The 134,532-nt window shown below is 41.4% G+C and overlaps 4 protein-coding genes and 1 long non-coding RNA gene across 5 annotated transcripts; 4 read left to right on the top strand and 1 right to left on the bottom strand.

Annotated features, from left to right (window-relative positions):
* The first annotated feature begins 14,553 nt into the window (after nucleotides 1–14,553).
* Nucleotides 14,554–27,073, top strand: LOC122156107. Its single transcript, XR_006167382.1, has 3 exons — nucleotides 14,554–14,789; nucleotides 15,369–15,500; nucleotides 26,856–27,073. It is a non-coding gene; the product is annotated as an uncharacterized LOC122156107 (long non-coding RNA).
* Nucleotides 27,074–28,717: 1,644 nt separating this feature from the next.
* On the top strand, nucleotides 28,718–62,866 carry LANCL3 (LanC like 3). The gene is made up of 5 exons (XM_042810869.1): nucleotides 28,718–29,278; nucleotides 52,973–53,096; nucleotides 53,680–53,877; nucleotides 55,672–55,879; nucleotides 56,173–62,866. The coding sequence occupies exons 1-5, from the start codon at nucleotides 28,718–28,720 to the stop codon at nucleotides 56,330–56,332; spliced, it is 1,251 nt and encodes a 416-aa protein (XP_042666803.1). The 3' UTR covers nucleotides 56,333–62,866.
* Nucleotides 62,867–64,414: 1,548 nt separating this feature from the next.
* XK (X-linked Kx blood group) lies at nucleotides 64,415–78,726 on the top strand. Its single transcript, XM_042810788.1, has 3 exons — nucleotides 64,415–64,659; nucleotides 74,147–74,409; nucleotides 77,768–78,726. The coding sequence occupies exons 1-3, from the start codon at nucleotides 64,415–64,417 to the stop codon at nucleotides 78,589–78,591; spliced, it is 1,332 nt and encodes a 443-aa protein (XP_042666722.1). The 3' UTR covers nucleotides 78,592–78,726.
* Nucleotides 78,727–93,323: 14,597 nt separating this feature from the next.
* Nucleotides 93,324–112,717, top strand: LOC122156275 (cytochrome b-245 heavy chain). Its single transcript, XM_042810915.1, has 13 exons — nucleotides 93,324–93,423; nucleotides 95,399–95,494; nucleotides 96,503–96,613; nucleotides 100,056–100,140; nucleotides 100,632–100,777; nucleotides 101,619–101,809; nucleotides 106,871–107,000; nucleotides 107,590–107,682; nucleotides 108,527–108,780; nucleotides 109,048–109,210; nucleotides 109,998–110,144; nucleotides 110,660–110,784; nucleotides 111,545–112,717. Exons 1-13 carry the CDS (start codon nucleotides 93,379–93,381, stop codon nucleotides 111,669–111,671), a joined length of 1,713 nt encoding a protein of 570 aa, XP_042666849.1. The 5' UTR covers nucleotides 93,324–93,378; the 3' UTR covers nucleotides 111,672–112,717.
* A 9,643-nt stretch (nucleotides 112,718–122,360) lies between these two features.
* DYNLT3 (dynein light chain Tctex-type 3) lies at nucleotides 122,361–129,266 on the bottom strand. Its single transcript, XM_042810974.1, has 5 exons — nucleotides 129,183–129,266; nucleotides 128,628–128,669; nucleotides 126,700–126,823; nucleotides 125,304–125,381; nucleotides 122,361–124,542 (listed from the first exon to the last, which is right to left on the bottom strand). The coding sequence occupies exons 1-5, from the start codon at nucleotides 129,210–129,212 to the stop codon at nucleotides 124,466–124,468; spliced, it is 351 nt and encodes a 116-aa protein (XP_042666908.1). The 5' UTR covers nucleotides 129,213–129,266; the 3' UTR covers nucleotides 122,361–124,465.
* Between the last annotated feature and the right edge of the window lie 5,266 nt (nucleotides 129,267–134,532).

Raw genomic sequence — 134,532 nt, 5'->3', positions numbered from 1 at the left:
CAGGCAGTCAGCTTGAAGAGGTAGGTCTGTTTGACAAACTCCTGGTCTGCCCTTCACTTATGTACTTCTCTTTTTGTGTCATACACCTGCATCCATGTGTAGCAAGATCGTGGCTGGATTTTTCCTGCAGATGAGGCTGGGTGTACATCAGAAACTTTCTAGCTCCGTGCCGTTGTCTCTCTCTCAGATTTTAATTTCTTGGGGATGTGTTGTAAAAGCTGCATGTAATACAAATCTTTGAGGATGCAGAAGCTATGTGGGAGCTTTCCTACCATCACTGCCTAGTATCTGAAAAATTTTCTTCACTTTGCTATTTAAATTACTGGCAGGTGATTTATTTTAATAGAGTGCTGTAGAGTGGGTTCTGCATGTGTGATTATTGGAAGGGCGCTCAAAAATGTTGAAAGGTCTCTTTTAATGCCAAATATAAAGAAATTGATACCATCAAATAATGGTCTAGGCCTTTTATTAAAGAAAAAAAAAAAAAAAAAAAAAAAAATGAGAGGGAGAAAGAAAAGGAAGAGGCCTGAAGGTCAATCGAAGTAATTACACTAATAACATTACACAAGTGTTAAAGTCCTCTAAATCACTTGTGTGGTTTTCAGTTTTTTTCTTCCTGTGTACATATATCTGATTCCTTTATAATGCTGTTGTCTGTATTTGGGTGGAGTTAATACAAGCTTCTCTGCTTTGATGTGGCCTGCCTTCATGTGAAGGCTCAAACCAAGAGACCCAGCAAACTCCCATTCAGGAGATAGCAAAATAGGAGTATCGGAGCAGCCTCAAGGGTAACCTGAGGTTCTGCCCCAATGAACTGGGCCAGCCAGTTCAGGCTCCCATGTGTCTGTGGAGTTGGCCTCAAGAGGAGGAGTGGGAGGCTGACTGAAGGCGGTGAGGCAGTGGGATGTGGGCTTACAGAGTCCCTTGGGTTGTCCCAGATAACCTGCAGGGAGAGCCTAACCTGATGGAGATTTTCATTCCTTCATGTTTTTGCAGTCACTTCTGGCGGTGCATAGAATGTCTAACTCTACTGGGCAAGTGTCCCCTGAAGCTGAGATTTATGATGTTTTTGGGTTTCTTTGTAGAAGAGAATTTGTCATCAGTATCTCTCCTTTTTCTTTTTTCAGGCTGTAATTGAAACAGCAGTAGAGTTTGGCCTGCTGTATGTCACCTCAAGAAATCAAAGGAGCAGTTGAATTCTATATGTTTATATATTCAGGTATCAACTCCACTCTGCTTTGGGTGTGAGAATACTTCTCAGGTTGGACTGGCAAGTTCCTGTACCTGCCTCTGGCCTTAAATGATTAAAGGTGCTGAAGAGATGACTCTTGTGTGGTTAAAAGGCACTGATGAAGAGCTGAGGGGACTTGAATCTTGCTTTTTTTCTGATCTTTTCCTTTTAGCAATGTTCCTCTTGAACTAAACTTTCTTCAAAACATCTCTTTGCAGATGAGGCTTTCTGTTTTATTGTAGCCTGTGTCAAGGTAAATTCATAATGGGAGTTTTCTATCACTTGTGTATAACCTTGAGAAAGAGCCTTTCTGTTGTTGATTGGGGCAACCTCACAGAGAATAGAGCTGAGCAGCTTTGCCTCATCTAATCATGTTGGAAAAAAAGGTATTGAGCTTCTATTAAGAAACGAACGGAAAGATTAAAAATGCAACCATTGCACAAATCCATTCTCATTACGTCTTTCCAAGTAACCATTTCAAGCTTTTATCAGTTGTTGAGCTTCATTTCTACCACTAATAAAAACAATATGTGACAAATAATGGAATATCGATTTAGTGACTTGAAACTTGTGAAATTGCCATTTTATTCAATGCATCTACAGGCAGCACAACAGAATGGAAGTTTTATTGTAGAGTGAATGAACCTATTGGTTTGAGCGTGGCACAGTGAAATCATAACGCAGCAATAAAATTGCAGGGCACATGTATGCCATCTGTTTCGTGGTGGGAAAACAAACAACATTTTGGTGGCGGTCCTAAACAATAAATCTGGATTTCAAAAAGAAAAGCAATTGGAGCTTGTAATGTTAGGAGCAGCCTAGGGTGTTGCACATCCTCCTTCCTTTCCCTGCTGTTGCTCGGCTGCAGTGTTCTCCCAAAATGTTCCTTGGTTTTGGCACCTTTACTTGTTACAGTATGTTGTGTTAAGGGCTCTAAAAAGCTCTTCAAGTCACAGAACGCTGATTCAACAAAGTGTGGCTCTTCATGCCTTGCCTGTTGTTTATATCACATTTTTATTGTTGTAGTATTCAGGGAGGAAGATGGTCAAGTCATGGTGCTCCACTATCGGATAAGAAAAAGAGCGAAAACGTTACGATCTAAGAGCAAGAGGCTGACATGAAACCAAGATTTGTTCAATGATCCCTCAGAACAACATAAAATCTAGTAGCTGGGCCCTCTGTTACCAGAAAATGAAGCAACCAGATTATTGTAATGCAGGAAAAGTGTTTTTCTTGTGAAATCAGAGGTGTAAAATAAAAGGAATCTCTTGTTCTGACTGATCTTTAAACGTTCTGAATTGCAGCCCTTGTATATTCAAGTGTCCTGTGACCTTAAAGAAATATCTGAGAGGACTAATCTGGTAGCTGTCGGCATCTGTAAATGCAAAATGTGACTAAGTTAGGTCCTGCATCCTTTTAAAATTATTTTTGTTACATTAGAAATGTTATAGAATGTCTGCCTAACAAGAAATAAAAAATATCTTTCTTCTTTGGTGAGTGGGATTTTCTGCAGACTGTTTCTGTGCAGTCCTGAACTGTTTCATGTCCCCTCTTCCCACAGCAGTCTTCTGTACCACACCTGGAAGACTTTCTATAATGCCATCTGGACAAATTCCATGTATTGACCTTTTAGGGGAGGAGGAGAAGCAGACAGAAGACGTTGTTGAAGATATTAGCTTCTGGTCCAGGTGCAGGGCTCTGATTGCCTTGGAACATTTATATACAGTTTTAGTGGCAAAACTTCTCTGGCATTCCCTTCTCCGTTCACCTACCTGTCTCTACTTCTTAGCCTTGATTCCTCCATCTTCCAAGACCTAGTGAGTACACATTTTCCTCCAGTCTCCCCAAAGCCTTCTGCTTTGCAGAGACAGACTTTCATAGATAATTGCTGTAAATATATTTTCACTTCTGTGAAAGGAGGTTTTCATCCTTACTGAGCTGTCTCCATTAGGCATCTAGTCACCTGCGTGGCACAGATTGGCACCTGTTGGATGGTAAATGAGAAAGGTGGAAGGAACTTGTTGTATTTCTGTTTAAGCCACAGAAGACGCAGTGGTTTTTTGCTTGCTTGTTTTGTTTTTCTTTTTTTATAATGTTCACTAGCTTTAAGATGAAAGCTTGAAAAACACCATTAAAATGAAGAATGGTTGCAAGATAATAAAAAAACAATTTTCTCACTTTAGGAACTTGAACTAAAAGCTAAATGACTGTAGTGGTTCAGATTGTAAAAGCAGTGGGAAATTTAATGAACACTGACCCTACAGGAAAGTCAATCTGTCTGTTAATGTTCAGTTATGTTATTTCTTCCAAAAAGCAATAAACTTCTATTGTCTAATCTGTTGGTTATGGAACCTCGGGTCAGACACCCATTGGGCTTAATTCTGCCAGTTTGTCCCACGTGAAAGGACTGACCTTTGTGGTATATCAGGTAAGTATCCCAAGCAAGAAATGTCTCAGGTAAGTAATATGCAGGTACACAGGAAATAGTTATTGTTGTGGACAAATTGTCATGAACTTGACTGTGGAAGTTCTGAATGGTCTGCAAATTCCCCTAATATTAAGCATATTCAGCCAATTGTATTACTTAGATAGAGCAAAATATAAAGAGTGTAACTAGGATGGGTTAATAGTGACTGGTGCCCCAGTCCTGTAACAAGTCATTCAGCAAGATGCTGTACAATATTTATTGCAAATCTCATAGTAAAAGTGGCAATCAAATAAGACATAAACATATGAAGCTCTTTGCTTATGTTAAACTGTTGAGAAAATTTATTTACCTAACCAGGTGGTAGGAAGAATGTGTGCAAAAGGGCACCTTGACAGCTAGCTGATTTAAAGCTGAAATAATTCAGCTGAGAGCAGTATATTCCTTTTCCAGGCTGCAATGTAAGAAACCTATGTAAAGAAGGAAAGCTGCCTGCTTCTGCTGAGCACCCTCTGTATGCGATGCTGGGTGGGGTGCGACCTTGGAAGGGGCTGGAGAAGTCTGCTGCTATTCTTGCCACATGGCAGAGCCAGCCCCTGGCAAATGGCTGTCAGAAATCACAGAAGGATCTCCAGCTGCAGGCAGCAGTCCTGCTGCCATTCTGCATGATGCACTATCTGAGACTCTTCTGCTGCACTGTAAACCTGTTCTTGTCCAATCTCCAGTGGGTGTTAAGATCTGTTTGCTGCCGCCTTCTAAATTTCTGAAGATCACTGTCGTGTAATCAGTCATCTTTCCTCCAAATTGTAATAGTCTGTTTTCATAGAATCATAGAATGGGTTGGAAGGGACTTCAAGGATCATGAAGCTCCAACCCCCCTGCCACATGCAGGGCCACCAACCTCCTTATCTACTACTACACCAGGCTGCCCAGGACCCCATCCAACCTGGCCTTCAAGGCATCCACAACCTCTCTGGGCACCTCACCATTCTCTCCGTGAAGAACTTCCACCTGATATCCAACCTAAATCTTTCCTCCTTCAACTTAAAGATTTTTTTTTTTCATTTGTATGTGTGTCTTTCAGCTTTTGACAAATGAGTAATTACTGCTCCTAAGCTTTAGCCCAGCAAGCAGATGCAGTGACACACAAGAAGGAGCACAGGGAGCCAACTGGAAAAGCATTGGGTTTGAGCGCCGAGCCAAAGGTGCACTGTGCATCTTGACAAATTCACAAATGTGGGTAATCTCTAGTCTTTAAATGAGTTTTAATCTATGGACTGGGTGGAACAAGTCTCACCAGATTGTGGCCAAATTAAGTAACATCCAGAACACACATATGACGGGACTGTTCATATCGAGAACCTACCCTATGAAGTTATTTATTTAGGCCAAAGTTTTTGTTCGGCTTGATTTTAATCTCGTGTACTTCTTAAATTAGAATCTGTGGTGCTTTGGGTGGCTTTGCATAGCATCTTGTCCTGTGAGAATAGGACGGTGTGGGTGTGGGATAAGGCTTCAGAGGTGGCTGAGCTGGCAACCACTCACCAGGCCCCAACATTTGAGGTTTTTTCCGGTTAACTCATGGGGATTATCTGGAGACCAGCCTCCATACATGCACATACCTCACAGTGCACAGAAGTCACTAGAGGTGTATGAATTGGCTGCATAGTGGATGTCATACTAAATCTGTATTTTCTTCTTGATGATGCTTTAACAAAAATGGTGTAGTTCTATTTACATGTACATCTCAGGTGTCAAGCCTATCCAAGTTTATTTTCCCTTAAAAGCTTATTGCAATTTAGGGCCAAATATACCTAACGCAACTAGAACTTCACATTTAACAAGTTAAAGAGCTTTCTATGGTTTCCTTCATTTTCCCTTTTTTATCTTGCTGTCTGGTTCTGCAGGCTGGAAAACAGCTTTCCCAGGCAGCAGAGTCTTCTTCCATTAAGCAAATCTTGTTGACATAAAGGAAATTTTTGGGCTGGCAGTTAGCTACAGCTAACATTCAGCAAAATGTTGGTAAAGTATAGTCTGGAGAAAGTTGTTGTCTCCATGAAAATGAAAGAACCTTCAGAGGCCGTCCTGGCCCAGCAAGGGCCTGCAGCATGGCAGGTGCCTCCCCTAGGGGCCCTGTCCCATCTGCTGAGCAGGGCTGGGATGTGATGGTGATTGGGGCCACACAGACCTGAGAACTACAGAGCACATCCAGAGGGAACAGCAAACCTTTTGCTTTCTGTCATCTCCACTTCTGAACACAGACATCAGTGGCACACCCCAGAGATCAGTGATCATGCAGTGCACATATGCAGTGTGGTGCATGCAGGGCACCACGTGTCTGAGTAGTGACTGTGAGAATGACTAATTCAATTACCTACTTCCTCCATTCCACACAGCTGCCCTATCCTTTACAGCAATTAAATATCATGATACACTCACATCTATGCCACATTAAAAACGTTGACCTATCTGTGGCTGTGAGAGGCAAGCTGCACCCAGTCCCTGTCACTGCCTGCTGGGCTGTGCTGGGAGTCTGTAGCATCCTCCCAGCAAACCTGCCCTTATCACATGCTGGGTGCTCCTTATCTCACCTCACTGGCTTATTCTTTTTAAGCTACTGCATGTAAGAATGTGTTTCCTTCCAACAGCATTAGTCAAAGCAATTTGATGCATTTTGTCTCTCGTTTACCTGTCAAGATCTGGTTAACGATGCTGTGTTTTCCCTCCTAATAGCAGGTGACACTGCAACCAGCAGCGAGGCCCAGAGCTGGCGAGGAACTTCTGTGTAAGGCAAAGCTGTGACCAATCACTCACACAGAACTGAATTGCTCAGAAGAAAAATATTTCAGCTGCATCTGATGAGGCATATGCATGGCCTTTCGGAGTGTAAGACAGAATATGAAATGCATACAGAAAACATTTCTGGGTGGCATTATCAAAGATGTTCAGCATACGGTTAGCAGCTTCCAGTCAAGCAGAAGATAAATCTTCTGTAGGCTGTAGTAGGAGCCATGATTTCCTTTCAGGAGCACATTTGGAAAGTACATTCAGGACAGCCAGGTTACGAGGTGGTACAGACGTTTGTCAGCTGAACAAAGGGGATCACAGACCTGAGGGCAAGATGCAAACAAAGATATTCCATTGCAGAAGGGTCAGTGCAAGTGAGGATGTGAGGCTCGAAAATTCTACTCATATGATTACCCTTCTTTAAACTGCTGATAAGTGGGTTGCTTGCCTGGGGTGAGTTGTGACACTGAGCCTCCAGTTTCCTTATCTTTTAGAGTCTCTGAAACAGAGGAAAAAAGAATACATGAAGTTTTCTTCTGACGTCTAGTTGTTCTAGGCTGGATAGCAGCAGAGGGTCACATTAGATTCCATGAGATGAAATAAATGTAGTGCATACTGATTATGTGTTACTGCTGTAAGCAAAACAGCAACACTTTAAACAGTAAATGCTCTTTCTATAAATACTATGCATATATTGCAGAACGAAATTCCCAGTTCAAGATCCTGATTTTTTATTTAATATTTTCTCGAAGGAATGGAAGTGCAATGGGTGTTGCCATATTGCCCTCTCGTGGGGCAAGCCTGTAAACAGCAGCCAAGCACACGTGGCTGCAGGCTCTCCTCTGTGCCGCTGGGGTTTTCCTTGTCCTGGGGTGCTCAGGGATGCCCCACCTGCGGACACGGTGTTCAGTGACCTCCCTGTGGGAAACAGCCAAAGAAGTCCACAGGGCAAACGTTTTCTCCTAATTCTGTTTCTACACTCCAGGAGAACACAGCTTTGCAGTTGGTTCCTTATCAGAATTACAAACACCAACCCGGAGCATCAAAACAATAAGCGGCCCAAATACGATAAAACTCCCCCACTGAACTCTCCTTCTGTGGGACTTTGCACAGCAAACACCATTTAAGAAGCAGGAGGATGAACCTCAGCGTTACTTTGCGTTATAGTGCATGCCTTGAAGCAGATGTCAGAAGTGAAGATAGCACACTATGAATGGGAGTCGATAGGTAGATCCATTTTGCTGCGCTGTGAATGATGCCATCTATCACACGGATTGCTCTGATCACCTCCCACGTTGTTATACCTCATCGCTGTTCTGTGCTGTTCTCAAGGAATTTTCAAGCAGCATTCTCCTGTCTGGCCGCCAAGCTTTTGTCAACTGCACTGAGAGAGTTGTCTGGGTGCTTCTGGGCTCTAAAATATTTATCGTCTCCCTTCTCCTGTAAGGCAGGGAGACTCCTCATTTGCAGATGACAGAGTGAGGCACGCAGACTAATTCTTGGATCCAAAAAGAGGCTTACGCATATGAAGTAGTGCTTGGGCAGAATTTGAGAGTCTCTGTCCAAAATGTGCATTGTCAAAAGCCCCGTTCAAAGGCTAGAGATGTCTGTGTGGGAAGCTGCACAGCCTGAGGGAGAGGAAAAGCAACAGTGGTTCAGCTTCTTGTTACAAGCCCTTTATTGCTGCTTATGACATAGAAGTTTCTGAATAAAACTGCTTTCAGAGCAAACTTCTCATGCAGCCTGGGGAGTTCCCAAAGGGGAAGAAATCAAGATATGATCTTGTCCCACCCTGCTGTGCCTAGCTAAGGGAAACATTGCCCTGCTGGTTTGATGTACAAAACATCTACAAGCCCAGAGAAAAAACTTCCCTGGGAGCCTGCTGCAGGGTCAACAGGCATGCCATGCCATACATGGCTGCGGCTTTGCAGAGCTGACCAGGCAGGGGTACATTTAGTGTGGAGCTGTCTGGGGATTTGCCTGCTGCGCGCATTCAGAATTCATTTCACTATCTTGAACTACTGCAACTCAATTAACAGTGATTCTATCCTATCACATGGTAGGCCACATCTCCAGAGAACACATAGAACACAATGAGTCCTAGGCACTTCTAACCTTAGGAAAAATTGAGTCCCCAGCTCTCTGAGCTTAGAAGTATGTCCTAATCCTGAGTTAGAGCATGTTTGGAGTGGGAATTCTCCCCATGACTCTAGAAGCTGGGCCACTGGGCATCTGAGAATGAAAGGTTCATGGCACCAGCAGATGCAGCCATGGCCTGGACCTCTGAGGGCAGTGCATATCCTGAGATGAGGAGTCTGGCTCCTATTCTAGGGCATTTTCTCTGCTTTATGAGCGCTACGTTTCAATTTTCATAGCAGTCCATGGAACCACAGAACACCCCTCTCCAAACTAATGCCTAAAAAAATGCCTGATCCCAAGCCTATCAATCCACTCAAATATTCTCTTTGAGAAAGATCATTCTTGTTGGTTACTGACAGCTCTTAGAGGTAGGCAAATAACTGGGAGACATAAAAATTAGAGGACTAGTCTGCCTCATTTCTCTTGTACAGTGTGTGGAAAGCAGAGCTCACACAGAAACCTTCCAAAACTGAAAGTAAAGGTCAGGGGTGATTGCAAAAGGTCAGTGGTGGGATTCATCAAAATGCAGTGCAACATCCGGATTTTCTGGTTTGTCCTCTCAAGGGCTCTCTCCACACCAACTATAAGTGAAGGCACATGTGAGACTAGGCACCTCCTTTCTTAAGTAGCATGAGTATCTACACGTGACTGTATGATGATGAATGGTGTTAGCACTTCTTGATAGTGCAGTACAGCAGTAAAGAAAAAGAACATTACATTAGAAAACAAATCCTATTTTTCTGTAGAATGCAGCTCTCTCCTTCGGAACTGTCATCCAGAGCTGACTTGAAAGTTGATTCAAAGCCCATCCAGAGAGGACTGTGTCTTAATAGCTACACATCTTTAAGCAGATGTTTAAGGATATCTCTATTCAGCAAAGCACAAAAATCCATCCCACTGAAGGCCAGTTTCCTCCGTAAATGCACTGTTGAACTGAGATTTTGAAATACATCATCACCTTCGTTAGAAATCTTGTCGCACTTTGGAGCTCTATCAGAAAGAAAAGCCATATGGAACTAATCATGCACATTTTGTCTGGCAGATAGGCATTATAGCAGATTGTGTTTTCCCTTCAAGTGATGGCCCATATGAGCATGCAAATTGTGGTGTGCATATATTCCAATATGCAAGACAGGATTTTTTGTTCTGACAAAATCCACAGTGATGCAGATCCTCCTCAGTTTGGTAATAATCATAAGAAATGAGCACACTCATCACTGCCTATCTGCCAGTCAAATGTGACTTTATTTTTTTCTTTTTGCAAGCTGCCCTCACACAAACATTAATCTTTTTGAGGCTGTTTTCATTCTTATTATATTTCATATATCACTTGAATTTATTTCCTTGTCTGTTGGCTGCTCATGACCATAGTAGAGTTCAGATTACAGATCCCACACGTGGCTCTGAAGCACTGTCTGGCGACAACCTTGACAAACTTGCTTGCCTCAAGGCAAACTCTTTCCCAGAGACTGTCCAGCCCCTGTGAGACAATACAGACTGTACTTCTAATTGCTTTTCTGCCTTGGATGGAATGGGCTTCCTTATAGGTTCATCTAAAGGTACATAACTACACAAATTCCTTGGCTTTCATGAGATGAGGTTGTAGGTCCCCTTGGATTGTCCCATGCTAGGACTCAAGCTTAATGTAATATTCATTTATATATGTTTATGCTGTTTTCAGTGAATCCATCAGTAAATGCAATAGAAAAAAAAGGCTTCTTAAGCTGGAAGACCTTGTGCCAAAATATAAGCCAGGGATATCACCAGCAGCACCTGAAATTGGCTTTCTTTTAAATTCACCTTATTATGAAATTCACCTGGACTTGTAAGTGGCAGCAGGAGCCTTGGAGATGTTTCAGCTGTCCAATAATATTTATAAGAGAAGACTCGATACTAGGCAAAAGATTGCATATAGAAAACATTTCTTAGTCAGAATCCCCAAGTATTCAGTTCTTTTCACCCCTTACTGCATGCATCCCTTCTTTCTCTAAATGACAGCAGTCGCTGATGATCTCTCTCAGAGAGACCTTAATCCTTTCCTGATTCAGGATTTTGCCTTCATGTTTTAAACGTGGCATTTGATACCATAGTCACAGCCATTCAATTCTCTGGTTCTTCAGTCTTGGTTAAAGGTATGCCAAGGGAAAAGCACCAGACAGTGGAGGACCTGGAGCTCCTGAATCTAGGGTTCATGGAGATCTTTGGCCCCAGAGCAGATGGGACTCTGAGGAGTTCAACAAGTTAAAGGCTCCCCTTTGATCTCAAGGAGTACCTAGAAGCACTAAATGTAAACAACAGCACACACAATGTGTGATCAGCTGGTGTTGTCAGTCCAGAAGTCATTTATGTCCTGCAGGACAGCCTATCAACAGTTCTGAGATACCAAGGTTTAACTAGACATCACTGCTGCCAGAGACCATTTGTCTGTACCTACCAGCTTCTTGCACAGCTATGGAGGTGTCTTGGAGGATGCAGTCCTCTTTCTCCCCACACTATCAATCATCATTATCAACCCCTTTCAACACCTAGCTAGCCGGGTATCTTTCTACACTGGAATCAACCATTTCTGAGGCTAAGCTGTTGGGCAAAGCAAATCATGAAGACAGACTGCAATCTAATTTCTTTGACATTGCATATGCACATTCCTATCACTTTTCCAGATTCTCCTCGTGATTCAATTTCTGCAGCACTTGGGACCCTCTTCTGGCACAGGGGCTGGACAAACAGCCTTCCTCATCTCAGGAAGAAGGAATTTCACATCAGTGACTATCCCCTCATAAACTGTATTCCTTTTGGATACCTTACAGCAAACTCCCACTGTAAACCATTCTGACAGCCCCCTGCCCTCTTGTTGTAGCATGAACTTTTAAGTAGCTGTAGGAAGTACACTTTCAAAACAAAGCTCTGACAGAGGCAGTCTGTAACAAATGCTTCAAGGCATGAATATAGGTTAGATATTTGGTCACACTCATACGTTTGGATATTCTGTCAAAAAAAATAATGTACATATGCATCAGTACTCCAGAAATGTGCAAAGTGTGCCAGTCCTTCCTTTCATACTCAGGCAGAGATGGCCAATACAAACTCTACACAGCAAGCAGGGAAGTGCCAGAACATTCCCTCTGTTGAGATGCAGAAGGCCTCTGCACTTGGAGTGTGATGTTGCAGCACTATTTTCCCTCTACCGCTCAAATTATGGTTATCATCCTTACAGGTGGTCTGACTCAAAAAACAGTTCAAGACAATGTCTCCACAATTTTTTTTCTGTGATCAGAGACATCCTATGATCAATCTTCTTAGGCTTGAGAAGATAGCAAACCACAGATCTCTGCTCTTCAGTCAGTCTGTCTCTAGGTAGTGATAATATCTGCTGTATGTCTTCCTTCCTGTTCTTCCCAAAGCTCTGAGGAAGGCAAGATGTGTCATCTCAATTGCAGTTGTGTGGCTGAGATTATTTCAGTTTCACATCCTATTCTTTCTCATTTCCCTATCAGCCATCCCAAATACCCACTAAAAGGATTTGGGAAAGTGTGTCTTTTCTAAATCACAAGTCCCTGCAACTCACATCACTGTGTATGGAAAACTCTTGGGATGAGAGTACAACTTACCTTGCTTGGGATTAAACCTCTGTGTGAAGAGCACAAAGGAGTCTACCCGATCTGAATGAAGAGTGGTCTGGGTTTTTTGAGACTGCATGAAAATGTGCCCGTGGAACACAAGGTATTTTTATGCCTTTTTTTAAGAATAATCATAAAGTACCTATTCAAACTCAGGAACACAGAACTTATCATTAGTTTGTTAAAAATGCATCTGATAGCTGTAGCCCCTTGCCTTTTCCCACAGGTATGTTTTTTCCTCCCAGCAGTTGCACAGTTCTGAATTGCACTGCACTGATACTACTACAAATACATGTTCTATATGGAGAGGTAAAGCTGAGGAACTTAAATTTCCTGCATGGGAGATGGATGTGAAGAGTGAAGTTAGGAACTTATGGCAGGATGAAAATTTGAAATACTTTCCTCAAGGTTATCTTTTGGGTTAGACAGATGATTGCAGTGTCAAATGGGCTTCCAGCAGTGAAATGGATAAGTTAATTTTTTTAATTAGAGATTTAGTTCAGCATGTAGCTGTACTTGTGAGGGGGTATATGACTATTTCCTTAATACATATGTATTGTATTAATACATATATATTGTAATACATATGTAAGAGAATGGAAAGGATATATTATCAACATCATAAACCATCACATTTTACAGACCTAGCTGGAACTGAGAGACTATGTCATGGATTAAAAAGGCAGTTTGGGTTCACTTGGCACTATTCACAGGGTAGGGAATTTGGAGCTAGCCTCAGTTTGAGCTGTAGGGTTTATGGTAAGTGAGAAAGGAACTGAAGGCGGCAGATGAGTGTGCTTCCTTGTGTTATGCAATACTTGCCCTTGGAAACTCTCTCACTGAAGCTATCATTTTTAAATAAAACATTCAAAAATTAATGGACAAAATGACTTAAAGTCATTTGTTCTGTCAGCAGGTCAGTGCACTAGCAACCATGCTATCAGTATGTTTAGTCTGTTTTTCTGGCCAGTGATAAAGTTGTGTGGTTTTACTTCATCAGGAGTATGCCATAGTGATGCTTGTGCTTGATTCAGAAGTTGTACAATCTAGGTGGGGAGAAAAACATCCTTAGAGAGAGAACAACTGTTGATCTAGGGCTACCTCTGTTCTATTAATATATATAAATATAAAAGTTATATATATGTGTAAAAGTTATGAATAATATCTGAGAGCAAATCACATCTAATTCATCAATGGCTTAAGATACTGGGGAGACTGGGTTTGCCATATTTCCGTTGTTGTACCACTTCATTGAGAAAGCAATCATTGGAAAAACAGGAGTGGTTAGAACCTCAGCTAGAGTTTGATCAAAAGAGAATAGGAATATAGAAAAGGTTTTCTGACCTTTTTCTGTTCTGTATGTTAAATGCTGTTTGATTTGATTGTTCTTGACAACTTCCCTCATATGATGCAGAATTCTCCATCTGGAAGAAATACGAACTCTTCGTCCTTTTATAGAATACAAAGAACAATGACGGCCTCTGAGCAGAAAAAACCATGTTGTGTTCTCTGAAGATATGAAGAGCACAATGTCTGAAGGAATTATTCTGGAATCATTAAACAATTACAGGAGGTGGGACAATTATTTTTCATCTCGGTCCTTATGGTGGTGGTTATTCAGGACAGCAGTAATTTTCATAGGTCAGCATGCGTGTGCATGCATGCGTGTTTGACAAACACAGCAAATAACATTTTATTTATAGTACTGATTCTAAATCTTTGCATCTCTCGCAATAAACACGTAGAACGTGATTTAAATATCGATACGACACATTCTTTGTTTGCTTCACTCATTACTCAGTGAGGTTACGGAGATCAAAGAAAATAAATGTGCAACTGAAAGTGGCAGATTTATTAATCATACTTTAGAAAGCTCAATACCAAAAGCCACATGCTGTCTTGCCAGTCCTAGTTTGAACTGTAAAAAAACAATATATATGCCTCAATAATGTTCCATTTCTCATTTACAGATATCATTGTTCGTGAGTGTGGGAAATTAAAACATAATAAAATCACAGCGACATTGAAACACATATTTTTTGTCTGAGCAGCTCTTCTCTTTATGATGGAAAGCACGTACCACTCTCCCTACTTTATATCTGAGAAATTGCCACAGATACTGAAGGCACACAGTAGATCATTAGCTAAGGCAAGAACTGAGATGAGTTTCTTTGATTTGTGAATGTGTCCTCACCACCTGATTAGGTAATTTTTATTGCAGAAGCAAATATTCAATCTTTATTATGTGCACTGCAGTGCAATCTAGCAAGCTACAAGCATGGGTCTGAAACCCATAGTTTTAGTCTGCAAACTCAAACCAAAAATACAGCGCAGCAGGGAAAAAGATGGATGACAGAGCAGTGCATCTCAGTGCATCTTTATTGAGGGTCTATTTTTCCGTGTTTCTGCATGTCCTGACCATTACCACAGCCATAACATGAATCTGACAGCACTGACTCTTCTTTTCTCTCTTTGGAAAACTGGTGATGAAACAAGATTTCTGAAGTAAGTGGCTGTCAATCAATACCCAATATGCACACAGGTGCTGATTTCACACTCTTCTAGACAAAAATCAGCAATAAGTGGAAAGGTAAGCAATACTCAATTATAGCATGAAGTCTAAAATCTTTTTGTGATGTGACATTTAAAGAGAACAGTCTCAAATATTACTTAAAAGAGCCAAGAAATGTTTGTTAGCTAGCAGCTTTCTGCAGGCTGTATTCAACGGGGTCTGTGAGATACTTATAATGAATAGATTACAAACATTTCTGATAATTTTTGCAAGTTTTTCTTGTGTCTATGATGGATAACAGGGTATTATCACCCCAAACAAGTCTTATCTGTCAGTATTCATTGTGAATACTAAATTGGAGTTATTTGTAGTGATTAGCACTGCAGTGACCTTTGGTAGTGCACATCATTACACCTTAGAAATGATCACAGCTCTCAGAAGAGGAGAGCGAGAAGAAGCAGCACTGCAAACAGTGCAGCTGCAATGGAAGGAAAGGGAAAGAGCATTGCAGGAGCCTAGGAGAACTGAAGTCTTGTGGGAAGAAGGGCAGTGTGTGACCCTACCCTGAGGCTGAGACACAGCACTACAAACAGACAGCAGAAAGGGTCATTTATAGCCTACCTTTTTTCTTTTTTTTTTCTTTTTCCCCAACTTCAGATATATACACATGAAATCTGGAAAGCCACTGGATGTGTCAAAATGAGCCTCAAATGAAGATTCACCTTGATCTCATTATGACATTAGACTGCTGCCAAGTGGACAGCTGATCTCAGAGCAGATCTGACTACAGTAAGTAGAGCTGATGGATTTTTCATTGAGTTGCTCAATTTGTAATTGTGAGTGCAAAAAAATACAGTGCCTGAGGTATTGCTTACACAAAATGTTTCCAACAATTAAAAAGGAGTAAATGAGAGGAAAGAAAAGGGGGGGATTGGGGGGAGTAAGGGAGAGTAACAGTTATCTAGCTCTATGAGGTAAATATCAGTGCAAATTTATGGCTTTAATTTTTCAGTCCACCTATGCTTTGTGCTTGCATTGAGGCGTACAACTAAGGATGTGCTTTCAAATATATGTGCTATAATGGTTTTACATAGTAAAAGAGCACCTTCTGTATAAATAAAATACTAAAAAAGAATAAAATACTGTAGTAATCAAGCTTTTTGTAACTTTGCTTTACATTCTCACTTATCAAAGTATCACTTAGACATATATCCACATGGGTATCAGCTCTGAAGAACAGCACATCATTTACCTGTGCTCTGTCAAACAGCCAGGCTGCTCCCCTGCTCACCTCACTGCCCACCCTGCAAGTGCTTGGAGCAGGACAAAGATGGACTGGATTTCACTTTCCCAAAGTAGGGTAATGAAGGGCAGGCCTGAGAGGCAGCCTATGCTCTTGGCCCTCCTCAGTCCTGGAAGTAGCCTGGCCTGAACACTCTTGAATAAACAGAAATGTAACTTATAAAATCATAGAATGGCTTGGGTTGGAAGAGAAATCAAAGATCATTAATCTCCAACCCCCTGCCACACACAGGGCCAACAACCTCCATATCTAATACTAGACCAGGCTGCCCAGGGCCCCATCCAACCTGACCTTTAATACCTCCAGGGACGGGGCATCCACAGCCTCTCTAGGCAGCCTGTTCCAGCACCCCACCACTCTCTTGGTAAAGAACTTCCCCCTGACATCCAACCTAAATCTCCCCTCCCTCAACTTAAAACCATTTCCCTTTGTCCTGCTGTTATCTACCCTTGTAAAGAGTTGAATCCCCTCCTGTTTGTAGGCTCCCTTTAGGTACTGGAAGGCTGCAATGAGGTCACCCCGCAGCCTTCTCTTCTCCAGGCTGAACAAGCCCAGCTCCCTCAGCCTGTCTTCACAGGGGAGGTGCTCCAGCCCCCTGATCATCTTTGTGGCTCTGCTCTGGACCCTCTCCAACAGCTCCCTGTCCTTCTTGTACTGGGGGCTCCACACCTGGACACAGTACATACAGGGCCTCCCAAGAGCAGAGTGGAGGGGGACAATCACCTCCCTGTCCCTGCTGACCACCCCTCTTCTGATGGAGCCCAGGATGCCATTTGCTTTCTGAGCTGCAAGAGCATCTGCAAGCATGAAAGATATTCTGCTAAAGATGCATTAAGGGGAGTGGATGGGGAAATATGATACAAACTGCTTTCTTTTCATGTGAGACAGCTGACATTTCCACACGGTGCCTGGTGCCAGGCAGCACACAGCTACTGCTACTGGATGTGGCCATGGATGCTTTGCATTATTCCTTCAGCACTCTCTCAGGGTGAAAACTCAGTAGCCTGGAATAAATTAAATGCATTTTCATTTCTGTCTCCATTAAACATAGCAAATTTCAAGACAAGCTGAATCTGGATTTAGAATCTAGAGCACTTAACATGTCAGCCACTAAACAAAATACAACGTGTTTCTTAAATACTATATGACAGTCACTGCCCTACAATATCACTGTAGTTTTAATTAAACTACCTGAAATGGAATAAAATGGAACCCACAGAAATTGTAAGAAATTACTTGTTTATGCAGATGTCACAGAGAAGCATAAAATACAACAGAGGCAGACAATCTTTTTCTCCCCTCTCCTTTTCTCACCTGGCCTCGCCTCACCTCTCCTATCTGGATTCCTTACCTTAGCAAGGTCAGCAGCACTCCTGTAGTATCACTTCCCACTCTGTAATAGTCATAATACCAGCTCTGCAAGCCTGTGAAGCCGTTATAAATAGTCCAACTGATAATTTACAGCTAAGAAGTCAGGTTTTTATAGGACCGGGGAATTTTCAGTCTATCTCTTACGCAACTATGATTGAAGTCTGCTGAGGAATGAACTGTCAGCAGAAGGCAGCTGAGCTCTGCTCTGGGAGCGTGTGACTGTGCTCGGTACGGCAGTTCGGGGATGTCTCACCAGATGTCTCCCTTGTACCAAATTCTTAGGTGCAAAGTTTTTTATTGCAAAGTCCAATTAGAAAACCTTCATGATTTCCGTTTAAAAGATACTGTATGTGACTACTACATAAATATTGCTGCACAGTGACTTGCTGGATACAGAAGACTGATTTAAAGTAGTTTCCTCATTCCAAACTATAATATGTTACTTAAGAGTGCATCATTTGCTGATTAGGTGCATCAGTTTGGTAAGCTGCAGTGCCTAAAGCTTCAAATTTGATTGCAGTCATTTTAATCACGTAACTAATTTTCAGTAACAAAGAGTTGTTTATTCCAAATGCATTCATGCATGTGAAATAAACTCAGTTATGCCGCATTCTGGAAGTGATAGTACTCTTACCAATTCCTAACATCATTAAAGCTCAGCCTACATGAAGGAAAAAGTGGTGGGAGAAGGAAGCATCCTCTGAAATTATTTTAAATTACGATTTAATCCAAAGGGACAGGCTCCAAAAACATGTGACCTTTGTGCCTCTGATATGAAAGAGCTGTCAAGTCCCTGCCCTGAGAGTGACACTAATACGATGGCTCATCTCACACCTCCCCTGGATCTGCATCCCACTCAATGGCAGTGCTTGGCCATGCCCTCCCAGAAGCAGCCAGCTGCTCAGCCTACCCGCACTGCTTCCTCTGGCCCAGAGGATGAGTGAGGAAAAGACGACTCAGTGAGGGAGCTTTATTTTGCAGCATGCTTTCCTAGATGTTGTGATCAGGGTGTGAAACCCTGCATGGGGAATCTTACTGTCTTGGAGAAGAAAAACTTGAGATTCCTGGGCCTGCAATACAAGCACCAGAGAGGGTAAACATTTAACAAAGCCTCAGAGTACTTTTGCTGATGGAAAAGTACTCACATCTAGCCAGACACCTTTCACGGAATGTACCTTCTCTCTGCTAAAAGCCATTTAGGAATGGCTTTTCAGAAATCTTTGGTTTTAGTCAGATGTTGGAGTGGGACCTAGAATGAATAATCTTACTGCCAACACACGTAAATCTCTGTTCCTAACCTATCACCTGTAGGCCAAAAGATGAGGAACAGGAATCCAAGGACATAATGTGTTGGCAGCAAAATGTCGCCTGAAGGCCATGAAACTGCTTTCACACTCCACTTGCTGCCTGCCAGTGAATGGGGGCTGCCCAGGTGTGTGCAGAATGTGTGCGCAGGGATATGTGGGTGGGAGAGGAGGAGGTTCATTGTCTTGTTCCAGAAGTGAATGGTTTTCAGTCTATTTTAGGAAGATGCCATCAGTGGGACATAAAATGCTTGGAACATGTCCTCTCTCACTCAGAAACTCCCTCTATAGCGATGGTGGGGAGGAAGCCACTGGAAAATTCCTGCACTTAACAAATTCGGATATATTGTTTTTCCATCTTTTTTAACTGCACAAGCAGTGAAAAGCAACTGGAGTGACAGCCCAGACTGGTCCAGACTGAGATCCAAAAGACATTCTGCAAGAATAGGACTTTGATGCAAGAGTGGGAGTGCAGGACCTTAACACAAATAGGAAACAAGCTCATTGACAACATCAGTCTGATCTACTGATGTAGGGTTCTAATCAGAAGAGCTATCTGAAACTTAAATCCAACCCTAGGATTTAACAAAATAACACATAAATCTAAATGTACAAGGACTTCTCCGAAAGTAATGCCTCCTGTTTTATCATGTTGGCTCACAGTGTCAGAGGTGCATGTTGGTGATATGGCAGTAGAGGTTGCACTTTCACACCAGTACCCTATTATGTGTTGTTCCTGTGTTACAGATGGCAGCAGAGGGGCACTCTGACACAGCGGCATCTGATATGGAATTGCAGATAAAGCAAAGGGGTGCAACTGAATTTCTCTATGCAGAAAAAATGGCACCCATTGACATTTACTGATGCTTTCTGAATGTTGATGGAGACCAAGCAGTGGATGTGAGCACAGTGAGGTGGTGGGTGGTGCATTTCAGCAGTGCTGACAGCGGCAGTGGGTCACCTCCGCTGGTACAGATTGTTAAGATCACAGCATGCAGGCTCCTGTTCATCACTGGTGAAAATGAAAAGCTAGGCAGTGGTGACTGTGTTGAAAAATTGTATTTTGTAGCTGAGTATTTGCTCTATCAAGTAGTGTTAATGTGCTCTCTGTATCTGTTGTAGTTCTCATGGAAATAAATAGGAGCATTACTTTCAGAGCAACCTATGCACATACGAAAAAAATGCAACTAAATACTGCAGTGGGTACTTCTGAGCTTTTCTAAGCTGGAAGGTGAAGTGGTGCTAAAAAGAAGGAACAGTTTGTACATTGGCTTACACTCAGAGATTTAATTTCTCCACAGTAGGTAACCAGCACTGACATCTGTAAAAGTCACTGTGCATTAAAGAACAAGAATCCAAATATGGGTCATCCAGAAAGCCTGCCAGCCCATCTCTGCCAGCAACGGCAGCTGCAATACAAGCACAAAGGCAGAAGTTTTTATTGCAGTGACTTCTGATGATTGAGCCCAGCACTCTTTTCAAAGGAGGGGCTGGCTGCTCACCAGACCTATTTTAATGCTTGATTCCAGAAAGCTGATGGCTTTGAACTTGACACAGGGGAACAGAGGGCAGGCAGCAAGAGAAGAAGACAAATGCAGGCAAACTCATTTAAGCCAGTTGTGACTTGAGGTTCTTCATTTTTGCACAAGTGCTGAAGGCAGTGAGGTGAAACAAAACAGGCTGACTTTACCAACAGCAGAGTGGAAACTGAGGTGCAAAAATAAATGTAACAGACAAAGGAACGCCTCCATTGTGAAATAACTCGGAGACTTGCCAGAGCAAAATTTATTTTCAGATTTGCAGTGAGCTCATGTATACATATAAAATTTATGTTTGTGTATATTCTTTTTCTTGACGCTGCCCTTTTCATTAACAAACTTCAATCATCTGGCTTACAGACAACTGATAGTAACTGAGCCTGTGTGAAAAGGCAGCAGGTTATTTCCTGTCAGTCACCAATGTCACTTAGTGAAGTGGCTTGAAATGCCCTTTAGACAGCCTTAACTCTGTCCCATTGTGGTGGTCTCACCCTGATGGCAGCTGAGATCCACTCTGCAACAGAACAGGTGAAGAAAACATGATGAAAAGAAGGCTGATGAGTCAAGAGAAGGACAAGGAAAACACTCAGCAATTTCTGTCATGGGCAAACAGGCTCAGCATAAAGGAGATTAATGTAATTTATTTCCTACTGATAACGGATAAAAGCAGTGAAAACAAAGGCAACTAAAACCACCTTCCCCCTCTATCCACCCTCTTCTATCTCCTGATCCCAAGCAATGCAGGGGAACAGGGAGTGGGGGCTGCAGTCAGTCTGTAAAGCTTCATCTCTGCCAGCCTTCCACAGTCACTCTGCCCCTTCTCAATGTGGGTCCCTCCCACAGTAGCATCCACCCTGAGCTGTGGGCTTCCCACAGGCTGCAGCTCACCCTGCTCACAGAGGCCACCCCTACAGCCCTGTGCAGCTACCAATACCTTGGGCCATGTAAGTCCAACACACTACTTCAGAAAAATTTCAGTTTACAAAAAATTGCAAGGGGCAAATGTGCTACATCCTGCATCAGCCTAGTACAGGTCTGATCCCCTTGAGCACGTTTTTCTTTTAAAGAAAGTGAGCAGTACTTCTGACCCAAATGGTTTTCTGAAACAGTTTTGTAATACCCCAGCCAAATCTGTATCTCAGTACCTGAACATTTTGTTTATCTACAAGGAGCTGGAATGTCTCCCTGCATAATTCATGATGCTGTGAATTATTTTTATGTATCTTCCAGCTTTTTTTTTTTCCAAAAGGCATTTGCTTACTGAAGACCAGAAAAAACAAAAACGCTTAATGGCATTCTGGAACAATCTTAGGCCACGATCTTGCAAACACTATTTACTGAGAACGGTGAGGAACTGTTGATGTATGTAAGGTAAATCCCAGGTGCTAAACATTTGCTGGATCAGAGTTTGCACGTTTCAAGGTGCAAAAACAAAACAAGAATATTCTTGTTCCAAGTCCAGTATCAACGCTTCATATTATTTTAATCTATAATTTGAAACTGCTAAAATAGCAAAATTTTTATTAAAAAAAAACAAACACAGATTGCAATGTATTTCATATTTCTCTTACCTCCCCCTGGGATGCTGAACAAGCAAAACGGCTCGAACTCCTATAGATGGATCTTCGTCTAGCACAGGCTAGCACAGCTTCTATGATTCCCATCAGACTAATGTAGCAATGAAATGAAGACAGACATCATACTCATCACACGAGCTGTAAATACATGTGAACAGAAATTGATTTTGAAATGTTCTTGGCAGTTTCCCACGAAAACATCATTACTGTTTCAAGAAAAAGCACATCATGTATTGCTTCAGGATTCCTAAGAATTAAAAAACTGTCTGACCTCTGTTTGCAAAATGTTTTTAAAAGGAAAGAAAAATAGAGAATTTTATGGCCTCTCAAAATTTAGTAGAACAAGAATATCACTGGAGCACTGGGTCCAATTCTGGGCTGCCCATTACAAGACAGACATGGAGCTACTCGACAGTCTAGTGAAGGAGCACAAAGGTGAAGTCACTGGAGCACTGGGGCACGGTGAGGAGAGGCTGAGTGAGCTGGGACTATTCAGCCCAAAGAAGAGGAGGCTTGGGTATCTCATCAATGTCTATAAATATTTGAAGGGAGGCTGCAAAGATGATGGAGCCAAGCTCCTGTCGTTGGTGCCCGCTGCCAGGACAAGAGGCAGTGGGCACAAACTGGAAGGCTCCATCTGAGCACCAGGCAGCACTTCTGTAACGTGTGAGTGACACAGCACTGGTACAGGCTGCCCAGAGAGGCTGTGGGGTCTCCTTGGAGATCTTCAAAAGTCACCTGGACATGGCCCTGAGCACTGTGCTCTTGGTATCCCTGCTGGGGCAGGGGTTGGGCCAAAAGGACCCAGGGCATCCTTCCCACCCCAACAACTCTGTGAATATACTTAGAATTGTATTTTGAAATGTGTCCATCTGGAAAATTTCAGGAGTGACTGTAGTTTTCTTGACTATCAGCCTATTTCCAACATCTTAAATAAAGCCATCTGTTCTATTCTTTGAGTGGACAATGACCATACGTGCTAAGTCAGGTTATTTTATGTTCTTCTAAGTCTGCAATTGTAAAGGATAATTCATCAGGATCCTATGGAGGTAAGTCAGTATTTTGCTAACTCATGAAAGCATCTAGAACAGACTGCTCTCACACAAAGTTAGATGTATGCAATTATGCTTGTGTCCCTGTTCCCTAACCTAGGCTTCCTCACTCCTTTAGGTCTGATGAAAATAGCTGGATAGAAAAGACTTCAAACAAGTATCTGATTACAGTTTTTATTGTTGCAAATCCAGCTTTGTCATAATGCTTTGATAGTTTGACAAAACAAACAAACAAAAAGCTGAAATTTCAACAGTGTTTAATTATTTATTGCCTGTGGCTGTGCCTGGTCCTGGGGATGCAAAGAGTGGTTACTGTCCTCAGCTTTCTTCATCATCTGCAGCTGCTGTGTGTGAGCTCCTTGCCTTCACAAGCTCATTTCCATCATGACAATTACTGAGATAAGGTAGCACAAAGGCAATAGCACAATGTACAGAGAAGAAAATTCAAGTGAAATATCACAGACAAAAATGTTAGCTGTTTTTAAGTAAAAACATTACTTAACTTCAGATAATGATTTTATTCCTGTGCCTTGAAATGGTTCCAAATTCCAGACCTGCCAAAAATGTTACAAGTAAAATCCTGGATCTTGCATGAACACCAGTTGTAGCATAGAGGCACTTAAGAAAATTTCAAATTGATATTGTGTGTTGCACTGACAGACTAATTATTAATACAGAACTAGCTATTTTATTTTAATATCAATAATGGAGAACACAGCAGGATTTTGTGCTTCATTATTGTGCTTCAAGCTACGGCAGGGGAGATTCAGGCTGGACATGAGGAAGTATTCCTGTTCAGAAAGGGTGGTCAGGCACTGGAACGGACTGCCCAGGGAGGTGGTGGAGTCACCGACCCGGGGGGTGTTCAAGGAAAGACTGGATGTTGTGTTGAGGGACATGGTTTAGTAGGAGCTATTGGGAATAGGTGAACGGTTGGACTGGGTGATCTTTTAGGTCTTTTCCAACCTTGGTGATTCTATGATTCTGTGATTCTATGATTCTATTGTGTTAGCCAATGCTGGAACCACGCAGAGAGCTGCAAATTAACTACTGTTCTCTAAGCATTTAAAAGTATTCTTGGTTCATTAGAAATCACCTTGAACATACAGAACTGGACATAATCTGCTTGGCAAAGAAACTGAAGATTGTGACAGACATATCTGCAGGAAAATGTCCACCATCCTGCCAGTTTCAGAAGGTTCAAGCTAAAGGAACTCTAGGAATAACCATACCAGTGGGTGGCTCGGGTTAGGGCCCAAGTGTGCTCTTTTGGAAGACAGATTTTTGCCAGAAAAGCCAAAACTTAGAATATCAAAGTTCCTGCTCTGCAGAGAGCTTTGGCATTTGTCAGCAATGGTGTGGTAGTGATTCATCTGTCAACAAGCATGCAAATAAGAATGCGTAGAGGTATTGAAAGTGATATAATGCTTTTCCTTAACGAAAAATGAGAGACTTCACAACAGCTGCTGTGCTTTATCTATACTGATACTCTTGCTAAAATAATCCAGTCTTTTCAACCAACTCTCTAGCATTGTTTCCTTGCCTCCTAAGGAAGCAAGGCACACATGGTCATGTATGACTGCCCATCTACCTACTTATCATTCCACACGTAATCCCATGATTTTGCATCTGTTTGCCAATTTCAAACAAATTCAGTAATAAAGACAGAGCCTCAAAGAAATAAATTTTCTGTTCAATTCCTAAGCTTCATCAAGCTGAGCTGTGAACAAAAATGCAGTTCTCTTGGGGCAAAAGGCAGTTCAGTGCAGCCCTTAACCACGGGCCAACTACAACTACACTCACCTGCCAGATAGGAACAGTGCAACTGGGTGAGAACTATTGGCATGGCACAGGCCTGGGAGAAAGATGGCCACTATGGAAAATAGAAAACAAATCAGCAAGACATCCAACTTTACTAGTTTCACTGTTCATGGACCAGCTTGTTTAACAACAAACATGTCTCAGAAGGTAGGTCTGCTTCATGAAAGCACAAGAACAGTAAAAGTAAACCTACTGGACTCCAAATGATGTATGATAATTTAAATATTTAACACAATATTTAACATAATCTCTGTGAAATAATGTTCTATCTTGTGATAGGTAATTTTCCTTGTGATGAAATGGCAATACAAGCAGTAAAAGTTACATCACTTCTGTCATGCAGAAATTGTGTTTGTATTACCAACCACGCACAAGTAACGGAATAAAAGGCTGACTTTGGAAAAAAGCTTCCGCTGTGCAGGGCCAAGAAAGTATTTCATTTTCCAAATAGGTCTGCACATCACTGTCAAATGATTGTCAGGGAACAAAAATTTAAAAGCTTTTGTGCAGTTTGTGAGCAGAGCCCATACAGCACAGGTTAAGACAATCTGAGAAATGAAAAAATACTTACAGTAACCACGAGCACAAATCTCTGAGCAGCCAGGAGAAGGATGTGAATGACAGTGCTATGAAACCCCTGGGACTGCCCCTGCTGGGTGTCTTCTGGTCAGACTTGTCTGTATTTTGGCTGCTAGCACAGTATCTGCAGCACACAGTGCTATGTTATTCTTCAAAAACCCATGTCAGCAAAGATAGAAGAAGGGCATAAGGGGAAAATGGGCACTTGATGGTTGGACTTGATGATCTTAGAGGTCTTTTCCAACCTTAATGATTCTATAATTCTAGTGCAGACATGAAACAACTCTGCCTAACTCAATCCCTTCTGCCAATTGCCCAAGAGCCAGCTGCCTATCAGCCAAGAACTGATTACAAAGCAGAGAGGTTGTCCTATGAACTCCAGAGACACTCTTTTAGGAGTGAGGGTTCCCAGGACAAAGCCTGAGCCGGCAGGGAGAGCTCTCCTGAGAGGGAATGGCAGCACTGGGCAGTAACAGGTACTGATGGCTGATTTCAGTACATTGAGTAGGAGCTACTCTTGAATTCAACAGCCAGTGCACTCTAATAGGTCTGGACAGCCTCTAGGACAACTCTAAATACACATCTGTTACTGAAGCTTAGGCTGGGAGTGCAAGCCCAGTGTTTCACCTTCAGCATTGGAGAGATTTGGAATACAGTGTAGGAACAAAACTGGCCACCATACGGGTACCCCAAAGCCCATGTGTTTGACAAACTGATGTGCTCTGTATGGACAGATTTTCTAGAACGGAAGCAGCAACTTTGAGGATTCAGCTCCCCCCTCTATTACCTATATGCACCACACCTGTCTCAAAACCTTTTACTTCTACCATCTGCAATTTGCCTCCAACTCTTTGGCTTCTTGGATCAAGAAGTATGGCATACCTAGGAAGCATAAACCAGTGTAGAAGGGAAAAATGGGGGAGAAACACATTTTTCTCATCTTGAAACCACACGCATAGGTCCTCTGGGACACTAGAGGAGGGCAAACTAAGATCTGATGAGAAACATATGATATGCATTGGAGACATGATATACCCTTCCTTCTCTTCCTTTCATATCTGAAGTGCATCTAGGCATTATCTGAGTGAAAAGCATACAGAATGCATCATATCTAAAACCATGAAAGCTTTATACAAGGCAACACAAGCAGTTTAAGGTAGTCAATTTAATACATACATAAATATAAATGTACAGTTGTAAGAAGTATCCATGTAATTTTTTTTTCAGCTGTCCTATTGACTTCAGTGCTCCTCCACAAAAAAGGTACAGCTGAAACCATCATCCTCATTTCTCACTGACTGCTGCACAACATCTGCTTGCCCTGCAGTAGCTAAGCACTCTTTACTTTATCAAAAGACTCTTGAGAACATTTCTATTCCTTTTCTGAATGTGATTACAGGCTTCTTTATAAAAAATACTGTAGCCGTCTTGTTTGACCCTCTTAAAGAACAATGTTGCTAACCCAATTGATTTTCCTGTAAAGTTCATATTTTTCTTAAAGCATTTGCTGCTGAAATTGGCAAAGATCCATTTCCTCATGCTGAGATTCTCAGAAAGATGTACAAGCCAAGGTGACTCTTGTGGTTTCTTTCATTGCAGGAAGACAAGCACCAAAAGAGAGGATTCCTTAGCCATCAACAGGAGAACCCTGTCCAACTCATCTCCCAATCCAAAAGACTGCAGGAAAGTATCTGCCTTTTAAATCTGAACAAGAGACTGAAAACATAAAGTAAGTATCCTCAAAATGAGAGAGCAAAAAATATGTTGGAATGAAAAATTCAAAGCCTGACGATATTGAAGCAAATATTTACACTTGTGGTGTGGGCAAATACAAACCTAGAAGCACCACAAACATTATCAGAGAAGTACAAGGAGCTTTGGTTTCAGAAACTCAAGACCAAGCATCTTCATTAATTTACTGTTTATTAACTTATGCCATTGATGTCAGGTTTTGTTACAGCACAGCATGTCATAGTTTCCAGAAATAGATGCAAAAAACATGGTTTTGTATTAAATGATTTGATTTGTATAAACTATTATTTGATTTCCTAAGCTTACATGTGTAACATTTGCTGACAACCCAGAGGAGCATCAGTCTTTTGGAAAAATGTAGGGAACATGAGTAAAAACACTCAAGAGAAAAAATTGTTGACCATAATGTGCTGAAGGCAAAGGCATCCGACAGCAAAAATATGGTGCTTGAAATGCCTGGTAATGCCCCACCCAGGCTACTGTGTCCAGGTTTTGGATCCCCAGCTCAGGAAACACACGGAGCTGTTGGAGCAGGTCCAGAGGAAGGCCACAAAGAAGATTGTAGGGCTGGAGCACCTCTTCTATGAAAGCAGGCTGAAAAAAACATGAAAACATGTTCAGTCTGGAGAAGTGTTCAGGGAAGACTTCATTGCAGCTTTCCAGTACTTAAAAGGAGCTCATAAGCATAAGTCTTCAGGGAAGACTTTTTATACAAGTAGACAGTGATAGGACAAGGAGGAACGGTTTTAAATTAAAAGAAGAGAAATTCAGGTTAGATGTCAGGGGGAGATTTTTCATGGAGAGGGCAATGAGGTGCTGGCACAGCTGCCCAGAGAAGCTGTGGTAGCCCAGCCCTGGGGGAGCTCAAGGCCAGGTTGGATGGGGTCCTGAGCAGCCTGAGCTGGTGGGGGGCAGCCCTACACACAGCAGGGGTTGGGTGGATGGGCTGCGAGTTCCCTGTAACCTAAGCCATTCTATGATTCTGTGTTCTATGAAATGATTGCTGTAAGTGACTTAATCCAAAACCCCGTGGAGGTGATGAGATTCTTTGACTTAAATCATAATATTTGTCCCATTGTGTACCAGGAACTGAAAGATGAAAGGCACTACGTGCAAAGGAACTACGGAGGCATAGCCCTTGGATGGTCTTTCACCGTCCACCAGTTCACACGGACGAGAGCTGCGCTTAGTGTTGGCCTCAAGCTTTATCAAGCTGTTGTTGTTGATGTCGACCTGGTTTCTTTTAACTAGAAGCCCACTCAGTGGCCCACATCTTCTCTTCCTCACAAGCTCTGCTTGGCTCGCGCCTGAAGGAGCCACACACGGTCCGGTGTGATCGCGAGGCTGTCAGGGAGTCGCTCAGCTTTCCCCTCGTGTACATGTGTCCGCAGCTCCTGGGGGGCCGCTTCCCAGCCAAGAAAACCCAGCTGCTACCTGCCCTCCCAGAGCCTCATCCTCCAGCGGCGTGGGGAGGACGCAAGCCTCTGTACACGCTTCATCCCGGCGGATCCGCTGACGGCTGCAAGCAGACGAGCAGCAGCCAAGAGGGCGACGCGAGAAGACCCGCGCCCGGCAGGGAGGACCGAAGGGGCGGCAACCCGGCCCCGAGGGGCGCCCCTTCCCGCCTCCTCGCTCCTCCCTGCCGCGCTCCCGCCTCCCGGCCGCCCCTCGCTGTTTCCCGCTGCGCAGAGCGCCGCGCCGGCGGGGGCATGGCGAGCCAGCGCTGCTTCGCCAACCGCTTCGATGACTACGCGGGCAGCCTGGCGGCCGCGCCGGACAAAGAAGCGGCGGTGCCGCTGGTGACGGCCACCATCGAGCGGATCTTGAAGGAGCTGCCGCCGCTCGGTGGCGGGGCGGCGGGCAGTCCCCGCGTCTGCCAAGGCGGGCTGTACGGCGGGGTGGCCGGCGTGGCCTACATGCTGTACCACGTCGCGCAGTGCCCGCTGTTCGCGCCGTCGCGGGAGGCCTACCTGCGGGCCGCCCGGCGCGTGGTGGACGCCTGCCTGCGCTACCAGGAGGCGGGCGGCGAGGCCGACGCCGACACCCGCGCCGCCTTCCTGCTGGGCGGCGCCGGGGTGTACGCGGTGGCAGCCTTGGTGTACCGGGCGCTGGGGCTGCCCGACTTCGCCCGGCCTCTGGGCAAGTTCCGCGAGCTGAGCGAGGTCTGCGCGCCGCTCTCCTTTCTCGAGTGCGGCTCCGACGAGCTGTTCGTGGGACGCGCCGGGTACCTGTGTGCCGCCCTGGTGCTGAAGCAGCGGCTCGGCATGGAGGTAAGGAATCCCCGGCTCCCCCCGTGCCGCCGCCGCGGGAGCTGCCCTCCTCCTAGAGCAGGCGCTTGTCGGTCACCCGTGCCCCAAAGGAGAGGCGGGCAGGTGCCGAGAGATCTGCCGGGGGGCTCTTCGAGAGCGCGTCCCTAAAGTAACGTGGGTCGGAAAGCAGGTAAAGCAGGACAAGGGACTTATTACTACTGCAAGTGGTGCAAGGGACGGTGTTCAAAGGCACGTGTGCTTACTGACCCCAGCGCTCAGCACAGGCTTTCGGAAATCCGACCCTGCCTTGTGGTGCTTTTGGTGAATGGGAGCTGCTTGGGTAAGGCTTGCTTACGGCTCAGCTCTCTGCTAATTTCGGGAGTCGGGACTTTACCCTCGGATATTGCCGTTGGCAGCGCTTGGCGTTCTGAGCTTCCACTCAGTACGGTCCAGTAGCTAACCCTGCTGTTAGCTGTGTTTGTTACCGTGCGGTCAGTGCGGTGTCAGAGAGGGCACTCAGTAGATCTTCCTTCCTGTCCTCCTGTCGGGTCCAATCTGTGTCTTCTCTGTTCGTCACTGATTTGCAAGTTCGCGTGCTTATGGCATTTTTTTTTTCCTCCTGGGAGAGTAAGCAACTGTTACAAGTAAATAAATGCTGCGGGAAGGAGCCGTTCTGCCCCCTCCCAGGCGTTGAGATAGGAGTCCGAGGAAATTCACTTAATGGAGGACTGCAGGGACTCCAGCGGATCAGAGGGAATTGTTAAGTCAGCATCGTGGATTTTTTTATTGCCTTGAACAGAAATTCTTATAGCGCTAAGCATTTAAAGGAGCCGGGCATTCATGATAAAAGGATTCTGTCTGAAGACCCTTAAAGATAGGATGAGTTACATTATTCCTAAGCATAGCATATCTGTACTTTTCATTCAGACAGCATTTTCTGTGGAAGTTCTGCAGAGGCAGCAGTACCAGTTCTAGGGCATGGTTCTTCGCAGAGGTATCAGCTATCTTGGCAGTTGGGGTCACACTGAGGGAGTCTGTGCTTCCAGTTGTACACTGACGTACCAGCTGTACAAAACAGCACCCTGAGCTCTACTCCTTCAGTTATTTCCCCCCTCCTGCTGGTCTTGCATCCTTGACAGCAATCTGAGCAATCTCTGCAGTTCAGAAAGTGGGTGCAATCTCCTGATGTCCTTTGACAAGCAATACAAAGAAGGGGAAAGCTTTCCCTGTTTCCTTGCTTACCGAAAAGCATACTTTACATGGCTGTCAAGAGTTAAAACTCCCAACAGGTGAGCACAGGTGTGCACATATTGTGGAATTCCTCCAGCAGGTGAGTTGAGGACAATCATAGGGGATCTGTTATGCCACAGTCACAGTAAGACATATTGTGTCCTCTTGCTGATGTTTCAATCAGTCCTTCCATAGCACTGTTAATTCTGTCACCGCTGAATGTCACTGCAATTTTAATGGTGCAGGGAAAGAAAGAAATCAAAATATTTAAAATTGTTAAGTATTAATACTTTTAAAACAATTTTCATAGAAATTAAAACTTTTAATTAAAATGCTTTTTTCCTTATGAGAGCACAGCGATCACAGTCTGTAGTCTGTGTACTCACGCATTAGCAAAATTCAGCTTGCTGATCAAAGTTTCCATCCTCGTACAGAATTATTTTAATTAGTTCATTGCCAGAGCGGATCCTGCATCTTTTTACAAATGAGGAGAGGGATGCCCAGAGAGAGTGCATGTAAAGTTATTACCCAAGGTCAAACGGAAAGCCAGGTACATCCCAGAATAGAAACAACTCCTTGTGATTCTAACCGCTGGAAAATGCTACCTCCTGTAATTTGATTGTGCACAGCCTCACATGGCTCATTGCAGCATGTTTTCTTGTTGCACGCATTCTTTGGATGCTGCTGTGCAAACATTTCCAGCACAAAGAGAAGTCCATTCCTTACACTAAAATATGGCCACTGCTGCTCGTGTGGTTGTTTACTCCTCTGAATAAGTTAAATTGTAACCCACGTACAAGAAATCAATTATACTTGAAGGAATCTGCCATTGATGATGTGGGCTTGATTTTTCCAAGCAGCAGAGGAAGGGGACCACTCTATTTCAGTAAATACCAGTTTAGTTCAGCTGCTGTGCCCCAGTGCTTCAGTCCTAGCCTCAGTTTTTTAAAGCTTCACATATTCTTCAGGAAGTTAATTGACTGTCCTGAAAGATCCATTCAGTTGAATAACTTTGACCTCATGTGAAGAAGGCATTTGCATTCTGCTGGTTTTCAGAGTTTTAGGCTAATACAGCATTTTTTCCTGATGAATTAATTGGGAATTTTTGCATGAGTAAGGATTACTTAAACAGGCAAGAATTAACAGTCTGACCTTCTTGATGCACAGTGACTCTATGCTTCAGGAAAGATGGTCATTTCCAACCTTTCTTTTATCTCTATTACATTGTAATCGTGTCTCCTAGAGGGAGATAGGTGAAGTGTTTTTGCAGAAACAATATTATCATTTGTACAGGGTACACACAGATAAGGTGCATGTACCTGAGCAGTCTTTAATCCACGTGTTTTCACTGTTTTCTGCTCTTGCTTCTTCAGGTCATTCTTTCTGATGCTGCTAGCCTTGCCTTATTGTGTATTTTGGAGGGAATCCATCAGTCCTGCTTTTATGCAAATGGCAGTAACAAACCACTAAAGTGGTGGTCTTGCCCCTCTGTTCAGATGGTGTTTCATCATCTGCTGATGTTATCTCAGTGATGTTTCTCTCCCATTTCATGGTTGATGGAGCATGGTGTGCCTCAGTATTTGCACTTCCTTCTGGCAATGTCACACTGTCAGATGATGGGGGAAAAGGTACAGAAGTTCAAGTGGCTTCTTGCATCACCATCTGCTGAGATGCTATGACTTTTCAGCACCAATCAGGTTTTCTTTTAACGACTGGCTGAACTGGTGGGCTTGACTGATTTCCACCAGCTCTAGACTGCAGCAAAAAAGACAACAGCCAATAGCAGTATACCTTCTAGGAGGCAAAACAACGTTCTACATGACTGCCTGGTGCTTCATTCAAGGGACGGGAGTTTCTAAAGACACTGGGGACATTGTAAGAGATGGTTGCCTGCAGTTTCGGTGGTGAGCTGCTTGAACCACCGGGCTCTGTCAGCAGTGTGGCCAAGCCCATCCCCTCAGGGGCTGAGCCACTAGGGTCATTCCTAGAAATCCACGTGTTTGGTCCATTTTTTTCCAGCTCTTAGAAAAAAACAGAGAAAAAAACAAAAGGAAGGAGCTTGCTGATGAACATGCTTAGAGGGATTGAACAGTGCCCATTTGAGGACAGGCTGAGAGAGCTGGGGCTGTTCAGCCTGGATATGAGAAGGCTCTGGAGAGACCTCATTGTGGCCTTTCAGAATCTAAAGGAGGGCTGTAAGAATGAAGGGAAGGGACTCTTCAGCAGAGTTTGTTGTGATAGGACAAGGGGAAATGGTTTCAAACAAGAAGGGAGATTTAGACTGGATGTAAGTTTTTTACACTAAGAATGATGAGGCACTGGCACAGATTGTCCAGAGAGGCAGTGAATGCCCCATCCCTGGAGACACTCAGGGTCAGGTGGAATGGGGCTCTGTGGAACCTGATGTAGCTGTAGGTGTCCCTGTTCACTGTGAAGGAGTTGAACCAGGCAACCTTTAAGAGTCCCTTCCAACTCAAACAATTCTATGATTCAGTGTTCCTTTGGGACTTTCTAAAGTGGAAGTTTCTTCATGCTGAAGACAGTGTTTATGAAAGGCAGTTGATGGATTGGTCTTAGGAAGGGAGCTCTGCAGAATATGTGCTGAAGGGATGCTCTTCCAAGTGCTGTTGTGCAAGGTCCCATGCTGGGCTTTTATTCCAATCTACACCTCAGTTGGAAGACTTGTTCTTTGAGGTGAGATTTCATTCTTTCTCTATATTAAAGTCCTTTCTCTCATGTGGAAGAATTTGCCAGTTCATCTGAAGTGCGGTGGCATTTGTAATGTCAAATGCACAAACTGTGGTGCTAGCTGGAGCTCTACTGATTTCATTATTTCATTTTACACAGGCCACTACACAGACAGGATGTCAGTTTTGCCACAGAGGATTTAAGTGAGATACCAGAGAAGATTAAAAAAACAAAAGGTTTTCTTTCTAGCCTGCTTCTTCTAAATGTCCTTCTGTTTATGGTTTCTCAAGCCACACAGGACAGAATTTGCATTAATTTGCTTAAATTGATGAATTTAAGCTGGGAGTTGACATGGGAGTTTCTAAATAAAGAACGAATCAAAGGAAATTATTTAAATTTGGATTTGTTTAGTAAGCATTCTAAAATAGTTTGGGTCTCCATTTCAGAATTTCTCTATCTTTCTTCATTAGGGCAACATGAGTCTTTATTTTAAACAGCCTTCAAATTCTGAATCTGGGCCATTGTGATAATGGCCACCTGGATCCAGCTTGGCATGGTGGAAGCTGAAAGTCCAATTGTAGAGATAAAGCAGAGAAATTAATTTTGAAAGTATTGAATTTCAAAAGTTTTGTTTAACTGGCAGTAAAAAGCACAGTAGTACAGAGCTTACAGGAAGGATCCTGCCAGGCCTGCAGATTTGATTGACACAATTTTAACGGTACATATACATTTTCTGTTGGGCTGCAGAAATATGGATTTTGACAGCTTATAGCTTAAGAGTGGTAGTAATCTGCCATCATCTTCTAAAAAGAGCTTTATACAAAGGCAGTCAGATATGCCTTTACTTTTTCACGCTGTTGGAAAAAATGTTTGCCAGTTCAGCATCATCTTCTTTGCAGAAATACCAACCTAACACAGACATTCCAATGTTTGTTTAATATAAAAATGGTTCTTATTCAGAGTAGTCTCTTATAGCCATATTAGATCCCTGCTTTCCTATATTCCTCCTAACGACTTTACATTTCACATACAGCGAGTTCACTTCTAAACCTTATCTGTTCCATCATCATCCTCCTCATCACAAGGAGCAATTTTTAGGTCGCCCTTTGAAGTCTGTCGGTGCCTCTCTTTGGCCTGCTGGAAGTGAAGGTTTTGAATGCTGAGTGTCTTTGTTTTCTGTAGTGCAGAGCGTACTGCCTCTGCTGCGCTCCTGGCATGGAGAATGGGATCTGAGGAGCAATATACAGGCAGTGGAATGAGGGCATTTTGGTGGAAAAGATGCTTAGTCTGTTCTGTGGCCCTACTGAACATCTGGAAGCATCTCCAGCCACCTGAGCATTTGAAGCAGAAAAAAGAAGCAGCTCTCCAGCAGAGTGCAGGAGTGCAAGTTGGTGGTCTCGAAGGACAACTTACTGATGACCAGTCTGGTGGCACAGTGCAACCTGTCTCAGCCTGGTCTGATGGTTGGTGACCTGCACATAGCAGGGGGGTTGAAACTAGATGATCATTGTGGTCCTTTTCAACCCAAGCCATTCAATGATTCTAAGAAAAAACAACTTTCTCAAGCTTGCTGCCTTATGTTTTCCAAATTTTTGTTTGTATTTCATACTTATGTCAAATGTACTGCTTAACATTCTGTGTTTCCACAAATTAATTATGTTTTTTTAATTTATGTTTGCCTCCATGAAAAAGGCTGATACTGATTTTTTTTTTTTTGCATTGTTCTTGCAAAGAATTAAGAGCCTCAGTTTACTCCATAGTGAGGTATCAAGCAACACTGAATGACACAATAGAAAGAAAGGATGCGTACATAGAAGAGCACTAAAGCTGGTGAAGGAACTGGAGAACAAGAGCTATGGGGATCACCTGATGTAATTGAAATTGTTTAGCCTTGAGGAGGATAAGGAGAGAGCTTATCACTCCCTATGATTACCTAAAAGGAGGCTGCAGCAACGGGATGTTGATCTATTTTCTCCAGTGACAAGTGATTAGATGTGAGAAAATGCCCTCTGGTTGCACCAATAGAGGTTTAGATTGGACACTGGGAAGAATTTCTTCATGGAAAGTGTGAGGTTGGGTGTTGGAGGAGGTTGCCTAGGGAGATGGTAGTCGTCATCGTTGGATGTTATTTAAGAGACATGGGTACATGGCATTTAGGTACCCAGTTTAATGAGAGACTTAGCAGTGTTAGGTTGATGGTTGGACTTGATGGTCTTGACTTCTTTTCCAACCTAAATGGTTCTCTGACTCTGTATGGTGCCATATAGGGATGCAGGGAAACAGCTGAGGCATGGGAAAAATAATGTTTGACAAAGGCTGGGCAGAGAGCAGAAGAAAGAGGCAATTTAAAAGTAAATTAAAAAACAAAACAAAACAAAAGGAATAAAATAATGGCAAAAAAAAAAGTGAAAACTGAAGTCTACGTAGGCATAGCAGAATTTGAAAATGAATGAAAATAGCAAGAAATTACTTAGTCCTTGGAGCAAGGAAGATTTAAATCTGAAATGAAAAAAATTAGGTTCTCTGGCAAACTCGTGTTGTTTTGACAGCTAATGCACTCAATTTAGAGGAAGGTAAACATACAGCAGAAGAGTAGGGACAAAGAGAAAACAGGTGAGGGAAGAGCTTGAGGACTAAACACTACAGTTGGTTAAAGAAAATTACTGTTTTTATCTGCATGGATTTTGCTTGTCACTCATCTGTTCCTGTATTCTCTTTGCATATGCTCGTACTCTTACAGATGTAGCTGTCATCACATTCAGTGCTTGCAAATTCAGAACACAACATTATGTCTTATTCTATAATTTCTTTCTCTAAGGATTGATGGAGATAACTACTCGATGTCTGGAAGCTGATAAGGGCATTTTCATGGACATTCCTGTATTTTGCTTCTAGCACTGAAATTTTCTTATTACATGCATATAATACTATAGATTACTGCATAACCTAGATGGCAATTCTGTCAGGAATCCTTATTTACAAGACTAAGGAAGTAAAAGCGTGGAAGATTGAGTGGCTAGTGAGAGAAAAAAAGAGCACAGGGCTAACTAGAAGCAGTTCCCAATGAAAAAGTGAGATCGTACCTACAGAACTGAAATGGACATATAAAATTAAGCCTTATGCTTCTCAATAGTCATTTAATACACATGGTTAGAATATTAGAGTTGTATGTAAACCCGAGCACAGCTCTCCATCCCATATAGCAGGGCTCATATCTGGAAACCATCCCTTTCTTTACATTTAATCTATAGTCCTTACTTTTCATTGTTAATTCATCCAGGCAGTCTTAACATCGACCTGTGGCCCTCTTCAAAGGTTGCAGAGTAGGTATTGTATGGGTGCTGCTACTTCAGCCTTGCCTCCAAGTGGTAAAAGAGCTCTGTAGAAAGGAGCTGGGAGGCAATTAAAATGCTTATGTCCTGTGGGCTTGCTCTCTGCTGCACAGCATTGTGATAGACATTTGTTAAAACTGGGATCTTGTTTGTCAGCTAACTTCACTATTCCCCCCTGCCTTTATTTCCTAATCAGAATTCAATATATGCAGTCCGGTCACCATTTTTTGATAAGGCAATATGTCAAAATGCCTCTTTGTCTGTGTCTGTCACGCAGTTCTTTGACTACTGACAAGAATGAGATTAAGCACCGTGTGATATTGCATAACCTTCTGTCCACTCCAACAGTTCTCAATGAAAATAACATCAAAAACAATTATTTCTTATCTATGTTGTTGTAGGATTATTTTCAAGTGACAGTGAGCTGCTTTATTTTTCCAGAAGTAACAAGGAAAATAATTGAAATGGCTATTTCATTTCAGGCAAACATGATCAAGAAGTGTCTTTATAGCAATTCAGGCTGTTGCTGAGTCATTTGGTGTTTCTCAGCTCGGTGTATTTTGATGTCTGAGAGCAGAACCATAAATCTATTTTTGCAACAGTTCAGCTTTCCTGAATTCCTCAGTTTAATGGCTTAATATCTGTTGTGCATCATGAATGAAATGGAATGGATGTCAGCACTGAATGACCAAGGAAAAAAGAATTGTGCCAGATACATACACCTTCTAGCTGTCCATAGCATTTAGTTATTCTGTGTGGCTTATTTTTTTCCTCTACAGAATATTTCTGTAATTGGTATGGTGGTTTTTTTCATGGAGAATGATTAATTGTTAGTTAACACAATTGAGTATGGAAAGTTGGGAGCGTACTGGTCAAATTTAGATTTCAATGTCAAGGAAGTGGAAGCTGATCTTTCCAACGTGTGTGGGCTGGCAGCTAGAAGAAGCATAGGACAGTCTTTTAAGTAGCAATGTGCCGATGAGTCAGTGCATAATGTGTTGGAAAACAGTTGGTATTGCATATTCTGTACTGGCAATTTTCTCTAGTCTGTCTACTCAGTCTTGGCAATTGAATGATAACACAGAACCAAACAACTGTTAGGGTCCTTGAGGGGTCATGTAGCCAATCACCTGGCCCCCAGGCAGCTTTACCTGTGCCTGTATCATTTCTGACTGCCTCTCTCCGACCTATTCCTCATACCCTCTGGTAGTGGAGGTTCTGCATCTGCCCCGTCTTAGACATTATTTTGTTACCTTGCCTATTAGAAAGTCTAGGCTAAGGACTAATCTGAATCTCTCTGTAATTCAATCCCAACATGCCTTGTCCTGCTCATTGAGAAGTACTAAAACAGATTATTTTGCTCCTTTTTACAGCAACTCTTCATATGTTTCAAGACTCTTACAGTTCCTATCTTTAATCTTTTCTGAACAAACAATCCTATTCCTTCTAATCTTCCCACATGCATCACATTTTCTACAGCTCTAGTCATTCCCATTGCAGCCTGCCAGACTCCCTCTAGCCTTTCCTGAAGAGTGCCAGAAGTTGTATGCATAGTTCTGGCACAGATCTTTCTAATTGAGTGAGGAGATAACTTTGTGTTTCTTCCAGATCTTCTATTTATATGGCTCAGTAAGATGTTTGCACCTCACACCAGCATGACACTGACTCACACCCGCCTTGTGACTTGCTATAGTCCAGCAGACTTTTAATAGGTCACTGCTACATGGACAGGTATTCATTAGGACAGGCCTATGAATAAGTGACGTAGTTAGGGATCACATAAAGTCAGGAGTCGCAACCGCAGAAGCTGTGCTGTGGTATACAAAATTAGATTTTTCATTAATGCCAAAGAGAGCATCCTTTGTTCTTATGGTAAAAATGAGAATTACTAGTTATAAATAGTTATTCAGTGTTGTAACGCTAGATATTATGTATTCAGGGGACAGCTAGACAGTGATAGGCTTTCTTCGGGGAAGTGTAGTTTGAATAATGTATTTCAGAGGCCTATATTGAGACAGTAGTCAGGCAACATTGGAAATCAAGGAATAAATGAAGACTGAAGAAGCATGCGGAGATTAAACTTCTCTGTTCTTGAATTCATCAGCGCCATTAGTCAATTGAAAGCTGTCCTTTTATTTTGTAAAAGTTTCTTAGAGCTTCATCCAGCATCACCAGATTTGATGTTTTGGCTTGCTAGAACTGGGTCATAAAAAAACAGAGATTGTCTTGTATTAAAGTAGTTGGTTTGTAAGCACCACCCTTGGTTCAGCTGTACATGGGACTTCGACCTTGCTATTTCCTCTAAGCTCTTTATCCCTTTGAAAACCTGGCTCTTGATATGTAGGTATTTCTACTTGCCATCTGTGAAGTGGCTAACGTTACGCTTCATTGTTTTAGTTTTCCAAGGCTGAGCCAATGATAAATTAGTCAAAATTATAGTTGTAATAGCAATGGCCACCAAGATACACATTCTGCATGTACCTGTTTAGTTCTGATCATACTTAAGGTAGTCAAATATGATCCTGGGGAAAAATGTTTGTAGTAGAACAACAAAATAAACTTCTTCATATGCTTTAAATAAATATTGATTTGTTTGTTCTTGGTCTTGCAGAGCTGAATCAATCATGAGCTTGCTTATGCCTGGCTGCTCTTTTCGTACACATTGTTAATAATGCCAGCAGAAATAGCTGGGAATAATGCTTATGTAACTTCTACGTACCCAGAAGACAAAACGTAGATAGAGTTATCGCAAGAACGCTTTCATCCTATTTTGAAATTGTTCTTTAAATGCTGTAGAACTGTTAGCTTACTTTGGTGAACGATTATTGTAATTAAAAAACAAACAAACAAACAAACAAAAAAACACCAATAAGCTGAGTCAAAGTTAGAACTGGATCAAAACATCTCAGGAAAAGTAAAATCCCCACAGCTGGCTGAACAATGTACTGACATATATTCACTTTTGAATTTGGCTCAAAGTCATAGAGTCACAACGTGACTCTGGAGATCTTGTGCCCTGAGCAGATTGCTTAGGGCCATGTCCTAGGGCTAGGGTTAGGGTTTTGAAGATCCCCGCAGGCAGAAACCTCATAGCCTCTCTGGGCAACGTCTTTGTGTGTTTGACCGCACTCATAGTAAATAAAGAGCTTTTTCTTAAGTAGATTTTCCTGCCACTAAGAAGAGCCTGGCTCCATCTTCTCTGCTCTCTCCCATCAGGCATTTGTACAAATTGATAAGATCTCCCTTGAGTCTTCTCTAGACTGAGTCCCAGAGATAACACATGGAAAGAACCCACGGACAACCAGAAAAATTCACTGTTACTCCCATAAATTGCAGTCATTCATGCTTCCTTGGCTTCTTTCACCGCTACCAGCTTCTTGTGCTTTTCCTCCTCCTCTGACTTCCTTTAACACATTGGGTGGCCAAAGCATTGCAGTTTCTTTGGTCACCCCCTGTCACTTGCAGCTACAAGCAGGAAGATCTTGCATGGAGTCTAGAAAGGTCAAAAAGATCCAAGGCTGCCATAGAGCCTTAAACACCAGCTGCATCTCTCCTTTTCAATCTTGGATGTGTACCTACATGATGTACTTCTATAACCATGCTCTCTACCTGGGCAGCCATATCTTTCCATAATTCAGTGGCTCAGATGGGTTTGCCTCTGTGCTACTAGCTGTTCTACTTCCACTGCTGTAACCTCCCCTATAGGACCTTTGTCACCGTCTAGGAGTCAGTACAGAGGTAGAGCACTGGCCACTTTTCTCATACAGCAATACCTAAATGCTGCACAGTTCCTCCTGTAAAATGGTAGGTATATCCAGTGAAAGAGAAATATGCCACTAAGTGCTCCCAGGGCAGCAATAACATAATGTAGCCTGTACTATGAGGTAATAGTGATTCTCACTAGTTAATTATACAACACTTTGAAATCCTCAAATGCAAGGTAACAGCTAAGTGCAGTGAATGACTTTTTATTATTATTATTGTTTCCTTATGTCTGTTATTCCTTGCTCTCCTTTCCTTGTGGAGTTTGTACTATAGTCCTAAGAGTAATCTGAACCACAGCTTCTGGCAGCGGTGTCTTTTTCCCAGTGTGCATTGTTTATGGAGTCACAACTGAGAATAAGTTGCATGAAGGGAAAATTGATAACACTTTCTCAATTTTATTCTAGTATCAAATGGCAATCTTTTAACAAAGAGAAAAGTACAGACTGTTAACATAACTATTAAGTTATGTTTTAAAGGACATGGCAGCCCACACTTCCTCAGTGTAATCTCATGACTGCCCTTGAAAGGCTAGAATTTCCAGGCAATGCTCTTTTGCTATGATCTTCTGTTTCAGAATTGTCTTTGTCAATGTGCATGGGAAGACCTAGGAGCCAGTACAGAGATCATCAGGCCTTGTACTACCTCCGACAGCTACTGCAGTCAAAGAGTAGGGCAAAATTCAGATGACTCAGAGGACTTGATCACCTTCATCTGTTTTTTCTCCATTACATTGTCAGCATTCTTCTTGTAGTTTGAGCTTATATTTCTATTTGGCTTATTGGCATGGCACAAACTGCAGATCATCACACAAAGTAGAAGTGGCGTAAGGCCAGCATGGAGTTCTCTAGAATTACCTTTGCTTGAAAGCAGTGCTGATGCTACTTTAAAGTGTATGCTTCAATTAGCCTGTGAATTATGCTCTTCTGTAATTTGCCTCATTTAACTCATTTTGCAGGTAGCCACATTTTTCTTCAGTAGCAAATACTGAGACATACATTCAGATGCCAAAGTCTCATCAATATCTACATAATAAAACTCTGCGTGTAAGGCAGTGTGGCTAGATGAATAAACTTTTGTGAGACAAACAAGATCACTTATTGTAAACAACAGAATTATAAAATTAGTGGCTGATGAAAGAGCAGTAGCCAATATCCTGCTTGCATTTGAATAAAGCTTTTGTGGCTGTGTCAAATATAATCTTCCTTGAAAACTTAATGCATGCTGACTTGGATGGGGACATTGTGGATTTGGAATTGGCTGAAAGATCACAGTCAAAGCTAATCAAAAATGCTAATAAAAGACTGATGTAGGAGCCAGCCTTGTGTATTATCTTTACTAATGATCCAGAAGATGCAGCTTACTGGATAAGAATTGTTTTGGCATCTAAACTGAGAGAAGTGCCAAATACTTTATGCAGAAAGAGAGGAGGTATGAAAACAGTTTAAGAGATTTAAAAAAAAAAAAGAGCTAAAAGAAGGTTTATTTTTAGCAGTGCATGTATCTGGGGAGAATTATCTGTAATACTTATCCTCTATGCTAGGAAGAAACTGGCATTCAATTAAGCTGAACATGACAGGGCTTGAGTTACTCATGGACTGAGTTCACGTGAGCACTGGCATACTGTCTGCATGTGTGATCCATGGCTGCTTATATGTCTGGATGCAACATGGCAGCATATCAGAGTTCTGCATTTACATTAATGTAAATTAACATCATATTTCTTTGCATTTATTCTGCATGGAAATTAGCACCTAATATAGATGAAAAGTCATAACCTATCCAGCTAGAGGTTAACACAGTATGGCATCAAGAAGTTAAATTTTGGACTGCCTACACAGATGTACCATCCAGCAGAGACATTTTTTATTCTCTGTGTATGATTCTTCAGACCTTTCCATTGCCTAAAGCCTACTCTGGAAACCAAGCCCCTGAAGTTTTGCCTAAGTAGGATGTGTCTGAATGTGCGAGGTGCCTAGTTTACACTCTTGAAGTCTCCTGTGTATCTTTTCATAGGCATGCAAAGCCCAAGTGTGCTGCATTGCAGTGCACATTAAGGCACACCAGGCTGCATAAGCCCACCACTGCATCACTGACAATCCGTGGAGCCCTAGAACAGATGTGTGGTGGTGTTTATGCTGTCATTGTCTGCTGCAGTACTCCTCTGCTTCCACTGAAGGAGGTTGTTGAGCTGCAACCCTGACCAGCAGCTGGGGTGCATAATCCACCTGGTTCCTCTCTCCCTGTCTCCATGTCTCCCAGAGTGTGGAATAAAAGTAAGCTCAACATCTAATCATTTTCTTCCAGCAAGGGCAGGTTGCATTCACCTCTGGTCACCCTTACAGGTTTTAGCACCAAACTGGGCTCTGTGCAAATCAGTAGAGGCTGCAGTATCTTCCCTACATGCAGTAGCCTTGAGATTTCATCACTACCCTGGCAATTCTAATTCATATACCTTCTTTTTCTGACACACTGCAACCATTTAAGCTGACGCCTCTAATCTGAGTGTGCTGATTGCTGCAGCAAGTCTTCTGTATTGTAGCTTTGATTGAAATTACTTATCTAAAGTACTGAGATGTTCTTTACTGCAGCACCTGGAGGGAAGTTGCCCAAATCTGCAGGTTCCAGAGTCATTCAGCTTTTCAGTCACTCTATCTGTAAGTGCAGAAAGAAGCAGTTCCTGCCTGGCAGAGATACACTAATAGAAGAGCTTTGAGTAACAGTTTGCAAACTGCATTACATACAGCACAACATGGCCATTGTCCAAACACTCTAATGCTTCCACTTGCTGGCAGTGAGGAGCTGGCAATGTTTTCATGGCAGTATACAAACAAATTCTTCCTCCTCATGATTTGTTTCCACTGATCCATCTGTTTGATATCTTGTACCAGTGCTAGGTGGCTCAGGGTAGCTGAACTAATTTCTCTGGAAGGCAATTTTGGAATGTGTTGCCTGTGACATTACTAACCTGTATTTTTTAAGAAGTGGCATTATGCTCTGAAGCATAAGTGTTTACCTTTCTTCTAAAATTGTTGGGTTGAGTTCTGCCAATCGGTTGCATGGCCAACCTTGTAACATCTGTCAGACCTGGCTGTTCATATATTGCAAAATTTGATTAGTCAAAAAATGATACAATATTTATTTGAGCAGCACAGACTCCAAAGAATTGTAATTTAGCTCAATTGGACTGGTGGGGCACTCCTTGCAGTTAACCCAAAATTATATTTAAAAAATTCTCACCTTACAGTGCAAGTCAGCTGGTCTGTTAAAATTCTACAGTGCAAGTAAATTGAGCAGAAATTTGAAGGAATAAATTCCCTAGTTTATCTGAGTCTTAGAGGAGTTGAGAAATACTTTGTCTTTAAATTTACTGCTTTTCATAAGCTATTATTTTGTTCTTACATTGCTGTATAAAATATCTTTTCATGTTCTTTATCATGTTAATTACCTCCTGCCCAGAAAATAAACTGCTGCCTTTTTTAGCTTTACTTCTTAGGAGAATCTCTTGTTTGTCTCTAAAATGTGCTTCTTCTTGATAAATAAATATTTTTTTATAATGGGAGAACAGATGTAGAGAAGTAGCAGGGGAAAGAGCAATGTCTGATAAAGTAGCTTTTTAATAACCATTTCATTATTACTCTCATGCATGCCAACAGTTTTTGTTTGCTTTTTACAGTGATGCAGTACACTAAGGAGAGATTTTCACCAGGCCATTCACAGCACTGTGCAAACAGTCGTATATAGTTTAGGTCCTGCTCTTCCATGAGTGTAAGATGTTGAGAAGGTCAGGGGCTGCTCTAAGGTATTGAACCGTCACCTCTGTGCAGGTATTATGCAGCCACTATCAAGGCAATTAATGCATCCATACATAGCACCTTAATATGTAAAACCAAGATTTCATTGGTTGTAAATAAAAACCAAACATTGAGAGCGTTGCAATTGGGAGCCAGTAACTGAGGCTGCAAGTGTGTTCTCAAACCTTCATTTGAAACACATGAATAAAAGAATATTATTGTGCTCTTCTGTGCTTCTTTAGATCACCTCTGTAAATTTAGCACAGTAACAAGCCTTAAAGTCTTCTATGGGTAATTTGCCAAATGCTAGTTTGTAACAGAAGTCATTAGCAATAAGTGCTACTGGTTGTGAGTCAGGAGCAAGATAGTGCTGTGGTTGGAGTAGAACAATACGAAATGCAGTGCTCTGTCCAGAGCTACTGGTGTCTCCCATTATTTCATTTTATTTTTCTTTGGATACTTCTGCCACGAGAATCTGAAGAGGCGGATCCGTTTTCTCCTTTCATTCTAAGCCTGTGCGTATGCTCACCGTATGCTCACTTGCGTAGGAGGAGGAAATCTGGACGTTTGGATATGAAGCCTAAAGGCACTGGAGGTAGACTGGGAATTCTTGTATGGGGAAGAGAAGAGAACTGTATGATGATGAAAGATGAAGAATTCACTGTCTTAAATATAAGGAGGGAAAAAAAAATTATAAGGCTGTTTAATAATTTAGAAGTCTCTGTCTTCCCGTGTTTGAGATGTACCCAGCATGTTTTGTGAGTTGCAACTGTGTAAACAATGTGACATCCAGCAGCGTGCTTCATATTCCTAAATAACAGGATGTGCACTTTCTTGCTTGTAAAATTTGATTAGTTCAGAAGCGATAAACTATTTTTGACAGGTGCATTCCAGGCCCCAAATACTATAATCCTACAGAAAAAATTCCCCCCGGATAACAGTGGAAATTTGACCTGTGCACTATAATCATAGCTGCATCTGAGAACCATGACCTAACGTGACAGCTTATATAGCAATTGAACTCCTGTTTTTCAACTGACTGTTGAGTAAGAGCAAATAGTTACACTGACCAGTTTATGTGTCCATTTTGATGCTGGGTATGTAAGCTGCAATCCTTCATTTTATTGCTAGGTTTTAGTTCCTTAAACAAAGCATTTGCCCTAGCTTTATAGCATGAGTTTAAAGCTCTGCCTTAAAAAAATGCAAAACATTTTTTTTTTAATTCTAGCATCAATGGAGTGGTGACTCATGCCTCAGCTGAAATTTTTAGCTATCTTCCATTTAGGTATAATAGAAGATGTATTATCCTGCTTGCCACAGGAAGCAATCTCCTTTTGAATATTTGTTGACACAAAGCAAAACTTCAAGAATTCCAGGGAGAAATGCTACTTATACATGTAGCTTTATTTCATGGAGACATAGATTGAACATAGCTTTGAATGTAAAGAAAAAAAATGTGGGTTTTTTTTTTTTCATTGCATATAGGTCACACACTCCACACTGATGTGGAACAATGAACAAGGGCATACCGTCTGGTTACTTCCTTCTAAACTGATGAAAACAAGAGTATGATCAAATCTCTTAAGAGTTAAGGGGTTGCTCAGCTTTATCTATTAGGTTTTACTAATCACCTTTTACAAAAAGGTCAGCATTTTACTCTGTCGAGTAAGCCATATTCTTGTAGTCACAATCTTTAAAGGCTACCTCAGGCAGAATTATTATCAGTCTCAACAGACTACGAGCCTGCCCATTGATTTTATTGGTAAGACATGGAACCACAACAATTTAGAAGAATAATTGCATTGCATAGAAAACCTGGTTTATTGACCTGTTTGCCACGTGAGTTATTGGATTCTATTCTTGGGTCATGAAATTACTCCATTTTTCTTTCTGTGTTAGATAAGAGGTGAAACTTGTGAAACCTCCAGCATTCCTTACCAAGAGTAACACCCCTCAAGCCAAGACCCATTAAGGTTCATGAGGACTTCGATATTAAAAGCACTATGAGTAACCTAATAGGTGAAATGACTTTGACAAAATGAAAAACTAAATATTGCATGAAACTGTAAAGCCTCTTTTCCTTTTCTGTCATCCTGAGTGGTTAAGATGACTGTATTGCTTATGATGAACTGAACAAATCTAGAGAGGTTGTCAAGGAACTAGCTATCGGTCTTTGTCTGTTCCCATCCAATAATTTTTATTTATTTCTTACATAGTTTCTTCCAGTGTAAACTTTTGTTTTAATTCCCCTTCTCAGCAATGTCACATGAGCAGTGCAATTACTGTTAGTGAAAATAGTGAAGCTTTAATGATTTATAGAATTGCAGCATGAAAAGGAATTTATGATAACCATAGAACCGTGAAAGTGATTGGGTCGGAAAGGACCTTAAAGATCATCTAGTTCCAACACCCTCTGCCATGGGCAGTGTTGCCAACCAGTTGAGATCAAGTTCTGTTGACATGCAGAGTTGTACAAACACCAACAACTTCTTTTCCAAAGAGAGGTTGCCTAAGCTGGCACAGCAAATAAGCATGCCCAACGACCTGCATCATTTCTGAGTGCAGACAAGAACTGCCAAGGTTACTGCAGTGTTTGGGGAGGCTCTCTCGTCCAAGCTTTAATCTTTTGGAAAGGCTGTTTCATGAATCCTGTCTCCTATCGCTCTGGAGCTGTAAGCACAGGCATTATTCTGATGCTTCTGTGTAGTTTACACCATCAACCAATTCAAGCACCAGGTCAGCTCTGCTACAATGTAAAATATCAGTGGAACAACTGAAGGCATGAATTGGCTTCCAATGAACCAGCAGACCTGCTGCTAAGGGGAGGTAAGCTAATCCAAAATACGTGGGTAGAGCAGATGTTCCTTTCATATCAGTGTAAAAAAATGGGTTAGCATCCTGGCACAGCACAGCTACAACACAGTGGGCAGCTTGTTCCTCAAGGCCAAGTGAGGTGCCCGGCTTGGAAGATGTTTATACTCATAATGCAGAATTGTCAGGAACGCTTACCTCAAGTACAGACAGAGCTCCCATCAGGATATAACAGGTCACTGCTGCATTTTTGGCATATGTTAACTGAAGGATTCATGTATGGGTGTACATTATGACTGAGACAAAACGCAGCCAAAGGATTCCCTACTGATGAAGAAGATTTTACATAAATAATCTTCCTCCTTCCTGTGTGGGGGAGCACAGATGGAAGGAAAGCAGTATCTGTGGAGTACTGATTTCTGTCTCATCTGCAGTTGTGAAGCTGCTCTGATGGAGCTGAGGGAGGAGGATTGACACAGAGGAGCACCAACAAAGGATTTGGATGACAGAAAGATGACAATTGATACATCTATTATGGCCACGTCCTGAGGTCTCTATTGCCAGAGTGTCTCAGAATCACCAAATGGTTGAGATTCAAAGGGACCTCTTTGCCTATTTGGCTCAACCCGTGCTCAAGCAGGCACACCTAGATCAAGGTGCCTGGAACTGTGTCCAAGCAGCTTTTGAACATGAGCTTTTGAACATCTGTGCCTCCCCACTCTCTTGAAGTGAAGAGGGTGATGGGGACTTCCTGTTTCTTTCCCAAGATCTAGGAAAACTGCTGTATTAGAAGTAGCCAGCAGCATCCAGCCAGCAATTGGTGCATTCATCAACGGAGAGGGAGATCAGAAAGAAGAATAGAGTGTAAACAGAGAGGCTGATGCTTTTCCCCTCTTTTTATTGACCTGGGACAGAGTTTGAGAAAAGGCTGGTTGCTGATTCTCCCCAGTGTTTACCTTGACACAGTGAATAACGATGCTCATTCCATTTGACCAACTGTACAGCAGCACCAGCTGCTCCCAGGCAGCCTGCTAGGTACAGCAGTAGTGATACTCTGTCCTTTTTTGCAACACTTCGTTTGCGGCAATATCTGAAATTTTGCCTTTCTAAAGGAGAGGTTTAATTGCAGAATATAATTGTTCTGACAAGTGAGACCCATGGAATTTTTTTTACTCTGTTAGTGATAGTAAAAGTGATGTATTGTCTTTACCAATAATCTGATTCATGCACCCACATAATAGGATAGGACTGACATTGTTGCCATGCTGATGATAAAAACAAGACTCAAAGAAATGAAAATTGACACATTAACCAAAAGCAGCAATGGGGTTCTGGAACATTGTGGACAGGCAGCAAATGTGTCCCTGTACCTTTTACTGTTCCTTGGTTTCATAGCATCATCTGAAAGAAAAATCTGGCCACGACACTGCATGGAAAGGTTCCTGAACAATTCTAAGCCCTGTCTTTGGTAGAAAAGGATCAACCTCAGCAAATTGAACTGAAACGCCACGTAGTGCAGTAAGTTGTCATTAAAATATCAGGCTGGCTCCAGCACCATTCTGCTCCAGTCAGCTGTCCTGCCAAATAGCAATTTGCATCCTTGAAATGTTTTTGAGTATTATAACTAATTCACAAGCTCCCTCTGCTGGTCTTCCAGAAGATGAGACTAGTGGCAAAGCTGCTGTCCGCTTGTTTTCAGACTGACTCAATTTCTTCAGCTTATTTTGGCGATGCTTGGTGTTCAGTAATGCCTTCTGTTTTGCACATACAGGAAAAAGCACTGAGAAAATAAATATGCATTGGTGAATTAAAAGTTTACTGTCCTCAAACATGCTCAATACAGTGTGCAGTTTTATGTAGGTTTTCAAAATGCCGATCGGTTTGTACTGAGCATTCAGAGGGATGATAAAGTGCAGAAAATGTTATTATAATCAGAAGCAATGAAAAACTGCTTCTGCTGCTGCTTTCTGCTGTGTTCTCAAGGTCAAGATTTCTGTCCACAGTTTTTGAAACACGTATCTAGGGCACAGCACTGTCTTAGTCAGTATATTAGTAAATCTCTCTTAGCAGATTAAATGGAGCTGTGGAGTTATTTACTTCCAGCTAAACAATCTCAAGTTGAGAAAGACCTCTAACAACAAAAAGAGCTCTGAGACTGTTTTAGACATAGCCTTTCCTTGCTGCGTCTTAGCGTGGATTTGCTGAGTAATGTACCTGGCTTAAGTCATTCACATATCTGTGGAATGCCTTAATGGAAGGATGCACATTGTCTGTAGTGACATAAGAGAAAAGCAGAGACACTATGGAAGCAATCACAGCAGTATTGGTGACTCTAAGTAGGGCTCCAGAGCACAGACAATACAGTTCAAATACTGAGTATCAGTACTGCTCACTTATTGTGCTTAAAGTAGAAGGTGAATGGAAATTCACTGTCACCACTGTGAATGGAGCTTTTTTTATTAACAGCAGCCAGCATCGCTGTGCAATGATGTAAATGCAGGTGAAATGTAGAATACTTTTGCAAATGTACTTCAAACTGTGATCTAGGGGGGAAGCTGAAATGAACTTCTGAGATGACAGAATGGATTTAGATGTTGTTAAAAATACGAAAAGAGTTAGCTGAAATATTAAGCCATCAGCAGTGTATGTCTCAGTGTCAGTAGTCTTCTGGCTGTATACTGACATAATAAAGAATAATTCTACCTGCTCTGCAGTATGCACATAGTAAATGCAATTCAAATTTATAAAAAGTATAGCTTGAGAAGCTTGATGTGTGCATGATTTTTTTTCTGGGCAGCATATTCTCATGCTGATGTAATTCTTCATTAAAGCATCATCCAGGTTTTGCCAGAGGATGTGACAGCAGTATGCAGTTTATCCTTTAAAGACTTTGGGAAGATCGGTCTGTTTCTTTGCTGTCTCTAATATTAGTTCAGTAATTCCCAGAGGCGAGTTGGCACTGCGACTCCATTGAAATGAAAATGAACTTTGTAGCATGGCGGTTAAACCATCTGCGGTTATGATCTGTGTATTCTCCGATAGCTGTTGTGGTGACATGTTTTCAGCTGTTTTTGGAGATGCTGTGAGGGAGCATACAGAGAACACCCATAGTTTTTGATTTGTGGCAAGATGAAAGAAATCTTGAGGAGCTTTTAACACAGATTTTGTTGAAAGAGAATGTAGCAAGGCAGTGGAGATCTTAAATATGATAACAGATCATAAAAATCTTTGGAAGACCACTAGTAATTATTATGAGAGTCTCTGCTCTCAGTTAATAGCTTCCTAGAAGAAGGAACAAATACAAATCTGTGTAGTAAGGGTTTTGGAAAATAGCAGCTCTGCGTATGGTGCCTGTGAATCGAGGTGCTTGGGAAGAGATATTTGGAGTCAGCACAGAAATGTTCCTATTCATCTCTTAGTGCACATCTCCTACCTGTCTCATGCTTATAGGCCAGTCCGAGTGGCTAGAGACAGAAGGTTGCTTTCAAAATATATGGGTTATTTTCTTCTCCATTTCATCCAGTCGTGTGGATGTGGTGATTTCTATCATCCATTCCAATCATGATTTTCAGTATTCAGTTTTTATCTGACTTTGCATATGTGAAGTGATATTACTGTGCCAGCCAGTGGGATATACTTTGTGCATACACATAAGTAATCACAGTGCTTAAGCATTCTGCTTTTTACACTTACCTTTTATTAAAATATGGTGAATGATGCAGTTCTTACTAGCTGAGATTTTTTACACAGCATTGTGCAGTGCTGGATTTGGGTAGAAGTAAAAATCCGTTTAAAGACCACAATTAGCATTTTGAAATGGTCTTTAATTCAATTTAAGATTAAATGTGCTGAACATAAAAATAAGTTGATCAAACATGGTTTATATTGAAATCCAGCTCATTTATTACAATCACATGGAGAAAATGAACTGATCTCAGTGTCTCTAATCAGCATGCTTTTGCCTTCCAGAATGACAATGAGGAGATCTTAGCCTTCACTTTTATTTTTCAAGGGTTACCTTACTAATCCTTTGACAAAGTCCGGGATTTGGAGGATTAGGTCCCCAAGTGCAAGACTAAATCAGAAGTCAGGAGAGAATGCGGTGTGTCTCGCCGTGTCTGTGATCTGCTCATTTGTTTAGGATTTTAGCCATTATGAAATTCAGTGAAGCTGAGACAATTAATCTTAAGATGACTGGAAATGGGTGAAGTGTCCAGATGTTAACAGCTTATTTACTTCTACTGCAGTAACATTAAAGAACACTAATCAAGATCAGAACCGGCTTCTTCTCCAAGTTGTACAAAGATAGATAAACAAGATTTTTCAGTCATTATTTCTCAGCCAAGTTCTGACATTGATTATCCACAGTATCTTTTCATTGCCAAACAGAAGTATATATTTTTATAACAAATGTTGCCTCCAAATTTAATGCAGGTGGCATTTTTTAAAAAAGAATTAATCATGAGCCCTCTGATATTAAAAATTACAACAAAAGCAAATGTGTTCGTAGCCATTTTAGAGACATTAAGTTGATAAGCTCAGTTAGCTTTAGGATTATTATCTATCTTGTTATCTTTTCAAGGGTATTTCTACGGCTTTTTTCTGCCTCATTTTACTTTTTATTTTTTTCTTTCCCAGTGCTCTTTTCATAAGTCAAAATGTATTTTTGCAGAACACGGCTGCCATGCAGGCTTTGTGCTAAAGCCAAAATGCTACAGCACTGAATGATGTGAATGACTTAGGTGCTGTCAAGAACGTGCAGGGGGACATGCAAATGATTGCAGTGAGTTTGAGTATCATTAGCGCTGTAGTTAAGTGCTGCAGAAGAGATTCCTCACTGAATACTTTGAGTCAGTTACTTGGAATACTTCATGTCTGGTAAAATATATGGCTTGTCAATCCTATTTACATTTGACACTGCTGAGTGGGGCATTTCTTAGCACTCCATTAGAAGAAAGGTGGTGTTAACCTGTTTGTAATGACAACATCCAGTAAATACAGCTGGCCATTTCTGTTAGCATTTCTGTGAAGTAAGAAAGGGTGATTCTTTAGTAAGATGTTTTGGAACCTACATATGAATATGTAGGTTCCATGATTTTCAGTAGTTTCATACCCTCTTCCTTGCTTCCTCTTTTATTGCTTAAAGGAAAATCTGTCTCTCTCTGTATTTCCCAGTGAAGCCTGTAATATTTACTTCTCTAGGTCTGCTTTCCTTTGCCTTTTCATTCTGTTTCTTGCATCTTGTCTGGCGCTTGTTGTCTGCTTCCATCAGGCTGAAGTACCTCTGGAAAGGGAAGGCAGTGGCTCTTAGTGGGCCTCTTTCCACCTCATCTGTGTACTACACCCAGGTGTGGGGCTCCCACAGGAGCCCCTACAGGAAAGATGTGGAGCTTTTGGAGGGGGTCCAGAGGAGGGCCTCAAAGATGATAGCAGAGGGCTGGAGCACCTTCCCTATGAAGACAGGCTGAGGCTGGGCTTGTTCAGCCTGGAGAAGAGAAGGCTGCGGGGTGACCTCATTGCAGCCTTCCGGTATTTAAAAGGGGACTATAAAAAGGAGGAGAAAGAACTTTTTTACGAGGGTAGGCAGTGATAAGACAAGGGGGAATGGTTTTAAGTTCAAGGAGGGAAGGTTTAGATTGGATGTCAGAGGAAAGTTCTTTACCAAGAGAGTGGTGAGGTACTGGCACAGGCTGCCCAGAGAGGTTGTGGATGCCCTGTCCCTGGAGGTGTTCAAGGCTAGATTGGATGGAGCCCTGGGCAACCTGATCTAGTATTAAATGGGGAGGTTGGTGGCCCTGTGTGGGACACAGGATCTTGACGATCCTTAGGATCCCTTCCAACCCCAGCCATTCTATGATTCTGTGATTCTATGATCTAAGATGTGATTTTTGATTTCGTAAGATGTGATGAAACTATTTTTGAGAAACATGTAAAAGTACTGTTTACGTAAGAAGCTCTTAATAGGAACATAGCTTACAGCATGCACAGAAGACTGAAGGCAGTACTTTGTCTTGTGCACCAGGGAAAAAAGCAGGGTCACGAAAACTGTCCAAAATTATTATAGTATTCTTTATGTTTGTTTTTATTTTTCTGCTTAGGTGCTGACCCCAGCACAAATAAAATCAATTTGCCTGGCCATTCTGGAATCAGGAAAGCAATACGCAGTGAAGAAGAGGAAACCGTTCCCACTCATGTATTCCTACTATGGAACTGAGTATCTTGGTGAGTAGAACATATCTGCTTTGGCAGTGATGCAGTGCATAGATGCTGAGACAGGAGATGGTTTACAAATAAAATTTATAAAGCCTATCGTGTGGGATTTCTCCAGAGTAAGATAAGATGTTTTCCTTTCCTAAAAGTGATGTTTCTTATTCTTAAACCTTTGAAAAAAGTGTTTAATTATCATTACTGTGAAATAGGATAATTGAACCTTTAAACTTCTCAGTCTGGTTCCAGTTTGGTTCGAGTTGCGATTGAGGTTATTTCTCTGCAGGTATATCAACTGTGTCTAACAAGGCACAATCAGCTCCAGTTGGAAAGAAGTGTAGCAGCAAATATTCAAGCAGATAGCACAGTAAGAGTGTGCTTTCACACTTAGCTTGGGAGCTGGAAAAGACTGAAGCAGTAACAAATAACTGTGTCATGCAACTGAAGTGTTTTCATTCCAAGCACCACTGTAATGTGCCTGAGGAAGACTAAAGACCCATGCACTTGACAATGAAATCAGTCCCCAAAGAAAGATACAAGGGGATGGAGGTGGGACCTAAACATCCCTTCTCCTTTTGACTGTTGCTGTTTTTTACAGGTGCAGCACATGGACTTTCATCAATCCTTCAGATGTTACTTTCCTATTTTGAGTACCTGCAGCCAGCAGATCAGGAGCTTGTGTGGCAGAGTGTTGACTTTCTCATGGACCAAGAGCAGAATAGCAACTGGCCTCCTGAGCTGGGGGAGACGATCGAGCGGGAGAATGAGCTTGTTCACTGGTGTCACGGAGCTCCAGGTTCTTTTCCATTTGATGCTATGCATGGCCCAATGTTTCTCTACACTTGGTGATTCCATGTAGAAGATAATCTCAGGTTAAATTTGACTGATACTGACATTTTATGAGATACAGGTGAACTATTTATTCTTGCAGTTAAAACTGTTTTATTTATTGTCAAAGCAGCTAGAAGGAATATTTCCTATTTTATTAGCATTTGTGATCAAAGCTAAAAGAGTTCTGGGGTTTTGGAATACACAGATGCAGGCACAGATGTGAGTATTGAGAAGGCATTCAGAAGAATTTTTCCCTCATCAGAATCAAAGGCTAAGCCCATTACACAGAGATACATTAAATTGACTGATATATTTGCATGTGAAGGAGACTTTGTACTAGCAAGAGGCTTTTTTTTAAAAAAAAAAAAGGCATCCATATACAACTGCTTTTAAGAGAGAAAGAGAATACTTAGCTTGGACTCATGAGTTAAGGCTGATGCCTGTCAGTTCCGAATCTAGTCAGTACCCTAGCAGTTTGCACAAGGAATGCTGTGTGTTGAAATTGCTCTTTCACCCACTGGCAGAATTTTATTGCTTACCAGTCCTATTGGTTTTGTAACATGAACCTAGAAGGTTACAGAGAAGCTGACTGCTGTTCAAGAATGACCATGAGCACTGAGGCATTGCTTGTCAAGGTTTTCTATTTAAACTTCAAAAAGTACACAATTAGTTAATATCCCTCAAATGAGCTTTTTATTAGTGTCTTATGAAGGAGCAATCTTCTTGCTCTTGCACTCTAGTGAAGTAACATGAAAACAGCTTTAGCTTATCAAGGTTTTTTTTTTTATTTTTAAGACAAAAAAAGTGACTTCTGTAGCGTGGCTGGTCTAGTGAGGAAATCTGCAGGGAAGATACCCTTTTTGTTTCAATATCATGACATTTTTTTACATGGATTTATTAATAAGTGGAGAGATGCAGTGAGACTCAGCCAAGGTGACAAAATCGCAAAGGTCATAGAGAAGTTACTTTAGAAGACATTAGCAGACATCTAAATTCATTAATTACTGTGGTTCTTTCCCAGAAAATCCTGCATCCTAGCATTGTTCATAGGCAATAAAGTGCACGTAGCTTATAAGAACACTCTCCAATTACTTTGGTGTATTATATTCAGACCACTAGTGAGCTATTCAAAATGCTCCCTTGCTCAGGTGCTTGATTTGGTCATACATATTCTTTTAAGGTTACCGTGAACTAAGCAGTGCCGTGCTCTGTTGAAGGTTATGATCAATTTATTTGAATCTTCTCAAAAAATAAGCTGAATAGCTATTTTTTTTTAAAATGAGGTTAGTATTCATAACTGTTCATAACAAGTTTTTTTTCTAATTCAGTGAAAAATTGTACCTATTGCCACTACAGCTGCATTGCCTGTCTTGCCCATCCTTGTGTTTCTGTCAATGTAAAGAGACAAGGTGGCTGGGGATTTGAAATGGGCAGAACACTGTGATGAGTGTTTCCTATTTTAAAGAAATGTGCTAAAGGATTGGGAATATTAGAGTAAAACTGGAAATTAAGTGTTGCTTTGAGAAGACTGAAAGCGGTGGTGTCACAGGGAGTGTCTAAGTTTGTCTTATCATATGTTTTGTAGCCTACCAGATACCCATCATATGAAGACATGTAACATTAATATGTGTAGAGCATGAGACTGCAGGTTTTTTATGTCAATCTGTTATATATTTACGTATTAATCTTTGTTTTGTTGTGTGTTCTATGGAAGCCTTGGCTACTTATTACAAAAGACTCTTCACTGCTGCTTTCTTAGGCATTGCATATCTGTTTGCCAAAGCTTACCTCGTTTCCAAGAAGCCTCAGTACCTGGACACTTGTATCCGTTGTGGAGAGCTAACCTGGCAGAAAGGCCTGCTGAAGAAGGGACCTGGAATATGCCATGGAGTGGCTGGTAGTGCTTATGTGTTCCTGCTGCTCTATAGGCTCACTGGAAACTCAAAATACATCTACAGGGCCCAAAGGTTAGTATTTCTAACTTCCTGCGTTCAGGGTCATACCAGAAAGTCTCAAGAACATTCACAAAGCTGCTTAGGGCCTGCGATTGCAGCATCACGTGCAGTGCTGTTGTCAGGCTGCCTGCAGTGGGAGAGGTGCCTGAACTCCCTCGGCGGCCTTCCTGCCTGTGGCCCTGGATTGCTCTTGAGGGGAGCCGGGTGGTGGGAAGGAACAGCCTTCTGGGATTTCCTATTTCTGTGATTAACCCTACGTGTTTAAACTGATAATAATAATCATCATCTTTTCTTCTGTTTCTTAGGTTTGCAGAGTTCTTATTTACAGAGGAATTTAAGGCTGGTTCCCGGGCACTAGAAAGTGTATATAGTCTGTATGAAGGCTTCTCGGGGACTGTGTGTTTCCTGACTGATTTGCTGCAGCCCAATCAAGCCGAGTTTCCTCTCTTCAGTGTCTTTGTGTAGAGAACAACATCATTCAGGGCTGCATTCCTGTGGCGATGGGAGAGGCACCTGTGGTTTCACCTGTTTGTGAGAGGCTATTTTCAAAACAAGCCAGTGGTACCACTAATGCTAGCCTTAATGTAACTGGGAGGCAGGTGAAAGTAAATTCACTTAGGCTTTGGGTAAGGGAAGCATGTGAGCAAAAAAAAAGGGGGGTGGGGTCAGTTCAAAAAAGGGGAAGGGGTTGAATCTGATGGGGTAGATATTTATCTGTAATGAAGTAAAATATATTTAAGTGATAGAGAAAGGAGCATTATCAAACTTGGTTTATCAAATTTGGTGGCTACACAGGAGAAAAAGCAAGCTAGAATTAGGGGACATGCAAAGAAGAAACAAAGTGATACATCCAGGATGTTTGAAAAGGAAACTTGGAAAAGCAAGTCTTTACGCAGTGATGCACTTTCCAGGGAGGGCGCTGTAGACGTGTCACTACACTGCACAAAGGCAAAATCTGGGATTTTGTACCTCGACCATGTTTACTAGTACTAGTGCCATGTATTAGAAATAGCTGTATCCTGGAGCTCTTTTCATGTGTACGTAAGGATAGTTCTGTAGCTAGCTATTTATGCAGCCTGCAGTTTCAAAGGATCATTTATTTCACTGAGTAGAGTTTCATGTGTGTAAATGAGAACTGAATTTGGCCCTTCCTTTTGGAGCTCAGTCTGTGGTGAGGAGCTGGTCTCCTTACTGGTTTACCCTAACTGTGGCACTCTTACCAATACTTTCCCTTCTGCAGGGATAATTAGTGCTGCCGTGGAGACTTGGATTGAAAAGTTACATAGCAAAGACACCACCGGCAGATGCTTCTTCACAGTACAGCATTGCTAGGATAGGTATTGTTCAGTGATACAAAAGCTTCCTTTAAAAATTAATTACCTTGAGCAGCATTTCTGAACAATAACATACGTAGTTCAGAGAACAGAAGAACAATTTTCCCAATGAATTGTTCATTTCAAGCCCTGAAAACTGAATGCAAACCTCCGATGGCAAACTGAGCTAAAGAAAAACCTGATAGAAAAACTCAATTTGCTGCTTCTCTTGGTGAACAAAACAATGTATGTGCCCAAATGACTTGTAGCTGTAGAAATAAATGATCTCCTCCATACTAGTTGCACTAGCACTTAAGGTTGCAATTATACTGTTTCATATATATTATATTTATGAAATGATAACTAAAAGCTAAAGAAAATGCTAGCATAGATTTGTAGTAGAAAAATTATGAAAACAAAACCTATATTTAAAAATCTTTACTATTTTTATTTATTTTTATTTATATGGGAATAATGTAATGCAATTATCTTTGAGGACAGATTGGGAAGGCCATTATTTCAAAACTTTGCATTTAGAGTGAAAAAACTGACCTGTGTGCACTGCCAAACATTGCAGTCTCTCTTCCTGCATTCTCAGCTGGAGAAGATTACAGTTTCCTTGTATTTAATGCCTAATGGATTGAAGTTCCCATTTAATTTCAGTGGCTTGATCAGGCTGTAAGATAGAGCTAACTCTTGCAATCCTTCTGCATTTTAACACACTAATTCCATTCCTACTCATGCCACTCATTACAAGATGACTTGCATTACTATGAGCTGCAGATTAATACTTTTGCTATTTGTTTTGCACTGTGCAGCTTTAATTAATTACCTAATCATAGAAGTAATCGTATTTCTTTGGTGACAAAAGTAATGCAGTTCAGCTTATCAAGTATTCGGGAATCTTTTGATGAATGTTAAAATTCAATATACAGATGTTATGGGTTTATAATTTGTGGGATAAAGGGTCTTTTAAGAAAGCCATTAATGTCACTTCCTTCATCACTGTGAGCAGTGAGATGCATACACATAGGAGCATGTATTTCATAGAGGGGTTTACATGTGAGGCTTAACTGAGAATGGAAAGTCCCTGTGCTCTGCCCAGCCATGTTTAAATGAACCTGTTAGATAAGCAGTCAGATCCTAAGCCCTTTGCGATTCTTACCTAGTTTCTTTCTGTAAAGCAGATGGATAATCTATTTTATAGCTGGAACCTTTTTTAACAAGTTCTTAAGGAAGGTAACACTTGGTCTATTCACTTCTTCCCTGTGATCATTCATTTTTCAGTCTCCATTTGTCTTCTAGGGTAGTGGTACTCAGATTCTATCTTATTGTAAGATTGGGTTCTGCTGTGATCGGGCTCAGGCAGTTGCAATCCCACACTTATTGCCAAGTATTCTATTTACAGATGCAAACATTACAAGGCCTAGTGTCCTGATAACCACATAGTCAAAAAACTTAAGCTGAACTTAAGCCTTAACAGAATCTACACCTATCAGCACGGTAATCATGTCCTCCTGATTTTGTTCCCAGTGCCTACTTTTTAATTATCATTAAGCCACAGCATTTAACTGCATCCAGTTAGATTTCTTTTTCTCAGGAGAGGCTTGGAGAAGGAAATCTTTGCCAAAACCTCAATACATCTACAGCACAATAAATAAATAAATGCAGTAATTTAGACCCTCTCCAAGTCACGAATGCTGACATTGTCATATATACCACAGGTGTTAAAATTTACCATAAACAATACGTCTCTGTAGGATTCATTCCTTTAGATTTAGATCAGAGAAGATTCAGATCATTTATGATATAAATAATAGTAACAAAACCACCTGGTCTCACGGGGTACATCTTGTAAAATCTTGGAACAGATGTAGCAGTTAAAGCTGGTTCTTATAGCCCTGTTGCTTTCTTTTCTAACCTGGCTGGGATGAGGGGGAGATGGGATGTGCTGTGGTCACAGCTTCTGAACACAGCATCCATACACTCCAAGCCTTTTCTGAAATTGCCAGTCATTAGTCATTAAATGGACATGGATTTTCACCTTTTAATACTCTTCAACTTCCATTTCCTTTTCAACTTTTTTTTTTTCAATTGTTTACATAAATGCTGTTGCAACCTTAATGTGTTGCAATTAAGACATGGACAGGAAAGCAACCTGACTAGAGCCTTCAGCACTTTTAATGTGATAAAAAAAATCAGGTCCTTCGTGTTCCCTCCGTACTGCTTGGGGAAATCAATCGCTCGTCCTTAGCTGGGTATTCTCAGCTGGATGCTATTTCCTCCTGCTCCACAATCAAACCTAAGAGACTGGAAGACCATATTCCCAAATAGATTCTGCCACAGTGCTGTGACGAAAGACTGCATTACCAGAAACTTCAGAAGCCTCTTTCAAAGTGTAAAACACGAGTTACCAAGTCACCTGTGCACATCAGTCTCTCTGCTTTGTTAAGTTTCTAAAGTGTAGACAATAGGACTTTAAGTGATACCATAGTATTTCTGATTATGCTGTTAAAGCCAAGAGGATGCACTGTGTGGGTACTGGTGCTTATTTGTGATGTGCATGTGTTCGTGTGGTGCTGTCTGTGAGTAAAGCTGTAGATTACAAACCAGTTTAAGGAGCTATATACTATTCATGACTTTTGGTAGGCCATCTATAGGTTACTGTTGTAGAATAATTTTGAAGGAAATTAGATCTGTGATGTCAAGATTTAGTGATATTAGGACTTGTAGAGCCACATGCAATATGTTTCAGCAATAGTACAGTTCTAACAAATATATCTTTATTTTTTCCTGCTATTCACAACTTATCAGCATGACAGTATTCTTGTCTTGTGCTACTGCTTTCAGTATCTCCTTTGTTTGCACCGTTGGTTCTTTCACTTTCCCCACCTTTCTTTCCCAGTCTTTGATAAGTCTGGAAGGCTGAACAAGCAGCCCATGCCTTTGTTCTTGAAAATTAAATCAATTAATTTTGCTGAAGGGGAGTGTTCCACTTATTTGCATTACATTGTTTTTAGACTCCTAGGTGGTCTCTTCTCACTGGCTAGGCCATTTCCTACCTACTAAGGAAAAATCATAATACTGTAGAATAACTTTCATTGATGATAGGCATCGTTAAATAAAACAGAAGTGCGTTTACTTCTCTGTATCTCAGTTCTACTGACAATCAGAAATAAGTGGAATGGATGAACATCTCAAAACAAGCATTTAAATAGTTCTGGGAAATATGCACAAATGAATGCAACTGAAGTGATCACTGTTGTCACTACTCGGTGAAATTAAGTAATGCCACTTTGATGTTCTAGTAATAAGTATATCAACATATAGATAATGTGACAATTATATTGAATAGTTGTTTGTTTGGTTTTTTAATTCTATGGGTATCTTAGTGATCTTTTCCAACCTTCATAATCATATTACTCTATAATTCTATGAAAGAAAAAATATAGGTAGGTATCTGATGTATTCAGAAACATACAGGTACAAACAATGAAAATGTTCACAAGCAATCAGTCTTTTTTACTTAGAGCGTTATCTGCATATACAGTAATAGCATCTGCCAACATCCTGCATGTTTTATGAAAACAGAGAACAATTTTAGCATATGCATGCATTTTGAGGCTATATCCTTGTTACTTCTTTTGAAATTTTGACCTGTAAGATCCATGGACAGAGTGCATCTCTGAGGTCTGCCAAATAAATCTCAGGTGCAGTAATCTTCTCCTACATAGACTGAATATTCACTGACACGAGTGCATATTGTAATCTGTAGGAAGTAGTTTATCAGGGGTAAGAATTGTTCTGTGGATTGTAAAGAGCAATCTTCCTGTGCAGAAATACACAGGTAAGCAATTGCTGGCTATCAGCAATCTTGTGATTGCTCTGAGAAGATATCTGAGTTTATATAATGTCCTGGATTAAGCAGTAAGCAGCATAAAGCCAAATTAAAAATAAATAAGAAAATGACCAAAAATCACATGATTGAGGGAACAACATAATTCAAAGCCATAATCCAAAAATGCTCAGGGCCCAAAACAAGACAGCAATTCAAGAGTGTGAACAGGCATTTTCCAAGAGAATAGCACAGTTTGAGTCATTGCCACTGTAGCAAAGTTATCATATGCTGAAAAAAATCTGCCTATGAAGGAATTGCCTGTAGCTAAACCTACTGCCTTCTATCATTTAATAGAATAAATGTACACTATGGATGCTTGAACAGTTAAAAAAATACCCAGAAAACTAACATGCCCAAACTTCTTGACTTGTCTTTCAGTTATTAAATTTTCTGATCACTTGTATTGTCATTGGCATCACTGTTGGTTCTATACTCTATATATTTAAAAATCATGCTCTGGAAGAAATCCATCCATAAATAGCAGTCTGTCTGAAAACACATAAGACAGCATTTATCCTTAATGTGTACAAGGAAGTCTCTTGACATTGTTCATTGTGTGACCGCTCCAAGAGAAGATGGAGGCATTTAGGTCAAGCACAGAAATACCAACTAAAATGATACAAAATTCCTTAAAAACTTACTTTGCCTAGTGGTAAAATGGTATTTTCATGAAAGATACTTTATAGTGCAGTGATACTCATCAACACCACTGCATGTCCATACATAACCAGGTTGGACAGAGTTTGGGGCATCCAGGTCTAATGGGAGGTGTCCCTGCCCAATGCAGGGCTGGAGCCAAGGCCGTCTTTAGGGTTGCTTCCAACCCAAACCTTCTATCATTCATGCACACTACCCAGAAAATTTCACATAGAAGTCCTGAATTTAATAGTATCCTGTAAGTGAACAGAAAACAAATCCTATTCAAATACTGAATTCTATTTCATATAGAAGAGAAAGGCTGCCTGACCTGAAATTAAGCTCTGCTTTTGTCTTCATTACCATTACCACACAAAAGGAGAAGGTTTTCTAACAAAGGTGTAATTTTGCCACTGATTTGACCTCATGCTCTCGTTTTAGGGGCCAGATATGCAACCCACTTACGTCAGTGGTGAATCTCCATTTGATTTCAGGCATGTAGGGTTACATCCTTCCACATGTGTGAAATTGGGGCAAAACTGCATCATTCTGGGCCCCAAACCTGCAAACTTTCCTCAGTACAAGTCCTGTGGGATTACTGATACTTGCTCATATGTTAAGAGGAAAGCTAGCATACACAGGGTCCTATCTGATAGCAACTTTATACCCATTTTTGCTCAAAATGTCTGCTATATGCATGAAAGCCAATACCAATAAAAAGTACAGGGAACTTCCATGACATTACTAATAAAAGGTGTTAGTTTATGTCCAGTTTCTGTTAGTTACACTTCAATATATTCCAATATTGTGTTGATTTCTTGAGTATATGCTACATCCTAGATTCATGTCTCAGTGGAATAGCTATTTGCAGCCATACTGTCGTACAGTCTCTTCAGAATCAAGATTGATTTGATTCTTTAGAAATGCACCTTATTGTTTAAAAGCAGGACACCTGCTCTTCTAATGTTTAAACACTGTGATCTTACAGAATGTGTTTATTGTATTAGTTTTGTATTGTAGATTATGATAGAAAATAGATTTTATAGCTTTTTAAAAGCAGTGACAATACTAAGCTTCATAGTGGCAGAACAAACTGTGTATATCCATGATATTAATATTAAAGCTGTGATTATATTTTGCCTTAAATAAAAGCCCAACCTTGAACTGTATGTCTTTGCATTGGATTGGTCAATTCTCTATCATCCATGGCAGCTTTGGTGACAGCAGCTTTTCTTTCTGAAGCATTAGTGACTCAGAGCTCCAAGACTTTCAGTGGTGTTGTGTTATCAACGGTAATATCATTTGTCTGATAATGAGGTAAAGCATTCAGGCTACAGATAGGGATTCATCTGAGCTATCCCATGGTCACAGGAGATAACAGGAGATGAGCTTCTTTTGGCCTGGAGGTTAAAGCTTGTCACTTTGCTGTTTAGTTTCACTTAGCTTCTATCCCATTACGTGGAATATGCATCACTGGTCGCCTCTCCAGAAAGCCCCTCCATTCTTAGTGAGGAGCATTAGAGCATTTAAATTATACAATCACTGAACTGTCTGAGTTCTAAACAACCCTTAGAAACCATCTGGTCCAACTCCCCTGCAATGAACAGGGACACCTACAGCTACATCAGGCTGCTCAGAGCCCCGTCCAGCCTGACCTTGAGTGTCTCCAGGGACGGGGCATTCACCGCCTCTCTGGGCAACCTGTGCCTGTGCCTCACCACCAGTATTGTAAAAAACTTCTTCCATATGTCCAATTTAAATCTCCCCTTTCCTAGTTTGAAACCCCATGTCCTATCACGACAGACCCTGCTAACTAGTCTGTCCCCTTCTTTCTTACAGCCCCCCTTTGATACTGACAGGCTGCTCTCAGGTCTTCCCAGAGCCTTTTCCAGGCTGAACAGCCCCAGCTCCCTCAGCCTGATCTCACAGGGGAGTTGTTCCGTCCCTTGGATCAGCCTATGAATCACCCAGGCTCACCCCTAACAAGGTTCCTCTGCTGACATCAGTTGAGCCCATCAGCAGAGGTGAGTGAAGGGGGTCCACAGTTGCCTGTGCAAAGGCAGTTCAAGAAACATTCCCACCAGCGATTACGTTGGCACTTTTTCAGTAAAACTGAGGACAACCTCAGTAGCATTAAGGAATATTAGCTGGCACGCGCACGTAGCTATCAGCGTTCTCTCCTTAATAAGCTAGTAGCATCTCAGACTCTGTATTTTGCCTTTCCTATGTACTGCTAGTTCCCAGGTCTCTGGCAGATCTGCAGCTCCCTGTGAGCAGGCTGAGATGCAGGACCTGTGAGGGAGGCACAGAGCCGGCTGGGCGCGAACCAAGAGCCTGCACGGAGAGGCAGAAGGAAGTGGCAGTGACTGAACACCGATGCGGGCACCATCTGCCAGCCCAGCGGGACTGGCCAGCTTCGTGTGGTGCCAGAGACTCAGATTCAGGGTGATACACTGCAAAGGCGGCTCCTGCCCTCCTGCTCACCTAGGTGGGCTCGGATGAGGAGAAGCCTCCGCGCACTCACTGGCTCCCGCCTTCCGCCACAGCCCAGCGCGCAGGGCCAGGCCGCGCCTCGGCGGCCCCCGCCCCCCTACGGCTGCAGGCGGGTTTGCGGGCGCCGCCGCTCCCTCTTGCGGGCGCCGCCGGCACTCGGGTGGGCGCGCCGGGCCGCGGGGCGTGAGGCGGCTGCGGCGGGAGGCGATGAAATTCCCGGGTTCCGTCCTCATCTCCCTCGTCCTCTTCGTGGCCGAGACGGCGACCGCGCTGTGCCTGAGCGGCGCGTACCGGGCGGCGGGGGACCGCATGTGGCAGTGGCTGACGCTGCTCTTCGCCCTGCTGCCCTGCGCGCTGGTGCAGCTCAGCCTGGTCTTCATCCACCGCGACGTGAGCCGCGACCGGCCGCTGGTGCTGCTGCTGCACCTGCTGCAATTGGGGCCGCTCGTCAGGTCGGTGAGTGCCCCGCGGCCGCGTCTGCCCGGGGATGCAGATGTGTGCGTGTGCATTTTCCTTATTTCTGCTCTTAACGTCCTGAGGCAGAGGGGCGCGGTGTTGCTGATCTTCAGTAAACAGCAGTGGGAAAAATAGGTTATGTGCCTTCCGAGAGGCTGGTGGCAGCTCCTCCCCACAGAGCCTCATGGTGTGTCCTTCCTTCTTTCTTCCCTTCTTTCTTCCCCTCCTTTCTGCCCGTCTTTCTGTTATATATTGCATTTATTTCTTGTCCATATGTCTTTGTTGCCAATGAGGTAAGCTGTCCGATGGTTGTGTTTGTTCGTTTCTGTGTTATCCCTATCTGCATGCTCCAAGGTTACTTCCAAGAGAGAAAAGATTTCTTCCCTCAGCCTCTACTGCGAAAACAGGGATAGCGAGGAGCTTCTCTGTGTGCTGGAAGTACCGAAAATGCTCTTCCGGAAAGAGAGTTTTTTGCCCCAAATGGCTTTTGGAATATTTTCAACCTAAGTTCAACTTGTGATGGAAAAGATCCTTAGGGAAAAAAAAAGTCAGACAAAAAATTGCAAAGTAAGGGAAAAAAACGTCAGGTGAAAAATTGCAAAGTTGATGCAAACCTGTGACAAATTGTTCGCTATAGGCTTTCATTTTAAATTTATGTTCAAATCTTGAAAAGGGAAATAAACATATATATATATATATGAGGAGAGATGTCCTCAACTTTTTGAAATTCCTCTACAGTGTGTTGATGGAAGATATGTTAAGCTCAAACTAATTTTTCCCAGCTAACTAGTGATAGGACAAAAGGTTATGGCCTTGAGTTGTGCCAGGGAGGTTCTGGTTGGGTACTGAGAACAATCCCTTCTCAGAAAGAGCGGTGAGGCAGTGGCACAGGCTGCTCAGGGAGGTGGTGGAGTCACCATCCCTGGAGGTGTTCAAGAACCGTGTGGATGTGGCACTGAGGGACATGGGCAGTGGTCATGGTGTGATGGGCTGCTGCTTGGGCTGGGTGGTCTTAGGTCTTTTCCAACCTTAATGATTTTGCGATTGAAATGAAGGCAAGCAGCCTGGACATTGCAGAACATCTGATACTTCACAAAAACATCAAATTCCTCTGTAACCCTCGTGGTTTGTTTTTGCTTATGTTTTGACGAGATTGCTGAGTTATGACGAGATTGCTGAGTTATGGACTTGGTTCTATCTTGTTTATGAACTACATTCTCTAAGAGCTCTGGTTTTCCAAGAGCTAGGAGCAACAAAATGCATGTTTTTTGGAAAACAGGAGTGGAACCAAAGAGAAAACAACCAGTTAAACAAAGGGGCTGCTAGTGATTTTTGTTCTTCTAAAACAGTTACTTGAGGTCAAGACAGTTGAGCTGTGAGGTGTGAAGAAGGAAATAAAGAGCCTGCAGCAACAAATTAGATTTTCTTTCTAGCTCTCTGGAAAAGTCATAGACCTCTGTCTCAGCCTTAACCAAGCCTGATTTCACTTTCTATTTCCTTTCAATGGCAAGTTTATCTGTTGTCAACACAAGCCATATCTTTCATAGAAAATGTTTTCTGCCGTGTCAGTGAACTCCCAGATGCAGTCATTAGTGTAAAAACAATGGGCATCTGGAAGCCTCTCATTTTCGTGTGGGCTGCAGTGCATGTGAGTCACCAGCATCGCTCCTTCTCCAGGATTTTTTTGCTTCCATTCAAAGAATCATTAAGGTTGACCATAATGATTGACCTCCAAGATCGTCTAGTCCTGTTATTCACCTACCACCAATATTGCCCACTAAACCATGTCTCCAAGTACTACATCTATATCCTTTCTTTAAATACCTCCAGGGACAGTGACTCCAACCACCTCCTTGGGCAGCCTGCTCCAGTGCCTTCCCATTCTTCTTGAAAAGAAATAGTTGATATCCAACCTGAACCTCACTTGGCCCTCACCTCGCCACAACCTCCTTTTAGGCAGATACTGAGATGTTAAGGTCTCCCCTGAGCCTTCTCTTGTCCAGACTGAACAATCCCAGTTCTTTCAGCCGCTCCCCATAAAATCCCACATCAACTTCATTGTCCATCTCTGGACACACTCCAGGGCCTTGATGTTTTTCTTGTAGTGAGGAGTCCAAAACTGAATACAGCACTCGAGGTGCAGCCTCACCAGTGCTGAGAACAGGGTGACGATCATCTCTCTGCTCCTGCTGGCTGCACTATTTCTGATACAAACAAGGATGCCATTGGTTTGGGCACACCACTGGCTCGCGTTCAGCTGAGCATTGACCAACACCCCCATATCCTTTTCCTCCATGCAGCTTTCCAGCCACTCTGCCCCATGCCGGTGGTGTTGCCTGGGGTTATGGTGGCCAAAGTACAGGAATCAGCACTTGGTCTGGTTGAACTTCATCTCATTGGCCTCAGCCCATCAAACCAGCCTGCCCAGATCCCTCTGGGCCTCCCTATCCAACTTGGGCCTCCCTCCAACTTGGTGTCACCTGCAGATTTACTGAGGGTGCACTCAGTCCCATCAAGCAGATCATTAATAAAGATGTTAAACAGGACAGGAGATTCTCCTTAGCCCTTCTCATACAGTTAATAGATTTGTAAAAACATTTTTTGTTTTCCTTCACCACAGTGATCTCTAGAAGGCTTGGAAGTGTTCCAGAAGTGTTGCAGTGTTCCTGGGTCACTGTTTCCCAGCAGCATACATGCAGTATAGGGTGAAATGTTAGCCTGTCTCTTTAGACCCAGGATAGCTGCAGTAATGATTAATAAACAGAGGGCAGAATGATCATGTCACTTGACAAGCTTTCTTCTTGCTAAAGAACTGTACAAATTAAAGGAAGGGTTTGATAGGAAACAGCCTGATTTAGAATCACAGAATCATTAAGGTTGGAAAAGACCTCTAAGATCACGTAGTCCAATGTCGGCCCAACCCCAGCATACCCACTGCCCACATCTCTCAGTGTCACATCCACATGGTTCTTCAACACCTCCAGGGACAGTGACTCCACCACCACCCTGAGCAGCCTGTGCCCCTGCCTCACCACTCTTTCTGAGAAGAAATTGTTCCCAATATCCAACTTGAACCTCTCTTGGAGCAACGTAACTTCAGAGAAATGCCTCTACTTGTATACAGCACAAAAGCATGGGAAGTTGAAGTCCTTGGTCTGAGAGGACGGTAAAGGTCTTCTTTTCCTTTCTCACCTTATCTCCTGCAACAAAATGCTGTTGTGTGTCAGAAGAGGAAACAAATATCTGGGCTGGGAATGCTGACATGTTTTCAGCATACAGAACATCACCTTTTCCTGATTTGAGCAGTAGGCTTTCAGTCCTGTGTGGGCTGGAATGCAAGCAGAGGGAATAGCTAAAAGGAAAGCATTTGGCTGCATTATCGGCATCAGTATGGCTTTTACCATTGTGAGCTGAAGAGAAACAATGTCCCTGCAGCCTTTTTGTCCCATCTGTGATACTTTGAATGGAAGAGCCCTACTGTTAGTCACCTGCTGCCTTGTTTCAGAAGGACTTTTGGTTTATGTGTCTACCCAATGTTGATTTGGTTGTTTTTGTTTTTTCTTTTCTTCTCGAAGCTACTTACACCCAGTAGTCTCTAGGGGTCCCCAGCATGAAGCCTCACACTGTCTTCTGCATTTGATCCTTTGTTAGCAGGAATCCTGCACCTCACTGCCACAGCTCGGCATCCTTTTTGGGAGTGCTGGGTTAAATAAATTCAGATAGGGCCCATGAACAGTAGAACTGTCCAGGCTCTGGCCGTTTGCAGCATCAGGAGGAAATGTTAAATAGCCTGGAGGATGTGCAAGATGGTATAATTCAATAGAGAGCAGCCTGTTTTGGCAGGCTTTAAATAGCTCACATTAGCTTTTTAACCATCTCTCTTGGATTTGTGAGATGATATGAGTTGTTTAATGGTTTTCTGTTCAGACTCAAATACAGACAGCAATGCATTGGTTTATAGATAACCTGTGTATGTGTGTGATTTCTTCATAATCTTTACAGTCAGACATCTTTCTCCATTTCAATTTAATTTTTAGGGGGAAAAAATTTGGAAAACAGTATGAGAGTATCATGGTAGGAGAGAGAGCATATTTAGTTTAGCAAGCCAAATGGTCCAGATTATTTTGAATCCTCTGTATGACTGGGGAAAAAAAACACATCCTCTTATGAAACCTTCTTATGTGCCACCACCTTCCCCAGACACCCACGCTCCACCTGTTCTGCAGTCACTCGCTGTCCTGCACTGAAATTAGGGCACTTCACTCTTCCTGGAGAGTACACTTGCTGCACCTGAACTGTTTGCTTGCCCTTTTGGAATTCTTTCTCCCACTCCGCAAGAGGAACAGTTTCTCTGTAAAGCCAGAGCAATTTGTAGACTGTAGTTCCCAGTAACCTCTGTGCCCGCACTCTTGTCTCCAGAGCCAGAAAGATTACTTGCAGTAGTTGGCTGCAGCAAGGTGACAGCAGATTTTTAGGCACCGGGAGGGAGTCTTGCTGTGTTTCAGCTTGGTGCCACTTCTGAATGCTGTAATGCTCCTGGATGCTTAGAAAATCTTTGGATAATTTCTCTTGCCAGAAGAGTTTCTTTTACTATATAAAATAAATTACAACACAGCAGTTGATTTCAAATAATGGCCAATACCAATTAGAGATTAAATACGTTTTTCTTTTCTTCAGAAAAGATTGTGATGAGTTTTTTGGCTCACTGCTGGCTTCTCCTGGGCCAGGGGCTGTCTCTGCTCTGAGCTCATTTGGACAGCACCTAAAGCACGAATGATGTCTCAAGATTTCAAGTGTTTCAGCAATTCTGGTAAATAATAACTGGATGTATTTTTGCTTGTATATTGATCCACACTTAGGATTTTGTTTGAAGAACTCTTTGTGAAAAGACTTGTCTGCCCTTTTCTATTCAGAGAGTTATTGATAGGTAAGGAGATGAACTATAGAATGCAGATTTTTAGCAAGTGAGCATGAGCAGTCAGGGCTGACAATGTTGGTGCTATTACGCCTTGAGTCAGCTGGATGTTGTTATTTCTTACTGTCTGACTTTCTGAAGACAGTACTAGAGTGACATATTGATGAGAGGCTAGTGTTAGCTTGGTGGTGCCTCCTTTTGAGGAAAAGGGAAGAGGAAAGCTAAGTGATTTCTGGTGTCTTGAAGTGCTTTGTTAGCTGAGTAGAGAGTCCTGCTCACAAGGAGCATGCAATTAGGAGCTGGTTCTGTCTGCCAAATGAACTTCTCTTGTGGAGAAAAAAATTAAAAGCAAATATGAAACAGATCCATATATAAAACACTGATGACTGTTTCCCCCGGAGTTTAATGGGATAAGGATATACACAGCAGACTTCTGATGGGATCAGACCTCATTTCTAAAGACATAAGGAGAAGCAGAATGACATGCATACGTACCATGTGGACAGCAGCAAAGAAGAAGGAGGAGGTTTATAACACTGCCAGAGGAGATTGTGTGACCAAAGATAGATTCTGGAGCTACAGGAAAATAAAGAATAAAGAAAATAATGTAAAAAACTGCTGGTGAGATGGAATTGTCAGTTGTTAATGTTTTGGGCACCTAATTCAGCAGTCTGGAATTAAATAAGTACTGATAATGCTTCACACATGGTGTGCAAAATGTTATTCCTTACGGGTGTTCTGTGTCCTGCTTGATAGCTTAGAATAGCACAGGTCTAAAAAACTCTTTTCTGTGTAGGACTTCCTACTTCCTAGGACTTTAGGAAAGCCAGCTAGCTCTAAACTTCACAACTGTTGATGCATCTCCCTCTTTTCCAGATGGGGTGAATATGCTTAGAGTCTCTACAGGTTGGTTTTTTTTTTCATTATTCTTGAGCAGATGCATTAGGTGTCCAGGATGTGATGAGTCAGTGCAATGGAAGGTAGGATCATGAATGAGGAGCAGAGCTTTATCTGACAAAGATAAGTAATTCTGTAGGAGCAATAAGTCTTTGCACACCTAACTAAAGAAAATGAATTTGTTAGAAATGGAGTTATATAAGAAATCCTTTTGTACAATGGTTGTGAGCACACCTGGATAGACCTCTCAAATGGACGTTTGCTCTTACAGCACTTGTTAAAGGTGGGGAGTTCCATATCTTCATTGCACACTCTTCATACCACCATTTTGCCTGTATTGAAATTCCACACATCCACGATTCAAAGAGGGAATGAGGTGCTCGTTCTCAGCAGGCATATAAGGATGGGATCATTCCTCCTACAGACTGTGTGGAAGATGGATGTGTTGCTGCTGAATCACTCTTTGCAGACACCATCAGTGTCCTTGAAAAAGTTTAGCTGTTCCTTCTGCCAAGATTTGGCAGCAGGAGAGAAAGCAGCACATCTTTTCCTCACCTCTTAACTTTTGGTTAAGAGTAATTTTATTTTTTTATCTTATATTGAAGTAAATTTAGCTCCTTCTAAGCCCTTGGCTTTCATTGCTTTGCATCTAGAGAAGCTTTCCAGTTCAGCGCCTTCTGCCATGAATTCAGGGCCTTTTGGAGGGCCCTAAGCATCCCTGACTTGGAGGGATAGTTTCTGCAGAACTTGGGATCTCCCATTCATTTTCCTCCTGAGCAGCAATGAACAATGAGCAATTGGGTCTCCTCTGGAGTTCCCCATTCTGAAGGAAACCTCTAAGCAGTTGCTTTGGCTGTAGCACAATCTGGAGTCTTGAATGTGTCTGTCATTGGCCCCAAAAAGCATGACCTCCAGAAACACTCCTGTGTAGGGTGGTTAGTGCTCAGGAGAAGATGAGCATCACTACTTAGGTAATTTGAGTCCTTGTGCATGTCATTTTTACTGCTCCATTGTTCAGTTATAAGTCCCCTCTGTCTGTAAGGTATGCTGGTCAGACCATTTATTTCACACTGTTCTGGAAGTGTCTGCTTTTTTACATGGGCATAAAATTTCCCATCACACACATGGAACTCAGTGTACAGCTACTTAATACCTAGCTAATAAATAAAAATCATGTGCTTGCTCCAAAACCCATTTTTATGTTTATTATAGTATTTACTATAGTCACTAGTCCTGTGAATCTTATCACCTCTTTTATGGGATTACTGCATATCTGATGGGTCCCTAGACTGTGTCTCGCTTCCAGTCATGCACTGCAAGAGTTCAGAGGCTGATGCTGAGATCTCATTTTCTGTAATAGCTTCAAACTGTGGATGAATAGATGGCTGTGAATACTAAGTGAGATATAAATGTTTGGGATCTTTCTTTCGGAACAGAATCAATTTGTTGTTTTCAGAATCTGCATTGAGTTCATAAGCTGTTGTGCTTTATTAATTTGTCACACTTTACTTTTGGCTGTACTGATTCTTTCACGTGGAACAAAGCTGGCAGGGACTGAAAGCTTAACAAGGGGACAATAGAAAGTCATCACTGTGAATGAAGGCTCCAGTTCATCAGGCCCTTCACATGGCTTTAGTGATGATAGCAGCTGAAGCTCAGTGAATCGAGGATAGTACTACAGGGCACTGAAGCTGCCCTCCATCTGGAATAGCTGAAACTTGCTAGTGACCCATTTAGGGGGGGAAAATGAATTTTTATTAGGGCTGCTTTTCAGTTCAGTCTGTGTGCTGTCATAGATGCTGAATTGGCAATTGTTCTTGGGGAGAAAAAATGAAAAAAAAATGAAGTTGAAAGTAATAGTCTCAGGCAAGCATAACTCCATGCTTTGTAATTGTGAGATACTTCAAATAAAGCTTATTTTCTATTTATATTTTACAAAAACTCTTGGGTTTAATGTGTCCTGCAGAAGGCTGAGATACCATATTCCAGCAGCTATTATCTTTGAAGGCAACCAGGTGGAGCTGATGAACCTCAGTAAGGCATGTTGGAAAGAAAGAAGATGACATATGTGTCCAGCCATGGGAGGAGCTGTGACCAGAAGTGAAGCCACAGGGTGTCCTCACAGATGGGGTTTCCTCTCACTTGAGGTTCTCTCTCAGCTGGGAAAGATCTTCAGCATAAGCCAGCCTTCATTAGCTGTGCAGCTCATGCATCCATTCTTTCTAATTTTGAAGTCTGTAAGTGTTAGGCATAAAAGACAAAATGTGTTCTGTCCACATTGTGTTTGGGAGATTTTTATTTTTTTCAATATTCAAAATTCAATATTTTTTTAATACCACTTCTCCACTTCTCCACCACAGACCCATATCTTCAGGAACCTATGCAAAAACAGAGCATTTCTTTTCCCTTTCTTTGCCTGTACCTTATTATATACTTGCTTGTTACTACTCCTCTAATAATGTTGACTGTTCCTCTGAGTGTTTCAGATCCTGCTTGTTGCTGAAGCCCACCTTTGACACTTCCATATCACAAAACTCTCTTAGAATTGTGTCTGCAGAATTTTTCCAGGTTTGAAAATGGTCATTGGAAGACAATTTTGGAGACCTTCAGAAATCTGTCTGAGGCTGTATTGTCTTATTTAGAACTCAGGTTGACTAATTTCCCTCACTGCAATAACACTTGCTGATGCTGGTCCTTTTAGCCCTTTTCCATCCTCCCCCTAACATATGGATTATTCTCCATATGTGGATAGAGGCAGCACGTAATAAAACCATGTTAAAACTATATCTGATTTATAAAGAGGAATGTGTGCACTGGTACTTTCTTTCCTTGAAAATTAATGTGTGGCATTATGTAATCAAGGGGGTTTGGTTCTCCTGTATTTAAAGAGCAAGGAGACACAGAAACTGGAAACACTGCATCTTCTTGGAATACTCTTGCAATACTGGCATTATGTTCCTTAAATGTTGCAGTAAATCTAAGGAAACACAAGGAATAAAGCTCCTATTTATGTGTCTTCTTAAAATAGACTAATATGAGTTGTGAGATGCTAAATTGCTTGTTCTCATTACTGCTGCTATTGCTTGTTGGCTCTTTTTTGGAACCACTGCTTGGTAAAGCAAGGTTTGAGTCCAACTGTGTTTGCGGTGTTTGTACCCACTTGTACTCTGAGCCTCCCTCCAGTTTCTTGAGATGTTCTGCTTAGGGCAAAGATATGAGAAGGAGTTTTATTGGTCACAGCTGTATGCTTAACAGTGGAAAACGTGAGAATCTGAAGAAACACCTTCTGCTTGAATGCTATATTGGGAAGTTGTGAACATTGGGGATGAGTAGTCCAAGAACTTTAATAGGACAGCAGGAGGCAAGGGTGGCTCAGAGGAGGCAGCCAAACCTCTCATTCTCAAGTATTCCTGCTAGCAGCTCAGAGGGCATTCCCAGATTCTTGTCCTCTCGTCACAGTAGTTCATGTTTTGCATAGCAAAATCTGTCTTATTGCAAATATACCAAAAGGAGAAAATGTGGTTTGTTCTGTTTAAAAAAAAAAAAAAAAAAAAAAAAAAAAAAAGATGACTTAATGGCTTAATATGTCATGGCTTAAAATACTAACTGGTGAGAAGACTTATGCTTTAATTCCTGTTTTCCTGTTACTCTATTTACTAACTTGCTTATAGGTGTGTGGAAGTCTTTTACATTTACTTCCATGCCGGCAGAGTTGAAGAGCCCTATGTCAGCATCACAAAGAAGAGGCAGATGCCCAAGGATGGGTACTCAGAAGAAGTTGAGAAGGAAGTGGGCCAGGCTGAAGGCAAGCTGTGTACCCACAGGTCTGCATTCAGCAGGGCCTCTGTGATCCAGGCATTCCTTGGCTCAGCACCACAGCTCACACTCCAGCTCTACATCTGCGTCCTGCAGCAGGAGATCACGGCTGCCAGAAGTAGGTAGAGCTGTTGTTACCACCTTCCTATTTTGGTGGGTGTCTCAGTTTCATCTGGGACAGAATTGTTTTCTTTAGACTGTCTGGTATGATGCTGTGTTTTGGTTCTAGGAGATAAACAATGTTGATAACAGACTGATGTTTATAGTTGCTGCTAAGCAGTGCTGTACAGAGTTAAGGCCGTTCACGCCAAAGGGCCAAAGCAGCTTGGAAGGGAACAGAATCAGGACAGCTGACTTAAACTGGCTAAAGGGATATTCCATACCACAGGACATCATGTGGAAGGAGTTCTGAAGGGGGTTGGAATTCATCTGCCTCTTTTCCACTGCTGGGGGGCTAGCTGTGCTTTGGTCAAGAGGTAGTGATCAATGGCTTGTGCAATCACTTATGCAATCACTATAAAAAGTGATAAAAATCACTTTTTATATGCATTCAGATATATATATGTATACACATTTATATATATATAACCTAACTATTATCCTTTTTTCTATAGTAAATAGTTCTATCTCTATAGTTTTTTATTCCTGATTTTCTTCCCCATCCCACTGGCAAGGGGGGGCAGCAAGCAAAGGACTGTGTGGTTGCTGAGTCACCTGCCACGTTAAACCACAGCCAGTCCTTTAGCTAAACCTTTGTCAATGCTATGTCTTTCTCCTGTAATTCATGGCATACATGAATTTCTCTGGATGATCAGATACTTACAAGTGTCTGACATTCTTCAAAATTGTCATTTCTTTGTCTGCCAAGAATGTAAGATGAGGAGTAAAGACAGTTGCTAAAGTAAAATAAAGTCTGAAAGTTTGTGATAAAAACCATGAAAATAAAGCTTCAGTAACTGTTTAGCATGAAGTGCATAGATGTTATTCACACTGATACTCTCAAGAGGTGAATTTCCTCCCATTTAAAAATGAAATTATTCAGCTGATTAAAAAAAAAATACACCTTTAATTGTAGCAGTGTCTGCTGTCTCCAAGAAAAGAAGTTTTGTTCATATGGTTTTTCTTCAACGTGCTACTCTTCATAGTATCACTTTCCTAACGGGCATGAATTGTGCTTTCTGGGTGGTCTTGCCAGATATCTTAAGATACTTCCCCAGTGGCTTTTCTTTAGTTCATGAAGCTCTGACAACAGAGTACATTTTTCATTGTTTGAACATGTTTCCAGTGTTTTTGATTATTCATAGTTTTTAAGTGTTGAAGTCGTATCTGAAGGAAAAGGTTTTGATATCCACGTGTTTTGCACTAGGTAAGAAAGTTCCCATATTTTTCAGAGATTCTGAACAGCTGTTTAGAAAATTACAATATAGATATAAAGTAGCCTAAGATGCTTATCTGAATCATATAATTCTTATGAATGTAAGATAATAGTAATATTATATTTGTGATGTGGCTCACCTAGAGGAGAAATCACCCTCTTACCAACTTCTGAGGTGAGGAAAAGACCAGGTCTTGAAAAGATTCAAGACAACAACAACAAAGTGTTTCTGGATTGATTCTGGAACTGCACACCTCTGACCTGTGAGAGAAGTATCGCTTTCTGGGAGTAGGCAGAAAGAAGAGCAATGGTGTGTTTACAGGAGCTGGTAGAGGACTTTGGTTGTTCCAGAGGAAGCTACTTTCCTTTATGAAATGATGCTTCTTGTTTGCTCATGACAAGTAAAAGCTACAATACTGTCGCTCTTTGGTATTTCCCTCTGTGGTTGCTCCAACTGTCTTTATCACAGGATTTAGAAGCAATGTTTGAACTAGTGGTAGTATTAAACCACAGTAAGCATGGGCTGGTTTGTATCATTGAAAAGTGCCTTTTTCAAAGGATTGAGTTAATATGGCAAGTTTGAGATTGATTGCGATTCATCCCTAAAATGAAATTGGGTAGTAAGATTTATCATCTTAGCAAAGCAGAAGACATGCTGAGTTCCAGGACAGAAGCACGCTTTCTCCAGTAGATGTGTGTGTTTATGTGGTTTGCTTGTTTTGGGTGCTTTGGTTTTTAAATTCTGAGAGCATTCTCTTGGTTAATTAGCTCATAGAGGTTATTTGTTCTCTCACAGCTCTCAAACGAACACAAAAACAGAGGGAAGGTGTTGAAAGGAGCCACAAGACTGGCTTTGGCCATAGTGGTATTCTTGGCTCCATTTGATTGCTCTTTTGCTTTTAGACAATGTTTTTGGAAGCATAAAGCTTAAAAAATCTCAGTTCAACTGTACTGCTATAAGAGAGATGTTTAAAAATGCAAATTAAAAATGCAGGTGTGAAACATGCAAATGCATTACCATTTTCAGAGAACATAAGGTACGTACAAAATCACAATATAAAGTGGCTTTTTTTCCAGTTTGCTGAGTGCTATTTAAAATTCAGATGTGAAGGAGTAATTAATTACTTCTCTAAAGTAATTCAAAGTATTTGATGATATGCATGGGAGAGAGGTTAGCTGAAAGGATAGAGAAAATCATGTGAAAAGTTATCAGAGATCCCTAAATACACTGGTTTCTTTCAAACTCATGGTCAGAAATCAGTAATTTTAATTAGAAGAAAAACAGATAGTCACAGTTAAATAGCTATAACAAAGTAGGAAATCCAGTTCATGTGTTGGATAATGACAAAAACTACCTGAAGGCTGTGGCAAGCACTAGTTGTTAAACATTACAGAAGTAATTGGCATAATCAAGAAGTGCCAATTCTGTTTATCTTGTTTTATCTGATGCAATACAATGCTCTGTAGTGAGACCATTTAGCTTGGTTACTTTCATTCAAACTCTAAAAGAACAACAAAATCATTTTTACTGTCTTGTGTGATTTGCATTTGAAGTGCTCCTTGCATGCAAACAGTGCAAAGTTTGAAACTGAAAGTATTGAATGAAGGCACCTAAAATTCGTCCCCTAAATCAGCTATTCAGCATATTGTTAAAAACTGTGAAGGAAGCATGCAAATACTGACAAAACCAAGCATAGCTAGCACTTCTGAACACTGAGATACTTCTCTGTTTACTCTGTATGTCCAGGGCCTATACATCCATATCTTACTTAGGTCAGAATCGTTCTCCTGTTTTGAACGGAGCTGTATAATTGCCATAGACAGTACAGGTACAGACAGTACTGGGCTGGTGGTGGGGAGATGCTTGTGATTCTTCTGTGCATCCTGTCTTTTATCTGCTTGGAAAAGTAGTAAGTGAGGACCAAAGTTAGAGGTAGAGTTAGAGTAAAAACCCAGAAATGGATACACAGAATGGATATGTTTTTTTCTGCATTATACCCTACTGGGAATCCCCAGAAGTGCCGTGAAGACATCTGTGCACTATGGTGATGCAATGCCTTCTGCAGAACTGATCATTCTGGTTTGTCTTTTCTCTCCGTAGGTATTTTTATGGTTCTTTCTCTTCTGTCAATTGTATATGGCGCCTTACGCTGCAACATCTTGGCTATTAAGATTAAATACGATGATTATGATGTCAGTGTGAAACCAGCTGCCTACCTCTGCATATTCATGTGGAGAAGCTTTGAGATTGCTACACGTGTTACAGTGCTGGTCCTTTTCAGCTCAGTACTTCAGATCTGGACTCTCCCTGTTGTGCTAGTGAATTTCTTTGGTTTTTTCTTTTATCCATGGATTCTCTTCTGGCAAAGCAAGTCCCCATTTCCTGAGAACATAGAGAAGGCACTGAGCAGGGTTGGCACTACTATTGTCTTGTGCCTTCTTACCTTCTTGTATGCAGGCATTAATATGTTCTGCTGGTCGGCAGTGCAGGTGAAGCTCAATGATCCTGACTTAATTAACAAATCCCAAAATTGGTACCGATTGACTGTGTATTATATGCTGAGATTCATCGAGAATGCATTCCTCCTGCTGATGTGGTACATCTATAAAACTGATATCTACTTATATGTCTGCGCCCCGTTGTTGGTCTTGCAGCTCCTGATAGCTTACTGTATGGCTATCCTCTTCATGTTGGTGTTCTACCAATTCTGCCACCCATGCAAAAAACTGTTCTCATCCAGCATTACCGAAGGTTTGCTGTCCTGTTTCATGTTCTGCTTTATTTGCAAGTCTCCCAAATCCTCCACCCTGACAGACAAAGCGGATTTGAAATCATCTGAAAATGCTGATGAGTCACAGAGCAGTAACAAGACAATAGATTCTCCGAATGGGAATCCTCATCAAAGTGTTTCTTCCAATGCCTAGTTCAACTGGAAGCAAGTCTGTGCCTTTGGAACGTGGCAGATCAGCTGCTGGGAATGTTGGGCCTCATGGATATTGTGTCTTGTGGATGGGATTTCTTTCTTGCAGGTGTACACTGCATGACAAGTGACAAGCCTACCTTTGTGGAAAACTGTGAGTTTGGGTATGTGTACCTGACTGTCTGTGTATGGACATAGAGAGCAGTCATTGTTTGTAGACTTCTGTTTCAGATTTTTATTTTTGCACATAGGTTTATTATCCTGTGCCTATTTTAAAATCATTATAGAAGACATCCTTTAAAATCTAGCCTGATTCTCATCTTACTCAGGAAATCTGAGGATGGAAGGAAACGCGTTTCATTTCAGAAAGGATGTCATTATGGCATGTCACCCTCACACAGACACAGAGCATAGTCTTTGACTTTAAACTGACTATAGCTGTGGTCTGCTTTGGTTGAATTGCAGACTACACTCTAGTCAATGTGATAAAATAATGCTTCTCTCTGTGGCATAAGAATTTGACTTCTACAGTGCACAGTAGCCTGGGTTGCCAAGAAAACAGCTAATTAGCTAGCACTAACGCTGAAATGTGACTGTTACTGAGAGTGGACAGAGGGGTTACTGGCTTATGCAGTATTTTACTCTTCATATTTGCTGCTCGTTACTAAGGGAATTAAATTTAACACAGTAAGCATAATGTTCTGGAACAGCTTGGTGTACTGACATCACTTAAATACTACTTCAGAATCTGTGATACTCTGGTATTAGGGTGGCGTCCACTTCACATAGCTTGAGATATCTTCAAGTTTGGTCAACAGTGTGAACTAGTCAGCTAGGGGCTGTCCAAGAAATATCTCCAGTGAGTGATTCAGCCTTTCTGAAAATGTTGGCTTAGGTGACATGAATCATTCTCTGAAGACCTGCTGCTCTGCGTTAACCACACGTCTTGACAGCTGATCTGACTATCTGTCTCCATTTCAGATGGCTAAAGTTAGAAAAGACAAGTGCTCCTCTGACTGTCGGAGGGGTCGGAGCAGTTGGTAGCACATGAAGCAGGTGCTTTTGTGATAACTCCTTTCTGACTCTGTATTGTGGCTGGGTTGGTATCAGTAGTGCAAACCCTCTGGCATCTTTTACCTCATAAGTACTACTGGCTTGAAGTCTGAAAGAAAGAAAATGGAAGTTGTTGACTTTTTCTTCTATGCACTATATCACCACAAATGAAAGTGTTTCTGTATTTTGCAAATCACTGATGAAACTTTAGCGGGTGGATAACCAAGGAGTACAATTTAGTGGAAATACAAAACAATATAGCTGTGTTTAGAAAGAGTAAGTGAAAGCATTTTGCACTTCGGTTACTTAGCACTTTGAGTTTCTTCTTTACTTGACACATTGTGATTACTGTTGAAAAGAAAATAATTCATGACTCAAAGTACCTTCTCGTGCCTCAGCTTAACTTCCAACCTGCTGTCATGGAGAATGTGAAGTTCTTAGGTAGGGATCGGATCAACACCATTTTATTAGAAATGCCTCAAGTTGGGGTCTGAAGTCATTTGTAATGGGATTTCACATGAAGTACTGCAAAGAGCTAAGCTGTTTTTATTTTTTTGTTTACTGCACTGTAAATGAAATGTCTTCCTACTTCTGTTTTATAATGGAGTTATGGTTTTTCAATTTGCTTGATGTGTGCATGTATGTGTGTTATATCATTAAATCATCGGTGGGTGGTAATGTGAGTTTCTGGTGTGAGCTTAGCATAGGAACATAGCTCACTTATTTGGGAAAGGCACCAAATATCTCTGCTCTAGTTTCTCTCTCTGAGAAGCGTTAGAAAGGTGAAGCAATTCCTTGAAAACATGACAGTACTTCTCTCTACTTGTATACATAAAGGTACTGTACAGTATTTCCATGTACTTTTCTAAATTATTTCAGATTGTTATTATTTTTTTAATAGAGAGTTGAAGGAGCAATTGAGAATGTGGTCCTTTGCTTCCAAAACTTCAGAATTCAGGACACGGGCAATTTTTTTGGTGTTCCTAGCTAGAACTGAGTATCTAATTCATAGATGATGATTAGTGAACTACAGACATTGCCTATCTACAGATGTTCAAAGATGTAAAACTTTGGTGGTTTCACGTGTAGAGGTACTTCAGAACTATAAAGAGAGCTCGGAAGTCTTTAAATAAGACTTCAGCACTGGTCCTGTTGTGAATTTGCCGTTTGAAAAGAGTGGGAACTTCACACACCTCAGCTAGTGAAATGTTTATGTTTCAGGTAAGTCAGCAGTAGCAGAATTATGCAGCTGGGAGTTCAGTGTGTGTATGTAGTGGGTACCATTTAACTTCACATACTAATGATGGATGCTAATGTGTAAACATGTTTTTAGAGAATGTGCCATATTACTTCCTATTTTTGTAACAGTGTCCTCGAATGCATGCATAGAAGCCTGAATATTTAAACCATTATGAGAAAAATATTGTTTGGGTTATATTGCTGCTACATGGCTTTGCCATAGTTGTGCATACCAGCCAAATGCAGTTGAACACTCCATCAACATGAGTGCCATTGCTTTAGCTGTGCCTCATGTCTCCTCAGCATCAGTTGCTGATTGACTTATCTCTGCTCTGTGTATGTTCTGAGCTTATGGTGCTGCCACTGCTGAAGGGAGAGACAAAAATGTTCTGTTGCATTAAGACCAGTATTTTGCAAACAAGCTCATGTTTCTAAAGTGTCCTATAATGTGAGGAAATGCATTTTATTTTTCCAGGGTAGTGACAATCTAGATAGTGTTATTATCAATGCACTCAGTGGCTGCACTGGGAGAAGAGTTGTATTAGCTAGGAAAGATATGTGTTTGAATTAGTGATGTCTACCATTGTTTTAAGTGTTACAGGTGTATGTGTCACTGAAAAGGTACAGGGCTAATGTTAAAAACTTCATTCACTTCAGTAGTCCTGAGTCACACAAAGGATTGCTCGGTAAGGATTGTTCATGTAAATGAGTATGCAAGATCTAGAACACAGAACATAGGTTTTCTTTTATACTTGTAAAACAACACATTAAAATGTTGAAACACAAACTTAAATTGTGTTGGTGTCCATTCTTAATACAGACTTTTAGAAGTCCAAGCTACAGATTATGTAGTATGCTGTCAGCTGTTAACACACAGAACAGAAGATGTTTTTATGCAAATCTGACAGAATAATAATCTGATTGATTTGGGAGTTCTTCATCCAAAATCACTGGGTGCATCTAATGCTGTTTAGCTGGTAGAGAACTCAGCAGAAGATGTAGTAGTTGGTTTGAGAGAACAGTGTCATGCAGAACAAGATTGGCATAAGTTATTTATTGTCACTCCTAGTCCCAGATTTGACCAATAGTTTATGTATAAGGCTGTATGTGCACAAATAACCTATAATCTTAGTGAAGCTGACAAAGCTTACAATCTATCTAAAATGTGATCTTAGTGAGGCTAGCAAAGAGTAAAACATTTGTCACTTACTGAGGATCTGTATCAGCAAGGCATCAAGGTATAAGGGATCTCTGTATAGGGGTAACCTTGAGGCTGCTCACTATTTAAGGAATAAGATACTTGATTCATAGTCATAAGTTGCTTTTTAGGTGTGTGCTCAATTGGACTTCAGCTGTTGAACCAGGTTTCTGCTATCAGTTCTTTCAGCCCCTCAGTTTGTGACAGATTTGTGGTCATTAATGTGTTTTAGCAAGAACATTACTGGTACTGTTGCTCACTGTCCATCCTGCAAGGTCTTGGGTACAAGGCCAGGTCAATGGAAGGAGCTGAGGGAAGGAAGCAGGAGGGGTGAAGTAGGAGGAGCACACTGGCACAGTGTTTGAAGGAGGGAAATAGGTTTGAACAAATTTGTGAAGACTATGGTTTTCCAAGAGGAGATATGCAAACTGATGCAATGATCCTACTGAAAATTAAGGTTTCAATGTGAGTTATCTACTTGACTTTCTGTCTGACCTGTTAGTAAGCCAGGAGCTTTCTCTTTTTAGGTGTGTTAAAGCTTGTAATCACACTCAGTGATCCAGGTACCTGCTACCTCTCCCTCTAGGCGTGGAAGAGTAGAAGTTGTTGAAATAGAGGTACAGAGGGAAGGAAGATGAAGATGTTATGAAAGTCATGGAAGGTAATAAAAGTAACTTCAATTTATAGGGTGCACTGATTACAGAAAAAACATTTAAAGTGCGTTTCTAACCATTCAAATAAAATACAGGGTTGTTTTTTTTTTTTTATTATTCTTAAAAAATGTATGGCAACTGAAATGAAACCTTTTTAAAAGAAAAAAGAATTGATTATTTGCATGCCGGTTTGACATTTGCAGGCTTGACTCAGCACAGGCAAATATTTGAGGTTGGTAAACTGTACTAGTTTGGGGAAAAAAAAAAAACAAAAAAACACCTGTTTTATTTCCCCATATTTCCTACATTTTTTTCCCATAGGAGCTGATGGTATCTGTCTGTCCGAGACTGGTAAAGAATGCATTGTCTCAAATCATCACGAGACAATCGAAACGCTTTGTGGACAGTTTTACATTTGAAAGCATTTCTTTCGAGCTGTTTGCCTTTGCAGGGGAGGGCCCAAGAGTGTTTTCTGGCTGAAGACTTGCCCTGGAAGCTAATGTTTCCAGCCTGATACAAGAGATTGGGAGATGATACCATTGTGTCCTGTGAAGGCAAGATACAAGCTGGTATCTCCTTGAGTCCTCCTCTCCCTGCCGATTTAAATTTGCAAGGCGTGGAAAACTGGAAAAAGAGTTCCTGGAGGGATCCCCCGAAGCCAGAAGCTGTCAATTCAAAAGAGCAGGCTCAACCACTCTGGACTATAAGTAAGAGAACGTACTTTCATCATAGTTATTCAACAGCTTACTGCCATAGCCTCGGACAACCCACCACTGCCAGAGATCAGCACTACCAAGACATCGCTGGATCAAGAAGTGGTGAACCATTTTTGCTTTGCGGTGTTTTTATGTATCTGTATATCTGTCTGTCTCTTTCTCCAGTTTCTATCTTTTATCTTCTTTTCTCCTTCACTCTTAGTAGTATCTCCTATCTCCTTCACTCTTAGTAGTAGCCATTGCATAATATTGTCTTATCTGTAACGTGACTCAGGAGACAGAAAAAGATTGATCTCTCTCAAAACCCACAGGGTGGGATGAGACACCTTAGAGTCAAGGTACCTAGCTGCACTACTTTTGTTTTATTTATGTGTGGATTTCCTGCTCTTATATATGATATGTGTTGAAGTAGAATTGCTCTGTTTAACATGCATAACAGAAAGCAAGGTGCTTGCAATTGCTTTAGTTTTGCAGTTGATTACCCTCATAACATCATTTAAATTCTCTAGAATATTTTTCTTGCTGTTTCTTTTCTTCCTGTCTGTTGCTTCGTGGCGATCGCTTCAAATAGAAATGGAGAAACAACAAAGTGAAACATCCAGCTGCACTTTTGGTATGGTTGATCTTTATAGCCAAAATTACACAGCTGTGAAAATGACTGAATGCATGGAATGCATCAATTCTTCATTACTACATTGAAAACATTAATAGCAGTGAACAGTACAGTATTCAGAAGTACAGACATCATTTTAAAAAATAATGCATCCAGGAATTTTTCAAAAAGGAGTGTAGCATTAGCTTTGGTACTACAGGGAAGGTAAGGTAACGCAAAGCCACAATGTAGTTAGGTGCTTATTAAGTATATTTGCTTCATTGCCAATGGCTTGTTGTGGGCTTTCTTGCTTTTAACTTTTCTTCTTATTTTTAAAGAAAAATAAATCTATGGAAAGAAAAAAGAAGAAGATGAAGAAAAGAAAATGACACTGTGAGTCTACAGAAGTATTTCAGGCAACTCAGAAAAACTCAGGTGAGGAAGAGCCTAGAGTTGTCCACCAGCATTCTCTAAGGTGCACAGTAGAAGCTCAAGTAAGGAGTCTGAGTACCGCCATACAGTGTACCTTGCCTCAGAAACTGAGGTCTCTCTAATCTAGACATAGCATTTTCAAGTCATTTGGTTTTAATTTATGTTTTGTTAGTCTGTTTTAGTACCAGCACAGTCTTTAATCACACAGTGTTGCAGTACATATATTAGTTTTGATTTTGCAACTCATCATGAAATAAACATTTCTGTGCTAATGGTCAGAATGGATACAAAACTGCTGACATAATGCATGCAGTTTGCATGCACCATTTGGCAGAAAATTATTATTTCAGAACAATCTGTGAACCCAACTGAGAAAGAGTTGAAATATCTTCAGGCTATCACTAGTCCCATGAAATCTTGAACAATGGAAATGAGAGAATATCATTAAGCCATCAAATCTTATATTAAGAGCTAATAAGGAAAAGAGTAAGTAATGTTGCAGAAAACATTCCCTGGTCTAACCTACTCATTTTTATATCATTTTTAATAATAATTTTTATGCAGGCTGGTTTAGCAATAGAGTATGTTAGTTTAAGGACCAATATATTAGTTTAACAAAAGGAATCAATGAGTGCTAGTTCTGTCATCTCAAATCCAGGAAGAAAATTCTCTAACTCCAACGTGGTGTTAGAAAGCAGCATTCCTTTATTCCTCACAATACGTACTAGGCAACTTGACAAATGAAGCATACTCTCTCAGAATTTTACATTTAAACAGTTAAGACAGTTAAAACATACGTATGCAATGCACTGGCATACATATTCATTCTTTTCCAAGAACTCATTAATTTTCTTATTTATATATATATATATATATATATAAATATGTCCCTCTGGGCATGCGTAGTATGCAACTATGCATCATAGTTGCATACAGCCACTTACTTTCTCCCCATTTTCCTATAATCAGCTTCATCACAGTGACTTCTGGCTGACCTCTAGCTGTTTTTTCCCAATTTAGAAAATGGCCATTGCTTGTTAAGCCATAATGAGCAATTTTCTATCTTAATGCACTCTAATTCAAAACAATACATGTGAAATCCAAGGAGAAAATCCTTGCACCTGGTGGATGCAAAGATGAAAGTAGTTGTTGTGACTCCAGTGTTCCTGTGAAGCAGAATCCTTGAGAAAAACAAGTTCACACTCTGAGCAAAGTTAAAATGGAAAGTTTTAGAACTAGCACTCATTGATTCCTTTTGGTAAACTAATTTGTTGGTCCTTAAACTAATATATTGATCCCTATTGCTAAACCAGCCTGTATCAACCCTTCCTTTTCTTTTGAGGATGATGATGTTTATATTTTAATCCTCACCACCTTTGATCCTTCACATTTAGGTATACATCCCCTACATTTAATCATAGAACAAGCAAGGATACATATAGCTACTATACACATTGTCCCTACAAATAACTTCTTTAACCTATTTAATCTGGGAAGTGAGGAAGTCATTTTGGGTAAAAGGTCTGTTAAGCTCTAGCTTACATCATCCTGGATTACTTTATGCAGTATTTTAGTTTGGTGCCATATTTTATGTATGTCTCTTTCTATTCTACCGCTCTGATCCACATAAACACAGCAACTAGTATTTACTACTGCACAAACCCCTCCTTGTGCAGCCAATAACATATCTGAAGCCATTCTGTTTTGTAGTACTATCCTGACTAAACTTTGAACTTCTTCCTTAAGGGCAATAATAGCATCCAGTGTTTCATTTTCAAGGTGCTCCGTAACTGCTGAGATGTTTACTATAGCTTTTTCTAGTTCTGCAATTCCTAGAAGGGAATTAGTCACCTAATGAATGAGTGAAAACTACCAGGCCTTTCTACTAATGGATTGGGCTCTTCCCTTTTAACCTTTGAGAGTATTCCATGTTAATTGATCTGTTACTGCAGCCTTTGGCATTACTATTCCTAGAGTACAGGTTCTGGTCCACCATGATAGTAACAGTCTCCACATAACCAGTACCATCCTTTGCCTTTAACTAACACCCAGTATTTATCCCTGTTTCTTTAAAAATACTCATCTGTCATCTGTAATATCCACTTTCAGTGCAGATATTTTCCACTGGAGCACTCCCTGCTTGACTAGTCCATTTGTCTGTCAAACAAATGGTATTATTCATAGGTTGGGTTACTACAATCTATGTCTGCAATTCTACATACTTATCTGCAAAGTATTCTAAGGTTTTGGTAACAAATATTGTATGCCAACTTTGTTTTGGAAGTGGTATTTCCCACAGCTGGTACAGACGTGTCTCATATTTTGTCATTTCCATGCATGTCTAACAAGAAATAGAATTCCAGGCAACAGAACAGCCACCTTTTCCATCAACTTCATATGCTTATTTGGATTCTATGCATCTAATTGATAAGCATAAGTAACTACTGCTAAGATTACCATTATCAATTTAAACAAATCGAGTATATCCCTTAAGTACTGCTAAAAAGCTTAGCAAACAATTAATATGAATAATGTAAGGCAAACAATCACTGTTACACTTAAGATAATTATCTTTGACAACTGGAAGTTCATAATACAATTTTCTGATTCCCATCTGTAAGCTGTGTTCATTTCTGTGAAAGTTTCAGTTTCATTGGTGCAGTCTGTTCCACTTGCCACTGTGGGATGGACGCTTTCTTCGCTCTTTGTCAGTAATATTTGGTATAGTCCTTTCCATTTCTCCTCTAGTGGTTTGAAGCTTCAGGTCCATTAATAGACCCACTGCCCAGGTTGAAATGGATGCATTCTGACTTCCAGAGGTGTTGGTGTCGCCTGAGCCATGAACCTGTGGATAGAAGGTAGGATTTTCCCTAAAGATATGACATTCTCATAGATTTAGTTCACCCAGTTGATTTATATCACTATTACCCATCAATATTTGAAATTGTCTTCCATAGATAATTTCATAAGGGCTTATTTTCTCTTTAGAACACCATTTCCTAACATGAAGTAAGGTGAGAGGTAGGGCCTCAGGCCATTTCAAGTCTGCTTCTTGACAGATTTTACTGATTTGCATTTCAAGGTTTGATTCCTCCTTTCCACCTTTACACTGGACTGTGACCTATATAGAGTATGTAAATCCCATTCTATTCCAATGTTTTTTGCTAGATTTTGGACAATTTCAGCTACAAAATGCAAACCTTTATTTGACGATATACCTATTGGTACCTCAAATCTAGGTATAATTTCTTTTAGCAACACTTTTACTATTTTACTTGCTTTGTTGGTGTGTTAGTGATAAACCTCTGATCATCCTCAAAAATTATCAATCAATAACAACAAATACCTGTAGCCAGCTTGCTATGGGAGTTTGGAAAAGACTACCTGCCAATAGTGTCCTGGGCTGTCTCCCCTTCTCATGATTCCACAGGGTGGTCTTTTTTATTTTTCAAGTATAATTCACATTTCCTCACCATTCTTTTCACCATTACTCCCATTCACATGCTTAAAATTTGAGTTTTTAAGTTATCCATGATGGCTTCTGTTCCCCACTGTGTGATTTGATGGTTATTTTCTACTGTTTTCCTCATTACTAGCTGGGGAACCATTACATGGTATTTGGAATTACCCACCATCCTTCTTCATTTTTCTTAGCTTTTATCAAGGAAGCCAATTTCTCATCTTCAGTCTGGTATTTTGGAGGTTCATCGATCCGTTCTTGATGTTTCTGGGATACTAATTGGAGGAAAACTCCTGTTGCTGCATTCTTGGCTGCTGTATCTGTGTGGCTGTTACCAATACTAATATTGTTGCTGTTTGATTGGTGGCTTTGCAATGCATTGTAGCTACTTCTTTTGGTAATTACCCCTCTTCTAACAATTCTATTACTGTTTCTCCATATTTTACAGGTGTTCCTTGGGAGTTTAGTAGCCCTGTTGTTTCCAGATAGCACCATGTACAAGCACAACCCCAAGTGCAAATTTTGAGTCTGTCCACATACTGTCTCTTTTTCCCTTTTTGCTAAATCCAAAGCTCCTAGCAAGGTTATGAATTCTGCTTTCTGTGCTTAGCTGGTATGTGCCAGAATTATGGCATTCTTAATGCTATCTTGCATGAAACTCCTACCATCCACAAACATTTCCACATCTGGATTCCGAGGGGACAGTCTTTCAAATCAGTTCTGCTACAATATACTTGTTCAGTAGTGTGAAGACAGTCGTGTTTGATTTCCCTTCCTTCTATTGTGTTTAAAAACAGGGCTGGATTCAGTATATTGGTTACTTTTAATTCCATATCCTCTTGCTCCACCAGGTAGTTCATGATCCAGTTTTGCTCCTGGCTTCAGCTGGTTGTGGGTTTGGATTCGACCATCCACGTGTTCCTGTTGCCCAGATCCATGGTATCTCTGCAATTTCCACTCCTTCCGGTACTGTCTGGTCAGGAGGGGATGATTTCTGTAACGTCACCGTTACAGTGATGTATGGCTACAGCCGTGTTATTCTGTTTTCAGAAGCAATTTAAATATGACTTAGCAGCCTATAGGCTTCATGCTCAGCCTTAGCACAGGGATGAGCCATATTTTAGTACTCTAGCTAATAGATTATTTTAAAGTGAAGCTTTATGCAAAAGCTTGCTCCTTGGTGCCACTGTTCATTGTGTTGTTATCTTCTTAGACTTGTGCATTTAACATGAAATCATTTCTCAGTGTTTCTCCTATTGCTGTTAACAAAAACTCGAAGTCCTCAGTACAAACAAGGCTGAGCCAGGAGCCATGTCAGTCAGATGTCATGCTGCAGGCAGGGATCTAAAACTGATGTGGGTTGCCCTGTCACCCTCATGCTGAGAAACAAGAGAGAAAAATCAGCAAAAAAACCCCCACCTTTTACAGCACTCATTTGTATTTTACAATATGAGTGCAGCAGTGTAAAGTAGGATAGACCCGTGCAATTAGGATGTTGGCAAGGGGTTACTGGAGTACTTCTACGACTGTGTGATGATACTGATGCTATTTCTTCCTCCCCTGTAGCACAGCCATTAGGGCACCCAGCCAGCCAATGGAAAAAGCTGTGTCAGGACATGGTGCAGATACACCTTAGACTTGGGGTTACAGAACCTTCTGTGAAGCAGTGTCTTTCACGTGCATGTGCATGCTCCTAGGCTGTTTCTGCTCAGGGAATGCATTTGGCTGTCACATGGCTAGCGGGCCACCACTGTACTAGAGCTTCTGGTCACAACTCACTTTTAAGCTGGGGACACTGTGTGTGCACCATTTCCACGAAGCTCCCAAGTCGCTGCTGTTTGTCTCAGCTCTGCTTCACATCCCTGCCCATCTCTCTCCTTCAGCACAGAAGTGGAGATAACTGAACTCCCCAGAGCTGAAGCTTTTTTGCCTGCTTTTTCCCCTCCGAAAAGGGGTAGTGTCTACAACAAAGAGGCTTTGTAGCAGAGGCAGGTGAAGTGACTTTAAATACAAACATAGCTCCAGCACCCCATGTTTTCAGTATGGTTTATCCACACAGTAAGCTAAGCAGACAGGCTCATTTTCAAAAACTGGGTTTCAAAGTCAAAGATGAGAGAGGTGTGACAGATGTCTACAAGAGGGAAATTCTGTCAGAAGGCACCCTTTCTTTACACCAGAAGACCTGTGATGAGACAAGGCTGCCAGATGTTCAGATCCATCAAGGAGCTCACAGCAGCAAAGGAAAGCAGAGCTGAGACCCGTAGGGAGACAGCAGGGAAGTGGCACTTTCAGTCATGTGAGAAAAGAATCTGCCCCTGGAGCTTGCAGGCTGTGGTGCACTGACATTTTTACCTGTTACACACCACTGACTTTGGTTCTTGTTTCTGATCTGATATCTACTAAAATATTTCCCCTTGAAAACGTAGATCTCCAAGTGGTAAATTAACATTTAATACAAAATGCTGACAGTGGGCTCATTTTCTTACTCAGCTTTTACAGAATATATATATATGTATGTATAATATAATGGAATCGGCAGCAGCCTCCCCGCTGTCCTGAAGAATGGTGCAGGCAGCTCAATGAGTGAAAACCTGCCCCAGCAGAGACGTCACTGCTGGCCGCCGGGTGGCGGTGCCGCGCCGCCGTTGCCCGCTGCCTGAAGGCTGCCACGGGCCTCCACGTGCTTGGTGCGCCGGTGCTGGGCTGAAAGCAAGATAAGAGCGCTGGAAAAAAGCGCCTGGCGGGTCGTGAAAGCTGGGCTTCTGTTCAGTGGCTAGGCTGGGCTATATTTCTTGCAGACCCGCGCAAAGCTGGGTTATTTTGGCCCCAGGCTTTATGCATAGGGGGTTATGCTAACCTCACTTTCTGCTTATGCCAGCCTTAACTTGAAAAGTGCTGCCAGCTTAAAGTGATCATGGTTTTAAACTAAAGTAAGGGAGATTTGGATTAGGTATTAGGAAGAAAATCCTCACTGTGTGGGAGGTGAGGCACTGGCACGGCTGCTCAGAGAAGCTGTGGTGCCCCATTGCTGGACGTGCTTGAGGCCAGGTTGAATGGGCCCTGAGCCCTGGCCTCAGCAATTTATCCTGTAAACAAAACAGGGAAGGGAGGGGTTTCATACTATCTTACTCCCATGAGTGAAGGGGTCAGTGCAGTGACAGCCTGAGACTGGACGTGAAAGCAGGTCTGGTGTGTAGTGTAGCAGAGAAAGCTCCATAGATGATGCTTTTTGAGAACGGATATAAAGTTAAGGATGAGGCTTTCCCCTCTATGTAAGAAGTCTTAGAAGATTCTAGTCTGCTTTTTCCTCTTTTGTGTAAAATTGAGGGAAGGTCAAGAGACACACAATGCAAAGAATTCAAAATAAATATTTCGACCAACAAAATAAAAGAGGCTAGTCAATGTCTCTCACTGGCTATATGGGAGAGAGCTCAGCAGCCTTGTCTTAGCATATTGGCAGCAATGCAGGAACTGGGTCTCTTTCATTTTCTTTTCTTTACCTCTCTCTTTTGGAATCTGTGCATGCAGAATTTTACATGGTCCTTTTAGTAGGCAGGTGTGAAACACTCAGTCCTATGTTATTTAAATTTGTACAGAAATATACAGAGCTTTATTTCACAGATTAACAGAGGAACTAGAATAACTGGCATAAAATTACTGTGAGGAAGTGAAGAGTCCTGAGATCTGAGTACTTTTTCAGGGCTGTCATACAGAAAATGGTTCACTGAACCATTCACTACAAAGAAGAAAAACAGCGTGCAGTAATCAGCTAGCACTACAGACATTTTAGAAACAGAGTAAGAAAAAAGTGTTTCAGTTTTTCATACTTCAGTTTAACACACTCCTACATAATTGTTAATACACAGCTGCCAACATTCCCTTTTCTTGTATATGATGCTGTTTGTTTGTTTGTTTTTCAACTAGACCAAAGCATGAAACATATACATCTCTGGGATATTACACCAGTGATATTCCACATTTTCAGAAGGTTCAAACAGCAGAATTAAATTGAGGGTGATGTGTAGGTGGTTTTGATACCAACTCTAGCCACACTTGTTACATACAGAAACCATGCTATATGTTGTCCTGTCCATTTTCCAATTAATAGCAGACCTCCCAAATACCAGGGAGCTACAGCATCCACCAGCTCTGGAACTATTCAAAACCTCTAAGCCTTGAGCTCAGGTTGTGAGATAAGCTATGGGTATTTGATAACTGCTTGGCTGAGAGCAACTAAATTATATTCTGCTTCATGGCCGCTAGTCAGACAGTTGAGAGAATGTCAAACTTTGACAGTTGTGACTGATCTAAACCCTGCCCCTTTGGAGTTTATGGCCTGCCAAAAGCCTCCTAAGGCAGAGAGTCCATGTTTTGGTGGCTCTTGTATCTGAGGAGCTGCCAGGCAAGCCAGGGCTGTTGAAGCTCAGAGCATCCTGGCTTCGCACACTTGCTTGGAAGAAAAAGCAGGAAGAGTACTGCTATTCCTGGGTGGAAGGAGCTGGCTAGTCTTCACAGCTAGAATGGACATCCACGAATCAGAACAGATACTTTGCCTTCCCTGACCACTTTTCATTTTATGCTCTTTATTGTGGATTTGGGAATCGTGATACCACAGAGGCAAAACATTCAGAAATCATTAAACTCCCTCAAAGGTATTGCTTTTTAAAGAAAGAATACTTTTGGAATAAATGTCCGATGGGCTTGTAAGCTACAGAATATACACGGACCATTTTCCATATTCTTCTCTACAATCACAGAAGCAAAGTCATTACCTTTTTTATTTTTTATTTTTTTTTTTTGTAGTGTCAGAATTCCCAGAGCTGGAACTGTGTGAGAGTACAAAAAAATGAAAAAAAAAACCCAGACAGTCGAGTGACACGTGTCCTCCCTGCTAACCCAAGTGGAGAGGAAATGTTACAGTTTGCATGTGTGTCCCAAAAAAGAAGAGCTTTTGATTATATTTGGAGGCTCCTGTGAACCTTGAGTGATCAAAAGAGAAATCATTCTAGTGACTATTTGTCAAGAGGGATCTGCAGGAATGGCATCTCTGACCTGGGATGATAAAGAAGATAAGGCTGGGATGAGATAATTCTTCTGTGAATTGTGTATTACAGTTCAGCATTGAAAATTATTCAAAGTGACAATACATTTTTCAGCAGAAAGCCTCACCAGTTACAGTATTTATTTTATCCAAACTCTGTATCTTGAGGAAGAGGTAGTTTATGTCAATCATTTGTAGATGTGTGAGTTATTAAAAGTTGGTAGAAACATGTTTGAAATTGAACTATGGGTATGATATGAAATTGAACTATGGGTTAATTTATTTCCTAAATGAATGAGAAAGGAAACAGATTGCTGTGAGCTTCTGCTCTCACTTCCTTATGAGAGAAGTCATAGACACTGTCCCAGAAAGAACGGGGCTGTCGTGCACTCTTGTCTCGGGCAAACATGGGTAACTGGGTGGAGAATGAAGGACTGTCCATCTTTGTCGTTGTAAGTACCATTTTTTATTGTGATTTGTGTCCAGTAAAAAGTTCTGCAGAGTGTTTTAATAAGCAGATCTCTTTGTGTCAGCGAATAATGTGTTTGATTATTCTGAAGCTAGGGCAGCAAGTGCAGTGACGCACTTCAAGAACTTGATTTTGAAGGAGCTCTCCCTGGTACGTGCGTTGCTGTAGGTTTCATTGTGAACTGAGAAATGGTTGTATGTTAGCTGTTTTCTTGGATAGAAATACATTTAAGTGCCTGCTATTTTTAGATGCGACGATGAATTAAGGAATAGAAATAACACTGCATCTCATTGTTAACTATTGAACTTCAAAATAGAAAGCAATCACAACAACAAGGTTTTCTTGCATTTTTGTAAGCAGAAGTAGATGCAACTGAGAGCAGGTTGGATGTGTCTTGAGGATAGAAAATTAGCATTAGAGTCAGATTCCAGAATTTAGAGCAGAAAGTGATGAATTTTTCATTAGGGCAACTAGCATTTGAATCCATTTTGAATAGGTTACATGGAGTAGCTGTGAAAGTATATTAAACTATTCCAAGCAAGATTTAAAAGTACTAAAAATCTCACTCTTGTTTCATCTAGATAAACAGTAAGACAAGGCAGTCCTTATGGGAGAAAATTCAGGCAGAAGCTAGTATTTCAAAGTTCTCTTTTTTTCACATCAGTGCAATGTCATACTCAAGATAAGTATATACGTATGTTTATATTATAATATATAATACATGTAATAACAAAGTAACACCATTGAAGGGATTTCTGCAAAGTGGGGTTAGTATGTGTAAGTACTATTCACCGAAATCCTTAGCAAAGCATTCTTCATTGCCCACTACAGTATTACTATACAGGGCTGTCCCATGCCTGATAGAAACAGACAGGATTTATATTGGTTTGCCCCAACAAAGCAGACGCCTAATGCCACCTGATGGAACTCCCTTCACTTTCCCAGACTAATTCCATACAGGTAAGATGTTGGCTTCAAATGCCAAACCAATCCCAGGTTTTTACAGTGTCAGGTTGGGCCAGAGGACCAGCAAAAATATGCGTTGAGAGGGCTGAGCTACTGTCAAGTCAGTTTCTGGTATCCTTAACTTACAGCCATAGACTGAGTTTTCTCCCAGTTCTTGGAGGTTTTTTTGTCTGTTTGTACATCCTGGTTAATCTGTTTAGAATAGAGGTGCATTGATACAGATTGTACCACATAACACAGTATGTGAAATCAGCCAACAGCTGATTTGATGGGCAAATGGCCAAATTTCTGCAGCCAGATGGGCTACCTTCTGTAGTTTTGAGGAGGGCTAATAACTTCCCTTTTCCTGAAGAAATCTGCACTGTAGGATACACACTGTGAGAGTACTGCAGTATAGCTATGAAAAAGCCCAATTTTGGATAGTCTAAACTCTACCTAAATACCTGCATTGAATATTTCTTGCTGACTGATTTCAGACATTTAGAGCCTCCTACACAATAGAAAACGTTATGGTCAGGCCTCGGGTGTAATTAAGGCAATCTATATTTAGATCTCAAGCTTTTTACTGCTGTTGAACAGCAATTAAGTGTTCCTCATACAAAGGTTAATACATCTAAGGAAGCACCATTTTGAAGAGGTTCTAACTTTTAATGATGTTTGGAGATTTAACTAACCTCACAGACTTAATTAGACACATGTAATATCACAGTTCTTATATAATCATGTCTAAATTCTTAGAACCATGCAAAATTTTCAGCTGCCCATATCTGTATTTGTGTTTATTGCCATTTCCATACACCTCAAAGCTAATTTCTACCAGAAAAAAAAATATATATATACATATATATATATTCTCCCTGCTGAACCCTCATACTCAGCACAGCTGTCTCTACAAATAGAAACACAAAGATCTCATTGGCCATTTTCTGTGCTGTGTAAATTTTCGTGAATGATCAATAAAGTTTAAAGTTTCCTCTTCATTTTTCTTTCAGCTTGTGTGGTTGGGGTTAAACATCTTCCTCTTTTGGTGGTTCTATCTTGCATATGATCTCCCACAAAATTTCTTCTACAGCAGAGTACTCCTTGGCGTAAGTACAAAGCATACATTATCTTGGCACAGAGTGCACACACACAATTTTTCCTAGTTTTATTTGATTGAAACAGGATTAGTTTGCTGGAGCAACAGGTTCAAGAAGGAATTAAAAGTCAAGTAAATGGATAACTGAATGCACATAGTTGTCCAGAGCTTCTGAATAGAAAGCTGATAGCAAAATGGACACATCTCATTCTAAAGATGTTTCCAAGTAACAATTGTGCTCAGGGTAATTAAAGTGAATATGCATGGTGGCTACTTTATTAAGGAGAAGACGAATAAAGTATTGCTTCTAGAACTATGATGCAATTATTTCCCCTTCCAATTGTTTTTTGTAGCACGAACAGTTTATATGGCTATAAAGGGAACATATTCCTAAAAGATGAGGCAGTGAATTTCCCTGGATTCTTTTTACAGAGATGCACACACAAGGGACAGTTTGGAGCTAGAGTGCTAGGCCTTCTGAAGAGACCTTTTGAAACTGAGATGAGCTTTATGAGCATGACAAAGCTTCTTTGATATTGGTGCTAGTTGCAAGAAAGACTAACCTACATTTGTGAAGAATTCTGGATCCAGTCTCATTGCTTTTCTGAACACTAAACCACTTCCCTCTTAAGCTGTCCTTCCGTCTACCCTAATTCAGCCAACTGAAATAGCAGCGGGGAAATTTTCTTCAAATGTTGGGAAGGAAAATGCTGCTAGTTTAAACTTGCACCTGCACTTGGCTACCAACTGCCAAATGTGACGGGGAGCTTTTCATACTGCTGTGTTATTTCAAAACTGTAAATAGAAGGTAGCTTATCTGGAAGAATCTTCTCTTTCTGCATTTGTGCCCCTAACTAGGCCAGGGCATGGCTGCTCTGAAGTGCAAACATTGTTAACTAACTCTAAATCTCATGCTCATGAATAGTTGTGTCATAATCACATGTAAAATCTGTGCTTATCTGTCTCCTGGATAGTGTCTTAGGTAATTAATTTAATAATAGCACCTCTCCAATTTCAGCGTGCTTTGGCTCTGGCAAGAGCTCCTGCAGCATGTCTGAATTTCAACTGCATGCTGATTCTGCTGCCAGTATGTCGAAACTTGCTCTCCTTCCTGAGAGGATCAAGTGCGGTAAGATGAGAAAAGAATTTCAAAATTTACGACAAATAATAACCCAAGTAGCTTTGCAAGTGCACCAAGAATCTTTGTCCAAGTTCCCCAAATATACCATAGTTTTGGGATCTCTTCTTTGAAGAAGCAGATAAGCTCAGGGTTTTGCTCTGAGCAAGACAGAGGTCTATATGCCAGTGGTAAGCCTAGAGCTCTATTGAGATGCCTTGACTTACCCTTCCTCTTTTTTTTTGTCTCCTGGGCATCATGCTGTCACAGATGCAAAGGCCCTCTGCTCCATGCCAACCATGGTTGGTGGTGCTTACACATATTTGCCTAGTCTATCAATGATACAGTACCCATTCATAGTGGGATAATTAGCCTTTATCTCCTTGCTTGCATTTTCAGCTCTTAAAGCAAATACATGCTTTCACAGACTTTTAGAAAGGGACCTTTTCAACAAGTTCATAAACTACATTCTTCCTTTTTTGCATTGCATGTCCATCTCAGGATGAGAAGTTCACCACCCTTTTGACTATTTCTAGCTCCCAGCTGCCCAGTATCAAGGAACTAAGAAAAGGACAATCGATTCTAGGTGATATCTGGAGTGGCTTCCTATGGTAGCACTGACTCTGTCACGTTGCTGAAATGCAGATTGCTGTCTATTATAACAGATGCAGGAAAAAAAAATTATCCAGGCATATTAAAAAAAAAAAGGCTCCTGTTCCACAGCTCTAATGATTAGGCCTCCAAAGGGAACTGTAAGCTGCAAACCTTGTTAATACAAAATGGATGTACCTTGTCAGCTGAGGGGACCCTAGCACTTCTTGTGTTTTTTTTCTATTCATCCTGTTGCCTCATTTCTATCTGCATCACAGTCACTCCATTCCTATCAAGGACCAGTATGCTGCCACGCATATTCCTCAGTGGAATAATATTCTCCTCGAGCTCATAAAGTTTCCTTCCAAATATATGATTACTCCTTTCTTTCTGTCATCCTTAGTATATGGGCAGTCAACAACACTAGTTCACAGAACATGGTTTTCATCTGTAAATCTATCAGAAATTCTTTCATGCAGATGAGACTGTTTGTTAGGGTGGAAAAAGCAGAGCAAAAGAACCAGCAATCATACAATATGTGCAGTTTCAAGAGTCCTTCATAGCAGAGGAGAATGGGATATAAAGCCACTAGAAAATAATCAGACACAACCCAGGCTATATATTCATCTAGTACATATACTCTGGCAGTCATTGTGGATGAATATGAGCTGCCTCTGCTCCTAAATTATATTTCCAATGCCATCCAAAGTGCTCTGGCCTTTTTTAGGCATAGCACTAACAAATATAAACTTGGAAATATCCAGACCAGACTTTCTATCTTGTTCTACACCCCTTCAGATTCTGGGTAGTGATAAAAGCAGACATGCTGTCTCCATGTGCGTGAAAGAAAAAGAATAATAAGTAAAAATGTAGGGCTAAAGTTGTTCTTCCTCTGCTTTGAAAAAGATCAAATAGTATATGCCACAATGACAGCTGGCTCCCCAAGCTGCAAAAGTTAATAATGAACATAAATTTAGTAAGATTTTGTTTTGTCATTAGATGAATACAGCTGGAAAACACTGATGAGATCTTGATCATACCAGGTCTTCACGAGGTCTGAACTAGATCTCACAGGCATCAAGCTGAAAGCAGGTTGGGAAGAGGACTTCTGAGCTCAAAGCAATGAAAGAACTGAAGACATTTGCAGAGACATTGCAGTAATGCTAAAACATGATTCTAAGGGCTGAGAATTTTATTCCAGCTGGGTCTTAATGCTGCTTGTCCCTAGTTGCAAATCTCCTTTTCAGTTTGCAAGTGAGAATCATGTAGAGAGCTGCATGGTTTTGGTGCCTGCCTGCAACTCACTGTCTGGCTGTATGAGGAAGCTAAAGGCTCTGAGGGTGTACAAGGACATGAGGAAGGGACATAAAATAGGACTGTTAGGCAGTCAGACTTTGTTTAACTGCAATTGCATGTTGCAATAAGGCTATACCTCAGGAAGAAGGTAATTATCTTAAGCAAAACATGCCAAGTCCAATGTGCCAGGGGTAGTGCTGGGACTGTCGTAGCCTTGGTGCAGCAGTACAGTTGCTTATGCTTGTTCTGCTGTTCAGTCTAATTAATTATGCTCTGTGAGGATTTCTTAAGAAAATCAGTATTTTTAAATGTCATGTAGCATATTGAAAGGGTAGTGGCCTTTCCAACAGCAATGCCATTGAGGTAAGGGAGAGGGGAAATTTGTTCAAACCAATTGCTCAATAGCAGTGTGCTGGAAACTCCCTCCCTTTACATCCTGCCACCCAGAAATCATTCACTACAAAGATATTTATCAGTAACATCAATATTGTCTTTGCATTCCCCTTTGTTCTGTATTCATTGCTGTTGTTAATGAGCTTCACCACTGAACCTAACTGCAGCATTTTGCTACTGCTTGGTCTTATGCTTAATTGTTCTGGTGTTCTATTGTCCCTTCTGTTTCACTCTGAATGTCTGGGATGATGTGATCCACCCTGTTGACTGGGAAGATACTTTACCATACCATCTACAAAGTTAGTGTTCAGCAAGCACTTGGATGATTATCTTGCTCTCTTAATTGGCTGTGTAAAACACCTATATGGCTCTCATGTTTTAGCTTGCTTAGTAATTTCTGGTTTTTTGTCAGTCAGCAAAAGCAATATAAGGACACAACACAGAATAATTACACTTTCTTCTGTGTGGAGACAGCAAATGCTAGCTTTACATGAGCAAGAATTTACAGGAAAACTCCTGCTGACTACAATAGAGACTATAATTTAGATGGGACCTCTCAGGTACCTGTCATAATAGTTAATGAAAATATCATTCTGTTTTTCTTATAGCCGTTCTTCAGCTTGTATTAGTAGAGACTTTTTTATTCTTATTTCTCTTTGGGTAATTCCACTAACAAGTTGCAAGTGAGTGTTTGCCAAGTACACCCAGAATTCTGGGAAAGGAAACACTTAGAACCGTAAGTAACTGATGTGTTTGGAGTGGAAGCACCCAAACTTGGATGCTTGGAGTATGAGCCGCAGCATGGTCCTGTTGCTATGTGGCAGTACAAGTCAACTTCTCCAGGCATGGCAGAGTATGATTATTCCCTCCATTTATAGCATCTAATTTAAATTTAACACAGATAAAATAGATATATTTTTCCCATAATTGATGTTATTTTGCTTTCTCATTGTCATATACTTTGTTTCAATTAGACATATTAAAATACAACATGTTATTATCATATTCTGATATATGGAGTAATATCTTTTTGTTTATATTTAGGAATTCTAATTCTTTACCAGCAGTGTCACCAATTCTTGTGCTCAGGGCCTCCATTTTTTTCTCTGCATTTAAATAAGTGTGTGTAGGAATCACAAGTAGTCTGCAAATATTTTTTTCCTCAAACTCAAAGTGCTGCTCTACCCGTATCAGACGGCAACTGGACAGGAACCTCACCTTTCACAAAATGGTGGCATGGATGATCGCCCTTCATACTGGTTGGTACTCAAATGTTTCTTTGGTTATTGCTTTCCTGTTCGTGTTACGTAGAATTCAAATGAGATCCAAGTTCTTAAGGATATAGGAAGAGAGCTGATTTTATTAACTTAAATGAGTCAGAGTGCATGAAGGCTTGGAACATTTTAAGTATTATTCTGCAACTGGTAGCAAAAGATGAATAAGAAAGGATGCTTTTCTCTTTCACAGCTAGTAACATTCATGACAAGGATTAATAAAAGGTATTTGGCAATGCCTTCAGAACCAAATACTCTGACTAAAATTTCTGTTTAGGCTTATTTCTTAGCTGGCACATTTGAAACAAATAGAAGAAATTATGAAAGAATTAACACTCATCAGTGATCCAAAATTGCCATGGGAGTGGCACAGGTTCTAAGCTGCTGTTGAGAAATGCTACAAAGCTTACCCCAGAACAGGGAGCATTTACTCTGTACTTATCCCTAATTATTTCTTTTTTTTTTCTCTTTCCTAGCAATTCACATCATTGCACACTTATTCAATGTAGAGTGGAGCGTGCATGCACGTGTTGAAGAGGAAGGAACATTGGCAGCTGTGCTTTCTAGACTTGGTGATGGCCCAAATGAAAGCTATATCAACTTTTATAGACGAACTATTCCGGTAAGTGACATCTAGCTGTGAAGAATCATTATTACATTCATTTGGATGATTACCTAAGAGTATCTCAGAAGGCTGTCTGTTTCTGGAGTGCACAATCTGTCTTTGCACCATCTTGCAGGAAAGCCTTTTGTAATTCATTTTCCTGTAGTGATCAGTAATAGTGTTGCTGATTTTTGTAATACCTTAGGCTTCTTCACGTGAGGATTTCAAAGTAGCTTTAAAACAGCACAGAAAAAAAATGCCCTGTAAAAGAAGTTTTTTGAGTAAGGCAGGCATTCCCACAGAAGGGTCGACAGAAATTGAGAAAAACATTTGAAATCGGGTTCCCTAAGCTCAGGATTAAAAAAAAGAAGAAAAAAAAAAGAAAAAAAAAAAAAACAGAAAAAGAAAACAGAAAAAGAAACCTCCCAATTTCTCAGAAGCTCTGAGAATCTGACGTTCTTGTAAGCTGGGAGACCCACAACTGCCCAGCACCACTAAAAATAAGAGCTTTAGTTTAGCTCTAAATATGGATGTGGGACTTCAGCTTTAGCAAGAGAGCTATGCAAAAATGTTCATTTTTCCCACACACATATTGCTGAGCAGGAGCAGAATAAGAAATAGTCTTTGGTGTGCAGATAGGTATGAAACCCTTTGTTTCTATTCTTACTTTCTCTAGTAGGAGCAGATCTGCAGTGCAACAAAATTGAAGTACGTTTTCAAAGCATTGTTGGCAAATTCACAGAGGATAACCTAAAGGTTTGCAACGGGGTGCAGGATCTGGCAAGTGAGATAGACTGATGGTTCAGCTGCCTTAGCTTTGATGCAACCCCTTTGACCAACATGTGCAATTATTTCACAGAATCCTGTGGGGGGCTTATATGTGGCTTTCACATACTTGGCTGGTATCACCGGTGTTATCATCACTCTGGCCCTCATACTAATCATCACATCATCCACCAAAATCATCCGAAGGTCATATTTTGAAGTGTTTTGGTACACTCACCATCTTTTTGTCATCTTCTTTATTGGCCTTGTCATCCATGGTGCTGGGTGAGTATTTGCACTTACCATACAATACATGATCACTACTCTGTTTTAGCTTCAAACTCTCCACTCATAGAAGCACATAGAGACTTAAGTCACTAAGGAGCAGTTATTTCTGCAGGTAATGATGTGCCAGTACAGGCTCTGAGGCCAACAGGCCCTCAGATACATACAGCAATTATTCACATGCATGAGACTACATGAGACTCGGGCATGCTTAAGCTCACCGATAATCGACTTCTTACAATATTTTAATTCAAAATATTTTTTTCAAAGTGCCTGTTTCTAATTCTTAATTGATCTCTGAAACCTGAAAGGAGTTACATCACACACACGTACGTGTTCTAGCGCCTGACCACTCTTTCAAAGAAGAAATTTTTCCTAATATGCAACCTGAACCTCCTCTGATGCAACTTAAGGCCATTACCTCTATTCCTATCTCTGTTAGCTAGGAGAAGAGGCTGCTCCCCACCTTGCCACAACTTCCTTTCAGGCAGTTATAGAGAGCAATAAGGTATCCCCTAAGCCTCCTCCAGACTAAACAATCCCAATTCTTTTAGCCATTCTTCATAAGACTTGCTCCAGATGCCTCATTATCTTTGTTCCCCTGCTCTGGACACACTCCAGGGCCTTGATGCCTTTCTTATAGTTAGGAGCCCAAAAACTGAACACAGTACTCAAGGTGTAGCCTTACCACAGCTGAGTACAGGGGCATGCTCACTTCCGTGCTCCTGCTGACTGCACTATTTCTGATACAAGCCAGGATGCATTTTGCCTTCTTGGCCACCTGGGCACACCAATGGCTCACGTTCAGCTGAATGTTGACCAACACCCCCAGGTCCATTTCTTCCACATAGTCTTCCAGCCACTCTGCCCCAAGCATGTAATGTTGTTTGGGGTTGTTGTGGCCAAAATGCAGGACAAGGCCCTTGGTCTTGGTGAACTTCATCCATTGGCCTCAGCACATCAATCCAGCCTGTCCAGATCCCTCTGAAGGGCCTTCCTACCCTCAGGCAGATCAACACTTTCCTCCACCTTGTTCTCTTCTGCAAACTTAGTGAAGATGTACCCCATTGCCTCATCAGTAAAGATACTGAACAAGACAGGCCCCAATACTGACCTCTGGGGATCACCACTCATGACTGGCCACAAGCTGGATTTGACTCCATTCACCACCACTCTCTGGGCCCAGCCATCCAGCCAGTTCTTTACCCAGCAAAGAGTGCACCTGTCCAAGCCACGGGCTGACAGCTTCCCCAGGAGGATACTGTGGGAGACAGAACCCAAGGCTTTGCTGAAGCCTAGGTAGACCACATCAACAGCCTTTGCCTCATCCACCAGAAGATCATCCAGTCATAGAAGGTGATCAAGTTGGTCGAGCAGGACCTGCTTTTTGTGAATCCGTGCTGACTGGGCCTGATCCCCCGGTTGTCCCACACTTACTGTGTGATCTCATTCGAGATGATCTGTTCCATCTCCTTCCCTGGCATTGAAGTCAGGCTGAAAGGCCTGTAGTTCCCCAGATTCTCCTTATGATCTTTCTTGTAGATGAGAGTCACATTGGCAAGCCTCCTGTCCTCTGGGACCTCTCTGGTTGACCAGGAGTGCTGATGGATGGTAGAAAGCAGCTTGACAATCACCTGTCTCAGGTCCCTCAGCACCCTTGAGTAGATCCCATCCAGCCCCATGGATTTGTGGCAGTCTGGGTTGAGTTAAAGGTCTCTAACTGTCTCCACCTGAATTGTGGGGAGTTTATTCTGCTCCTTATCCCAGATTTCCAAGTCTGGAGGTAAAATGCGCCAAGGATCGCTGGTCTGACTGTTAAAGACAGATGTAAAGAAGGCATTGAGAACATCAGCCTTTTCCTTATCCTCAGAGGTCATGTTTCAGTAAAAGGTGGATATTCTCTTTAGTCCTCCTCTTATTGTTAATATATTTGTAAAAAAAGTTCTTGATTCTCTTTTGCTATAATGGTCAGGTTCAGTGCAAGCTGGGCTTCTGTCTAATTTTTTTCCTGCATATCCTAGCAAATTCTTTGTACTCTTCCAGAGTTGTCCATCCCTTCTTCCACAGGAGGTAAACTCTTCTTCCTCCTGGGGCCTCTGAGAAAGCTCCCTGGTCATCCACACTGGTCTTCTTCCCTGCTGACTCATCTGACAGCACAGGGGGGCAGCCTGCTCCTGTGGCTCTAAGAATTACATGTTGAGGAGCGACCAGCCTTCCTGGACGCCTTTCCCCTTTAGGATGAATCCCAAGGGACCCTCTCTTCCATTCTCCTTAACAGTTCAAAGTCTGTCCTCTGAAAGTCCAAGGTTTTTGCTGGCCCTCCTGCTGACATCACCAAGAATTGAGAATTCTACCTTTTAGTGGTGACTCTGTCCAAGATAGATAGCTCCTGACCTCCACATCTCCCACCAGTCCTCTGTGAACAGCAGGTCTAGCAGGACTCCTTCCCTGGTAGGCTCTCTTACCAGCTGCATCACAAGTTGTCTTTCACACACTCCAGAAACCTCCTAAACTGATTCCTCTATGCTGTATTATATTTCCAGCATATGTCAAGGAAGTTGAAGTCCCCATGAGAACAAGGGCTACAGATCGCTTAACTTCTGCCAGCTGCTTGTGGGATGCCTCATCCATCTCTTCATCTTGGTTAGGCTGTCTGTAACAAACCCCCATCAGGACGTCAGTCCTGTTGGCCTTCCAAAATGAAACTTCAGTTTCATTTTATGAAACTACAGAACTGATGCATGAAAAGAATCCTTAAGTATCCAAGGCACGTTTCATAGTTTATAGATATACTGTGTTATCCATTTAAAATGAAATTCTAGGTCTTAAAATTAGTTGAGGATTCAGAGCACTGGAAAGTGTATTAAAAGTGCCCAATAATAATGACTATTCAATAACACTTCCTCTTAGTCCAGTAGCACCAGTAAAAAAAAAAAAAAAGAAATGAGACTACAGCAGGAAGAACAGAAATAGAAGGGAAATGAGAATCACCAGCAGCATGTTTGTCCATTTTGACTTCTGAAACAAGAAGAATGTTAGAGCAAAAATTGAAGGAGAGTAAATGGCATTTGTTTCCTTTGGAAATATTATGTAACTACTGACAGAATGTCTAAACTTTTCAGCAGTTACTACACAATGCTATTAGAAAGCAAACATTGCTTTTTCTAACAGTCAGTGAGTAGTATACATTTCATAAAAGTGGAGTTTTTGTTCTTTCAATGACGACTATACTTTCACCATTTTAATACAGTGCTGAAAAGTTTAGGCAGCAGTGGGGATCCATGTGGTTGTCAGGCACTGCTTTGGGAGCAGATGAATGCGGAAGTATGATCTGACACTCTCAACGTGTTTGAAAGGCACATAGATGTCATTTTATCTCAAGAGACAGAAGGTTGTGTCAAACATATATGAATACATATGAATATGTAGAAAACTGAAGAATACATAGTTAATGGAATGAAGAGCACAGATTCTCGTCTGATGCCATTATAGTACTTTTTAGTGCTGATGTTATTTGTCTATTAGTTACACATCACAGATAGAAATCCTGACCTTCCCATCAATAGTAAATGTAAGGAGGAAGGAATGCAGAGATTCAGATCACTCTGCTTGGCAAACTAAAGTAAAATTTTTAACAGAAAAAGAAGAAATTAGAAGGTTATATTGCTGAAGGCTTAATTGCAATCTTGGAAGGTCACCTACAGCGTGTAGTAAGTGAAAATAAGTCTTTTCCTTTCCTTATACAGGCTGCTGGCTTGTCAAACTTCAAATGGAGTGTAGGGCAGGGTGAAAACCACTAGCCCTTAGGCAACAGGCTCAGGAGTGGCAGAAAACAGGCAGAAAATGGGCTCCTCCCATTCCTGTAAATCACTCCAAGGTCAACTCAGATGAAGCCCTTGTCACTGTTGGGGAAGTGAATTGCAGCCGATGTTGTTTCTGAAAATTGCAACTCATGATGCTCCTGGGACAGTGATATTTCTTCCCTTTATTTTTTAGGCAGGACATTAGTCAAACCCTTAATGAGGAAGAGGTTCATTAGTAATATCTATAAGCAGTGAAATCTTTAACTTTCAAGATAGCACACAGGCATTCTAATAATCCTCTGATACATTTGTCACTTAAACCTAGGCGTACATGTGACTTAGATACCTAATTTCTTTGAAATGTTAGAAACACAGCCAAGTTCAAGGAAATTGAGCTTGAAAAGCAGAAAGGGAAGTCATGGGAAGAAAATATCAACAGAGTTATATTGGCATAAAACCAAACAGTCTGATCAGAATCAGAACATTTCTATGGAAAGTCATTAGATCTTAACCTACTAATTACCATCATATGAGGGGCTCAGATGTGGCCCTGAGGATGGTAGAACTTCACACAGGTGCAGGAAATAGTGAACACGATCAAAATATACTTTTACTTCTCAAAACTGAATTCTTTTTCCAGCATCAGTTCTACCAAACTGGAGCAATCAGGCTTCTCTATAATAAAATAAATGAACAAAACAAAACAAGCAAAGCTCATGTTAGAATGTTGAGTCTAGATTATCAACTAACATCAGCTTGCTTAGCCAACATAGCTACTTTGAGCTAGAGGAACCTGTTTCCATCACACCAACTAAAAATCTACTCTGCAGTTGTAAAGAGAGAGAAATTACCAAAGAAATAGTGTTCTTCAGAAAAGGCTGTCCTTGATTTTTAAGAAAAATAACAGGAATAATTGCTGCAGTGATCAATAGGAAACTTGATTATTGAGCCCACTCCATGTTTCATTTTTCCTATTGAAGGAAAAAGTAGGTTTTTTTTGAAAAGAATTGAGTTTTCCTTGTGTTAATTACACTCTGGAAGTGATAATAAATTTACCTCACAGTTCCTCACCTGATCTCGTAGTCGGTATTTCCCCCTACAGTGTTTTGGATAGATCAGAGCCATACAGAGGAATCAAAAGGTGCAGTAGCACTGCAGGAGTCCGTAACTACGCTGAAAAAGAATACACAGAATAACAGTAAGTGACAGATATTCCTTGATTCCCATCTTACTCCCTTTATGTTTTGCATTTTTTCAGGCGCATTGTGCGGGGACAGACAGCTGAGAGTCTGGCTGAACATATTCCAGAGATGTGCTCTAAGAATTTCACTGACTGGGGAAAGAAAGGAGCTTGCCCTGTCCCTCAGTTTGCAGGGAATCCTCCTATGGTAAGAAAAAATCCAGTACAAAAAAACGACTGTTTACTCTTTTTGTTAAATAGTGTATAAACCTGCTGCACAAAGTAGTTTTCTTTACATTAAGTAAGATTTCCACATAGTGGATTACAACCCAAAATGGACTACAGACAATCCACTTCCAGAGCCTCGTAACAACAGCACAACTAACGGGCAAAACAGATGAGTAAATCTGAGAACTGTTTACCAAAGTGTATTTCATATCACGGGGGTTCCAAAAAGTGCTATAATCTACGTAATAGTTTCACATTATTAATAGCCTGATGATCATTAACAGAAAATTAATGTCCAGACTCAGGCGGAGACAAAATCATTCATAGGAAATTACCATTTCATACCTATAGTAACAACTAAAAATGCAAATACAATTCTCAACAAGGAAAGAAATTCCCCCTCTGAACAGAACTCAGTTTGAAGGTGTCATGTATTTTAACTGTTCCTTACTCTGGTTGATAAATAACATGTAACTTGAATTTAACATCTGTTTGTAGTGTATCCGGAATTCAATGTAATCTCGGTTGCCATCTTTGTAGTTTAACTTCCCATTTTATTCTGTTAACAGACATGGAAATGGGTAGTAGGTCCCATGTTTTTGTACCTCTGTGAGAGGCTGGTGCGGTTTTGGAGATCACAGCAGAAGGTTGTTATCACAAAGGTATGTGTTGTTGCTGTGCTTAACTCTGGGCTAAACGCTAGCAGTTTTTCTAGATGGTGCAGCAAAACCAGGGTTCCTACATGTCATACAGTGTTTTCAAATAAAGACGTCTCAAGAAAGTCATGATTTCTAACACGCAAAAAAAGTACTACTCTCCAACATCCAAGTGTAGTTGTTTCTAAGCCTGTCTCCAAAAGAGTGCAGGAAGGAAAAGTTAGCTAAGTACAATACTGAATTGTGGAGAAGATAAATTAATTTTCTACGTATCTGCATAAATTATAGCAGTGTAAATATTCCACATTTCCTGGCACAGAATCACAGAATTGTCAGGGTTGCAAGGGACCTCCAGAGATCATGTAGCCCACCTGCCCTGCCAAAGCAGGTTTCTTAAAGTAGGTTGCACAGGAAAGCATTCAGGTGGTTTTTTGATATTTCCAGACTCCGCAGCCTCTCTGGGCAGTCATGTCACAGGGCACCACTAAAAAGAGCCTGGCCCCATCTTCTTGACACCCACCCTTTAGATATTTGTAAGCACTGGTAAGATCCCCTCTCAGTCTCCCCTTCTCCAGCCTGAATAGTCCCCACTCTGACCTGTCCCTTTTGGAGTGACCACAAGAATGGTGCAATAAATTACTTTAGCCAAAAATTTAGCATCTTCTGCAGTCTTTCACCTGGCTGTCAGGCACTGCTCCTTACTCCCCATTCTGCTGGGAACATTTCATCTGCTTTTCCTGCTCTTGTAGGAGAGGGCAATGCTAGCGATGAAAAATGTGGACAAAACCAGTGAACAGGGAAGATACCCTTTTACTTCTGCCTTTTTTTCCCCTTGTCCCTCTTACTGTAGGTGGTGATTCATCCCTTCAAGACAATTGAGCTCCAGATGATGAAGAAGGGTTTCAAGATGGAGGTCGGGCAATACATTTTTGTCAAATGTCCAGCAGTGTCTAAACTGGAATGGCATCCATTCACATTAACCTCTGCCCCAGAAGAGGATTACTTCAGCATTCATGTCCGTATTGTAGGAGACTGGACAGAGGGCTTGTTCAATGCCTGTGGATGTGATAAGCAGGAATTCCAGGAGGCATGGAAGTTGCCCAAGTATGTACGGAGTCAAGCATTGTAAAGTCAACCAAAATCTAGGGCAGCTGAAATTTTGTTCAACCTGGTGATGGCATCTGTGATACAATCCTTAACAAGTTCTGTCATGGATGTTGGTCTTAGACTGCTCATGTCGGTTCCCTCCTCTACCAATTCCACCTTTTCTTTTACTTTCTGGTGCAACAGGCAAATATTTCATCTTTCTGTTATTGTTTTAAATGATGCTAATAAATATCCACTATTTCTTCAATGTACTTTTGATTTCAGGATAGCTGTAGATGGTCCCTTTGGAACCGCTAGTGAGGATGTGTTCAGTTATGAAACTGTTATGCTGGTTGGAGCCGGGATAGGGGTAACGCCATTCGCATCTGTGCTCAAGTCTGTCTGGTACAAATACTGCCACGATGCAACCAACCTAAAACTTAAGAAGGTACGTGCCCTCTTTGTCACAGAGATTTCCCAGAACCCATTTAGTTGTTGGAGGACCAATGGTCAAAATCAGAACAGTCCCAGAAAAGTGATCATGGAAGCTGGAGGATCAAAACTGCAAAAATAGAAGAGAAAGACGGAAGGAAATACCCTAGGAGCAAAATTCAACACCCAAAGCCTGGCTTTTGTCCTGGGGTTTTCCACCTGTGTTGGAAGTGCCATTCAAGCCATGCAAGACAAACAAGACATGCCATTAATTCACAGGCACTAACTGCAGCTTGTGCAAACATTGTATACCTTCCCTAAGAACAGAGAGAGTAACTCTGAGTCAGTGGTAGCACAATGCTAGCATCCTCCTCTCACCTCCCTGGAAAGTCCCTGTGCAGAGGTGTGGGGTCACACTGCAGTTACATTTGTATTCAGTCGACAGAACTGGTTTTGCTATTTGCTTTAATTTACCTTCCCTGCTAGCAGATGGGAGATAGAATCTACCAAAGTCATTATTTTATGTGCTAACAAACTGTTTCACAGGGATAAAACTGGTGAAAACGTCCCCAACTACAAATGTGAACCACCAGCAGAAGAGCAAGATATTTCCTTGTTCTGCTTCACAACCTTCTCACCTTCTCAATCCAAACTCCTGAATAGCTTCAGCACCAGCTTACCCATTTACTGAATTAGTCAGAGCAATATCTTCAAGAACTCCGCAGTCCTTCTTTAGTCAGCAAACAGAAACCCAGAAACCTAAGTACCTATGTCCCCTGATAGTTCTCGCTTCTCTCTTCCAGATCTATTTTTACTGGCTTTGCAGGGACACTCATGCCTTTGAATGGTTTGCTGACCTCTTGCAGTCTCTGGAGACTCAAATGCAGGAGAGGAATAATGCAGAGTTTCTCAGCTATAACATCTACCTTACTGGCTGGGATGAAACTCAGGTAACAACACTATGGAAAATATCACTTTCTTGTGCCCCCAGGCTGATGTTAGCAAGTGTGTTATGTTTTGATAAATGTTCGTATGGTCATTATTCTGGACGTCCACATGGCTCTCTGGGGTTTTAAGTGCAGATAATTATTACTCCCTAGAACTTACATGAGATTAGCTGCTGATGTGCACTGACTATCTCTTTTTTTTCACTCTGGCTGTGCACGCTGGGAAGTAGTATTTCAGCTCACCCTGCAAGCGTATCTAAGACAGTTGTTACTGCTTACAGAAAATGCCATTTTGGGGAAGCTAATGCAAAAAGTTTGAGTGATGGCAGCATATTTGTTTCAGAACATTCATGAGTTCTCTATCTGATCCCATGATTGTGGGTTGGAGAAGAGTGATGAAGGAACAGCTCTTCCATGACTCAGTAGAGAATGTGATTCAGTAAGGAAAGGTGCTCACTGGTACTTTTAGTGGTGCTTTATGTCACTTATATCTCGCCTTTGTCTTCCATTTTTCACAGGCCACTCATTTTGTAATGCATCATGAAGAGGAGAAGGATGTGATTACAGGCCTTAAACAGAAAACACTGTATGGAAGACCTAACTGGGAAAATGAGTTCAAAACCATTGCGAGGCAGCATCCGGGGTAATCTTGTACAATTGAAAGTGTCTGTGAATGTCCTCTATTTAACTGCCATAACAGCACAATCTTGTTCCTTTGACTGATAATGTTGATGATATTTTAATAACAGTCTCCAGGTATTTTCTATCTCATTTCAGCCATGGTCTTGACGTAGGGTTTCATCCCATCGGGTCTTGACCAATTTACTTTAACCTACAATTTAAAAAAAAAGATCATCCATATGTGGACACTTGAGACACTTGATGCAGTGTCTAATTACTAGCAGATGTTTTAGGAAAAATGTATCCCATCTTTCAAGTTGAAGTAGATAGGAATGTCACTCAACTTCTAAATACTTCTAAAAATAACACCTTCTACCTCAAAAACAAAACAAAACAAAACAAAAGAAAAAACAACACGTGGGTACAGATGACCTGTAGCTGAGCATCTGAACTTAGCAGGAAAAAAAGCCTGATTAGTTCCTTTCAAAACTTTTTGCTATAAACTCTTTGAGGCTTTACTTCACTGATTCCAGTGAGGTCAATAAAATTGTCTTCGCTGACTTCTGCTGAGCTGAGATTTAACTCACCACCTGGTTTAGAAGTGGCAGTAAATGTCTCACAAGTTTGAAGGGGTGATAAGTTTTAAAGGACAGACATGCTGTTCTGCTTTAGTTTCTGTAGGTGAGAAAAAATACTTGCTGCTAGAGAACATAAGATTGATTTACATGAACATCCAGCTACTCTATGTCTAGTTCCTGACCATGTTTCTATTTTCTTAACAGTTCCAGAATAGGTGTTTTTCTCTGTGGACCTGAGGCTCTCGCTGACACGCTCAGCAAGCAGAGCATCAGCAACTCAGAAGCTGACCCACGAGGAGTACACTTCATTTTTAACAAGGAAAACTTCTAACTCCCAGACACGTGGCAGTCATTCAGTACAAAGTCTGAACACTGATCTCTTTCTGTTTGGAGTCTGGGAAGGACAGCCCAGCTTCTAACTCAGCTACACTAACACATATCCCATTGCTTCTTTGGAGTTATTTTGATGCTGTGGTAGAGTAAGAATCAAGTTTCACCTTAGGAAAGTTTGCACTGCCCCCCACATGCTGGCAATTTAGCCGAAACCTATTTGTCTTCATGAGGGGATTTCCTCTCAAATAACTGCCTTTATCCTCCTGTTATTCATAGTGACTGCTGAAGGTTGTAGGCAGCCATATGCATTTGGGATCCAATTCACATTGATAAAGCTTAATGCTATTAAACAAGAAAGCATTCTGGTGTAATGCTTGCTACTTAGAGACAGCTTACGCTGGCTATCGAGAGTACTTTGAAATAAGAATTTAGGAAAGGGTGAAGGGGAAAGATTTCTCCTTAAAACAGAAAATCTGCTTTGAACACAAGCAACTCTCGGGTTTCCAAAGACAAGCCTAACCACCCTGTCGAGGAGGTAGTGCGAGCAGCTGAAAAGCAGCCAGTTCTCTTTAGGAAAGCAGAGTACTGAAAAGGAGCCACCTGGATGTCAGAGCACCACTGCCAACATGCCACAGCTGCAGTCAAGTTTGCAGACAAGTTTGTGCAGCTATCTGGTTGTATGCGGCATATTTTACACCTCCATCTTGCACTATGCGCTACCTCAGAAGGACAGATTACCATTTGGTTATATATGAATAGGAAACTGCCATATGACACATCTGAAAGGCAGGAAGTCACAGCTGGTAAATGCTAGTACAGATCAACCCTTGGGGAAATTTTCAGTTCTTTCCCTCAAAGGGGCCATGTTTGAATCTACATAATTCTGTTTGCAACCCACTTATTAAATGAGAACAGAGCTTAAGCGGAATTAAAGAAGCTTCTTTGTTGGAATAAAATGAATTGCTACTGAAATGATAAGGATCTCATGCTGCACAGGGAGCACTGAAATATTTGGCTTTGATTTTAATGAAAATATCATCAGAATTCTTACGACTCTGGGGATCTTTCTTTTTGTAGCCAGTTCTAATGACACTCCCAAACCTGCTGCATGCATATACCAGGGATCGTTTGTCCCTTCAAACTCAGAAAGAGGAATCCTGTGCTTATTATTAAACCACTGCCTTCCCAAAGCATACAAAAGAGCAAGCAGATGAAAGCTTCTCAGTTTCCTTCTAAGTTTTGTTTTAGTAAATGCTGCAGAAGTATAAGACATGCATTATCAGTCATCATCTGAACATGAAGTTTATTTTAAATTCATGATATGTGAGTGAAATTGCACTGAAATACAAACATCAGGAAAAAAATAGTTTGAAACCTCCCTACTGTTCAGCAAAGCATGCAATAATGGTACTGTTTTAAATCAATGCTGCTGTCTACCAGGGTGCTTAAAGGAGTAAAGCCCTCCTTCTAAAGGCTTGCCTGATCTATAAAAGTTCCCCTCATCTGTGGTATTACTGATGGGCTACAAGAAACCAACCAACCATTTCTTACATGGTGATGGCTGTGACAACACTACTGCTTCCCACACAGGACATACAGAGCTCTTCACTCATCCTGAGGAGAGAGCTAGTGCTACAGCGGGCTACTGCTGAGCCCACAGGATAGTCCAGTTTTATGGCCAGGTAACACTGCTTGGAATCTGACCACTGCTGTAGGCTGGGTTTCTTGTTGAAAATTTCCTCTTTCTGGGTGTCTGGGGTTTTCCTGTCATAGGGGCAGCAGCAGGGGTAGTTTTTGCAATCAACAGATTTCTTTCGCTGTCAAATTTCTGGCTCCGAAGAGCTTGCTCTGAAAAAAGAAAGTGGCTTCTTGCCTTTAGGAAATGTGGTACTTAGCAGTTTAAGCAGTGTTATGAGGTTCATGACCTCGATGCAAGAAGCAGCAGCAAGATTTTCTGAAAGGCAGGGGCATCCCAAGGTTGCTCCTGTGGACAGCTGGGGGAGGCAGTGCAAGGAGAAGGGATGGCTGCCATAGGCAGAAGTCAGGACTTGACAGAACTCTCTCTCATTGATGAGGGTCTATTGCCACTCCAAAACTCTTCCCACACCTGTACCACATTTTGGTACTTTGGACTTGCTGGGTGCCAAAGTAAATGAGTCACTGGAATTGCTTAGGCAGAGCTCTGACACTGCCCATGCTTGTGGGGGGCTTTGAAAACGCTCAGAATCATCCTCATTTCTAGTGGGGTCTGAACATTAGGTGTGGCTACCTCACTAAGGCTGCCCTATAGTATCCTCCAGTCTTATCTCTGCTTCTTCTGTAGGGATGACTGTAAAAGAAATGACACCTCTTATCCCTCCAGACACAATCAGCAGTGCTAGGAGTGTAGGACTTGTGATTTGCAGTATTGAATTCAAGCTGCACCTTAGTTTATGAAGAAGATTGAAGCCCCATCTGTCCTTTCATCCAGCTACGAAAATTCCCTACTCAAATGAAAAAAGCTCTGCTGATGGCAAGAAGAGCCAGTTGGTATTGAATTAGAACACCAACTTTATCTAATGGAAAGCTTTATCTAATGGAAAGAATTAGCAGTTCAATTCAAACAGATGAAGAGAGAAATTGATCTCACTTGTGGCTCCCAGTCAGCATTTTTTTACTTTCGTTCTTATGTAATATTTTGTCTTCCCAAAGGCAGCCATCTGAAAAATAAAGAATTTGATTAATCAATAACCTTAAATATAATTAAGGAACCTGATCCTCTGGAGTGCTGATCAGCTCCTATTTCCCATCTTAATTTTGGAAACTGGAAAGGGTTCTGGAGGATGCAAGGCACCTGGTCATCCCTGGCTAACATGTGAAATCTCAGCATGCACTGAGTTTCATCTTCTTCCTTCCTTCCCTGGTAAATACTTGCAAAGCTGCCCACATGCAAAGGAAGTCCAAGTTTTCATAAATTTTAACCTATCATAAAGACACTGTTCTGCCTGTTCACCATCACACATCTCCCAGGGGGAAACCAGGCTAGTTGTGAAATAGAGCTTCCTCTTTTCTGTACGAGTTTCTCTGCTGGGTGGAGACTTTCTGCATTTCAGTCCTTAAGTGAGGGGATAAATCAAATTAGAAAACCAAAAAGTTGACTATCAAACACTTCTGCAGGTTCATTCTCTATTTTGGAATATTCTTAACAAATTTGTTTTGACTATTCTTATTTTTCCATCCTTCAGTGGGTTTGTGTTTGTTAGTAGCAAATATTAAGATATTAATGGTTCTAAGAGTTTGCAGCATCAAATGCTCACATCTGACTGAATACAACAGCAACAGTTCCACAGATGCAAGCCAGTGTAGTTATTTGTCATGAAGCACACATTTGTTTTGCCATTTGATAGAGACCCGAGCAAGCCACTGGTCTCATTTACATTCACCACACAGAAGCCAGATCAAACAAACAGAAATTAATAGCAGCAGAGTAGAAATGCATTGTAAGAATTGCAGAAAGCTTACAAACGCCTTCCAGCTGTGCACCAGATCTGCAATTCTGCTAGGTCCATCCCTCCCTTTCCACTTGTGCTCTTTTGTCTGGACACTGCACAGGTCTCTCTCTGCTTGCTCAGCTACCACGGATTTCTCTCCATTCATTCTCTCCTACCAACTGCTGCTTCACTCACCCTCTTCATCTTGCTCCTCAACTCTGCAAGTCTCTGGAGAATCTCCAGTTCTCACAATGCTTCTGATGGTTTTGCAAATGTTTAGGCCCACTGTAGGTGCAGGGAAAGGCAAGGGGAGCCTTGCTCCAAACTCCAAGCAGTGCAGCACATGTCTCACAGGACATGATTCAGCTGCAACCTCCCCTGTCACTGCAAATGAACCAGGGCTGTAGGCAGCTCTGCATTGCCCAGACAGACTGTTTTGTTTCCTTCCAGTAATATTTTGTCTCCACGTTTAACTACTGTGTTTGGTTTTTGTTGTTGTTGTTGTTGTTTTTTTAATTGTTGTTACTTTAAATTCTACATAGAAGATTTATGAGCTCCTATGTTTTTAAAAAACACATGGAAGTCATCTGGTGCCATTGTGGTTTAAACCTGGCTGGAAGCTCAGCACCATACAGCTCACTCTCCCTCAGTGAGATAAGGGAGGGAATTGGAAAATAAGTAAAACCTGTTGTTTGAGATAAAGGTAGTTTAATGGGACAGAAAAGAAAGAGAAAATAATAATGATAATCATAAAAGAATACACAAATCAATGATACACATTGCAGTTGCTCACCACTCACTGATACCCAGCCAGTCCCTGAACAGCCCCCCACCAGCACCCCCCGTTTTGTAGTTCAGCACAACACCACCTGGTCCAGGACATCCCTTTGGGCAGTCTGGGTCAGCTGTCCTGCCTGCATTCCCGCCTGGCTCCTTACTGGCAGGGCAGCGTCAGAAGCTCAAACATCCCTGGCTCTGTGTAAGCACTGCTCAGCAACTACTTATACATTGCTGTGCTATCGATGTTCAGAAGAGCAGAGCAGAAGTCTGGTTTCATGTAACAGCCTTTCCACTTCTCCAAACTGAAGAGATTTCTACCTCACAGTCCCAAAGAGACAAAGCGTAAGTAAATACCACTGCAGGTCAGCCTAGGGCTGGGTAAGCTCCCATGAGCAGCTAGAGAAGACGGTTGCTGCTGTGGTTTTACCACCCTCTTGCCCTTTTTCTCATACTTCCCTTTCATCTATGGTAACTGACAGTGGGTCAAGTCTGTTTTCAGGTGGCAAATTCACACAAGCTCTCTGAGATCTGAACTTTTCTTAAATAGCAGCAAGGATATAATCAGAAAAGATTGCCAAACAGCAAGGAAACACCTTCTAGAGTAACCTCCCTCAGAAGACAGATAAAGAGCCCTGTAGGTGATAAGCTGCTTCCTCCTGCTCCAAAACAGTGAAAGTTCCTCTCAGCTGTGAAAAGTCCATGAAATACTCTCGCCGTACCAGTGCTGCAAATGGCTGAATAAACATGTGGATCCTCTTCCATCACTGTTATCTGTCTCACATGTGCACAAATCAATGCACTCAGCAACAAAGACTCAATTCTACAAACCAAAATAAATAATAAAAAAGGTGTGTAAAAAGCAGCAACAAAGGCAGCAACCAAATACTATTTATAGAGTAGTAACTAATGCTCAGTTACCCACTACAGCTTTGCTTTCCGTTTACAGAAAACCTCCAAAGACCACAGTTTTTGCCACCAGTATTGCTGCAGCTGTGAGTCCTTTCACTGCTATTTCATACCCTGAGACCAGCAAAACCCACGTTGTAAATATAGCCAGGGAACCTTGCCTAAGGTTACTCACTGTTGTTTACAAATGTCCCAATGCCTTTATTTGAATTAATCTGTCCAACGCTCAACTGGTACCAAACTAGAAGCCATCATAATTAATGAAGTTACCAGCTGGGGATGTCAGTCACACCACTCACTGCCTGAGGCTTTCCAGCAGCCCTGCAGTATGTGGTGAACATTTCTCCAAGCAGCAGCTCTGAACATCAGCTCTGCTCTACAATAACAACAGTGATATGAGCATCGATCTGAGTTTTTCATAAGAAGGCCAATATATCAGTGTATTTACAGGACTTCGCCAGAGCCCTTTTCTGATATGTCACAAAAAGACAATATCCTATTTGAGAGCTTTATGTACTGATTCTATAGGAGCCTGTATGCTCTAAACCACTCCAGAGTGATATTGGTTATGGTTATCAGGATATGGGTTACCAATGATGGAGATACATTCCCTGTAGCTACGTCTGAGGAGAGGATCTTAACCCTGGAGGAGGCTGGGATCAGCGGTAATCAAGGCAGACAATGACAGTGTCATATGAATGTTCACTTGTGAAGCTGGATGGGGAAAACAGCAACACCAAGCTATTAGGCTGAAAAAAAAAAAAAAAAAAAAAAAAAAGCTGCATTTCTCAGAGGGCAATACAGGCAGTTTACTATTAGGAAAATCCATCAGCTATGCTTATATTTATTTAAGCAACAGAAACTAGCCCCAAATCCAGGAAAATTATGAAAATTCTTCAAGTCATTTGCAGAGATCAAGCTGTAACCCATTCAGGTTGCCACTTCCTCTTCAGATGTAACAGATGTTATTAGCCAATGCCCACAGCCACTAATTTGCTTCAAGCCTTTCCTTCTCCCTCTACCAATGCACAAAAACACTGTCCATCACCACCTAAAGGGGACAGCTTTTGCACATTGTAACAACAAAAGAAAGCTCCATCAGCAAATTCCGTGGGCTCAAGCTAGCTGCTTTACCTGCTGATCAGGTATTTAGACTTGACAAGGGAAGTATCAGTGTGTAAGACTGCACAGGACTGCCTTTTCTTATCTTGTAAATGCCACACAAGCTGTAAAGCAAATCTCTCACACTGTTTGTCTCTTTCGCCACCCAATTCCAGGATATTTTCATCTTAAAAAAAATATCAATACAATCTCTTGCAAATATAACTACCAGCCCTCCTTCACTTCCATCTCTTACCAAAAAAGGTATTTTATATTATTACTGATGCTTCCAGTTGTCATCTTAAACCTTCTCTGATCTTACTTTTAACTGGGTGCAACTCTCAAAATACTGTCACTACAGTTTCTAAGTATGCAGATCCTCAGCCCTCTGGTGTTGTTCTTTTTGACTTATCAGTCAGCAACAACATGCCTATCTTTGTCCATATCTTAATTTCCCTTTACCTGGTACCAAGCACACCATATCATCAGGTTAGGTCAGGGTCTGTGCTTGCCAGCCAGCTCAAACTCCCTGATACCCATGCCACCTGCCTGCTAGCTCGCATACAGATTGAGTTGCAAACCAGTTGACTTACCAAACCAAGACTTAAAAGGGACTCACATCACCTCCCTCCATGATTACTGTTGTTCCCTTTTGTCCATATTGGAGAATCTGTTCCTCATACATCTCTCCCAAACACTACTGCAGGTCTTACTTCTCATCCATTACTGACTTTTTCCTCTTCCCTTAGCCCTTTTTCCTCCACCAGCACAAATACACTCAGCTTACACTGATCTCATGGCTGTTCATAGCCTACCTCCTATCTGCCTTCCAAAGCAAGAGCCAGAAAATCTCTGCTCCACCAGATCATTACATCATTCTCCCATTCCAATGTCTTAAACTGTCAGCAGGCATCCTTTGAAGGTCTGATCACTCTTAAGAGAAGTTCCCTGTAAAATTCTACAAAGCTAGCTCATTAACTGCCCTAAATACTAGCTGTTTTCAGCAGTTTTCTGGAGACAGTCCAGCTGCTTTTAGGAGACCTAGCCAAAACTAGCAGGCAGCTTCTTAGACAGCTGGACCAATAATTTCACATTTAGCACTCTCCTAAGAGCCTGCTTGTTCTTCCTGAGTTGGTCCACAGGCTCGGGACTCTCTTGCCTTTCCGCTGTTGGATGTGCAAGCCCCCTGTGCATTCCTGGCTCTGTCCACATGCTCTCTGCCTTGATCTCTGCTTGACTCAAACATTCACTGCCTATTGGCTTTGCAGTCCAACTGAACAGCATTCAGACAGCAGCCATGCTTTTGTTTTATGTCTGAATAACATCCAGTGGGACACTGTTCTCAATTCAGCTGCAAATCAGCTGACTGGGAGTTTGCCTGTCATTGATGTCTGCCTATGTATGTATGGACAAAAATAAAACACCTGTAGACCTATATTCTTTCTCAAGTTTTAGTCTCAGTTGTCTCTCTCTCTCTGCTTTCTCTGCTTTTCTCCACTTCAGGTTTGGCTTCTCAGTGGGAAAAAAAACATGCAAATTTTTACAACACTGCACAGCCCCCTGGCCAGCTTCAGTGAGTGACTGAAGGAGGCTGGCTCTATATAATACCAAGTCTATTTTTAATTCCCCAGCATCTGTTCACTATCGGTAGATACTGTTGTGATATAATATATGAATGACAGTGATGTTTCTCCTCTCTAGAGGAAGTATGTTAATTGTAGAATCATAGAATATCCTGAGTTGGAAAGGACCCATAAAGATCATTAAGCCCAGCTCCAGGCTCTACACAGGACCACCCAAAATCAAACCCTATGTCTGAGAGCACTGTCCAGATGCTCTCTGAACTCCAGCACTGGTGGCCGTGCCCACAGCCCCGTGCAGCCCGTTCCATGCTGAAACCCTGTGGTGCAGCCCCTTTCCCTGACCCCCAGCTGCCCTCCCCTGACGCAGCTCCATGCCGTTCCCTCGGGCCCTGTCGCTGTCACACAGAGCAGAGCTCAGTGCTGCCCCTCCGCTCCCCCAACACCAGAATTAGAAGTGTGCCATATATAAGCACATGCACAGAAAGCATACTTCTGTGAGGCCTGGGAGAGCCTCATAAAAAATGGCTGAAGCCGGGATGTGCGATTTGCAGAGCTCGCAGTGACTGCAGCACCAGCTCCTGAGCTCCCCAGCAGAAAGCAGAAAGGGCACCGGGATGATCAACGATGCCACGACCTCGCAGTACCGCAGCAGTGCAACAGTGAGGCCCCGCCCGCCTCACCGCCTCCGCCTCCCTCCCCGCAGCGCCGCCAGGCGGCGGCTGGCAATGCCGACCCCTGGCTTCCACTACAGGCAAACCGCAATAAATCTTCACGTACAGATAAAGAATCTGTTTAAAAATTGTAACGTCCCCACAAAACTCTCCTGTCTTTCCCTCATATGTCCGCGTTATGGTATGGCCCAGCAGACCTACTGCAGTTTGACTCCAGCTACCAGTGCGTTAGTGCAACACTGATTATCCTTCTCCATTACTTCTCGCTCAGGCTGCAGAAGAGGAGTTGTACAGAAGCTTGTATCTGCCCCTCATAGTGCCATTTTGTTCCCTTTTAAAAACTTTAAATGTAACAAACATGCTGACACAGTATGCTTCCCATCTTTAAAGACAAAGGCCCTACAAACACGCGAGCTAAAAGCTCCAGTTACTCAGTAGTGACTCAGACTCATCAGAGCAGCGAAACATCCCTCCGTGGCATCAGACTGCAGCCTTCCCTCCGTTACGTGGCAAAGAGAAACCGCGCCCCCTGCGTGGCAAAGCACGCTGCTCCCTCTCCCGGCGCAGGCCAATAAGGCAGAGCACCTCCACTGCAGCTAGGTTTGTTGCTGCAGTCAAAGAATATTGCATCCAAGCTCACTCACCTAGGGAAAACTGCCTGTGGCCCGAAAATGCCTTGTGAGACACAGGCAGAGCCTACTGGCTCGGGATATTCTGATGTGGGATTTGATCTGCTCTGCACTTACTGACAGCATGATTATAAAAATCCTCCTTGGAATTAAATGTAAGCAAACTGACTAGGTCAGCCTGTACAGGAGCCAGCAAGGTGCATCCCCATAATCGGTTAAGAACTGCTCATTATAGGATTTGCTGCACTCCTCTCTGAAGGATATGCAGTCTGTATTAAAGCAAAGAATCTTAGAATGGCCTGGGTTGAAAAGGACCTCAAAGATCACCTAGTTTCAACCCCCCTGTTATGTGCAGGGTCACCAACCACCAGACCAGGCTGCCCAAAGCCACATCCAGCCTGGCCTTGAATGCCTCCAGGGATGGGGCATCCACAGCCTCCTTGGGCAACCTGTTCCAGTGCATCACCACCCTCTGAGTGGAAAACGTCCTCCTAATATCTAACCTAAACCTCCCCTGTCTCAGCTTAAAACCATTCCCCCTTGTCCTATCACTATCCATCCTCATAAACAGTCATACCCCCTCCTGTTTATATGCTCCCTAGTATTGGAAGTCCACAGTGAGGCCTCCCTTTTTTCCCTGTACAGCAGCTACAGAACTAATGCATACAGGTTAGTGATAACGTTCTGTCTTTTATGGTGTGTTTAAATTGTCAGCCAAATTAAAATAAACAGCTAGCTACAAACTGAGAATTCAACAGCTTCTACATAGCACTTTAGATTGCATGAATATAAACTGACCATAGAAGGATCTGTACTAGTTTCCTTGAGCAAGTATAAAGAGAAAAGAGGCATCACAACTTCCCTTTCACACAATTCTGATAACAAAACTCTTACATGCTTTTTTGGAGCAGAGGAGTAACAGGTGTCTTTTGTCATGAAGTCATACATAGGACCATGTAACTCCATATATCAGGCTATAATTTGATGCACATTTTGTCCCACTACTAAGACCTATATTGTTAATAACAACTTACTCCCATGATTATAATAGTTAAGGAAAATATCATATTGATAGAAAGCACTATTGAAATGTATTCCCATATTCTGCAGTCCGGAGTTTCATACTTGAAAAAAAAAAATTACTTGGGAAATGAAGCAGTGTTGGTCAGAATTCATTTTGAGAGATGTATTAAACACAAGTAGTTGTTGGTACCCACATGGGGATGGGCAGTTGAAAGATGGAAAAGAAATCAAATTTGGTAGGATATGATGAAAAATGCAAATACTTTTCCCAGACTTTTGTAATAATCTTCCTGGAGCAATGAAAACTGTCTATTGAATCGCCATGACAAACAGAACTGAGTTGACAAAATATATGGGAAACGGTCGACATCTGGGAATTAGCCTTTGATGTGTCTTGTCTTTAATATGCTGGCACAACTTGGAATAAATTTCCCACGTTCTCACTATTGTATGCAAGTGAAGGGAAGTAAGAGAAATACTGCTCTCAATCGCCGTTTGCATAGATCAAACACACAAGGCAGAGATACAGCTAAGGCAAATCTTTAGTTTTTGATTCTGGTAGAAAGAAAAATGAAGCGGTCTTACAATTAAGCAGCATTTTCCAGGTTTCTTTTGCAGTGGAACTTTCACCAAGCCTTGTTAAACTGATAGCCCTGCTCAGTGCATCTTGTTTTCAAGTAAAGCAGAAATACTAAATAAGTTACAAATAGCTGTATGGAATACTTCTGACCACAGCACCTGAACGCCCATTAAATAGGAATAACAGCCACCATGACTTTTACATCTCACACTACAACAACCCTATCCTTCCAGTCACTGCTCCACTTACCTTTTCCACTTTGTGCAACTCTGAAAATCAGTGAAACTCTGCATTTTCGTTAGTTTCACAAGTCAGCTCTTAAGTGGCAGCACTGCATTCAGAAAGTGCTGTCCTAACCCATACGAGGTTGAACTGCTATGTATCTGAAGGTCAGTACAATATACATATACATCTTCACACTATACTTGCCTTTAAGGCAAAGGTAACATTACAGTGCTTAATTTTACTTGCACTCAGGTCAAAGCAGAACTCTATTCGTTTGCAAAGCAAGAGCTTTTCCACAGCATTGTGAATTACACATTCCATTGGTACATAGTCTCACAGCAGCTATATGACTACACAATTTAAGCAATGACACGATTCTTAGCTTACTCTTTGTACAGATCACTTGCTATATGTCCTAATAGTCAGCTACCAGAAAACCAAACAAAACTGCGTAACAGTGCTTTAATACCTATCTGTTAGAACTGCAGGACAGCCTTACAGTAGCTGTTAGGTAGTTACTAGTCTCTTCCAAAGACATGCAGTAATGAAGAAAAAGCTCTATCCTTAAGCAGCATCTGATAGAACAACTAAATGCAGCTGCCACTTAGTGGCAGCAGTCATTCAGGCATTTTTGGTATTGATACATCTTTATCACATACATTGTGCATTAATAAACAAAAATGTAGGCCCCAATCTAGCAAATACTTGTGCAAATGCTTTTCTTCCATGTGGAATAATTCAAGTTAAGACTCATCAGATGAGCAAATTTAAGAACTTGCATAAATCTTGATAGGGTGGGAATTCTTAGTGCTCAAAATATATTTTAATAGGATTATGATTAAATTCTAGATTTAGAGAATATAGGAAATACTTCTATATATATGTTGCTTTAAGATAAATGGTTTCAAAGGTAACAAGAGCCTCTAGAAATGTGTGTGCCTTCTCTCTGAACAACAAAGTCCCACTTGGAGAAATGAGGGCCAACTCTTATTGCCCTCGCTCCTGGTTAGTCCTGCATTGCAGGAGGACTCAATAAAGTGCGTGTCACAGATTATGAAGTCATGGAATAAAATCGAATGCAAGTACCTTCGAATGCTTTAGGAAGGGCAAATTATGAATTCAATGCTAATGTCTGATCCCTTCAATTGACAACAGATATAATATTCTCCATTCTGAAGAAAAACCAGTATTCTTGTTAGGCCTAAGTACATTGCACCTTTGCCCTAGTGAAGTCAGCCTCTGCCTCAAGGAGGAAAGCTTGTATGAATCCAATCTCAATGCAGAAGTTCAAGCCTGACTGAAGAGTGAAATTCATGCAATTTCAAAGGCACCAGCATTCAATAAGAAGTCAGTTATATTTAATCAAACATGAAGCACTTGATACTGTTTACAGTATGTGCACTCTGAACTGCATCCATAATTTGTTCCCAAAGGCACGAGAATCCTGAGAGGTCTTGCCTGCCCTTTCACCTTTCTCTTTGATTAGATATGTTCCTCTTAAATATAGTGTCTTTGATATTAGCTTTGATGTAAATTCTATTGATCTTTGTGGCATCTTCTCATTAACATACTTCTGAATATTTCAATTCTGAAAACTTGCTTTCTCTCATTCTTCTTTTGCGCAATTTCAAATAGTTAATCTATGAGAACTGGCTTAGACTGTATGCCCTCCCTAGAGAACTCCTGTCTGCTATACCACCTCTTAAAGGAAAAAAAAATATATATATATATATATACATATACAACTAATTGAAATATTTAACCATGTGTTTGGAACATTTTTTTTATAGGCTGCGGTGTTGCTTATATTTATCTTCCAGTCAGCTACAGGATAATAGCAACAGCAAACACGTTGACAATGCAGTTCATTGTTCGGTTCTCCCATCTCACTGTGCAGGTCCCTAGAAGAGATCATTATAATTTGTTACAAAACATAAAAATACAATTCCAGCCCCTTTATTACATTCATTTTATCTCAACGTAAACTATGTTCAATTAGGAGCAATAACACAGTTGTGATTTAAAGTAGTTACTATTATTGTCATGCTGGCTCTAGTTGGACTAAATTCCTCAAAACATTTGTACTAATTTGGACATTGTTTACTACCTAAATACCAGGAAGAGATAAGAATCTCTTTTTAAAAGCTGGATTATTATACCCTGAACTTCAGAACTAACTTAGATGTTAGAAAGCACATGAAATGCCTATATATCACCTGACTTGATAGTTAGGTGGTTGAAAAATATGTTGTAGTCATACTGCTCCTATTTTTACCAAACTTTGTTCTCTTTCACAGCATCACTGTCTCTTTACAGCAGACAGACAGATATGCTTAGGACAATGCACTCACTTTTACTGAAAACAATGTTTTATTGCCTCTCCGATTGATCAGTGGTTACCCAAGAGGGTTCATTTTTTTTCACATTTGTTCAAATAAGAAGGCATTTCTACATTTGCTTTGCAGCACCTCCAAAGCAGTCATTCCTAATGCAGACACAGATTCTGTGGTCAACAAAACACTTTTCCTGGGATTGTAAACAAGGGTTTAATTCTGGAACCTACTGCTTCTATGATCACTCTTCCAACACTTCAACCGAACTGTTACAATTGAGCAACAGGTACCATTTCTTCAGCTACAGTATTTAATCTGAGGAAGCCTACCATCAGTTGTAGTATCCCAGAAGCACGAGCTTGCTGTGTGGAGACCAGCTCCGCTTCTCTGCATCACTGCACAGGTTACTGAAAGATACAGTCATAAAACCACGGCATTTATTATTGAAGAGGTGAATCGTTCACATTTTCTGAACTCCAACTCACATTATTTTTTCATATGGCTGTCAGGAGGCATTCAACTAAGTCAACACCGACTTTGACATTCCATCACTCCCAGTATTTTCCTCAAGAACTCGGTATTTGATTCATGATTATCTTTAGTCACGTAAAGACAATGGCTTTAACAAAATGCTTGCTAATAGGATTGTCCTTTTTATCTTTTAAACTACTTAGATACAGCTTTTGTCAGGTGCACCACAGAACTGGGTTTCAAGTGCTGTCCTCACCATACAGCAGAAGTCACACTGGATAAGAACTGCTTCCCAAAGGTAGCGTTGGCTGCTCCCTGAATGTGGCAATAGGGCATTTCTAAACTGACTTGTAACTATTGTAAAAATGTTCAGTTTGAATTGAAGACTTTAAAAACAGACCAGGGTGCTAACGTTTGCTTTGGTTCTTTTGCGAAGCGTTGATATAATAGCATTTTAAACATGCACTTTTCTCCATTTCTCTTCCATAGATACGCACAGAAAAATAACAGGACATGAAGTAGCTTAGAGGACTGAAAATCTTGTAAAAGTCTGTACTTACAAAAAGCATAATTCTAATAAAATGCTTTTATTTAAAATAAATAAATAAATAAATAAAGTATCTGTGTAGCAGAAATGCTAAGTCATGGCCTGAACCAGTGATTGAGCACCTGGTGGAAAGGCAGGACCAACCCAGGGGAGCTCAGGTGCATGCAATGTACCTGAGTAACTGGAAGGAGTGCAGCCAGGATCCACCCCTTCCCAGACCTCATTTAAGGGTTGGCAGTGGCAGTGAGGATATCTTGCTGGAGATCTTTGCCATCTGAGGCCTCCCAGGGGTAAGCAGCTTCTTTCCTGTTTCTCTGTCCATGGCTGCTATGTTAGAGCTTATCCCCACTTGCTACAGCCTAGGACTTTGCTACTATGATATCACTGCTGTGCTTTCCATTATGTTAAAGCATTACAACCTATTTCCTGAACTGATGCCAAAACATTGATATGATTGCTTAAAAGTTAGGGAAGTCTGTGTAACATGGCATCTTCTGTGCTGCTGACAGCATGCTTAGCCCAAGTAAATGTTCCATAGCTTTACCACAGGTACTATTAAACATCTCTGTAACAGAAGAGTTCAAGTATCTGCTCTGCTTTGCTTACAGTTTAACAATTGTTCTATTGAGCATAGCACTGCACTGAAACAAACTTCTCAGCAATTACTCACTGTGACTGTAAAAGGGTAGATAGGTACTCCTACTCACCAATGTACTTATATGTTTTCCCCAGTTTTACCAAATGTGTCAGCGACTGTTCCACTATAGCTGCAGTCCACTGGTTGACTTTGTTGTGGTTGTAATCTGCTTTGCCTAAAACACTTTCTATGCACTAAAACAGAATGGGAGAGGGGGAAAAAAAAGTAACAGTAAATAGAGGAAGCTTCAAAATGTAAAGGTTCAAAATGTGCTGTATAATCTAAGAACTGTATCTGGCAACTGGCTTCCTTTGAATTACTTCAGCTCAACAGGTATCAATAGCTGAATGGGAAGTAAAATGAGCTTTCTTTGGAAATACCTTTTAGTATGTATTTACCCTACTACTGCATGGAGAAAAATGAGGCTCTGAGTGAAAATTTGGTATAGGAATTATTAGCCATACGCTTTAAGTGCCAAGTGAAACCACAGGATCTATTTACCAGTGGAAATACTAAAGCCCCCCCCGTCCCCTCCACCTTATTCTCAATGACTGCCTTCTCCAGCTTGGCTTTCACGTGCTGCTGCAGTGGAAACTGTACTACTCTGATCTGGTCATCCCTTCACAGTTTCTGAGCAATGCTCCAAGATCTTCAGATAGCTGGAGTCACTACAGCAGAACACAAATTCCAGCTTAAATGATGAGGCAGATGTGAAAGCAACAGATGCTTAAGTGGTGCATCCCACAGCACTAAAATTCCTGAAAAACTGCATATCCTCCCACAGCTTTAGATTGACTAATCCTTGGTTAAACTTAATGACTGAACAACAGAAAGCCTCCTCTCCAACTGTAATTATTAAATTGCATTCTCTGTTCTTATTGAAATTCAGCATTATGTACTCGTGAAAACTGTATTATTACAGTGTAAAGAAATGTACATTTGTAATAGGCAAGTAAAACAAAGCTATGTTCTCTGAGTCAGTAACTCAGACTTCATGCACGTACCTCCCACTAACATGCCATGAGAGAGATTGGTGTTCCAGATCCTATAAAACCCAATTAGTTCTGATCCCATTGTATAAACCTAGACAGTGACTCGATGGAAACAAATGCAAAACAGGACAACAGCACTCAGTGGTGCTACTGGGATTCTGGTCTTTTTCAGAGATGTATCCAATACCAGAACTGCTTGGATCTAGTTAAGCTTTAGGTCAGAGGCAGAAAGGCTTGGCTTTGCTCCCAGCCTCAGATGTAAAAATAAAGAGAATCTCTGATACTGTATCTGGCCTCCCAAGACAGGGCCAGTTATATAAGGGTTGAACTGTTGTTCACCTGACAGCTGAGGGCTTGCTGCTGTGACCTGGAGCAGCTCAAGAAGCACTATCCTGTCATGGGAGGGCAGGACCTGCACAGGCCCTCTAGGTGATATACCCTTATAAAAACAGTATTTCCTTGTAAAAGGTGACAACATCAATATGCTGTATTCTCTTCATTAACCATGTCATCAGGCATTTTAGACTGGCAGGCTACTCATTTTCAGCTTGCTCTTTTTGTGCAAAAATTACTATATTTTTAAATGTTGACAGAATAACAAGCTCATATGGCCCAACCTCCAGCCAAAGCTACATCTCCAAATGTGATATCAAGGCTGCTCAAGACTTTGTCCAGGCTGCCTGCTCCAGTGATTGCCTACTCTCTAGCTGGATAAAGGGAAAAAAATAAAACAATGATTTTCCTATGCAACCTGTGACCATCCTCCCTCAACATTCCAACAAGCAAATTCTATCCCTCCCTCTGTCACCTCCCCCTTAGACAGCTGAAGACAAGAACTGAAGCTTAAAGTAGTTTCAAATGAAGGTCTGCTTTCATTTGATTTAAATAGTGGTTCATATTTTGTATAAGCTCAAATCTCTCAGGGATGGTTAATTAAAGTCTCTCTTTTCACTAAACTGCAAGACAAAGTGTTTCTCTGAAGCATGAGCTGTGAACTAACACCTACCTCCTTAACTATGTTGTGGGCCTCGTCAGCATTGAAGATCATCTGTAATAAATAAACATCAGTTATTTTTTGGCACACCCGAGAAACTTTCCCTGCAGTTCTAACATACCCTATCTTCTATGCATTCTGATTCCTCAGAATTCAGCCTGGCTTCTAGAGAAAATCCTGCACGTCCACCTGTGCCATCTGCTTCTCTGCACCCGTCGATTCCAAACAGATGGGCAAGGGCACAGATCTCAAGGACAGTGACGTCCCTACGAGTTTCCAATAGAAACGGGCGGCTACAGATCCGAATGTGGAGACCAAGGGGGAAAAGGCCGCTCGGTTCCTTTCAGTAACCAGCCGCCGTCTCCCAGCATAGCACGGCTACGACGGCGGCTGCCGGGCGCCGCCACCGCCCGCTCAGCCCCCAAACGCGTCGCTCCGTTTCGAGATTCCGGGACACCGCAGAGCCCCGGCCGCGCCCCCGCCCGCTGCTGGCCCGGCACCGCGCTCACGGCCGGACGGCGCCGGCGGATCCCTACAGCGAGGCGGGGCCGGGCGGAGAGCCCCTACCTCGTCGTTGTGGGGGTGAAAGTCCTCCATGGCCACGACGCGGGTGGCGGCGGTTCCGGCAGCGGCGGCTCCTCCGAGTCCTGCGCGGCTCCGCCTCCGCGGGGCGGTGCTGCGGGACGGGAGACACCAGCATGGGGAGGCGGCTGAAGGCGGGCCGGGCTGTGTGTGCTGTGTGCGGGAGCGCTCCGGGAGTCTGGGGGGCTGTCCTGCAGGGAAGGGTGGCGCTTTCTTCCCTGCTGTTCGTGTGAATTGCCTGACGTACAGCTGCCGTTAGATTTTAATCGCGGTGACTTGCTTTTAATTCCACTTTATTACAAAGAAATGGCTTGTGTTTTATTTGGTGCGCTGTACGAATAGGTGTAGGTGGGTATGATCTTGCTCACGGTGATGTTGCCTGGGAAACAGGAAGGACACCTAGTGGAACAGTGCAGAACTTGAACGTGATTTTTTTTTCCTTAATATTTTACCTGTGTTTTCCTTGGTTTGGATTATTGGTTTCTTTTTATAGTATTACCGCTGTGGTACAATTCTGATCTTTCTAAACCAGAACAATGACGACAATCACAGAATCATGGAATCACAGAATGGTTTGGGTTGGAAGAGACCTCAAAGCCCATCCACCCAACCCCTGCCGTGGGCAGGGCTGCCCCCCACCAGCTCAGGCTGCCCAGGGCCCCATCCAGCCTGGCCTCGAGTGCCTTCAGGGATGGGGCACCACAGCTTCTCTGGGCAGCTGTGCCAGCGCCTCGCTGCCCTCTGAAAAATTTCCCCGTAACATCTAATCTAAATCTCCCCTCCTTCAGATATAAAATGTTCCCCTTTGTCCTATCTGTCTTCCCATGTAAGAAGCTGACTATATTAGGTACAGGAACAAGGCTGCCTCTGATCAGTTTTAGTGGCGCGCGTTTAGACAGACGCATGCTTACCATGCAAAAGTGTCTGTTGATTGGTGCTAATTGTACGCTAACTGGAAAAACTCTAGAAGAATAAAAGTACAGGGAAGCAAAGCAAAGCTCTTCTGTGTCATCTCTGAAAATAGGTTTAATGTGTAATATTTGCAAATGGATGTAGTAGGATGAGAAAAGTGAGCATGAAGACTTCAGTTTCTTTAAAAGCAAATCATTATGAAGAAGCACAAATGGATACAGTCATAGGAAAAACACATTAAAAAAAACCCCTCAGTATAAAGTATTCTTTGTCCTGACCTGTGCAGTGTATTCCTGGGCTTTCACACTTTGAAACTACTATAAGTAAAACAAAATATCCTTTTTATGTATTATAGTTCAAAGCTAGGGATAAAATTTCATGTTTATTTTTAAAGAAATAAAAGCTACTGGAAGCATGCATTGTATTTGCACTGGCAACTGAGATATAAAGCTAATACTGCTAAAAAGAACTTAGCCTTGGATCTTGTTCATCTTCTATTTTCTGAGATCATGCAGCTTTGCCTCTTCAGGATGCAATTGTCAAATAAACATAGTTGCTAGATATATTTTTTGTTCTGTTTAGAAATATTCAAATATATACTTTCTTTGAAATACCAGTAATCATCATCTCAGTGGACTTCATGAAAAAGGGGGTTCCTGAATGACTGGTGTGTCAGTTGGAAGGTGGTGTCCTAATGAAGGGGAAAAATAAAATGTACCCTTCTCCCCCGCTGCCCAATACAGATGGGAAAGCAAGAATCTCAGCTCAACACCTTAACAATAACACAGAACTCTAAGGTTCTAGAATGAGAGGTAATTGCCTTGAGGTAGCATCGGGGGAGGTTCAGGTTGGATTTTAGGGAAAATTTCTTTGAGAGAGCAGTGAGGCAGTAGCACAGACTGCCCAGGGAGGTGGGGGAGTCGCCGTCCCTGGAGGAGTTCAAGAACTGTGAAGTTGTGGCACTGAGGAACATGGGTGGTGGGCATGGTGGGGATCAGTTGGGGTTGAAGTAGATGGTCTTAAAGGTCTTTTCCAACCTCAATGATTCCATGAAGTCTATAAAATATCAGAACCAGTATTAATCCAGAGAGTGTTTAGAGATAAACACCCAGCATCACCTGTGAACAGCCAACACAGATGTGTCCGGAATCTGTGTCAAGCAACCTGATTTTGTTCTTCACCAGACCACTTGTTTAATGGATGAAAGGGAAATATATAGTAGCCATGTTATTTTGTAGAAAATATATCTTGCTATGCTCTTCACATAACTTTAAAATAAGAATACATAATCTAGGGGAAAAGTAACAAATTGCTCCTAATGAAGAGTTATCAAAATGAGAGGAATAAACACAAGATGTCATTTCCCTTCCCTTCCCTTTCTCCAAGAGCTAATCTGCATTAGTGGTGAGAACTGGAATCATGGAATAAAAACGATGCTTATAAAATCCTTTTAATGATGGCATGTTGAAAGAAGTTACAGGCATGCTGACTGACAGGATTAAATTATAAATACTGAATAGGTTGGAGAAATTAACAGGAAGAAATTTCATAAAAAATATGAAGTACTGTCTGTAAAAATGACATCAAATGCACAAATACAAAATGGAGGCTAAGGCAGTAGTGTTACAGAAAATTACAAAATATGAGTAAATAGGAACCAAAGGATGTTGTTATAAGTAATTACACTGAGGAGTATCATGAAAGGCACAAAAGGTAATTATGTTGTTCTTGGTGTTTGCCAGGCATCAAGTGTAATTCTCTGCCCAGTGTGGTGTCAGGACAGTGAGTAAAATAATGTTTCTCTTGGAATCTGTAAGACCTGAAGGAAGCTTAGAAAATGTGATTTGTGGAGGAGCAGTGTTTGTTTTCTGTCTCTCTCTTCCCCAGCCTGTTCACCCAGTAGGTGTCTCAACGTGCAGCAGTTCACTAAAGGGGATGATTAACAGGCCAATGCATGATAAAAGATAGGAAAAGAAATGATAGGTTTAATTTGAAGTAAAGGAGATATATTTTAAATATTAGTAGGGAAAAAAAATCTAAGTATGAGTAATAAAGCACTGAAACAGACCAGGTGTTTCAGTCATTTTTGCTGGATCAGTAACACATTAGATAACATCCACCAGGCATCCAGCTAGCCTGCATTCTCCTTTAGAGGAGCAGGAGATATTAAATCATCTCTTGAGTTAGTTTTAGACTTACAATAATTTAGCTCCCGAGTGGTTATTTTCTCCCTCCCTCCCTCCCTCCCTCCCTCCCTCCCTCCTTTCTTCCCTCCCTTCCTCCCTTCCTTAACAAACTCATTTTTGACAGAATTTTGATAAACACCAACATATTTTCCTTTATATATATATATATATTTACTTTTCCCGGGAATTAGTAATGCAACTACTAATTTCACAAGAGTTATGATAAATCAGAACAAGGAACCGTACGCTTTTCAAGGGGAGTTACCTGACTACTCTACTCTGCTTAATTTTTTATTGCATTGCTGTGAATTGTAAGCTGGAAAATGCAAATGGAGTGCAGTATAATTAGCTCTGTGCGCTGTAATAGGAAATATGAAAAGTGCTGAAAGAAGTGGTGCAGAAATACAAGCCTAAATTCAAATGTAATGGAGGCTTTCGTCATTCAGATGCAGAACACAGCTCCTAGAAGACTGAGAATAAACAGAGCAGCTCAAATCATTCCTTGATTAAAATGCAAATACTTGAAGAGGATTTGGCATACTGGAGAGATAGCACAGGTTGTAAAGATTCACCACTGCTTGAGCAGAGTAAAAATGTGAATTCCATGCAGGTAAAATAGTATGGCTTCTTTTTTGCTTCCTGTGTTTTTGTCCTTCAGCTGTTGCAAACATTTTAATCCTTCATTATCTACCTTAAACCATAAAGTCAAAATCAGTTCAATTCTGGTATTTAATTCTTCTGACTTAGTTCCTAAGCGACATGTGGCCACTTGCTGGAGGAAGAATCAGCGTGTGCTGCTTTTATTCTTGCTCTCTTCCTACGCATCACTAATTATTACTGCCAGGAATGGAGCAATGGAGTAGATGGATGCCTGGCCTAATCTCTACAGCAGTTTTTATGTTGGCCAGACCATGGCTGCATGCCTCAGTAGAAGCTTAAATGATTTACTTTCCTGATTTATTTTTTTTTCTGAGAGTTGTTCTAATATTAGTTGTTTTAATAGTCAGTGCAGTGACTTACTCAAACTCCTCTGAAGAGCTAAATGCCCACTCAGCAATTGTTTAAAAAATTATCAGAGGTATCACTATTTCCATAGCTACAAATGGTCTATCAAGGCAGTTTCCGTATTTTTTGAATCATCGAAGTGTTGGAAAATCATGTTGTGATCATGACTGAGTGCAGCATAGAGATGTGCACTGTTGCAGCACAGTGGGGAAAGGTGTGGAGATGGCATTGCAGTGGCTGCAGTGACCTGCTGCAAGTCAGCTGGGCTGTGGAGAGTGTAGTGTTTGCTGGCACAGCTGTGCTGCCAGTGTCTGAACAGGAGTGGCTGCATTGCAAGTACTTGCTGGCTTCCTTAAAGACTCACATGATTTCAGATAAGCTTTGAGATAGGACAATGTACACCATCAATTTTAGTGTTAAACTCGATGAGTTGACAGTGCTATATGTGCTCAGTTTTTGTTCTCTGTGGTCAGTATTTAAGACATACATCAAGATAGAATAATTTTCCAGTGCTAGAAAGTTTGCACAGCACCCACTGTACAGACTTACTCATTTAAATGAACTAAAACAATAACAGTAGTGTTATGACATCACTGTACTTGAAATCTTCATTCTATTTTATGGTTAATTTTACTTGGATTTTTAGTCTTTTTTTTTTCCTAAGCATAGCTTACATGATGTGTTTGAGATGCGAATGAAGTAGAATTGATTACCCAAGTTAGCTATCTCTTCTAAGAACACTGAATTTTCAGATCCTACATATTTTTTAAATAGACAGTTAAAATATACTCTGTAAAAGCAAATGGTCAGCCATAGAATCATAGAATCATAGAATCATAGAATCATAGAATCATAGAATCACAGAATCATAGAATGGCTTGGATTGGGTTGGAAGGGATCTCAAGGGTCATGAAGCTCCAATCCTCCTGCTGCAGGCAGGGCCACCAACCTCCATATCTAGTACTAGACCATGCTTTTCAGGGCCTCATCCAATCTGGCCTTGAACACCTCAAGGAATGGAGTATCCACAACCTCTCTGGGCACTGAGTGATGTATCTCCAAAGGAACAAACTAAAAGCTCAAACTAAAGTAAATGCTTACTTGCATCATGCATTAAGCTGTGCTTCATGAGCTGCTTGTCTTTGAAAGTATGTGTCCTGACATAATATGATACTTTCAAAGTATCATGTAAGCTTTTGATAGGAATAAGATATTATATACCTTATATATAT

Source organism: Centrocercus urophasianus, unplaced genomic scaffold, assembly GCF_019232065.1.
Source record: "Centrocercus urophasianus isolate 14NV4802_14NV808 unplaced genomic scaffold, USGS_Curo_1.0 seq_12, whole genome shotgun sequence".
Classification (NCBI taxonomy): Eukaryota; Metazoa; Chordata; class Aves; order Galliformes; family Phasianidae; genus Centrocercus; species Centrocercus urophasianus.
Note: the sequence above shows the minus strand (reverse complement) of the source record. Positions and strands in the feature narration are given on the sequence as shown.

Bases quoted from the DNA above. Each gene is read 5' to 3' on its own strand.
- LANCL3 (XM_042810869.1), top strand. From the start codon at position 28,718: ATGGCGAGCCAGCGCTGCTTCGCCAACCGCTTCGATGACTACGCGGGC. The intron at 53,097-53,679 runs GTGAGTAGAACA...TGTTTTTTACAG, and splicing joins CTATGGAACTGAGTATCTTG to GTGCAGCACATGGACTTTCA. The intron at 53,878-55,671 runs GTTCTTTTCCAT...CTGCTTTCTTAG, and splicing joins CTGGTGTCACGGAGCTCCAG to GCATTGCATATCTGTTTGCC.
- XK (XM_042810788.1), top strand. From the start codon at position 64,415: ATGAAATTCCCGGGTTCCGTCCTCATCTCCCTCGTCCTCTTCGTGGCC. The intron at 64,660-74,146 runs GTCGGTGAGTGC...ACTTGCTTATAG, and splicing joins CAATTGGGGCCGCTCGTCAG to GTGTGTGGAAGTCTTTTACA. The intron at 74,410-77,767 runs GTAGGTAGAGCT...TTCTCTCCGTAG, and splicing joins GGAGATCACGGCTGCCAGAA to GTATTTTTATGGTTCTTTCT.
- LOC122156275 (XM_042810915.1), top strand. From the start codon at position 93,379: ATGGGTAACTGGGTGGAGAATGAAGGACTGTCCATCTTTGTCGTT. The intron at 101,810-106,870 runs GTGAGTATTTGC...GCATTTTTTCAG, and splicing joins CTTGTCATCCATGGTGCTGG to GCGCATTGTGCGGGGACAGA. The intron at 110,145-110,659 runs GTAACAACACTA...CATTTTTCACAG, and splicing joins CTGGCTGGGATGAAACTCAG to GCCACTCATTTTGTAATGCA.
- DYNLT3 (XM_042810974.1), bottom strand. From the start codon at position 129,212: ATGGAGGACTTTCACCCCCACAACGACGAG. The intron at 125,382-126,699 runs GTGAGTAGGAGT...TGTATCTTTCAG, and splicing joins GAAAACATATAAGTACATTG to TAACCTGTGCAGTGATGCAG. The intron at 124,543-125,303 runs GTAGGCTTCCTC...GATCTCTTCTAG, and splicing joins CTGGGATACTACAACTGATG to GGACCTGCACAGTGAGATGG.